Here is a 144,179-nt window from a genome sequence, read left to right on the forward strand (position 1 = left end):
ACCCAAGTATATCACCATTGAATTAAACTTCCATGCATGTGGATCATTTGGTATTTCAGTACCAATATATACAAACAATGCATGTGTATTGTTTTAAAACTTAGATTATTTACTCTATAATTGCAATGTAAAACTTCTGTGTTGACTATTTTTTTGCCTTGATTTGTTTTATTCAGCTTTGTTTTTATTTGAAGGCAGGAATGAGAATGGAACCAAGAGACCCCCGTCCCATCCAGGTGGATGACAGTGGTAAGACAGAGAAAGATAGTGTGGTCAAAACAGCAAGCTCTTGGATTTAATTCCCATCTTTGTTACTTGATCTCATCTAGGATGATGAGTGTACAACAACTGTCCTCAGTTACATAGTTTAAGCAGTGTTGAGAATAAACTAGGTTTCTGCTTTTGCTTGCTTTCTAATGAAACACTGTTAGAAAGTACACCATGATGCAGGTGAGAACAATACAAGGGTCAAGGAGACTAACAACACTCACTTTCTACACAGATACACGAATGTCCATTGGAACATGACACCAAGGGTAACCAGCACTAACACAATCACATGCAAGGCAGGTTCAAGTTCCTAAATCGCCTACATCCTATGTCCCAGCAGAAAAACAAAATCTGGAACATTTCATTCAGCTTAAAATACAGACCTAAAACATGAGCAACACAAGATCAGGAACAAATAAATTTATTTACTGAAGTCTGTTTCAAACAGCATAGTATACAAAGCAAGTGAAAAAGTGATAATAAGTGTCAGATTTCATATTAAAATCACAGACTTTAGACCTCAGGGTGTGCTATTGTCAAATACTACCTACAAAATACTGAATATCAGTACCAGCTGCAATGGCCATAAGCTTCTTTACGAGAGGATGATCGCAGATGCCCTTTCCCTCTTTTTGTTACTTTGGTCACAATGCTTCACAGTTCTTGTACTTTTTATTCCTTTAACGCTTCCACCATTTACTTCCAGAATTAAATCCAAAGCAGTGTCAATTCATCATTTTCCTATTTAAGACCATGAATTAACTGGCCCAGTCTTGGAAGCGGAAACAATCACTTGCAATTTTCCACACGGTATTTTGTGGGGCTACTTGTGCTGTGAGCAAGAAATTTTGATTGAAGTATTGCTGTTTATTTCCTTCAAATTTCACTGTTCCACAGGTGACCACAAGCACAGTGGTCTGCCCTTGAGTAGCTTGTTCTAGATAGACAAGACAGCACAGCTGAATCAGTAAACCACAAAATAACCTTCAAGCTAAACAGTTACAAAGCTGACAGTTACTCAATGACCAGATACCCTCCACCTTTTAAGCAAAATTGTGTCTCTTATACATTGAAGACTACAGAAATTTTACATAGGGAAAAGCTTTCCTTAAAATGTTTTGCTTTCATTTGCTTGATACCTGGTCTTTAATACATCAGTAGATTGACAGGTTAGAACAGCACAATGCAAAAACTGGTTTTCACAATCATTTAGCTGCCATCCTACCATGCCTTAATAAACAGAATGGAAAATAAATCATTTGAATTGAATTGAAGAGATGAAGAGAAAAATAAAATGAATCCCTTTCATCTTCACGGCCAATTTCAAAAAAACAGAAACAAATGCTCTCATTTGTAAAAGATCAAGATATTGGACACAACTATTGCTCCTTTTGTACAAACACTATAAACTGCTGTGAATGTTTTATCTTGATAAAACAATCCCTTCAAGAGTATATTTTTCAAACACCTGAGAAATGTGTGTTGGAGAGTTAAGATTGTTTTGTAGCAGGATGATTACAGACAAAGATGAATAAAATACATGTGCATTGCTCATTTATACTACTTCACTACTGGAGTGCAAACAAAGTAGCCCACTGGTAAAGCAACCCTTTGTTTTTAGATACAAGATAACAAACATTGCTCAAGTATCTCATGACGATCAAAGACGTGTTTCTAGTATTAATATCAACTGTGAAAGGGATGAACGAATTCAGGAGCAGAGACAAGAAAAACATGTATTTTTATAAATAAGTAAAAATGATAAAGGGAAACTAAATTAATAAACAAACCAGACACGGACACAATGAAGAAAGTTTTGTTCTTTTCAGTTACATTGTTTTTTTTGCCAAGGCTGGTGGGGCAGTGGACTTCAAGTCAGGAGCTCAGATTACTACTCTGCAAGACATTGGTTCAAATTAGGGTACAGTAACTGACAGAATGTGAATCCAATTTATGCATTTGAATGTAAATGATGACCATTAAATCATCTGCCACCATAAAAAAAAAACACCTCATACCACATACTGACTCCTGAATGCCTTCTGAAAAGCCGCTTAGTTGCATGGAGTGGAACTAAAAATATCACCTGCTATTGACAGGTTGGAAAAGAACGAACATTCAACCCCACTGATTCTGCAAAATCCTCCTTACTAATGATGTGGTTGTGGGTAGGTTCACAGAACTAGGAAGCGGATTTGCAGACATTCCATCTCCTGTCTAAGTGTTACCGTCAGTGTTTTGGAACTGCCTGTGAACTGCTGCTCTACCATCTCTTCTGCAATTTTATTCGGTTCTGTATCTGCTGCTTCCGGTTGTTCATTGTAGAGGCCAGTATATTGGCTCCAAGTCAATGTGCTTGTTGATAGAGTCAGTGGATGAGGACCACGCTTCGGAGTTCTTTGGCTGTCCTCTGTTTAGCTTGTCCTATAATAGTTGTGTTGTCCCAGTCGAACTTGTGGTCCTTGTCATCTGTGTGTATGGCTACTGGGGACAGCTGGTCGTGGCATTTAGTGGCTTGTTGGGTATGCGTGGATGCGGATTGTTAGTTGTCTGCCTGTTTGTCTGATATAGCGTTTCGGGCAGTCTTTCCAAGGAATCCTGTAATTTACATTAGCTGCGCACATGATGGGTATAGGGTCTTTTGTCCTGGCGATTCATTGTCCGAACGTAGCTGTCATGAACCAGAGTGGTCGGAAAAGTCTGGCGGTCAGTTCAGAGAGGTTTTTTATATAAGATAGCTTTGCTATTGAGTTAGATGGTGGCATGTCGTCACGTTGTTTGTTTGGCATTTGTGGATAAAGTTGCTGGGATATCTATTCTTGGCAAAGACACTGTAGAGGTGTTCTTCTTCCCTTCATCGGTCAGGAGTGCTGCAGGGTGTTGTAGCCCTTTTGAACAGGATTCTAATGCTTCTTGTACGTTTGGGTGGTTGCTGCTGTAATTCAGAACCTGGTCAGTGTGTATGGCTTTCCTGTACACCTCTGTGTCGCAATCACCATGGTGTTCTTTGTACCATCACATCCAGGAGGGGGAGTTGATTGGTGGTTTCCTCCTTGCTCGTAAATCTGATCCTCGAGAGTAAAATGATAATCCGGTGTGTGTTCTCAATTTCTATTTTCTTAATGATAACAAAAATGTTGTCTATGTATCTGATGCAGAGTTTGGGTTGAATTTGTGGTAGGGCTGTTTGTCCCAATCTTTGCATCACTGCTTCTTCTGAATCCAGAGATGGGTGAGCCCATGGGTGTTCCATTGATCTGCTCGTATATTTGGTTGTCGAACGTGAAGTGTGTCGTCTGATCTGTTTGTCCAGGAGGTTGGCTATTGTTGCTCTGGCTAGAGTTTTGTCAGTTGAAGTAAACAGTGCCCTTACTTTAAATGAGACCATTGCTTCGTCTTTGTCTATGTTTATGTTCTTGGTATTGTCTAGGAATTCCTGTGATGACTATATGGAATGTGTGGATACAGTGATAAGATCTATTAGTTTTTGTTGGAGTTCTTTTGCCAGTTTATGCGATGGCGCTCCTGGGAATGCCACAATGGGTCTAAGTGGTATGTCTGGTTTGTATACCTTGGGTAATCCGTAAAATCTTAAGAGTTTTGTTACTTTCTGATTTCATCCTTTAGGTCAATCCTGAATACTAGTCCTTTAAGGTTCTATAATGTACAGTTTTTTCTATTGGTTAGCTGTGGTGTGAGGCCAAACTCCCTCTTTCGGCAGGTGTCAATATCTGCAAGTAGTTTCTCTGCTTTCTGTATATATACAGTCTTGTCCATGATAACCGCTGTTCTGCCCTTGTCGGCTGGTACTATGATTATGTTCTTGTTATTTTTGAGTGTTTTTAGGGCTTCTCTCTTTGGTGTTGAGGTTGTTTTCCTTGTTAGTATGGGTACAATGGTTTGTCTGACTGCTTGCTATATCTCTTTGGTTAGACTGTTAGTTCTGAGCGTACATTCGACTGCAGCATTCTGGTGTTGTTTTTGCACCCCTGTGGTGGTAGTTGAGTCCCATGGCTAGTACGGCTTTTCTTTTAAAGAACAGAAATCGAGAACACACAGCTGATCATCAACAGGGATCAGATTTACGAGAGAGGAGGAAACTAACAATCAACTCCCATTCCTGGATGTGAAGGCACAAAGAACACAGAACGGTGAATGCACCACAAAAGTGTTAAGGAAAGCCATACACACACAGACCAGATCCTGAATTACAACAGCAACTACCCAAACACACACAAGAGAAGCTGCATTAGGACCCTGCTCAAAAGGGCTATGATACACTGCGGAACTCCCAACCAATGAAGGGAAGAACACCACCTCTACAGAGTATTCGCCAAGAATGGATATCCCAGCAAATTCATCCGCAGGCACCTAACAGGCAAACAACGCGATGAGGACATGCCATGACCTACCTCACTAGCAATGCTATCTTACATAAAAAAAAAGTCGCGGAAATGACAGCCAGACTTCTCCGACCACTAGGATTCACGACAGCCACATTCTGATAATGACTCACCAGGACAAAAGACCCTATACTCATCGTGTGCAAGATTAATGTAATTTACAGGATTCCATGGAAAGACTGCCCAAAACACTATAATCGGACAAACAGGCAGACAACTAACAATCTGCATCCATGAACACCCAACAAGCCACTAAATGCCATGACCAGCTGTCCCCAGTAGCCATACACACAGACAAGGACCACAAATTCGACTGGGACAACACAACTGTTACAGGACAAGCTAAACAGAGGACAGCCAAAGAACTCCTAGAAGCTTGGCACTCCTCCACTGACTATCAACAAGCACATTGACCTGGACCCAATATACCGGCCGCTACAACGAACAACTGGAGCTGGCAACCGGAAGCAGCAGAAACAGAACCAAATAAATTCCAGAAGACATTGTACAGCAGCACTTCACAGGAGGCTCCAAAGCACTGAAGATAACACCTAGACAGGGGACAAAAAAAAATCTACAAATTGACTTCCCAGCTCAGTGAATATACCCACAACCACAACAACTGGCACCCTAGCTACTAACCTTTACACAAACCTTGAATCTCCTTCCTAATATCTGGAGGCTGGTGCCAAAATTGGGAGAGCTGCCCCAGACATTAATCAAGCAACAGCTTGACATAACCATAATATACAATGTCCAAGATACTACTACCACCATACCTTAGTATGTCTTGCCTCACCAGAGGTAAGACAGTGGTATACAGTTGGAAGGGAGGTTCCCCAAGAAACCTCAACATTTGGATCCCACAAAGTCTCAAGTATGGTCAAACAGAAGTCAGGAAACCACCTGATTATTACATACTGTCAGGTTCTGCTATAACGCGATAGTTCCATTCTCACGTGATCTCACATTAAGAAAATCACGCAATAGCCGCACCATTTAAATTAATTATAGCCAATACAGGTAAGGAAAGTTTGCATTCTACAAATAACTGCCTAAATTCTTTAATTACGTTAAAGCTAATCACATTGAAAAAACACAGGTTATAGCAGAACCGACTTTACGGCTCTCCCTCATCTAACATGTTGAACACACCTGAAGGAGACACAGAGGATGCCAAGGGTACCAAATGTACTCCGGAGGGGGAATTCAATGTTTATCATGAAGAGTGGCTCAGTGACACTAGGACTGAGCAAGCTGACCAACTCCTAAAAGACAGAGCAATAGGACTGAGTCTGCAGCAGGCAGTAAGGGAACAGAGAAGGAAACAAACCTATTTGACCTCATCCTCACACATCTAATGTCATAGATACATCTGTAAACAGCATTGGCAGACTGATCACCACAGTCCTATCACACTGAGGATACTTACACTGCATTTTAGATTAGATTCCGTACAGTGTGGGAACAGGTCCTCCAGCCCAACCAGTCCACACCGACCCTCCGAAGAGCAGCCCACCCCCTCCAACCAATGCACCTAACACTATGGGCAATTTAACATGGCCACTTCACCTGACCTGCACATCTTTTGTGACTGTGGGTGAAAACCAGAGCACCTGGAGGAAACCCACCCAGACACTGGGAGAATGTGCAAACTCCCACACAGACAGTTGCCAGGGGTGGGAATTGAACCCAGATCCCTGGTGCTGTGAGGCAGCAGAGCTAACCACTGTGCCACCTGTGTTGTGGCACTTAGCACTGCAAGTGGCATGCGCTTCAAACAGCACTAACAATACAAAACTGGAGATTCATGAAGCACTTCAGTAGAACTTTATTCAAACACAATCTAGGATCACACACCTAAACATACACCCCCCCAGGTTACAATGACCAAACTAGGAAATGTACCCTTGTTCAATGTAGAGTATAAGGCAGCATGTCAGGAGCAGCACCATGCATATCTAAAAATGAGATATCAGCTGGTGAAGTTACATTGGTCTAATCGCAGGCCATAACAAAATAGTAGCACACGATGGACAGATCAAAGTGATCCAACAGATCAAATTTAAGCTCGGCAGTGCTGCCATCTCTAGTCCTGAACGGTCAGGGATAATTAAATAACTGGAAGAGGAGGTTCCACAAATATCCCAATTCTCACTAATGGGCAAGTCTAAAACAAAGACAAGACTGAAGCATGTGTGGGTTTCTTCAGCCAGAAATGCCAAGTGAATGATCTACTGTAGCTTCCTCCTCAAATCCTCAGCGTCACAGATGTCAGTCGTCAGCCAACTTGATCCATGCTATATGATATCAACAAGCAACTAAAGGCACTGGATATTGCAAAGGCTCTGACAACAGTTTCAGGACAGCTACAACACGGCCACCTACTCAGTAAAATTGGAAAATTGCTGATGGGCAATTATGGATTAGCAAAAAAATACTGGCTGAACCAGCAATGCCCACGTTCTATAAGTGAATGAACAAATAAAGCAGTAAGGGTGAAACAATTCATGGGCAATCTACACATCTATTTTTCTTGTTATTAAAGCCATCAACTTCCAAATTAAAAAATACTCAGGACTGCTCGTAAGATTACTGAATCTAGCAATTCTTAACATTTACATTTGATTCAGTTCTGGTCAGGAATAACTGTAGCATACCATGAACTGGTTGACAATCCAGCATGTTTACTTGAAATTCACTAGAAGGCAACATCTCAAAAAATTCAGCGAGTGCTTGATGGCCTGATATTGCATTTCCATTCCACACTAGGTTTGCTGTATCCAGGTATAATTTTGTTAAGACCTAAAAAACAAAATCAAAATGCAAAAACTGAAGAGAAATGGCAATTTTAATATAAGTCAAACATTCGGGAGATGCTGACCATATTAATGATACTTTAGCAACTTTCACTCTCTTGAGGTAAAAGAACGAACTAATTGGATTGTGACATTTATAAAGCTGAGTTCTAGGTAGCCATTTTAGTAGGAAGGCAAGATGAAACAAAACACATAAACCAAGTGTAAAACAAAAGCACCATCAACTTTCAACTACTTAATCCACTCCAGTTTCAGAGTTGATAATGGGATGTTGGAAAAGACAGTAAAAATCAAGCAAATAATGAACTCTGGAAAAATTACAATGAGCTAAAAGATAAATTTAATGTTAGGTAAAACTAAACTGAAAACAGAGCACAAGAGGGAATAGAAGGAACAAAATTAGGAAGGAGAAGAAAAGGACAAACTTCAAGTGCACTTTTAACTTTAAAAAAAAGAGTCAACACTGGCAAAATTACTCTCTGGACCTGCAGTAACAGAGCCACTTATAACATAGAACCAAAATAACTGCAGATGCTGTAAACCAGAAACAAAAACAGAAGTTGCTGAAAAAAACTCAGGTCTGGCAGCATCTGTGAAGATAAATTACAATTAACATTGCGGGTCCAGTGACCCTTCTTCAGAACTGATGGTTGCTAGGAAAATGTCAGTTTAAATGCAGAAGGTGTGGTAATAAATGATAGGTGAGGACAGAACCTAAAGAGAGACAAGAACAGGTGGGTAGTCATGATTTGGAGATTCCGGTTTTGGACTGGGGTGTACAAAGGTTTAAAAAAAAAATCACAACACCAAAAAAAAATCAAACAGGTTTAATTGGAAGCACTTGGTTTCGGAGTGCTGTTCCTTCATCAGGTGGTGTGGAGTACACAATTGTAAGACAAAGAATTTATAGCAAAATTTACAGAGGGATGTAACAGAAATTGTAATTAACAATTGGTACTTCAGGGATCATAGCAATCCTTGGTACTGAGAGAGACAAGACATGCCTGGAGAGACCATTTGCATGTTAATATCAAGCAGCCTCCTATACAGAGTTATATTTGTTGCAATAAATAGGACAGGCAGATGGGAGTACAAGGATTCATGGCTGAAGGGTTCATACACGAGGGAAGTCTCTAGGTTCCTGTTACGTGTCCACAAACGTGAGAAAAGAAATGTCAAACTATAAAATTTTAACAGGACTAGACTAGGTAAATGCAGGAAGGATGTTCCTCAGAGTGGTGAATCTGTGGAATTCTCTGCCACCAAAAGCAGTTGAGGGCAAATGTTGAATGTTTTCAAGAGGAGGTACACGTAGTTCTTAGGGCTAAAGGGTAGAAGAGGGAATAAGGTAGTGAGTTAGCTGATTAACCATGACCATACTGAATGGTGGAGCTGATTCAAAGGGCCAAATGACCTACTCCTGTTCCCATTTTCTATGTTTCTATGGAAGGCTGAGAGGGGCAGAATTCTAACATATATAGGACAGCATTTTAAGCCAGCTGGTAGGAGCCCCTACAAGAGGGGGTACTGCTGGACCTAATTTTGGGGAATATAGCTGGTAAAGGGGTAGAGCAGTCAGTCCGGGAGCATTCCAGTGATAATGACTGTAACTCTAAGATTTAGGGTAATTATGGAGAAGGTAGTCTTCTCAAAAGAAAATGATGAACGGGAGAAGATTGTGGCTGGAGAGCTGCTCTTGGTTTTGAAGCTTTTTCAGTACTCAGCTGGATTTACTCACTTCCTTGGGGCAGGAACTGCTGTTTTTCTTGAACAAGCTTTGCATTGTTTTTGGAACTTTATATAAAAGATCAAAAACAAAGATACTTTAAAAGGTTGAAAGGAGATTGTTTCAGGAGAGCAACTGTATGGCAAGGTCGGAGACTGAAGAACTACCTAAGGCTTAGAGATTGGCTTTTTAAGAAGCAGCTAACAAGTGTAGTTTCACAGCTGTCAGACTGAGAATTTGCTCTGGAACTCGGGTTTTACTAAAATAACAAACATGCATTGCAATTTCACAGCTGACATTGGACATCTAATATCCAGCTTCACTTTCAGCTGCAAAGGTATCAGTGACTCCAAAATCATTTTACTGCCTGAAACTATAGAAGAACTAAACTACATTGACTTTAAGACATATAAAACTTCTAACCCGTCATCTGTTTTTTTTTCCTTGTACGGGTGAAGGCTTTTTATGTTTATACTGAGATCTGCCTTGATTGGCTCTTAATATTAAGGATAGGAAGTTATCCCAGAGCACTGTTTTTGAGCTGTAAGATTGTGCCAACGCTGCCTTTTTGAGCAAGGTGCAACGTGTTGGTATTTAGGTAATTTTGGGGTCTGACCTAGTCCCATTTGTCAGCATTAGGCCCATATCCCTCTAAACCCTTCCTATTTATATAGCCATCTATATGCCTTTTAAATATTGGAATTCTACCTGCCTCGACCACTTCCTCTGGCAGTTTGTTCCACATCTCAACCATCCTCTGCATGAAAATGTTACCTCTCAGTTCCTTTCTAAATCTTTCCCCTCTCACTTTAAAACTATACCCTCTAGTTTTCAACTTCCCAACTCTAGGGAAAAGACCATGGCTATTCACCCTATCCAGCACATACAATACTTGCCTTTATTAGATATGGGACAGAATACAAAAGCAGAGGATTTTGATGAAGCTGTATAGGACATTGGTTAAGCCACAGCTGGACTCTGCGTGAAGTTCTGGCCACTAGAAGGTTATGACTGCATTGGAAAGGATGAAGTGATTTACAAGGAAGTTGCATGGCTGGAATGCTTCAGCTCTGAAGGGACACAACATGATCTGGGACTGTTTTCACTGGAGCAGAGCAGGCTGAAACAGAGACCTGATTGAGGTGTACAAAATTGAGGAGCACAGATAGGGTCTAAATAAGTAAACCTTTTTCTCCTCAGTAGAGGGGTCAATAACCATGGGGACACAGTTATGATAAAGATGTGGATCAGAAAGGATTTAAGTCAATCTTTTCTGACCAAGAGGGTAATGGGTATCTGGAACTCTGCCTAAAAGGGTGGAGCTGGCAAGAATTATCACAACATTTTAGTATTTAGATGAACAGTTGAAATAAAACAACACATACATCTGCAGACCAAACGCTGAGAAACAGGATTAGGGAGATATGTATTTGATGACCGATGGGGACACAAGGGGCCGAAGGGCACTTTTCCACACTGTAATACTCCAATGATTATGAACACGTGTCCATGAAAACCAGAAAGATATTTTTGGTGACATGAGTTATGTAACTAACAAACAGTAACAAAATCTGTTTTTCTGAGGTTCTGCTCTGCTGTCTCCTCTCCCCACTCAAAACAAATTGAATGGTAACAGTAGCAAGGAAAAGAAAACCATGTATTGTCCAGGGGGTTACTTACTCTCCTCCTCTTGTCCATTGTGTCATAATAAATGTTGACAAACTCATCTGCTGCTCTGCATGCCTGGTCCGCATGGGTTTTGAAGTCCTGAAAATTATAATTTTATGCAGAACTTAAAGAAAACATTAAATTTACAAAATGCAAACTCTGCTCACAAACCATATTCTGGGGTCAGAAACGATTTACAAGGCTGTCGCGAGGATTGCAAGGTCTGAGCTATAGGGAGAGGCTGAATAGGCTGGGGCTGTTTTCCCTGGAGTGTCAGAGGCGGAGGGGTGACATTATAGAGGTTTATAAAATCATAAGGGGCATGGATGGGGGTGGGGGGAGGAGGAAGGGGGGGGAGGAAGGAATGAGTGGGGAGTGGGGGGGTAGATGTGTGGGAGTGGGGGGGGTAGATGTGTGGGAGTGGGGGGCTGTAGATGTGTGGGAGTGGGGGGCTGTAGATGCGTGGGAGTGGGGGGCTGTAGATGCGTGGGAGTGGGGGGCTGTAGATGCGTGGGAGTGGGGGGGGGTAGATGCGTGGGAGTGGGGGGGGGTAGATGCGTGGGAGTGGGGGGGGGTAGATGCGTGGGAGTGGGGGGGGGTAGATGCGTGGGAGTTGGGGGGGGGTAGATGCGTGGGAGTGGGGGGGGGTAGATGCGTGGGAGTGGGGGGGGTAGATGTGTGGGAGTGGGGGGGGGGATTTGTGGGAGTGGGGGGGGGTAGATGTGTGGGTGTGGGAGGGGGGTAGATGTGTGGGAGTGGGGGGGGTAGATGTGTGGGAGTGGGGGGGCTTAGATGTGTGGGAGTGGGGGGGCTTAGATGTGTGGGAGTGGGGGGGCTTAGATGTGTGGGAGTGGGGGGGCTTAGATGTGTGGGAGTGGGGGGGCTTAGATGTGTGGGAGTGGGGGGGCTTAGATGTGTGGGAGTGGGGGGGCTTAGATGTGTGGGAGTGGGGGGGCTTAGATGTGTGGGAGTGGGGGGGGTTAGATGTGTGGGAGTGGGGGGGGTTAGATGTGTGGGAGTGGGGGGGGGTTAGATGTGTGGGAGTGGGGGGGCGGGGGGAGGGGGGGAAGTGTGTGGGGGAGGGGGGGAAGTGTGTGGGGGAGGGGGGTGGGGGAGTGTGTGTGGTGGGGGGGAGTGTGTGGGGGAGGGGGGGGGGAAGTGTGTGTGGGGGGGGGAAGAAGTGTGTGTGGGGTGTGTGTGTTGGGGGGGGAGTGTGTGGGGGAGTGGGGGTGAATGAAGAGAGGGGTGGGGGGGGGTGGGGGGGGATCAGCACGAAAGCCCTCAGTGCGGCTCCGAGATTGTCAATTCAAACCGGTATTTCCGCTCTCACCAAAGAGCCGGCCATGAAGTGCCAGAGGCCAACGGCCACGGTCCGGAGCCGCCGCCACTTTCCCTCCAAATAAACCTCCGGCTCCTTCCGCCTCCCTGACACAAACCGCCCCGCGCTCCAGTTCCGGTGTACAGCACCGATCAAACTTCCGCACAAATTCCTGGATCCTCCGAGCCGCCACCTCCGTTCCGGCCTGGTGACTGCTCCCTCTCTGGGTGATTCTGGAATTACTAGGGGGCGGGCTCATGGTCTGGACTTTCAAACATCATCTCATAAACCAGTGAAAGCCAGATTCATTTAACGAATCACCAGATTTTTTAAAACCTGGACACACCATTATTGAGAATCAAGGATGAGTTGAAAATTACACAACACCAGGTTATAGTCCAACAGGTTTAATTGGAAGCACTAGCTTTCGAAGCGACGCTCCTTCATCAGGTGATTGTCAATTAAACCTGTTGGACTATAACCTGGTGTTGTGTGATCTTTAACTTTGTACACCCCAGTCCAACACAGGCATATCCAAAGGATGAGTTGGATATTATTATGCATTGATATCTGCAAACATGAATCATTTACTTCCAGTCACTGATCTAAACCAATCTTCTTTCTTTATAGACATTGACACATATACTCTGTACTTTGGTACTTTTTGTGCCTTTTTACTCAATGGTCCCAGTTTAGTGTAGCTGACTTCTTCAGACCCACATCTCATAAACTGTACACATTGCCATCTATTCAATGAAAAAACTGCAGATGCTGGAAATCTGAAACAAAAACAGAAAGTGCTGAAGAATCTCATGATTTGGAGGTGCCAGTGTTCAGACTGGGGTGTACAAAATTTAAAAATCACACAACACCAGGTTAGAGTTCAACAGGTTTATTTGAAAGCTCTAGCTTTCGGAGTGCTGTCCCTTCAACAGGTGCCTTACGATCTTATACTCCACAACCACCTGATGAAGGAATGGCACTCCAAAAGCTAGTACTTCCAAATAAACCTGTTGCACTAAAACCCTGTGTTGTGTGATTTTTAACTCTGAAGAATCTCAGTAGGTCTGACAACGTCTCTAGAGAGAACAAATGGTGCAAACATTTTAAGACCAGTAACTCTTATACAGAACAGCTGTTATTCAATCACAACCCCACATCACTTTGACAGATTGCACTGATAGGGCTGGACTTTACCGGGAGGTTGGGGACTGTTAATTGGCCACATTAGGATCCCATCTAGCCTAAGGTGGATAGTTGAGTGCGGAACATTATCTGGCTCTCTGGGTTAACAGTCTAATGAAAATGCCACTCTGCTAATGCCCACCTTCATTTAAGAATACCTTCTATCATGATGTGTGGCATTATCATAGTGCTAAAAGGGACAGACTTTAAACAGATCGAGCAACTCAAAACTGGACATCCATGAGGCAGTGTAGGATATCAACAGCAGCAGAAATGTACTCCAACAAAATGAAAAATGTCATGACCTGCAATATTCCCCACTCAACCATTACCATCAACCCTGGTTCAATGGAGAGTGCAGGAGGGCATGCCAGAAATAGCATCAGGTATACCTGAAAATGAGGTGTCAACCTGGTGAAGCTACCAAACAAGACTATTTGTGCATCAAACAGCATAAGCAGCAAATGATAGGCAGAACTGGGCAACTCCACAACCAACGGATCAGATCTAAGCTGAGCAGTCCTGCCACATCCATCGTGAATGGTGTAGGCAATTAAACAACTCATTGAAGAAGGAGGCTCCACAAATATCTACATCCTTGATGATGAAAGAGCCCAGCACATCATTGTTTAAGATAAAGTTGAGACATTTGCAGCAATCTTCAGTCAGAAGTGCTGAGTGAATGATTCATCTCGGTTTCTTCCAGTGGTCTCAGTGTCCCAGATATTCGTGATGAAGGGTTTATGCCTGAAATGTTGATTCTCCTGCCCCTCGGATGCTGTCTGCCCTGCTGTGATTTTCCAGCACCGCACTCTCGATGCTGATCTCCAGCATCTGCAGTCCCCGCTTTCTCCTTAGTGTCCCAGACACCTATCTTTAGCCATTTGTCTCACTCCATATGATATTAAGAAATGGGGAGGCACTGGATACTGCAGAGTCTGTGGGCCCTGACAACATCCTCTTAATAGTAGTGAAGACTTGTACTCCAGAACCTGCTGATATCCTAGCCAAGCTCTTCCAGTACAGTTACAACATTACCGGACAATGTGGACAATTACCCAGCTATGTCCTGTACACAGAAAACAGGACAAACCTAACCTGACCAATTACCACCCCATTAATCTACTCTCAATCATCAGTAAAGTGATGGAAGTGTTATCAACAGTGCTATTAAGCAGCAACTGCCCAGGAATAACTTGCTTAGTGATGCCTAGTTTGGGTTCCACCAGGGCCACTCAACTCCTGACCTCATTACAGCCTTGGTTCAAACATGGATGAAAGAGCTTAATTCCAGAGGTGAGGCAACAGGGCCACATTTGACCATTGTAGGATTTTCAGTGTTTGATGGTTTATGTCCTTTCGTAAGTTTGATGAAGTTTGTCAGTAGCTTTGTATAGATGTTGTTTTATCTACCAAGGAGGCTAATCTGATTCCTTTCTTTGACCCATCCTTCCACTGGTAACAACAAGCTCTGAATTTAAGAAGGGAGGTGATACTGCCAATTTTCAAACTGTATATAGTTCAGTGCCTGATACGAGTCAGCCATGCTCCTAAAGTAACAAATAAATGTTTATTTTAATGCATGTAAAACTTATTTCAGCAAAGATTAAATTATTATGAAATTTTTAAACTGTGCAGATATATACAACTAGCCTTTAAGAAGGGTAGTTTAACACACACAACCTCAAAGTCTGGGAGGAAAATATAAAACTTTGCAGAATGTTATCTTGAATACTTTAGTCAAGTAACAGTTAAATTCAGGAAAGAAAATCACACATAGTTTTAGGACTACTCCCAGTAATAGAGGAAACTACAGTCTCAAGGCATTTTTGTTGGACTGTTAATCTAGAGACTCATATATGTTCTGGGGCATCTGGGTTCAAATCCAGCCATGACAGATGTAGAATTTATATTCAATAAAAATCTGGAAATAAGAGTCAAATGTAGACCAGTCCATTGTCAAGGGAAAATCCATCGAGTTGACTAATGTCCTTTAGGGAAGGAAAATGCTATCCTTACCTGGTCCACATATTAGTCCAGACCCACAGCAATGTGGTTGACTGTTAACTTTCCCTGGGCAATTAGGGATAGACAATAAATGCTGGACTAGCCTGTGATACCCACATCCCGTGAATGAAAGTAAAAAATGTCCAAATTTTGACCTGTAACCCAAATTATTTCACATCAGCAGTTGGCACTGTGGCATTTTTCTGGATCAGTTATGGTTGTCTGAGAATGCTTTCAGGAGGCAGTTGTGTAGATTTCAAATTCTCTCTTAGGAACACTCCACTTGCACATGATATTTTCCAGGGATTTCTCAATTCATAAAGTTTTATGTCAGTGGTTTCAGAAGAACGGAAAGAGAGTAAATTCGTTGTTTATGCGCAATTTAGCTCTAACTAACACGCATAACCTTGGTCATGTGACCAATCTCTGAAATTATTGCAGACGCAATGACTCCAGTCCAGCAGCTTGTGATCTTAGCAATTGAAATATCATTCCTGATAAAACCAGCTATCTTTGCAAAGCGTTTTTTTTACAAAAAACTCCAAGATGTAGATCCATGTCTAGTCAATGTTATCATAAATTAATATTTTAGATTACACATCTTCATACACCTCAGTCTTGAAGGAAAGAAACTTTAATAATAGTGAAGGTTTATTAATACTGAGTTTAAAAATATAACAAATTCTTATCAAAATAAACCCCTCACAAATAGCATGGTGTACTTTTCATTTTCCACAATTACTGACCTACACATGTTGTACTGTATTAGCAAAACTATGAAAATGTATCTGCAACAAAGAGAAGTAACAAATAGGATTAGCAGGATATAAGCATAATAGTATTAATATAATTCAACGTTGATCTTTTATCCTATGCCCTTCCTTTAACTCTGCAACAAATGCTTCAGTTAAGCACTATGCCCAATTGTTGCTCTTTTTGTCAGTTGTAGACCTAAATTTATCTTTAAGTTCATTTTCTGAACTCAGGCATGGTAACTTCTCATTGTTAGTTAATAAGGTCAAAATGATTTCTTTGTGTGCTAGCAATTGACCTTCCCTTGACCTAAATCTCTTATCGAGTTTTGAGAAGGTTTGTAGCTCAGGTTGAGGTTCTGGATGTAGGTTTGCTCGCTGAGCTGGAAGGTTCATTTCCAGATGTTTCATCACCTTACCAGGTAACATTTTCAGTGGGCCTCTGGGCAAAGCACTATTGACCCTCTCTCAATAGCATCCTTACATACAGATGAGGAAGGACACCACTTCAACTGGGACAACACATCCATTCTAGGATAAGCCAAGCAGAGAGATGCACGAGAATTCCTAGAAGCATGGCATTCCAACCAGAACTCTATTAACAAATGCATCGAGTTAGACCACATTTACCACTCCCCTGAGAAAAAGAACAGGAATTTACATCACCACAGGAAATGATATCACCACAGGGAATGACATCACCAACCCAAAGAAACCCAAACATATAAACAGAAAGCAGGAATGATCAACAGTGCTTCGCCCGGAGGTCCACTGAAGATGTTACCTAGTAGGGTGATGAAACATCTGGAAATGAACCTTCAAGCTCAGCGAGTAAACCTACATCCAAAATCTCTTATGGCTGATTTGAGGATATTATCTGTACGCTTCCATTTTCAAATAAAAGTGTTATGTATGACTGCTGGCTATTATTCCTGAACACTTTGAGACTTTCACTGTCTCATAACCCCATCTTATATGTGCCTTTTATGATTTCCTGAGTAAGGTCAATGGCATTGCTGTTCGAGACTTATTTTTCTTTTCTCCCATCCTTTGAATCCTTGTGGAGCTTTTTCTTACTCTTTTTGTTAGAAACATGCTTTCAATGGTTTTTCTAGTTTACTCTGAAAAGCATACATATCTGGTTAATAATGGGCTTCAAAACTGACATTCTGCCATTTCATTGCTTCAATTCACACCAAATGCATAAAGGAACTTTTACTACTTTACTCAAGCCACATTCTACTTTATTGAGAGAAGTGTCACAGTCATCGGCATACATTCATTTTCATCCCACTGCACTTTGAAAATGGAGCCTTCATTTCTACATCTTTCAAAAATTTCTTACAATTTTTTGTTTTTATTCTCATTTTCATGTTCACCTTCAAATTTGTTGATCTTTTCATTCAGTTCACTGGTCCAGTCAGTTTAGGTGCCTTTCTCTCACACTCACCTCAGAATGTTCATGAAAAATGTTTGAATGTAATTTCTTGAGACACAAAATAGAAAAGGAGAAATGTCAGAAACCAGTTTGAGAGAGCCAATTTGGTAGTCAAGACCTGAGCATTACATCTCGCCAGTTGATACACCAACGTTGAGTCAGAAACATTTTAATCTGCAAGAAGTTTTTTTTAAACTCTGCTTATGTCACTAAAGTATCTTAAATTCACATAAAATTATTTTCTGCAGTCTGAAATGCACCAATTGTTTAAATTCACAGCTTATTCCCTGCTGTTATCAGACTGCTGAATGGACTTATCTAATTTCAAAGCTAACTTTGATCTTGTTTATGTGCAGCTATAACCCTGCATGCCACATTCTATTTAAACAACCTATGATCTGTATGATATTGTTATGATCTGCCTGTACTGCTCGCAAAACAAGAACTTTTCACCGTACTCAGGTACAAGTGACAACAATAAATCAAATCAAAATCCGTGTTTTTAAAATCTTTTCTCATTTACTATTTTTCTACACATAACTATTTATAACCCTCATTCATTTCTGTTGAACTCTCCCTGAGTAACACTCAACTGGGATTTAGCACTGCAATTGAAACAAATCTTAAGGTCATTGTATGTAGGTCATTGAGATACACTGCTTTGTAACATATCAGTTTAAAGGATTTACTATTCCTTGGTCACAATACTGCCTGTAAGCTGCAGTCTGTACTATGTAAAGCAATAACCTTCCACATTGCAACTGTTTGTCCACAGTTTGGAGAGAAAGTAATGCATGTGAAAAGATTGTTTTTGACATATCCATCGAGATCAACATAATATGAAGGAAAAGAACAGGAATGACAATATTAGTATCGAATGTTGCAAATTGGTAAGCAGGTTGATGCGATAGAATTTAAGCAGATCAGTCACTAAAGTCTGAGACCTCATTAAACAGAGAATGAGAGAAAGTAACTTCATTTCCTCACCTGAAAAATCAGTAAGTTTAGATTTAATTCATTATTTTAAGAGTTTTATAGCAAGGAAAGTAATTTGGTTTATGATGTTAGTGTAATAATCTGGTTTGGTATGGTTACAGCAAGTTTTACTTAATAAAATGTAAAGTGGGTTACAGTGCAGCTGCAATGAATTGAGCAACAATTGCTGTAAGATACGAGTATAGGATTTGACAAATTCCCATAAACCTGAATTGTCAATATACTTTAATATGTCATATTAAGGTTCAGGAAATGTTTTTTTCTCTATCTGTTTTTTTCACTATCCTCCTGGACTCATATTTTAAAATTTTATTTAATGTAAGTTCCATTGCACTGATTATTGAAAAACATGTTCAGTTGTACAATGTGAGGTATATTCAATTGTGAGAGATTAGACAGAATGATTTTGTGCAGGTTTGCTTTTACAGAAATAGTAAATACGCATCAATTGAAATTCAGCTCGACTGTAAGGTCATTTTATGAGTGTATTCAAATGGCAAACTACTTATAAAACAGAAAGTATTGAAGAAACTCAACAGGTCTGGCAGCATTTGTAGAGAGAAAAACAAAGTTAAAGTTAATGTTTTCAGTTCAGTCCCTTTCTTCAGGCAGGATATGAGTTTTGGCTGTATACAGAGATAATAAAAGTTTATGTAGTGCACTGCACTGAGCTAGCAGTCTAAATGTCAAATTCAGTTCTGCCCACCCTTGATTTTTAAGGATTAAAGAGATACAAAAAGTGAGAGAAAAATATGAACTTTCATTGTTTTGCAATATTTTAAAATAACACACTAATGTAATATATGTTGCAGAGAGTATTAAGATGTAACGTCTTCCTCCATTGTGACACGTAACACCTAGCACATTGAAGGAGCTATAGATTCACAAGCCCAGTTTCAAAACCCATTAAAATTGATGAATGGTTCCAGGATGTGCAGCTTCTGGATGCTTCTCTCCACTGGCATCACTGAATCTGCCACCAATTTCAGCGTAGAGATGACGTAAGAATTAAGGAGGATGTGAAACATGTGGTGTGGTATATTTGGAGCTAGAAAGATTAAGCAGGAACTTTGCAATAATAGTTATAATCAAAATACAGTCAAGAAAGACAATGAAATTGAACATGAATGTGTAGGCATTCAAAGTAGAATGTATTGAATGAACCTAAGTCTGTTTTTCTTTTAATAGAGCTTTTGCAAACGCCTCTGAAAGAACTTCGATTAATTATTAAAAATATTTTCCAGCTGAATGCTTTGGACTACCATAGGATAGCCATGTCAAACCACTTCTCTTGTTTCAGTGTGTTTACATTGAAATTATCAAACCATCCAATTTGGACTGATACCAAAAATCAAAGGTTTGCATCGTATTTATTGTCACCTTTCCAACTGTTTTGCACCATTCTGTTGAGTTTGACGCTTCCACATTCAGTACAATGTGCAACGTACAAAGTGGGCATCATAGGACCGTGGAGATGTGACCCAATTTTTGCTAAAGCTCTTCCAAATGCTGCTGCCAAATTAGCTATTGATCGAATCAACAAGGATTCCTCCTTAAGTCTTGGCAACCACTTTGATTATGTGATACTAAATGAAGACTGTCACACCTCCAAAGCTTTAGCTGCTTTCCTTGATTATTCAGAACTAGCATCTGGATTCATTGGTCCTACAAATCCGGGCTATTGTGATGCTGCTTCTCTGTTGGGAAAAAATTGGAATAGAATTATATTTTCATGGGCTTGTATAAACTATGAAATGGATGATACTCTGAATTATCCAACCTTTATGAGAACTTTACCATCTCCAACAAGAGTTCTCTTCACAGTGATGAAATATTTTCGGTGGGCCCATGTAGCCATCATCTCATCAATGGAAGACATTTGGGTGGATACAGCTGTGAAAGTGGCTAGTGCCCTCAGGAAACAGGGCCTGCCAGTGGGAGCTGTGCTTTCAATGGACAATGATCCAGAAAGTGTCAGAAGCACTCTCAAGAAAATAAAAACTATCGACAAACTTCGCAGTATGTACAGACATTTTTGATTTCAGTTTAAGTGGTTCATCAACATCTTCTCGTGGGTAATTAGGGATGGGTAATAAATGATGATGAACAAATAAATTTCAAAAATTGAATTAACTTTTGATGTTAGCGATCTGTAACCTATTAATTGGAATATTGTTGATATCTGAGAGCTCTTCACAATGAATTTTGTGTAGATTCTTCAGAATTAGTTTGTCGCTGTATTGATAGCAAAACGCTGTCTAGGGACTAGCAGAAGGGACTGGATGAATAATAAGGAAAGATTTGCATCTATACAGTGCCTTTTACCACCATTGAATATCTCAAATCATTATTCTGTCAATAAAACCAATTTAAAAGTGGTTGTAATGTAGAAAACACAAAGCTAATTTGAAAACAGCTATCACCGCTTCCCCCACCCCAAACAGCAATGTGATAATGATAAACTAATCTGTTTTTGTGATGTCAGTTGAGGCATAAATATTGGACAGGATACTGGGAAATAGTTCCTTCAAATAATTTACAACTATCTGAGAGGACAGATAACACCTTGGTTTTTTGCTCTGGCATTACAGCACTTCCATAGAGCTGCATCGAAATTCCAGCCTTTTTTTGTGCTCAGGAACCGGAGTAGCACTCAAACCTTCTAACTTGGAGACAAGAGAGTTAGCAAATGATATATAGCTAACCGTGTCTCTTTTTCCTCTACTTTATTTACAATCCTATGTTTTTCCCAAAAACATCTTTGAGTATTCCCACAAAATTCTAAGTAAGCACACTTTACCTCACCCATTCTGGATTTTTATCACACTATCTCTGGTTCCACGTTATTGCTTTCCTTGAACCTTAAAATGGAGGAATTTCTCAATTCAGTCAAAAATGTACTCTGCTCCTCTGGTGCCCCTCTTGGCTAATTCCATCCCATTTTACAACATGCCAATCTGGGAAGAACATGCCACACAGTGAAAGGCCAGCATCCCTCGTACCCACCCTCAAGAGAATACCCGCTGAAAAACCAATATCCCTAGTACCCACCCTCAGTGAATACCTGCTGAAAGACTAGCATCCCTGGTACCTGCACAATATTCAAAAGATCATCATGTACCCAGACAAGCCTTGTATTCCAAAGCTGCCCTACTAGGTGACAGACAGTCATTCTGAAGATGTCAGAGAAGTTGAAGATGGGGCTCACAATTCTCCAACAGGAAGCTGGAAGTCCTGGAGGAGTGGGGGGTGGAGAGGAAAGTGTTCTCTTCCCAGAAGCCCAGCAGAAGAGGCCATGACACCAGACCTTGGCAGCTCACTGCCATTCAATACGATGGCCTCCTCCACAACTGAGGCCTGCTGACCAGCAAGGCAAGGCCAGGCTAGGCAAGGCAAGAATGCTGTGAGCAACAGACCATCTAAGCGTGCAACCACTGAAATCCCAGTGCACGTTGGTCAGCATGCTGGTGAATAGCCTCTGCGTCTCACCATGCCTGGACCGCGGGCATCCATGCAGCAGTAAAAACATATACAGCAAACGTTAGCTCAGACCAAGTGGGCAGTGAGTGAGTGAGCACGAGGACAGCAGGCCAGCAGCTCTGTGATGCAGCCTGGTCCAATCCTATCCCTACGTGCAAAGCCTTTTTACTCCAGTCTATCAGTACTGGATCACCTTGCAGTACAGGTCTGAGCTTCCTGAGCACCCTCCAGCTGGTTTGGTTGGGGGTACCATGATGATTATGAAGGGCTAGTGAGTGTCAGATGCTAATGACCGTGGATCAGGGGATGCATGTGCATGTGCCTGAAATACATTAATCTCTGTCTCTTTTTCCATACCATTGTTATAGACTGCAAATCGCTGAAACCCCAGCACTAGTTCTTGTAACACTTCACTAATCACAATCTGTCAACTTGAAAATGCCCTCTTTATTCTGCCCAATTGCTTCCTGTCTGTTAACCATCCTCTTATAATGCTAACATATCACCCAACTTCATGAGCCCTTGTCTTTCCCATTGACTTGCGCCTCATTGAATGCCTTTTTCAAATGCAGACACATTACATCCATTCATTACCACTGTATCGAACCGACTAGTTATGTTCTTGAAACATTTTAATAATTTTGTCAAAATGGATGGTAACTATTGTAATCACAGTATTTATAAAGAGACAAAACAGGAATTTATCGACCAATTAGGCTGACACTGGTGGCAGGGAAGATGCTACTATCTGTTAAAAATTACTTAACAGCAGAGCACTTGGAAAACAGTGACAGGATTGGACAGAGTCAGCATGGATTTATGCAAGGGAAATCAAGCTTGGAAAATCTCTTGGAATTTTTCAAGGATGTAAGAATTAGAATTGATTGTGGAGGGGGTGGGGGGGAGGCACCCATGTGGTTTACTTGAACTTTCAGAAGGCTTTTGATATGGTCCCACATAAGAGATTAACATGTAACGTTAAAGTGCATTGGATTGGGAATAATTTACTGGCTTGGATAGAGAGCTGGTTGGCAGACAGGAAATAAAGAATAGGAATAAATGGGTCATCTTCTAGGTGGCAGCCAGTGAGTCATCAGATACTACAAGGTTCAGTGCTTGGACCTCAGTATTCACAATATTCAGTGATGATTTAGATGAGGGAACTAAACGTAATATCTCCAACTTTGCAGATGACACAAAGCTGGGTGGGAAAATTAGCTATGAGGAGGATGCAGAGATGCTTCAGGGTGATTTGGACAAGTTGAGCGAGTGGGCAAATGCATGGCAGATGAATTTTTACACAGGGAGCGGTTCTTATGTGGAATGAACTTCCATAGGAAGTGATGAGTGTGAATATAGTTACAATATTGAAAAGGCATTTGGATAAGTACATGAATAGGAAAAGTTTGGAGCGATACGGGCTAAACGGAGGCAGGTGGGATTAGTTTAGTTTGGGATTATGGTCTGCATGGACTGTATCCATGCTGTATGACTCTACGAATCTATGACTCTATAATAGAAAAGCTTAACATTATTCAAAAGACATGAAACTGGTAAATATTAATCTTCAGAAGGACTCGGGTCTAGTATCATACAAGGAACACCGAATGTTTGTATGTAGTTGCAGAAAGCAATTATGAAGTCCAACAGCATGTTAGGCCTTTATTGCAAAGGGGTTTGGAGTAGAGAAATAAAAAAACTTGTTAAAATTTTACAGAACCCTTTGGTGAGACCACACCTGAAAAACTGCATGCAAATTTTATCTTCATGTTTAAGGAAGGAGGTGTGTGTATTGCAGGCAGTATAGTGACGGTCCACTCGATTTGTCCCTAGGATGAAAGGGCTGTCTTCTGATGAGAGACTATATTGTGCCTATACTCTCTGGAGTTTAGACGAATGATATGTTATTGAAGAGTACATGTTGCGGAAGGCTCTTGCCAGGGTAGACGTTAAAAAATTGTTTCTGCCAATTAGGGAATTTAAAGCGAGGTGGCCCAGTCTCAGAATAAGGTCTCAGAATAAGTTAGGACAGCGTTGAGGAATTTTTAACAAAATCTTTGAAATTTTCCATCCCAGAGGTTTCTGGATGCATCATCATTAAATATGTTGAAGATTACAATAGAGACTTTTGGAGATTAAAGAATATCGGGAATGGGTGAAAATCGAGATCAGCCATAATCATTTTGAGCAAGATTGACTGGCCCCTTAGTTTAGTCTTGATCCTACCTCTCATGCTTTTGCCTTAACGTACTTAGCTATGTGAGAATAAGAATCTGCATTAGTTGCAGCATTGAGCTTGAAAGTTGCTTCACTAGCACTAAAATAGCTTTGCTGGGTGTTTGCCATTGCTTGTGCTGCATACTTTCCATGGATTTGAGAGGAACATACCAGAGTCCACACTAAGATAATGTTCATTGTGATCTAGACACTGGTTTGATCCCCAAGTAGTATGCATAGAGCTGAAACCACAGGAAAGCCCAACTTTAGACATGCAGCTCTTAAACCAGAAAATAAAATACCAAATCATCTAGAGAAAACAAAATAAAGAGAGGAAGGTATATATAGGACTGGGAAAAATAATAGGCAGAGACAAACAGGTAAGCAAAAATTATTTTAAATAATTTGCGCTTCGGCGGGGTGGTGTGGACTTGTTGGGCCGAAGGGCCTGTTTCCACACTGTAAGTAATCTAATCTAATCTAATCTTAAGGAATGAGATTCCACATTTCTAGAAGTTAATTCTCAGCTACAGAGTGATTGTTTAGTAGTAATCAATAACATTGTCATACTTTTAAGAATACATTTGAAAGGACAAATCATTATCTATACAGCCCTGTTTATCAGGAGTGCTTTGTGTAATAACAATAACTCATGCATTTCTTTGTATTGTAATACCATGTCATTCGATCAGATACCAGTATCTGGGTGGCACAGTGGTACAGTGGTTAGCATTGCTGCCTCACAGCACCAGAGACCTGGGTTCAATTCCCGCCTCAGGTGACTCTCTGTGTGGAGTTTGCACATTCTCCCTGTGTCTGTATGGGTTTCCTCCGGGTACTCCGGTTTCCTCCCACAATCTAAAAATGTGAAGGTTAGGTGAATTGGCTAGGCTAAATTGCCTGTAGTGTTAGGTGAAGGGGTAAATGTAGGGGAATGGGTCTGGGTGGGTGGTGGGTCGGTGTGGACTTGTTGGGCCGAAGGGCCTGTTTCCATACTGTAAGTAACCTAATTTTGTATACCAAAGTTTCTGGAGAAGCAGGATAACTCCAATAGCAACTTGCTGGTTTTCTTGCATAACTCTACATGCAGAGCTAAGAGGACTGTGGATGGGCTGTTGTTGAGTATCTTTAAGACAGAAATTGATAGACATTTTGATACTAAGAGAATTAAGAGGAACCGAGATAGTGCTTGGAAGTGAAACTGATTTAGGACGTCAGTCATTTTGTATTGAATAGTGGAACATTGTGCAAGGGCGAATTGATCCTCTCCAGCTCTTATTTCTTATGGTCTTATGCAGTTGTACTTTGAAAGTAGCAAGCTAGATTTGTGAATTGTGATTCTCCACTAAAAGTTTGATAACAAAACCCTTCTGTGTGTTTTTCAGTGATAATCATGTGTATGCACTCAATTTTTATTGGAGGTGAGGTGCAGAAACACCTTTTGGAAGTTGCCCATGATTTGCAGATGACTGATGGCAGCTACGTGTTTATACCATATGACACTCTTCTTTACAGTCTCCCGTACCAAAACACTCCCTACCCAGTGCTGGTGAACAATTCAAAGCTCCAGAAAGCATATGATTCAGTGCTAACAATCACTGTGGATTCTGCAAAAATGTCATTCCACCAGGCATTTCAAGAACATGTGCAGAGCCGGGAAATTATAACACACTTGAAGCCCCACCAGGTACCTTTTATTTGTTGTTTACTTATCTTCAGAATATTTCTGAGTGATGCGTGCTGGACTCCAAATTCTTCAGTTTCTTTGGATTATTCAGTTTATTATGGGTGAGTTGGGCAGTGCACATATGAAAAACACTTTAGCATCACAACCAAGCCTAAAGCCCTCGATCCATATATACCAAAAGGTAATTGGAAATTATCATTAGGAGAAACACAATATAGGCAGTCTGTTTTTAGAACCAGAGAATGCCTACACCACAGAAGGAGACTATTCAGTCTTTGATGTCTATGCTGGCTCTCTGCAGGAGGAACTCACCTCCTCCTTCTCCCCTGATAATGTCCTATGGCCTTGATTTTTAATGATAATTATCTGATTCCATTTTGCAAGTCAGGGTATTGTGCTTTACTTGTTGTTTGTGGATTCTTGTAACACCTCTTGTAACATCTCTGCCCCTAGGTTCAAGTCCCACCTGCTCCAGAGATGTATCATGTTGTGTCTAAACAGGTCAATAAAAATACCTAGAATCTGTGTCCACCACACACTCAGGAGGTGTATTCTAGACCTTACACACAAATTGCCTGAAAAGACTTTTCCTCATGGTGCCATTGCTTTTTCTGCCAATCACCTTACATCAGTGTCTTCTGATTTTTAATCCTTCCATCAACAGCAGCAGTTTCTCTCGATCTACTCTGTCAATCTTTTCCACACCCTCTCCAATGCCAATTCGCATCCTTCCTAAATTACGGTGCTCAGAACTGGATGCCATGCTCCAGCTGTGAATGAATCTGATTCTGGAGGTATCATGGCCAATACCCCTTTGTTGCTCCATCTGAGATCAATACACTCCAGCACACAAATTTGGACAGTATGGGCTCAGCAACCACTTCACTCTGTGTTTACAGTTAGAGAGGAAGCTGCTTATGTATCTTTTCACTATGTAATTAAATTCTTCTTCACCAGGGTAAGCTGTGAAACACTTTTTATTTGGTCGCCAGGTATCCCCACTATTTGGTACAATCTATAACGCAATCTATTTTCTTGCCAAAGCTATGGAGAACAATAGAAAACACCAAGCCTGGATGTCTGGCAGCAACATAGCTAAGTTTGCCAAGGACATAAGATTTGAAGGCTTTAATCAGAGGATTTGGACTGATAAAAATGGGGACAGCTTCACTGATTATGTCATCCTGGACACTGATGGAAAAGGAACCGAACTGTATCACACTTATATTGTAGATATGGAAACAGATCTAATACAATTGACAGGGCGAACAATTCATTTTCCCAATGGAGTCTTGCCAAAAACAGATTCTGCATGCTGGTTTACCCGTGGGAAAATCTGCACTGGAGGTAAAATGACACTCTTAAAATCTTATATTTTTCAGAGTTGTTTAGTTCCTGTTGGAAGTTTGTGCTTTTCTCAGGGCCAAAATATGAAGTTTAAGATTTCATGGATGCCAAAAATCATGCATGTTCCCAGAACACAATGGGTCATGGTTTTCTGTAAGATTAATATTGAACTGATAGGCACATACACTGCTACTGTGAGTGAGCAGTGTAAGTGTGCACATTGGCTGCAGTGTGTGTGAGCAGTGCAAGTGTGTACATTGGCTGCAGTGTGTGTGAGCAGTGTAAGTGTGTACCTTCACTGTACTCTTGAGAAAAGATCATGATGAAGTTATTTTGCTGTTTGAACACCATCTATCTTTATAGCTCTTGAATGAAAGGAATAATTTATTGTAAATTTATGTTGGACTGCTGCCAGTTTTGTACAATGGGTGTTCAATTAACACAAATGGAGTTATTTCACTATTTTACAGCCATCAGCAAGTAATCTTTGCACCAATTTAAACTGATTCCAACATTGATCCAAAGGAGTAAGGACAGCATGTCTGTTTTAACTTTAAACATAACTCAAATACCTTAGAGAATGACAAAACCTGTTTATTACAAAAGAGAAAGTGCTAGAAAAACTAAAAGGTCTTAAAATTGATAAATCTCCTGGCCCCGATGGGCTACATCCTAGAGTTCTGAGGGAGGTGGCTGAGGAAATAGCAGAGGCGTTGGTTGAGATCTTTCAAAAGTCACTGGAGCCAGGGAAAGTCCCGGATAATTGGAAGATCGCTGTCGTAACCCCCTTGTTCAAGAAAGGATCAAGACAAAAGATGGAAAATTATAGGCCAATTAGCCTAATCTCAGTTGTTGGTAAAATTCTAGAATCCATCATTAAGGATGAGGTTTCTAAATTCTTGGAAGAGCAGGGTCGGATTAGAACAAGTCAACATGGCTTTGATAAGGTGCCACATGGGAGGCTGCTGAGCAAGGTGAGGGCCCATGGTGTTCGAGGTGAGCTACTGGTATGGATTGAGGATAGGCTGTCTGACAGAAGGCAGAGTTGGGATAAAAGGTTCTTTTTTGGAATGGCAGCCGGTGACAAGCGGTGTCCCGCAGGGTTCAGTGTTGGGGCCGCAGCTGTTCAAGTTATATATTAATGATCTGGATGAAGAGACTGGGGGCATTCTAGCGAAGTTTGCTGATGATACGAAGTTAGGTGGACAGGCAAGTAGTACTGAGGAAGTGGGGAGGCTGCAGAAGGATCTAGACAGTTTGGGAGAGTGGTCCAGGAAATGGCTGATTGAATTCAATGTGAGCAAATGCGAGGCCTCGCACTTTGGAAAAAAGAATACAAGCATGGACTACTTTCTAAACGGTGAGAAAATTTGTAAAGTCAAAGTACAAAGGGATCTGGGAGTGCTAGTCGAGGATTCTCTAAAGGTAAACATGCAGGTTGAGTCCATGATTAAGAAAGCGAATGCAATGTTGTCATTTATCTCAAGAGGGTTGGAATATAAAAGCACTGTTGTGCTACCGAGACTTTATAAAGCTCTGGTTAGGCCCTATTTGGAGTACTGTGTCCAGTTTTGGTCCCCACACCTCAGGAAGGACATACTGGCACTGGAGCGTGTCCAGTGGAGATTCACACGGATGATCCCTGGAATGGTAGGTCTAACATACGAGAAACGGCTGAGGATCCTGGGATTGTATTCATTGGAGTTTAGAAGATTAAGGGGAAATCTAATAGAAAATTACAAGATAATACATGGCTCGGAAAGGGTGGACTCTAGGAAATTGTTTCCGTGAGGCGAGGAGACTAGGACCTGTGGACACAGCCTTAAAATTAGAGGGGGTAAATTCAGAACAGAAATGTAGAGACATCTCTTCAGCCAGAGAGTGGTGGCCTGTGGAATTCATTGCCGCAGAGTGCAGTGGAGGCCGGGACGCTAAATGACTTCAAGGCAGAGATTGATAAATTCTTGATGTCACAAGGAATTAAGGGCTATGGGGAGAACGCGGGTAAGTGGAGTTGAAATTCCCATCAGCCATGATTGAATGGCGGAGTGGACTCGATGGGCCGAATGGCCTTACTTCCAATCCTATGTCTTATGGTCTTATGGTCTTATTCCATCTCAGTTAGAAGCCTGGTCCTGGTTACCTATGTTTAGGATTATGGATGAAGTAGAATGATGAAAATAACCCACCGTAGGATTCGAGCATTCATCACTTTTATTTCTCCTTTACTTTATCTATCGTCATGTTGTTCTGTGTACTTCTTATTTTAGGAATCGATCCTTTCTTTGCTGTAACAGTGCCATTGATGATCATCTTTGCTGTGCTTTTCAGTATGGGTCTTGTCTACTGTATAAGGTATAGCATTTGTTAAATTACCTTCGACAGTAAAATGCTTGAGCTCTTGGGTTTAATCAAAATTTATTCTTAATCTTTCACAAATATTAATGATCTTGAATTAATGGCAGATCTGGGTTGGTGAGGCGTTATAATCAACAGAGTCTTACCTGCTTAGATCCTGCTACTAACCCACACAGGGTTTCAGGCAGTAGCCTCTTAAACCTATATAAACTGAGGTATTATAAGGAGACTGAAGCTCCAACATAGATTTATCTGTGGCTTGAACATGACTACCACTGCTTTAATGCATCAATTAGTTTTACATAGATCAATTAAAAGTTCTTTTGGCTCAGTGGATACTACCACTGCTTTTGAGACAGAAACTCTGCGTTCAGATCACACTCCTGGATATTTTGATCCTGGAGGAAAAACTCATGAAGTGGTTCAACAGGCCTGCTCCTTAGCAACATTTCTGTCCTATGCCCCAAAGGGGAAAAAGATGAGTGTGAAGCTACAAGGAAACATGGCCCAGTTGATCCATTGACTCAACAAAGAGGCTGAACCATTTCCCACAATTCATGTCTTACAAGATGATGCTGGGTTGGGGTTTTCAGCTCTCTGGTGGGTCATTCAAATGTACCCAAATTCAGTTGCTGTTCAGACTGCCTGACATTACTTTTGGGCAGGTAGCTAGCTCATTTCATTAAATTCAAATCCCTTTCTGGATGTAAATAGAAAATCCACTCCATTATATCTTGTTAACCCCATAGCTCAATAATCATGAAACAGTGTACAACATCTAACAATTAACTGGATTGTCACTAACAGTAACACAGAATAAAACTAACATTGCAATTGGTCTGGTAAACCTTCTCTGAACAGCTTCCACCATATTTACATGTTTACATGAGATCAATACTAAACACAATTCTCCAGATGTGGCCTCATCAATGCACTGTACAACTGAAACAAAACCTCCCTACTTTTGCGTTTAGTTACACACAAAATAAACAACTTTTCTAATTGCTTGATGTATGGGCATTTTGTGATTCGTGCATTAGGACATCTAGATCATTCTGTATCTCAGAGTTCCGCAATCTGTCACCATCTGGATAATTTAAGAAGTCTTGCATTAAAATACCATCTTCCATAATGTTCCCAAAATGTTTTTGAAATAATTAAGTACTTCTAAAATCTTATCACTGTTGTGATACAGACTAATACAGTTATACACGGTATGGTCCCACATTGAGCAATAATAAACAAACAGGTAAGTAGTCATAGAGTCATAGAGATGCACAACATGAAAGCAGACACTTTGGTCCAACCCATCCATGCTGACCAGATATCTCAACCCAATCTAGACCCACCTGCCAGCACCCGGCCAATATCCCTCCAAACCCTTCCTATTCAAATACCCATCCAGATGCCTTTTAAATGTTGCAATTGTACCAGCCTTCAAACTTCCTCTGGCAGCTCATTCCATACATGTACCATCCTCTGCATGAAAACGTTGCCCCAAAGGTCTTTTTTATATCTTTCCCCTCCCACCCTAAACCCATGCCCATAGTTCTGGACTCCCCCACCTCAGGGAAAACTCTTTGCCTACTTATCCTAACCATGCCCCTCATGATTTTATAAACCTCTATAAGGTCAACCCTCAGTCTCCGACACTCCAGGTAAAACAGCCCTAGCCTATTCAACCTCACCCTATAGCTCAAATCCTCCAACCCTGGCAACATCCTTGTAAATCTTTTCTGAACCCTTTCAAGTTTCACAACATCTTTCCGATAGGAAGGAGACCAGAATTGCACGCAATATTCCAACAGGTGGCCTAACCAATGTCCTGTACAGCCGCAACATGACCTCCCAACTCCTGTACTCAATACTCTGACCAACAAAGGAAAGCATACCAAATGCCTTCTTCACTATCCTATCTACCTGCGACTCCACTTTCAAGGAGCTATGAATCTGCACTCCAATATCTCTTTGTTCAGCAACACTCCCTTGGGCCTTACCATTAAGTGTATAAGTCCTACTAAGATTTCCTTTCCCAAAATGCAGCACCTCACATGTATCTAAATTAAGTGCCATCTGCCACTTCCCAGCCCATTGGCCCATATGATCAAGATCCAGTTGTAATCTGAGGTAACCTTCTTCGCTGTCCACTACACCTCCAATTTTGGTGTCATCTGCAAACTTACTAACTGTATCTCTTATGCTCACATCCAAATCATTTATATAAATGATGAAAAGTAGTGGACCCAGCACCGATCCTTGTGGCACTCAACTAGTCACAGGCCTCCAGTCTGAAAAACAACCCTCCACCACCATCCTGTCTTCCACCTTTGAGCCAGTCCTTTATCCAAATGGCCAGTTCTCCCGGTATTCCATGAGATCTAACCTTGCCAACCAGTTTCCCATGGGGAATATTGTCAAGCCTTAGTTTATCCTGTCTTCCAGAGGACAACACCTTTGACCATGCAGCATTGTAATGCATGGAAGTGTGAACCTGGATTGGGTGTTCCATTCTGATTGTTTCGCCTGCTGACCAAAGAAGTGAAAGTTCTACTAGTGTAACAAGGCTAACACCTTAAGGACAGCAAACAGGCAAAAGAAAGTCACTAACATTTGCTGCTAATTTTTTCTCTCTTTTACCTACAGTTTTCCTGTGGGCTAATTTCTGGCTTTAATTTTCAGACGCAGAATAATTCAACTTAAATTACTGAAGGGTCCTGATAAAATATTACTGACACTCAATGATGTAACATTTATAAACCCACAGCTCAGCAAGAAGGTTGGTCATTTATAGCTCAATATTAATTATATTATCAATTAAATTTATATGAAAATATATGAAATGTCACTCTGAATTTTATAAAAAAGTGAGTTATATCAATAGGTCTTCATAACCATGTGTCCATGTTATCACTTACAGTTGGCTCTAACTTTCTCATGTTTCATTTTAAGAAAATCAGTGGTGAAGACAGCCAACTTAGTGAAGGGGGACAAAGTGGATCTGAGAACAAAAGTAGAAAATCTCCCATGTGGTCACTATCAATGAGAAGTCTTACTCCTGCCACCCATGAAAACTCAAATGTAGCTGTTTATGAGGTTATTACTGTGTTTTATATATTATACATGTGTGTGTATGTGTGTGTGTGTGTGTGTGTGAATATTTGCGTACACTCATTTAGATGTAGTATACACAATTATAATGTATAGCAATAAAGAAATTGACATCAATATGGTTGCTATGAAATCTTCCATGATGGTGGAGAAAGGGGTCAGGGATGCCGGGTTAAAGATTAAAAAATCACATATGGGTCTGGTTCTAATTTTGGAGTGGAGAGATACATGCCTAGTACGTCAGTGTCCCATTGGGAAAAGCAGTAGTAGTAATTAAATCAGGTTTTCGCAGTACAGTTACAGACACAATTCAAATGCTTGAGCAACCTGACTGGTCAGTGGAGATGGGAGCTGCTGGCTTCACAAAGTAAATACATTTTGAAAACACTCCATGTAAGCCAGGAGGAAGCAGAGTACCTCCCATCCCTGAGCCTGTACCAAACCATAGCCAAAGACAGCTGTTCTTCTTCTTCACCTTCATCACCCTCCTCCGATTGTGCTCACCTCCATGACCTTTCCTTCTTTCCCAATTTCTGGACTCCAACATTCTCACTACTACCCATCTGCTGTTATTGAGGCATAGAAACACACCCTTCAATCCAACCAGGCCAGGCTGACCATAATCCTAAATTAGACTAGTCCCTGGCACTTGGCCCATATCCCTCCAGACATCTTATTGATGTACTTATCTAAACGTCTTTTAAACGTTATAACTGTACCTGTATCCACTACTTTCTCTGGAAGTTCATCCTACACACGAACCACACTCTTTGTAAATAAATGCTAAACACTTTCCCACTCATCCTATCTATATGTGGTTCAAACTTCAAAGAATTATATACCTGAACCCCTAGGTTCCTCTTTTCTACAGCACTTCCCAATGCCCTACTTTTAATTGTATATGTTCTGTCCTTGTTTGTTGCTGGTATCATGCAATAACTCCTGTTTTGTGCTATTCCTCTGATTGTGGCAGAGTCACCTGCTTTGGATCAATTCAGTTTACCTATAAGCTTACCTATAAAGTACAATTAAGGACTGTAGGTGTTTTTCTGAAGAGCATTTGTTTCAGTTGGTGAAATGTCAAATCAATGAATGAGAAAAAAAGTAGATTTTAAAATCCCAAAGAAGGAGCTGGCAGGAATGCACAGTTTAGAAAGATATATGAATAGGAAAGGTATGGGCCAGGAGCAGGCAGGTGAGACTAGTTTAGTTTGGGATTATGTTTGGCATGGACTGGTTGGGCCAAAGGGTCTCGTTCCATGCTGTATGACTCTATAACAAAGCAGATTATTTTCAAATGCTTAATTGTCAATGGTGGATATTTCTGGGTATAATGCAGAAGATGCTGGATCAGTTCATTCCAAAAAGGAAGAATGATCCTAGCAGGAGGCATGGGTGGCCGTGGCTGACGAGGGAAGTTAAGAAACATATAAAGTTAAAAGAGAAAAAGTATAACATAGCAAAGATAAGTGGGAAAATGGAGGACTGGGACGCTTTTAAAGAACAACAGAGGATTACTAAGAAGGAAATACGCAGAGAAAAAATGAGGTACGAAGGTAAACTGGCCAAAAATATAAAGGAGGATAGTAAAAGCTTTTTTAGGTATGTGAAAGGCAAAAAAATGGTTATGACTAAAATTGGGCCCTTGAAGACAGAAACAGGGGAATATATTACAGGGAACAAAGAAATGGCAGAAGAATTGAATTGCTACTTCAGATCTGTGTTCACTGGGGAAGACACAAGCAATCTCCCTAAGGTAACAGTGGCCGAAGGAACTGAACTTAAGCGAATTTATATTTGCCAGAAATTGGTGTTGGAGAGACTGTTAGATCTGAAGGTTGATAGTCTACATCCCAGGGTACTGAAGGAGGTGGCTCGAGAAATCGTGGATGCGTTGGTGATTATTTTCCAGAGTTCGATAGATTCAGGATCAGTTCCTGCGGATTGGAGGGTGGCTAATGTTGTACCACTTTTTAAGAAAGGTGGGAGAGAGAAAGAAGGAAATTATAGACCAGTTAGTCTGACCTCAGTGGTGGGAAAGATGCTGGAGTCTATTATAAAGTATGAAATTACGACACATCTGGATAGTAGTAACAGGATAGGTCAGAGTCAGCATGGATTTATGAAGGGGAGATCATGCTTGACTAATCTTCTGGAATTTTTGGAGGATGTAACTTTGAAGATGGATGAGGGAGATCCAGTAGATGTAGTGTACCTGAACTTTCAGAAAGCTTTTGATAAAGTCCCACATAGGAGGTTAGTGAGTAAAATTAGGGCGCATGGTATTGGGGGCAAAGTACTAGATTGGATTGAAAGTTTGTTGGCTGATAGGAAACAAAGAGTAGTGATTAGCAGCTCCATTTTGGAATGACAGGCAGTGACCAGTGGGGTACCGCAGGGATCAGTTCTGGGACCGCAGCTTTTTACAATATATGTTAATGATATGGAAGATGGTATTAGTAATAACATTAGCAAATTTGCTGATGATACTAAGCTGGGTGGCAGGGTGAAATTTGATGAGGATGTTAGGAGATTACAGGGTGACCTGGACAGGTTAGGTGAGTGGTCAGATGCATGGCAGATGCAGTTTAATGTGGATAAATGTATGGTTATCCACTTTGGTGGCAAGAACAGGAAGGCGGATTACTACCTAAATGGAATCAATTTAGGTAAAGGGATAGTACAAAGAGATCTGGGTGTTCTTGTACACCAGTCAATGAAGGTAAGCATGCAGGTACAGCAGATATTAAAGAAGGCTAATAGCATGCTGGCCTTCATAACAAGAGGGATTGAGTATAGAAGCAAAGAGGTTTTTCTGCAGCTGTACAGGGCCCTGGTGAGACCACACCTGAAGTACTGTGTGCAGTTCTGGTCTCCAAATTTGAGGAAAGACATTCTGGCTATTGAGGGAGTGCAGCGTAGGTTCATGAGGTCAATTCCTGGAATGGCGGGACTACCTTACGCTGAAAGACTGTAGCGACTGGGCTTGTATACCCTTGAGTTTAGAAGACTGAGAGGGGATCTGATGGAGACATATAAAGTTATTAAAGGATTGGACACTCTGGAGGCTGGAAACATGTTTCAGCTGGTGGGTGAGTGCCAAACCAGAGGAAACAGCTTAAAAATATGGGGTAGACCATTTAGGACAGAGATGAGGAGAAACGTCTTCACCCAGAGAGTGGTGGCTGTGCGGAATGCTCTGCCCCAGAGGGCAGTGGAGGCCCAGTCTCTGGATTCATTTAAGAAAGAGTTGGATAGAGCTCTCAAGGATAGTGGAATCAAGGGTTATGGAGATAAGGCAGGAACAGAAGACTGATTAAGGATGATCAGCCATGATCATATTGAATGGTGGTGCAGGCTCGAAGGACAGAATGGCCTACTCCTGCATCTATTGTCTATTATCTATTGTCTATTGTCTCATTAATGTTATATTACTGTCAGCAATAATCTGCTCATTGGAAAACAATTTGAATTCCTCCAGTCCACTTAGCTCCTGACCTCATTAGAGCTTTGGTCCAAACATGAATGGAAGCATTGAATTTCAGAGGTGAAGGGGTGAGCAGCAGCCCTTGATATCAAGGCTGCATTCGACCAAGTAAGGCATCAAGGAGTCTGAGCAAAGCTGAAGTCAATGAGGATCTGTGAGAAAATGAGTCATATCTAGCAGCAAATTAGTTGGAGGTCAATCATTTCAGTTTCAGGACGTTGCTTCAGGAATTCCTCAAAGTAGTGTCCTGGACACAAACACTTTCACAAACCTTAATGACATGCCTTTCACCATAAGGACAGAAGTGAGAATGTTCACCCATAGTTACACAATGTTCAATACTGTTCACGATTCCGCTGATAATAAAGCAGTCTGTGTCCAGATGAAGCAAGATCCAGACAACATCTATGCTTGGGCTGATAAGTAACAAGTAATATTTGTGTCACACAGCTACTAGGTAATAGCCATCTCCAACAAAAGAGAATGTAACAATTTTCTGTTGACATTCAATGGCCTTGGCATTGTTTGCAAATTCTGCATTGAGCAACTCACTTCCTGATTCCCCGAAGCTTATCCACAATCTACAAGGCACAAAGCACAAGTCAAAGAATCATTGAATCTCTACAATGTGAAAATAGGCTGTTCAGCCCATCGAGTCCACACTGATCCTCCGAAGAGCTTCCCACCCAGACCCAACTCCTACCCTATCCCTGTAACCCTGCATTCCCAATGGCTAATCCATCCAACCTACACATCCCTGGACACTGTGGGCAATTTAGCATGGCCGAACCCCTAACCTGCATACCTTTGGACTCCGGGTGCTTCCGGTTTCCTCCCAGAGCAAACCCATGCAAACTCACCCGACAGTTGCCCGAGAGTGGAATCAAACCCGGGTCCCTGGTGCTATGAGGCAGGGCATTACTAACTACTGCTGTCTCTTAGTCAGGAATGTGATGGAATACTCCCTACTTGCCTGGATAGGTGCAGCTCCAACAATTCTTGGGCGGCATGGTGGCTCAGCAGTTAGCACCGCTGCCTCACAGCACCAGGTTCCAGGTTCGATTCCGGCCTCGGGTGACTATCTGTGTGGAGTTTCCCCACATCCTCTTTGTGTCTGTGTGGGTTTCCTCCGGGTGCTCAGGTTTCCTCCCACAGTCACAAAGATGTGCAGGTTTAGGTGAATTGGCCATGCTAACTTGCCCATAGTGTTAGGTGCATTAGTCAGAGGGAAATGGGTCTGGGTGGGTTACTCTTCGGAGGGTCGGTGTGGACTTGTTGGGCCGAAGGGCCTGTTTCCACACTGTAGGGAATCTAATCTAATCTAATCTAAAACTCTCAAGAAGGTCATCACCATCCAGGACAAAACAGCTCCCTTGATTGCCACCACATTCACCACCTTCAACATTCACTCCTCTAGTTCTGACACACAGAGGTAGCAGTGTGTGCAACCTACAAGATGCATTGCTGTAGCTCACCAAGGCGACTTCGACAGAAACCTTCACCCAGACATACAAGGAGAGCACATACATGGGAAGACCACCACCTACAAGTTCCTCTCTAAGCTGTTCACCATCCTGACTTCCTTTGCTGTCATTGCATCAAAATCCTGGAATTCCTTACCTAACAGAACTGAAAACAGTGCCAGCATGATACATGCCGCACTTGTTCATGATGGCAGTTTATCCTCACTATCTCAAAGGAAATTTAAGATGGACAGTAAATGCTTTCCTAGCCACCAATACTCACACCACACAAGCGAATGTAAGAAAGAAACATATTTTGATGTCATTACTATTGTTCCATAACATGTACTTGTCAATATTTCTGTTTAACAGCAGTATCTCTTTAACATGTTTCTGACTGTCATGAGGTTGCTTTCTTCTGTTATCGATAAGTGCGACTACAACTGCGACAATTCATCACTAGGACATCACAATGTGAAATAAAATAATTTCCTTTTTGCAGGGTGACTGGGTTTGGTTGAAGAAGTTTCCTTACGAAGAATATGGAAATATTAAGCCAGGCGCAAGTGCTATGTTTGAAATGGTATGTTTAAGAGGGAAAAAACACAATCTTTTTATGTTCATCCCAATGCAGGTTTGTGATTAGTGAGTTCAGTTTCTGCAAATGGCACTTTTTGATCAGCTGACAAGGGAATACCAAAGGAATGTGGGAACAGGAATGGGCCATTCAACTTTTCAAGCAAGTGCCAAAAACTTAAGGAAAGGACTCCTTTTGATTTGCCTTTTGAGAGATGCCTTAAGTCAATGGAGACAAAGTCTGTATGGTATAGCAGGCCAGCACTATAACTCAAGCCAAAGGTGTGGGCTTACTGTTGGTGATGTTATGAGAATGCTGAACATATTTGCATAAAATTTCTTTCTTCACCATTTTAACAAAGGGTATGTGATAAGCCTTTGTATGATAAACGTTACTTACAGTCATTTATATCTTATGGTCTCATTGTCCAAGTGTCTTTACTTCAGAGACGTTCCGTCCTATTTTACAAAACATTCTCAGAATCCTGTAACATAATTCTTTTCCTTGAATAGAAATTGTAAAGTGCTTTGTAAAGACCAAATGGTATCATCCTCCAAATAGTTCACCTGGAAGAAAAACATCCTCACTACTTCATGTCACAATATCTTGAATCCATTTGTAAGGAACAGGCGCATCATTTGGCTATAGTTGCATAAGGGCCTGAATAACTCTACAGAGGCTGGTATCCTGTCACCAAGTCACCCTCTATTTACACATGCACAGTAGATGGGCTCAGAGCCAATTCATAGAGTGAGGAAAATCCTAATACTCCTGTTTATTGCGTTGTCATAGTCTTACCAGACCATAAGGGCTGCTGTTTCATTAGAGAGAAGTAACTGGTGGTGTTTTAACCTGAGGGCCACTAGACCTCATGTGAAAGAAGAGGTTCAGATGGAGAGGCCTTCATGGTAACCTCAAACCAGTGATGGGAACTGAACCCATGCTGCTGACATCATACTACTCTGTAAACCAGCAAGCCGGCAAGCCAGCCAACTGAGCTAAACCGATTTCTAATATGCCTGTTTATATTTTTCTTTTCTTTTTAAATTTTTTTTTCTTTTTTTATTTAACCCCCACACTACCGCCTAAGTGCGGTAGTGCTTATTTTTTCCCCAGCACCCATGTTGTGTGTGTGCAGGTGTGAGACACAGTGAAAGACACAAGGTGCACGAATCTTTATTCAATTTCCACCACCAGGAAGAAAGGAAACACCCGAGTGGCCAGTAACAATCAGTGCCCTTCACATCAAAGGGCAATGCTGTGTGATCAAACAGTGAAGAGGAGATACTCCTGTTTATTTTATTTTTTTTCTTCTCAGAGTCAGCTCTTAGAGTGAACAGAACCTCTGACACTCCTGTTCATTTATTTTTTTTTTGAAAAACCCCCACACTACTGCCTAACTGCGGTAATACTCCTGTTTATTTATTTTTCTTTTTTTCTTTTTTCTTTACCTCCACACTACCGCCTAACTGCGGTAGTGCTTTTTTTCTTACTCCTGTTTATATCTGTCAGCCAGAACTCCCTGATTGGCCCAGGTTAACAACCCCAATCAGCGAAATCATGCTCAACAAGATTCACCTGGTCAATCACTACAGAACCCCACTCCAGCCCATCAGATATCTCAATGAGATTGAAAAATGTGACTGCAAAAATACATCAATATATTAATACTATTTAGCAATAATTCTAGTACTATGACAGGCATCAAATTCTGACTGTATTTGTGGATAGAATTTATTCCCAAATAATGTATAATTTTATGCAAAGATGTTATGAATTCAAGCACATTAAACTCAGAATACTGTATACACAGGCAGGAAGTGTAAGCATTCAGCCATTTAACCATATTTGTTATCTCTGTGGTTTCAAATTCTGACAAATCTTACTTACAAATCTGTTAGAAACAAAGGGCTGAATCATGTTTTTTTGGCTTTTTATGTCCAGTTTTTTGGAGGCTTTTCACCACTAGGCCTAGTGAATTTTCTCGTTGTCTTACCAAACTTACCGTCATTAACTACCAATCCACATCCCCGCACCTCGTCACAACCCTCATGTCCAATTCCAGCCCCATCTTACCACCTGCCATTCCCAGAGAAACTTGCCACTGCTTGAATATTCTGAAATTTGCCCACATCCCTTTTACCTGTGCCATCTTTACGAGCCCATTGTGCACTTTGTGAAGCTCTGTCAGTTTGGAGCTGTCCTGCACAATTCCTGATATTTGCCTTGGACATGGCAGACAGGGGAAATTGTCACACTTCTTTGTGGGCAGGGTTGTACAGAGTCAGGAATTCCTCTTAGAGTCATAGAGTCACATAGCCATGCAACAAAGAAAAATGGCCTTCGGCCCAGCTCATCCATTCCGATCAGGTATCCAAAACTGAACTAGTCTCATTTGCCTGTATTTGGCCCATCTTCTACTAAACTTTTCCTATCCATGTACCTGTCCAAGTTGCTTTCAAATGGTGTGATTGTACCTGCTTCTACCACTCCCTCTGGCAGTTCATTCCATATTATACAAGTGGAGGCCTTGACACCAGACCATGCCAGCCTGGTCTGAGATTTCTACGTGGGTTAGAGCAGCCTCAGACATCTGGGGGAGTGCCTAGACCATGAGAAGAAAGTCAATAACCTTTTCAAGTTCATCAGCGTAAGTGCCACCATCTTCTCTCCAATATCTCACACTCACTCTTGTCAGTTACTGTACTTATTTCCCGCAAAACCTAATGCACTATCATTCTCACTAATGCCTACCCACTTATTTATTCTCAATTCTAACACTGGTAATCATGCACATCCTCTACATTGCCTATTCACTCACTCAGGATGGAAATTAACAGTTGTGCCACTTGCTTTCATCTCCTGTAATACCTGCCTGTCTCTCATTCTAGGAGGAAAGCAGCCCCCAGTAGGCCAGCAAGACTTAATATGGGCAGTGAGCAATGTTCCCTCTAAGCTTTCAGTATTCTGCACCTGGCGATTGGCTTAGGCATGTTTATTACAATACAGTCTTCGAATTTGGAAGTTGCTGCTGTACATGGGCAGCTTATAAGAAAATTAGAGGGAATACTGGTAGTGAGCTTCCCAACACTCAGCTCCTCACAACTTTTGTGGAAAGCATCCAGAGTCCCACTGCCACAAATGGCAGACTGACCATGTCCAAGGACCTACACTGCTACTGGAGTTTTCCCTTAAATTATTGCCCTGGGATCCCTGATCATAGGTTATCTCCCTTGACCAAACTGAAATTTGCTTACAATTATGACAAGCTTCCTATCTAAGTATCTGTAATAAATTGAATTCAAGAGTCGTGAAGTGATGTTGCAGCTGTACAGGACTTTGGTTAGGCCACAGTTGGAGTACTGTGTGCAGTTCTGGTCGCCTCACTTTAGGAAAGATGTGGAAGCTTTGGAGAGGGTGCAGAGAAGATTTACCAGGATGTTGCCTGGAATGGAAAGTAGGTCGTACGACGATAGGTTGAGAGTTCTCGGCCTTTTCTCGTTGGAACGGCGAAGGATGAGGGGTGACTTGATAGAGGTTTATAAGATGATCAGAGGAATAGATAGAGTAGACAGTCAGAAACTTTTTCCCCGGGTACAACAGAGTGTTACAAGGGGACATAAATTTAAGGTGAAGGGTGGAAGGTATAGGGGAGATGTCAGGGGTGGGTTCTTTACCCAGAGAGTGGTGGGGGCATGGAATGCGCTGCCCGTGGTAGAGTCAGAATCATTGGCGACCTTTAAGTGGCATTTGGATAGGTACATGGATGGGTGCTTAATCTAGGTTAGAAGTTTGGCACAACATCGTGGGCCGAAGGGCCTGTTCTGTGCTGTATTGTTCTATGTTCTATGTTCTATGTTCTAAATGCAATGATAAGACAAAAGTGATATGAGCCTGGTAGCTCTCTCTGAGGGGCCAAAGCACACAAAGGCAAGGCAAAGCAGGGATGCTGTGAGCTACCAGGAGAGTTCAGAGTGAGTGACTAATCTGACACTGAGTGAAAAGTCTGGAGATGCGGCCTGGTGCAGTCCATGAGCTGGGTATATGTTCCTGAGCACACGGTGTCCTTTACAATGATAATTGTCAGTGAGGCATGAGGTGCAACAGAAACATGCAGAAACTCATTGGAAGTGTGCCACGAGGGCTCTTAGAGGCTGGTATATATTGGATGCCAACATCCATGGATGTGGGTACGTGTGAGTATTGCCCTGAGGTGTTGGTATCCAACATGGACGTCCTTTGGTGCAAATGGTGAGATGAAGTGATCAGGTATTCACTCTCATTTTCTTGTTAAAATTTCTCATCATCTATTAGTTGGAGCATTATTTTTGCAGAAGAGGCTTAACAAAAGGATCCAAATGCCTGATTTTCTTATTTGGCAAGGTGATAATTGTGAACACGTACACCAGAAAGATTATTTCATAACACTTCTTATTTATCTAAATCTACTTTTCCTTTGGCACCACCAATTGTTCTGATTTTCATTGACATAGATGAAGGATTTTCGACATGAAAACATAAATGTTTTCCTTGGATTCTTCTTTGACTGTGGGATGCTTGCTATTGTGACTGAGTTCTGTACCCGTGGAAGCCTGCTCGATCTGCTGAGAAATGAAGATGTGAAATTGGACTGGATGTTCAAATCATCACTACTGCTGGATCTGATCAAGGTTGGTTACATTCCTGATATTATTGGCACTTCTGGTCCTGTCAACATTGTGGAGGTTGTTACTGGTCTTGCAGCATTGTCTTACAGCAGAAGAAAGTCAATTTTACATTGCAATAGAGAAATATGCTATTCGTTCTTCCAAATGAATCTTTCACAAAGGGAGTGAAGGAGGGAATGTGTACCAATGCAACTCACAAAGACTGTCAAGCACATTGATGCATTTTGATGCAACTTGCTTAATTACGCCTGAGTATTTTAGCAAATAAATACATAAAGCTCAGATAAAGAAAGACTTGTATTTCTACTTATAGTACCTGCCAAGTACAAAAGATTTTGTGCAGTATTTTACAGCAAATGAAGTACTTTTTGAAGTGTAGCTGTTTTTTATTCAATCATTGGTTGTGGATGATGCTGGCAGGATCAGAATGTATTGCCCATCCCTGTCACTGATGTAAGAACATAGGAAATAGCAGCTGGGGTGGGCCATTGTCTCCCCCAAATCTGCCTTGCCATTCTATAAAATCATGGTTAGTCTGCCTAGGCCTCTAAAACGATTTTGTGCCAACCCCTCATAGCCCTCTTATCCTTGATATTTCAAAATCCAGTTTTCTCTCCTTTTAACACTTTCAGTGATATCATGTTTACAACTCCCTGGGGTACAGAATTTCAAACATTCACTACCCTCTGAGAGAAAAATTTCCTATGCACCTTGGTTTTAAGTAGTTGTCCCTTTATTTGGTAACTAAATCCTGTACTTTGAGACTCCCCCAGTCATGAAAACATCTTCTCAAATTCTCCCATATCAAGCTTCCTCAGAAATGTATATATTTCAATAAGATCACCTCTCATTCATTGAAATTGTAATGAATAATGATCAAAGCAAAGTGAATCAGCCAAGTAAATCTCTTTCAAACTACCTTCAATGCCAGCCTTAAACATGAGGACCACAACTGTGTACAATACTCCAGGTGCAACTCTACCAACACCCTGGACAGTTGTAACAAGACTTCTCTATTTCTAAACTTTACCTCCCTAGCCACAAAGGCCACTATCCCATTTGCCTTCTGAATTACTTGGTGCATCTGCATGCTACCATTCTGCTTCTCATGCACTATTACGGAGTCTCTCTCTATTTAAATATTAGTCTGCCTTTTGTTTCTTGCTACCAAACTCTTTCCTATGTAACATGCTTTCCTATGTAAAACTCCTTCTGCAAAGTGTTTGCCCACTCGCTCAACCTACCTTTATCCCCTTGCAGATTTCATATGTTTTGATCACCGGGCAATGATACAGATGTTGCAAATCACTTTGCTTGTTAGACAGGAGGAAAATAAGTCAGAGCTCCTACTCCTGATCCTGTCTAATGATGCCTTGTGGAAATACTTATGGCTGTGACCACTTCGCAAAGAAAGGATCAGGTTTGGCTGCAGTGCCTGTGTGGGGTATTTTACCTGTTGTGAATAAAAATGATTCTTAATATTATGGAGCAGACCAAACCCCCTCAAAGTATTTTGAGGATGGATTATTTCCTAACTTTTTTTATTTTAAAATTAAATGTTAGGTGTTGCATTTCAAATGCAGCTCGATTGGGCGAACTATTGGAATTAAAGCAAAACACACTTTATTGTTCCACTATAGTTAAAATACAACAAAAGATAGAAGAAATTAGAATAACTGAACTCTACTGGAAAACTTAACAGAATAATAGGTACAGTAACTAGTACTAATTAATTGTTCCAAAATAGTAACATCCCATAAACATACCCCTTGGCAAAAGACAAATTCAGAAAACAGGTTGTCTTGCATGCAATTCCAATAGCTGGAAGAAAACCCCTGGACTGGAATTTTGGGAGACAGAGAGAGAGAGGACAAAAATAGCTTCCACTTTGTCAAGACCTCAAGAGGAACTCCTGAAAGCTAAAACTAACATTCCTGGTGCTGTGAGAACTTGATCACACCCATTCAGGCTGCTTCTATTGTTCCAACTTTAAAAGAGAACCCAAGGCCACACAAGCTGATTAATTTAGTGGCTCTGGTAGACTGTTCATCTCCTCTGCCTTAAAACCTCTCTTCAAAAAATAAACAGGTTAAAATACACCTCTGAAAGCCATAGTATCATCACATTTATTTTGTTCTTCTATAAAGCATTACTTCTCTGGAAGAAACCTCAGAATATGTGGTAGTATTGAAGTACTTTATTATTTAGCTGGAGATGTAAAGGGATGCCATCCTTGTCAATGTAAATCCAATTTCCACCCAAACGTTATAAAGCACCATGTTCCCCAATTAGTGTGATGTTACATAGAATATATAACCGTTTGTGGACTGTTTGTTATAAAAGTAAGAATGCTCTTCGTGTTATTCAGTCTGGAAATGGACAATTGGTTAATTTTTCAATAACTTACTATTACAGGGCATGAGGTATCTACACCACCGAGAATATGTACATGGAAACCTCAAGTCAAGGAATTGTGTTGTAGATGGACGCTTTGTCCTAAAGGTGACGGACTATGGATATATTGAAGTGGCCAAAGCCCAGAACATTCCATTGATGGAACCTCCAGCAGAAGGTAAAAACAGGCACTTCAGGTTAATATAATACTTCTCATCTTGATGCATATTAGACTTTTATACACAAGTCATGTCGACTTTTCCTATTGAGCAGAGTTAATCTGCTGCTGCCTTTTCTTTTGGTGTAGTGTCTGTCATGTAATCAAGTATTTTGAGGCTTGAAATAATACCCCGTGAAGATTCCTTAACATATTGTTTCTTCTTTCACTCTTTCAGTAGAAGCATCAGATTGACATTCAATTGACTTAAATTAAAAGGGTTTGTGCATATCTGAAATAACATCGCACAAAACATTCAGTGTCCAAATGCTAATCCTCACAAAATACCATTTTAAAGCCTTTTGCCTTACAGGTCTTTGGATTGCAGAAGTACACTGTGGAAGTTTCAAAAGAATTACTTCTGCTATTTTATTTCAGAAATTTCAATGCTGACCTTTTACCATAAATAGAGACAGTAAATTAAAGTGAAGTAAGGCTTTGTGGATTGTGGCATCAATCTGCTGGCTCAGCCAAATAGCTACTCTTCATAAAAGAGTCTGTCTAACCAAAACTTTGGGAGGCTGTCAAAGTCAAGTCAGTTATGTTCTTATCCAAGATCCACATTATCTGTCACGTCTTTTTAAACACAAGTTCCTGACAAGTCTGATAGCTTCCTCATCTATTTCCCTATTATTTCTTTATGCCATGCTATTGTTTAATGTGGTTCTGCACAAATTGAAAATACTTAGCAATTTTTTTTTGCATTAAGCCTTTTAAAGAAACCCCTATCCATTATGCAGCTTACAATACACCACACAAGCCAGGTTACAATGCATGTTTACTGCCCACTATAAAGTAATGGTGACAAAGAATGTATTCATATGGTTTTGTGGTTAGCAGGGACAAATTTTCACATGTTGCCTCAAGATAGAAAGACACTGAAAATTGGCTATAAATGAGCAAACAACTAAACTCAATAAAACTAATGGCAGTTTTTTTAAAATGAAAATCATTTCCATTGAGGCTATACTTTGTTGAGTAAAAGCATTAGTCATAATAGTGAAGTGCTGTAATGGAAAATAATGACACAATGCACATGTTGTCAAAACAAATGACTATGCCCAACATAAAAATGCATTATTTATTTGTTAATCATGCACCTAAAACATATAAAAACTAATGTACTTGACAGGTGAATGTAGTAATTTGTTTTGGCAACATATACTCTGAGTAATTACTTTCTTTTAAAGCATTTGACTATGTGCTATTATGGGGAATGTTTGGTTGAGGGTCAGGGTGATAATGCTTCTATATATGTGAATACATATTCCCACTGATGACAGAAGTGCGATAAATATTTAACTGAAGCTCACACCTACTTATATCTGATGTTTTGTATATGACAAATATAGTCAGTGTGGAAGACGAGTGAAGAAATCATCCTCTGTACACAAAAGTGCTTTTCACTTTGGCCCAATTAATACTTCACGTGCTGGGTTTAATTCTATATTTGTTCAAATTATTTTGGCCTCCGTGCCTCTTTTGCAGGCTCTTACCAAACTCAGTCTCTCAAATTGAAAACTATAAAAGACAACAGTGAAAGAATTAATGAAGCAAAGCTAAAAACAGGAAACAGAAATGGGAGACTTAATAAGAATCGATAACTCCTGAAATATAAGGCAAAGATTGATATGAGTGCAAAGCAAATTCACAGAACAGAAGCAGGCCTAATAATCTTTCAAGTCCTTTCACTGATCAAGGATCCATCTATCCACCCACTCAACAGTTTTTTTTCAATCAAATCCCCTTGTAAAGCACACTTTGGACACTTTTTGTATTGTGTACTTTAATGATTATCACATGTCAGTGACTTCATGTGTTTAAAAGACTTTGCATAAAAATGTTCTGCTTTATTTCTTGTGTGTATAACTTTGTAAGTTTTGTAATTAATTATTGTTCAGGCAAAGTTGTTTTCTACTCCAGTAATTTGAAATAAACAATATAATTAATACAGAGAAGCAGAAATGTAGAACAGATTTCTCCTCTCCCTGTTGTATGAGTAATGATGAGAAAGTTGGGAAAATATTGAGAATGAAAATATTAATTTGTCAACATCGAGAGCTTTTTCTCAATTTTTTACCCTTAAGACCTAAATGGCGACCTCAGAATCTCACCATTAAGCAGCAAACACTGTATTTCAAAGTATATGCACCTCATGAAAGCCTAACTGGCCTTATTTATAAGCCATTTCCAAATCTCCTCTCTACTGAGTAACTCTACTGAGCAGCAATTCTCAACATGTACATCAGAATTAACACCTGGTGGCTGTAGCTTGCCAAATGTCCTGGTCATCATGAAACTGCTTTTTCAGGACAATGTCACTGCCTGCTCCATGAGCCCCATTCTCCTCAATCTTTCATCCACAAATTACAATATCACCAATCCATCAGCCTCAACACATCATCATATTTACTCTTGAAATAACTCTCACACCACTTCAGCACTTCAACATTTTACTTTAGAGCTCAAGGACAGTAATAACTTGCCTGCTTCTGGCAAGTTGCTTTGCCTGCAGGGACAGTCATGCATCTCATGCACCTACACAGAGTAGTGTTTCGCTCATATGACCACAGGGATCTCATGAGTGCATGGGAGAGACAATGGCCTAGTGGTGTTATCACCAGACTGTTAATGTTCAGAAAATCAGCTAATGTTCCGGGGATCCTGGTTCGAAACTCACCACATCAAATAGTAGCATTTGAATTCGTGGAAAAATAAATGTATTCGAGTTAAGAATCTATTGATGATCATGAAGCCATTGTTGAGGGCAAAAAAAAAGCCCACCTAGCTCACTGATGCCTTTCAGAGAAGGAAATCTGCCATCCTCACCTGGGCTGGCCTATATGTGACTCCAGATCCACAGCAATGTGGTTGACCCTCAGCTGTCCTCTAAGATGGCCTACTGAACCACTCAGCTGTATGAACTGCTATGGCATTTCAACAAAGAAATGAAGCCAGGTGGACTCCCTGAGATTGACCCAGGCTCCAGAAAAGGTAACAGCAGAACAGCCCTGTTGACCCTGCAAAGTTCTACTTACTAACATCTGGGGAGAGCTGTCTCACAGACTAGTCAAGCAAAAGCCATCGCAGAATCAATTACCCAGATGCCACCATCACTATTCCTGGATATATCCTGTCCCATCAGTAAGACAGACCAAGCAGTGGTGTTGGTACAGCGATATACAGTCAGTTTTTAGTTACTAGCTCCAGAACCTTAGGCTGTTTATTTTCATGCATGGGGAGAAGCAAGACGTTTGTGACATTTGGGGACTCTAAACAGTCAATCAGTTCGGTAGGGGATGCTGTGCAGCACCATGCTATGACAATGTCACACCTGCAACATGTGCCAACAAGCATACAACATGTGCTTCAAGCAATTGGCCATGTGTGAAAGTCAAAAGGATGCAATGAAGACTGGCTACAGTCAATCTGGGGATACTACTCAAATCAGTCAAGGGGCCTGCCTTATTGCAATCCACAGCATTGACCATGATCAGCAGACACTTGGTCATACCAGAGTTTGGGGATCTTTGGTCCTTGCAGCCTGCTGATTGGGTTATGGTCAGCCCTGCAGGGGTGTTGTTGAGACATCAATCCAGGATTTGGGCCAATCTTTTCCTCAATGAGACAAAGGGAGGGTTTGAGTCTAATTAAGTGAATATAAAAGCATGTCGTAGTAATGCTTTCAGGTGAGATATTGCGTAGGAAGCACAGAGGGGAGGAAAGCTTTGAAGTTTTGGAGGTTGAGGTGGAGTGCACAAAATGCATACAATAGTGTGGATTGCAGTCCATGACCCTTGGCAAGATGCATGTGCAATGACAGATTTACTCTGAGTGGAGCCCCTGTATGTGCAGGTAGCAGAGCGAAGATGGTGGAAATTACCCTTAAAGAGTACTTAGACCTTCTTCGTGCACCACTGGGAATCCTGCTTCAACTGAGACAGTGCACTGATCTGGTAATTTGTGTCAAGGTGGGCTTGGGCTGGTGGTGTGACGTCTTTTGGTAGTCACCTGGAAAAGGACTATCTTCCTCACCAACATCCAATCAACCAACACCTCTCTGTCCCTGTCTGCAATACGGGAGCAAATGTTTCTTGCCTTTGGGTCAAATGTTGAATATTTTAGGTCAAGAATTGCAAGTGAGGACTGGTACCTGGTTTGCAGTGTCTGTGGCTGAGTAGAGAACATGGCACCCCGTGGTGTGAAAGCTAGAAGGTACCAGCAATGGTGAGCATAGCTGCATCTCTGCTCACATGGTTCCCCAAGAACAGTCTCCAAGAAGATAGTTACATGGCTTATGAGGTGAAGATCGGAAGATGCCTGACGAATGTTGAACTGAGCACCACAATCCTCATTTACCAAAACATTTCATTGGAAAATGGAAAAAATCACTCTTAACGATAAAAACAAAAGCTCACCTAATTTGAATTAGGAGTAGACAGTGTTTTCACTCTTCACAATAATAAGCAACTTAGCTGAACAAACTTAATAAATTTCCCCAATAAACTTAAAAAATTCACTGAAGTCAAGCCAGTGTCTCCCATATTATGCTTATCATGGACTGGTTGGACCAAAGGGTCTGTTTCCAAGCTGTATGACTATGAGAACAAGCCTAATAACGTAAATTCTGAACAGCTGGAAACATCTCCTTAATTGGTTTTGCATCCTTTTAAGGCAATACCACCCTTGCTGTGACTGAGTGAACAAAGCTGCACATGTGATAGTCCGTTTTGATTTGTAAAAATATGTTTGACACTTCGATCTTGCACTTCTGAAATAATAAATTTTAATTTTATTGCAGAATTCCTTTGGACTGCTCCTGAGATACTACGGAAGCCTAATCCTTTAATGAATGGTACCTTCAAGGGCGACATTTATAGTTTCGCAATCATAATGCAAGAGGTGGTAATACGAGGTCCACCGTACTGCATGTTTGATCTCTCTGCAGAAGGTAAGAGGGTTTCTTGTGTGAAAGTAAAGTATAGACTTCCCAAAGTCTTAATTGATAAATGTACTGCGCATAATAGAAATGAGATATGAAGGAACTATCTTAATCCTAGGACTCTTCTCAGTCAGGTAGTGGCTTGATGCTGCAATGGGTCTTAACTCTTCCAAAAAGGTATTAAAATCTGCCAAAGTTCTCACTCCTAACTCTTACCCATTGACCAGACCTAAACAGTATTTGTGTGTGATCTCTGCTGTGGATGAATTAAGATCAGCTTCATATTTACAATATTTAAATAGTCTTTCAATTTTAGAATGACAAATGCACTTGACTGAGACAAGGGAGGGAAAGCAAAATGGAACAAAAATAGAAAATATTGAAAGCATTGCAGATTGCTGAATCATGGATTGGTGCATGGCACTTTTATTTCAAAGTCAGAAGGTGCTTGATTCACAATGCATTGAGAAGATTTGGGCACAATCTTGGCTGACTGCCCAGGGTAGTAGAGTAGGAAAACTGCACAGTCAGAGATGCTACCTTGAGGTTAAGACATTAAACCAACATGTGCCTAAAGATTACCCAGCATTATTGGGAAGAAGAGCAGGGGAATTGTCCTGTTTAATATTTATCCTTTAATCATTAGTCCAAATCAAGTCATTATCACATTCTGTTTGTTGGAATTTGCTGCCACTTTTCCTCCATTTAAGTATTACTTAATTGATTACGATATGCTTTAGTGTGGTGCTGGAAAAGCACAGCAGGTCAGGCAGCATCTGAGGAGCAGGAGAATCGACATTTCAGGCATAAGCCCTTCATTTAAACTTGTTCATATGTGTGATTCTCCCCTCTTCTCGACTGAAGACATTGACTTATCCTGAGTTTAGTTTTACAGGATCCAAAGGGAAAAAAGACATTGCAAATGTTAGATTCTTGATATAAAACTCCTGAAAATACAGGTCTGTCCATAAAGACAAAAAGGGAGGCTCACTGTTCAAATGTAACTTTGGTCAGAACTGAATGCTGAAAAATAATTACATAATTACTTCAGTAGTATTGGGCTTATGCCCAAAACGTTGATTCTCCTGTTCCTCAGATGCTGCCTGACCTGCTGTGCTTTTCCAGCACTACACTCTGGACTCTGATCTCCAGCATCTGCAGTCCTCACTTTCTCCTATGATGTGCTTTAAAATGTCCTGAAGTTGTGAAAGGCACTAGACAAATGCAAGTCTTTCTTCCCACTTAAAAATGCAAAATCAAGAAATGTCCAGTTGAGCCTCTAACCCAGGATAAAGCGTTCTTTGTTTCTAATACTTCTAAAGTACGTAATTATTTTTCAGCATTCAGTTCTGACCAAAGTTACATTTGAACAGTGAGCCTCCCTTTTCTCTTTAAGGACAGACCTGTAATTTCAAGGGGTTTCTTATCAGGAATCTAGCATTTGCAATTTTTTTTCCTTTGGATTCTGTAAAACTAAACTCAGGATGAGTCAATGTCTTCAGTCGAGAAGAGGGGAGAATCATATATATGAGCAAATTTAAAAGAAGAAATAATTAGCAAATTTTGTTAAAATTATATTAACTATCTATAACTATTCTTTTCCAGAAATTATTGAGAATGTAAAAAAGCCCCCCACTTTGCTCAGGCCTATTATTACCCAAGACCATGCTCCCATGGAATGTATCCAGCTAATGAGGCAATGCTGGAATGAAATACCTGAAAGAAGACCATCCTTTGATGAAGTCTTTGATAATGTAAGATTTTACCAATTTACCTAATCATATTTTCTGTCTCATTAGCTAACTAATCGCAACCGTAGAATCTAGCTTCATGCCCTCACCTCTTTGGATGCTAATCACAATCTGTTCATGTCATCTACATACTTGTATCTGTTTTCACTTGCGCAGTTCAGGAATATCAACAAAGGTAGAAAAACCAATATTATTGACTCTATGCTGAGAATGCTTGAACAATATTCCAGTAATTTGGAAGATCTCATAAGAGAACGAACTGAAGAGTTAGAAATAGAAAAGCAGAAAACAGAGAAACTTCTGACACAGATGTTACCTCCGTGAGTATGATATTAAATCATGTTTATTTTTCATATTACTATGTATTAACCCCAAATCTTGACAGAGATTTCTATACTTATTTCACCCTGTCTATTTTACCTGTAAAATGTTTATAAGTGGCAGAAGTAAATTCACATTATGATGTGGACAATTCTGATTTTACATCTGAAGACTATGCTGGATGAACTGTTCCCACAAGGTGTAGAGCTGTGCAATTGACTTCAGGATACCTGGGTAATAGAGAAGAGAAAATTTTACAAGGTTCTCACATTTGATGATGATTCATTGAATCCCGTTGATGGGGACATGTTTATGGATGTTGGGGAAGGAAGGAATAGGAATAAATGTCATTGGTTCTCATGTTTGATTAACCTACCAGCCTTCACTATCTCGATTCACTCATTTTAAATGTCCACTTATTGTGTGGAGGTGAATTTATCCATGACTTAAATACAACAAGGTGTAGCAAATAAAGAGATACACACTGGTGACCACAAGGTGCTTTTCCAGGTGTTCAGCAAAGGCACATTGTTTGGCCAAAATATAGGAAGCAGCACTGCAGCTAGCTATGCTACACAAGACCAGAGTATAAAATGTTCCACTTCTGAGACATTACTCAAAGATTCAGACACAAAAATTATGACAAAAATGGAGCGAATACTCAGCATTCAAATTAAACACTCATGTCTTTACCAGATTTACTGAGAATTTACAGATTTACATAAGCAATAAATATCCCTGGTAATCACAAAGACATTAGTTATACATATAGGATTTGACACTCCCCACCAGTGGCTTGGATGATATAAAGGTACTGAAAATCCATTGGGAGACTTTTTGTCACCTATCTACCCAGCCAGAATTTGTCTAAAAGTTTACAGGAGATGGAGGAAGCCCCACCAATTGGTCTTGGGTTACTGAGCCTTGTTATGAAGATGTGGGTGTACTGTACCTTTAAGAAAGTTAAAAGCTAGTAGAACTACCTGACAGCACCAAGTGTTCTCAATAAGGTACAATGCAGCATGTGGTCCAGCAGTTAGGGTAGCTGGTTGTCTGGAGACAAAAACAGATTCGAATTAGGCCAATCAGTTTAAATTATACAACCCTCCCCCCAAAATAAACCAAGCTCCAATCCAGTTTGAATTGAGTATATTGACAATTTTAAAAGCCAATGCACAATCTAATGCTTTGGGTGTATAAGACCAGGGAAAATTGAACAATTGAGAGGCTAACTGCCACACCACCAGCATGTAAAGACTGCCTGAAAAATAGCTCTCTTAAAGGTACTTTATTGATCAGTAACCTGTGAAGCAGAATCTCCAAGAAGAAGAAAAGAAGACAGGAATACAGAGAAAACTGAAAGCTGCCTGGTTTTGAGATAAGAAGTTTTGTTTTGTAATTCTTAATAGGGATTTTTATCAGACCACTACTGTAGAGGGGAAAGTAAAAGATAGGTTAGAGGAAGGAATTGCAAATAGTTGTTAGTTAATTATTCTTTGTTATACTTTAAGAAATAAAGTTGTTAAGTTTTACTTTAAATAGGTCTTGGCCTCTCAAATTTTTACAGACTACTGCATGGGACAATTTTTTTCTATGTTACTGGTTTAAATTGAGCAGGTGGGTTTACCCCGTGTTATAACAGCCTTGTAAGTGGTCAATTGAGTGAGATGGTATCAGCAGTGGTGGTAGTGGTGGGGCAGTGGTTATGTCACGAGGCTATCAGTCTAGAACCCCAAGGCTATTGTTCTGGGCAAAGGTGAGGACTGCAGAAGCTGGAGATTAGAGTCAAGATTAGAGTGGTGCTGGAAAAGCACAGCAGGTCAGGCGGCATCCGAGGAGCAGGAAAATCAACAATTCGGGCAGGAGCCCTTCATCGGGAATGTTCTGGGGACATGGGCTCAAATCCCACCATGGCAGATATCGAATTTATTTTTTTAAACAATAAAAATTTAGTGAGCCTTATTGTGCCGATTTAACCATTGCTGATTGTTGCAAAACTCGACTCAGTTAATGGAGGACTTTGAACTTTGGACATACATAGTTCACAAAAGGTGCTACATATATAAAACTGTATCTTACATTAGTCAGATCTAATTTTCAAAAGGAAACTGGGAAATATAACTTGTGCACTTTAGACATATCAGGAGAATGGAGAGTTAAGTTACTTTTTTGTAAATATCCTGGTACACATAGAAGCAAAGGTGGCCTTTGGGAGAGGCCAAATGCCCTTTGGAATTATTAAACATAGGTATGACTGAGTGTAATAGTACATAAACTCAATGGAGCTGCCAAGCCATCGATAAAAGCTATCAAGTAAACTGTGAAGCTGTCAAGAAACCTAAATCGCCTGGAATTTGCATTTCAACACTCGTCTCAAACAATGCAGACAGTTTATGAAGAAGTGTCTGCAGTGTTTGAGAAAAGTGTTCAAAAAGTCACTGCTTTCTATTTCAGTCTGTATATTGACATAATCTGAGGTCCTTCATTAGGCTGCATGGCTGATTTTACAACCTATCATTATCACAGTGGGATGTCTGTTGTTCACATTTTGATTAGCAGCTCCAAGTGCTTGTAAGGCTAAGATTATGAATGTTTGTTTTTAAAAGGGGTTATGTAACTGAAAGAAGGTAGATATAGTGAATGGGTGTTAATCAATGAGCATTTTGTGAATAGTAAGTTCATCAATAGACACTTAAATACATTATCATATTTCATTTTGGCATGGATCGGTTCCAAGATTAGCCCGTAGTGAATAATGGGTGATTTGGGATGGAGGACAAAGAATGCTAAGTGAAGGAATGAGTTGGCCTAAATTTTCATAGGGGCTATAAAGTGCTATGTGGGTGGATAGATGGACATACATTAGCACAGAGGTATGAGGAGCCAAAAGAAATGGATAGAGAAGCAGAGGTTGACATAAATGGGGCATTGGGATGCATGTGGCTGTTTTCAGCTTTTTTGGCTATTTTACCAGCTGTGATAAAATGCCAGATTATTGAAGTGGGCTATTTCCACAGGCATGTCCACTTGTGGCAGCACCTGTGACTGCTTCTGAACTCTTGATGTGGCTGTTGGGAATGACTCTAACTATCATCACATCCCATCCCGGATGAAAATCCAACTGCTCAAGATGCTTTCTCCAAGTTGTATTAGGATTAAGTTTAGGATTTGGTTTAGAGTTAGGGTTAGGATTAGGGTTAGCGTTAGGATTAGGGTTAAGGTTAGGGTTGCAGTTAGGATTAGGATTAGAGTTAGGGTTAAGATTAAGGCTAGGAGCTGGGAATTTTCCCAAGTCTGCAGCTCTGATCCAGGAATTAAATCTGAGTCCCCTTGTGCTTTGTGACGAGTTTCATTCTTATCAGTCTCATGGAAACATAAAGTTTCACTTAGTTTCTAACTTTGTATCAAACCAAAGCACAGCTTGGATGAATGGCTGTCTGTCTTTCCAGCTGATTTTATAACCCACGAGGATCTTGGTCTGAAAGCAATGTTTTACACCAAGGTCCTTGTTGATCTGAGAGAAAATAGCCTGCAAATTTTAACAGGTTATTTTACTAAAAAAAAATGTTTTTCTCTTCAGCGTATACTGGTACATTTTAAACAATTATTTGAAACCCTTCAAAATTTCACAGTGTGATAAAGCCATTCCATATTGTAAACCAACAACATGCTGGCTACTATCATACGAACAAGGAACACTCAGCCCTTCAGGCATGTTCCATCATTCAACATGGCTGATCTTATTTTAACTTAAACTCTATATTCCTAATATTGTTGATAATCTTTCATCCCCTTGATAATCAAGAATCTATTTAACTCTGCCTTAAAAACATTTGAAGATTCTGCATCCATTGCCTTTTGAGCAAGGAGTCACAAACCTCTGAGAGAACATTTTTTCCTGATCTCTCTTTTAAATGGACAACCCCTTTTTAATGATGACCCCTAGTTCCCCCAAGAGGAAACATCCTTTACTTATCCACCTGGTCAAGTCCCTTCAATATCTTATATCATTCAATTAAGTCACCTCTAATTCTTCTAAACTCCAGTGGATACAGGACTAGCCTGTCCAACTTTTCCACATAAGGCAATCCAGTCATTCCAGGTATTAGTCTAATAAACCTTCTCCAAACAGCTTCTGATACATTATCATCCTTCTGTAAGTACAGCAAACAGTAGTGTGGTCTCACCAATGCCCTATGTAATTGACGCATAACCTCCCTATTCTCGTGTTCAATTCCATTTACAAAAAAAGCATACCATTTTCTGTTGGCTCTCCTAGTTATTGCTATAGCTGCATACTAATCTCCTGTGACTCATGCACTAGGCCACCCAGATCTCTCTGTATTTTAGAGTTCCTCAAAATCTCACCAATTAGATAACATACTTCTATTTATTCTTTTTCTCAAAATAGACAATTTCACTTCCTCCCATTTGCCAGATCTTCATTCATTCACTTAACCTTTGTAGGTTCTTTGTGTCCTCTTCACAACTTACTTTCCTAGCTATCTGTGTCATCAGCAAATTTAGTCACCATACCTTTGGTCTGTTCATCCAAATCATTTATACAAATTCTAAAGAGTTGAGGCTCCAGTACTGATCCCTGTGACAGACTAGTAGTGACATCTTGACGGCCTGAAAAACACCCATTTAGTCCTATTGTCTACTTCCCGTTAGCCAGCTAATCTTCTATCCATGCTAATATATTACTGCTCATACCATGAATGGTTAGGTCAGTTAGCCTGAAGGCTGATTTGTGATGCGGAGTTCTGCTAACAGTGTGAGTGTAATTCCCGCACTGTTTAAAGGACTTCCCTTCTCCCCTCACCTGAGATGTGGTGATCCTTAGGTTAAACAACCACCAGTTGTTTCTCCCTAATGAGTGAGCCACCCAATGGTCTGGGAGGACCATGTTGACTTTATTACTTCCCTGGTAATTATAGTTTGCACAAATTCCTCCCTCCTTTGGAAAACCTGATTTACAGCTGTATCTGGGATATCATTTGTATCCTGTCTGGAGAAGAGCGAAGTAACTTATCTGTTCAATTTGTCGGCTCTCTCTTTATCCTCATTACCAATTTCCCAGAATCATTTTCCATAGGAAGAACCCTTAATTTATTAGTTTGTTTTAAAATGTGTGAAGAAATGTTTAGTATCTGTTTTTTATATTTTTGGCTAATTTTCTGTCATACTCTAATTTATTTCCCGTCCCTATTAATCTTTTAGTTGTTCTCTGCTTTTTTTTATATTCTGTCCAACCTTCTGGCCTGCCATCTACCTTTGCATAATTATGTGTCTTTTCTTTGAGTTTGATACTGTCTTAGTCTTTTATTAAACTTACCATGGATGGCAGGTTGTATCTTAGAATTTTTCTTATTTGTCAGAATGTGCAAAAATTGTCAACATCTTGCACATTGGATATTTGGATAAGAAGAAAATGTTTGACTTTTAGATCAGTTTCAGAGTCCCTGAAAACTGGCTGCACTGTTGAGCCTGAATACTTTGACCAGGTAACCCTGTACTTCAGTGACATCGTTGGTTTTACAACAATATCAGCAATGAGTGAACCTATCGAAGTGGTCGACCTCTTGAATGATCTCTACACACTGTTTGATGCTGTATTAGAAAACCATGATGTCTACAAGGTATGTAAATAATGATAACAATTGTCAGTTAATGGGCCTAACTTTTATTCCAAATTTACTGACCTACGATAGTTCAAATAATGCTGCACATTTCCCTCTTTCTCAACCATTATGTAAATTCTGTACTTCTCCACATTTGGGAAGAAGAAAAGGGTTCAAGATCTCGACAAAAGGAGTTGACAGATGAGAGGTTGTACATAAATCCAAACCATCACCTCAATCTCCTGCATTCTGCTTCCTCACTGAGAGCTGTACAAGCCTGTCTCTATACTCTGGCTAATATTGTTCACATCGAACTATTGGCAAATGCAGGAGGTTTGCTAAAGTGTACCTAGCTTTGATTTCCTCTGCCTTACTATGAGAGACTGGCTTGCCTTGACTCAAGGCATCCAGGATCCTCAAAGGTGGAACTTGTGTAGGAATAAACCTTGCATACCAAGCTGCATACTGAACCTTAACATTGAATTTACCCAAATGCACAATCCTGAGCACAAATCAGCTGCTGCATTACAACAGTGCCTACACGTCAAAAAACTGTTTAATTAACCTTCGCTTTGAGAGTCATGAAAAGCACCACAGAAATGCAAGTCTTTCTTTTTTTCTTTTAACCTTGTCACTAACCTACAGACATTTTGCTATTAAGGATATGAGAGATAAATCTGAAAATCATTAACATGTCTGTTTGGCACACAGGTAGAAACCATTGGAGATGCTTACATGGTGGTCTCTGGCCTTCCAACAAGGAATGGTAACAGGCATGCAGCTGAAATTGCAAACATGTCTCTGGATATCCTGAGTGCGGTGGGCACCTTTAAGATGAGGCATATGCCGGATGTGCCAGTTCGAATAAGGATAGGTCTGCACTCAGGTAAGGCACTCACTGTTGAACTGTAGAAAAGCAAGTCCTTGCACATGCTGGAAACCTGAAATAAGAACAAAACTGCAGCTCAGACAGAATCTGTGGAGAACAACAGAGCCAAGATGACATTTCATCAGAATTATTGAATCACATTGTGTCTGCTGGTGACTGAAAGTGAAAGCTGTCAGATATGTTTGTGTGTTTCACTTATCTGTAATGAGTATAAACAGCTAAACCGTTAGCAAATGTTGTTGAAAGTTCAGTAAGGCTGTTTAGCAAAGATGAAGCATCAACAATTGGCTACATTTATTCTTGTGCAATGGAATGGTAGATGACAGGAACAAAAGTGGTGCTGCCAGTATAATCATAGCAGGGTAGAGTCAAACTTCTGAGCTTTGGTTCACTGATGTCAGTGAACATTTCACCTCCTGCTGAAATGATCGCTGAAAACATTTCAATACAAGTTCAGCTCAGTAGTATACCGGGTTTACTCTATTCCATTAACATCAGTATTTGTGACTTGTTGGTTCCTGCATCAGGTGGAGCTTTTTGGAACTTCATGACAACATGGCAGAATGGAGCATCCCATTGTTCCAAGAAATGCAGGGGATTTATAAAATGAAATCGAATGACGTCAGGCACAGCAAAAGGTAGTTCAGGAATCCACCAGAAGGAGAGAGTTCAGAATGCTTGTAAAAAGTATGAGGTTGGGTGAAACAGAGGCTGCTGTAGACCCACAGACCTGGTGTAACAGAGGCTGCTAAAGGTCCACAGACCTAGTGAACCAGAGATAACTGTAGGTCCTCAGACCTGGTGAAAAAGAGATTGCTGTAGGTCCTCAGACCTGGTGAAACAGAGGCTGCTGTAGGTCCTCAGACCTGGTGAAACAGAGGCTGCTATAGGTCCTCAGACCTGGTGAAACAGAGGCTGCTATAGGTCCACAGACCTGGTGAAACAGAGGCTGCTATAGGTCCACAGACCTGATGAAACAGATTGTTGTTGGTCCACAGAACTGGTGAAACAGAGGCCGCTGTAGGTCTATAGACCTGGTGAAGGAGAAGCTGCTGTAGCTCCACTTTCTGGGTAAAACAGAGACTGCTGTGGCCTGTCAGACTGATTATAATGAAGGACTTTTTCACCCAGATGCAGGGATGAGATGGACTGTATATTAATTGACTGCTTGACATCTCTTTGGGCTGGTGAAAATCAAGTTTGATTTGGTGAATGGGCAGAAACTGGGGCGAAGGGTGGTCCACCTCAATTGCAGCCCATGAGAATGCCAAGATGCTGCTCAGTGTGTGCAAGAAGGTGGAAGGATTCCCACAGGAGTAAATGTATTTTAGTGAAGAAGGTGCTGTTGTGGAGGTGTGAACTCACCAGTGCAGTCTGTCCATGAGTAGATTGAAGTGTGTCCATGTTGGCATTGGCTACACACGCCTTAATAATTAGGAAAGGAATGCTGAGGATGATTCTACAATGCAGTGTCATTATCAGTAAAGATGAAGAAGGGGAGAAAGACACAAAATTATTCCATAAACACCTAACCCCTGCTGGTGGGTCTGTGGTTGAAATAAGCCTTGTTAAAGTATCACTGTATCAGGAGTGGGTAACTTGCTCAATTCTTGACACTCGGTTGATGTCGAGATAACTCATCTCAACTTAGGAATAAATAGAAGTGTAGCTGTTGTGCCCCTAGGCTGGAGAGAAGGGGCAAATGGAAATCAGCCGTAGATCCCACACCTGATGGTTCATCCAGGAACTTCGGCTCGAAAATGCACATGTGCTCAAATATTACGTATGGATAAGATTCTGATCCCCTGTGATACTTTCTATCGTTGAATAGTTTGCCAATACTAACTTTTAAATATATGAAGAACACAGAGCTACAGGTTGGCTTGTGCTGTACTATGACCAAGCCAGAAAATAAACCAGATTTTACAGTTAAGGAATAGGTAGAATTGGGAATTGTGCTGTAAAAACCTCTATGTCTGAGCTATTAATTGGACAGCATTAAATCATGTGTTTCATTTTCATCACTTCTACAGAAGATATGATGATACTTTGTCTTTTGTAGGGCCATCTGTTGCAGGAGTTGTGGGTCTGACCATGCCGCGGTATTGTCTATTTGGAGATACAGTCACTACAGCTTCTCGCATGGAATCCACAGGACAACGTGAGTAACCAACTTCAGATCATTACCTAGAAATGATTCAGTGTGAAACACAGAATATTGTAAATAAGAAATACATTGTTATACATTATCATTGGCTTCTCATCATTACGAAAGGAAAGATGAAAGTAGAGGGTGAAGTTTGAGGTTGTCTAGTAGAATCTTACAATACAATGCTATACATTATACACACTGTTATGAAAAGTATATTACACATAGGATTACACAATTTCTTGCCTCATGGGCTGCAACTGAGGTGGACCCCAGGTTCTGCCCATTCACCAAAACAAACTTTCTTTCCTTGCCTACTGTGAAAGACCAGCATTATAAAGATGTAGTAACTACACTCTTCGTGAGTGGGGCGGCATTGTGGATGAAGGGAATTACTTTTCTCCATTTGGTTACACCTATCTTTGAAGTTCCATGTGTGTTTTGGAGCTTTTGTGTGTTTTGAGTTTTGGTTACTCCTTTCATGGCTCAGCCGCAGTGCCTGGGTGGGAGGGCGAGATCATGGCAAAGGTGGACCACGTCACTCAGAATGCTCCATGTCTGACAAAACCAATGGCTACATAGACTCGGGTTCTTGCTCCAGGACAATCCAGTTTTGACAACTGGCACTTTGTATGGGAGCGCAAAGGAGGGCCCACTGTGCACTTGTGTTTGAGCACATTAAGGACATTTGAGAGAGCAGGATTACTGCTGAGCTTAGTGCCCTTGTCTACTTGGGCCCTGGAGTCTCTATGCATCCGATTATGTGTATTCTCACTGCTTCCGGAGCTGGAGAATTGGGGTCATCATATTCCCCCCATTGAGAAGGTTAAGTTTAGCTTGGCAGCATTGAAATATTATAACTCACCTCCTGGCCAAGACTGGGAAAAATCAATGACTGCTTCCGCACCTAATTGTTATCTGGATTCAGTGAAGGCAAAGCCATTGCACACAAAGGGCAATAGTTAGATTCACTCTTATTGAAGATGTTCTTTGCCTGGGTGTTGCATGACATGAATGTTAGTTGCCACTTATCAGCCAAACGTGCGTGCTGTCTGGGTCTTGTTGCTTTTGGAATTGGATTATTTGAGAAGTTGCAAGTGGTGCTGAACATTGTGCAATCATCAGCAAACATCTCCACTTCTGACTTTATGATGGAAGGAAGAATATTAATGAAGCAGCTGAATATGCTTGTGTCTAAGACACTACCCCAGAGGACTGCAGAAATGCACTGAAGCTGAGCTGACTGACTTCCAGTAAATACTACCATTTTTCTTTATGCCAAGTATGGTTCCAAGCAATGGAGAGTTTTTCCTCTGATTGATGTTGGTTTATGAGGGCTCCTTGGTGCCACAATCAATCAAATAAGGCCTTGATGTCAAAAGTAGTCACTCTCTGTCTCACCTCTAGAATTCTGAATTAAACCAAGTCTGTAATGATGTCAGGAGCTGAGTGGCCCTGGCGGAACCCAAACTGGGCATCAGTGAGCAGGTAATTGCTGAGCAGGTGCTGTTTTATAGCACTGTTGATGACCTCCTTTATCACTTTACTGATGATTGAGTGTAGACTGATTGGGGATAATTGGCCAAGTTGTATTTGCCCTGCTTTTTATGTACAGGACATACCTGGGCAATTTTCCACATTGTTGGATAGATACCAGTGTGGTAGCTGTACTGAAAGAGCTTGGTTAGGAGTGCAGCAAGTTCTGGAGCATAAGTCATTAGTACGATTACCAGAATGTTGTCAGGGCCCATTACCTTTGAAGTATCCAGATGTGTGTGATGCTAACTGGATTACTATTTAAAGGAACTACTGCAGACTGGATTAGCTGAATGACATCTTTCTGCACTACTACACTACAACCAATATATCCTTCCAAAGATATGGAATCTCAAACTGTTCAAGATTCCAGGAGTATGCTAACTGGGCTTTTGCAGCAGAGGGACGTCTTCTATTGGATGAAAAGGAAACTTCCTTCATAAGCTGTTGTGATTATCTTTTGTAACTGTTCACGGAACTTCAATGATAAAGTAGCAATAGTAACAGAGAACTATAGTCTCACTCTATCATTAGAGAGAGAGTGTGGTGATGGTGATGGTTTAACCTGAGATCACCACACCTTAAGTGAGGGGACAAATTGTGGATAGTCCTTTGTGATAACTTCAGTTGGTGCAGGAATTGAAAGCACACTGTTGACATCACTCTGCATCATAGGCCAGCTGTCCAGCCAATGCAACAAATCTCCAATGATCAATATACTGAAGTCAAAAAGTCTCTTTGAACCTCCACCTTTTCTAGATCTTCATATTCCAGAAAGCATCCTGTTCTAATGTTTTATGCCCAAAGTAGACAACCTTATTTTTACCTACACTGAAATCAATTTGCCACAGTTTTGTCCAGTCACGTCATCTATTAATATCACTTTGTAACTTTACAGTCAGCCTATCTTGCTTTCATTGCTGCCTGTGTTGAGGTTATATGATAGACATGGTGAATGCCACATGAGAGGGTATAACTTAGTTCAAGGAATACTCTAGCTGATTGTGACATCTCAAAAAAATGATATTGATTCACTTCTCTATCTTTACAGCTTATCGCATTCATGTCAATCACACAACTGTTAAAATTCTTATAAGTCTGAATGAAGGTTATAAGCTGGAGCCTAGAGAGCGAACTGAGCTGATGGTATGCAAAGCCCACATCCTGAATGAGAATTTCCATGTTTTGTGTTCAGTGTTACTGAAGAGAAAACACTCAGATATCATTTTCCATTTTGTTTGAAAGGGCCAAGGCTTTGAGCAGACCTACTGGCTGGTAGGGAAAGAAGGTTTTACCAAGCCATTACCGAAACCTCCAGAATTGAAGCCAGGGTAAGCAAAATAATCAGAGCCTGACCAGCACATTTGCAAATGAAGCACAGATAAGCAAAAATATTGCTGTCACTAACTCACCTCACCCCACTATTCACTGTTTTGTTTCCACAGGCAAAGTACTCATGGTTTGCAGATGGAAGAAATGGCAAGATACAAACAATTGAAAGCACAAAAACAGCAAAAAGCAAGTATCCAGGTATTACTGTGTACACTAGTGTCTAACTATCTCGGTCTTGTGTACTTTCATTTTTACTTCAGCACTTTACAAATGACTACAATAAAAAGAAATTCTAGTCATCATTTATATATGATCACCACAGGTGTTTTCTCTAGGTTATAATTCAAGGGCAGGCACGGCACAGATTGGAATTTTAGTTGAGACTGAATTTTGGGTAAATGGTATGGGGTAGCGGGGGTACAAAGAACTGAATCTCTCTGATGATTATTATTTGTAGCCCAGATTAATTATCCATTGGTGGCCTGGCATTTTTATATCTGGGCTTCACTTAAAAAAAACTGCTGCCCAGTTGCCTGCCTGAATAGGGCAGACAATGGCAACTAATAAATGAAAATTAGATTGAACAAACCTTATCATCAGATAAAGCACAGCGGGTGTAGACAGACAAATGAGATGGTAGCGAAGGGGCAATGGCTGGGACGAGAGGGAGGCCACAACAGTAAAAATCCAAACTTTCCTCAATACTGTTATGGTAACAACATGTAGGAGTGCAAGAACAGAAGGGCAATCGATTTGTGGAGGAAATTTTACATGTGTAGGCCCATGCGTTTCAAATCTGCTGGATGGCTTAAAATCAGTCTCTTTAATTCAACTCTATACTACTCAGGAATAAGTGACAGTGGACTGTAATAAATTGGTCTGTGTTCTATTCTTGTATCTGGAGCTGAATAAGTCTTCTCTTTTTGACAGCTCGCAATACCAGGGGTAAACATTGCCCCTGTGTATTGTTTTTCTATTATTTATTTCCCATGGACAATGCAGCTGTATAAGTAGATAAAGGAATATCTTATGAATAAGTAATATGTTTATCCTCTTATACGATCAGTGTCAATTTCTAGGTATTAATGTCTGATCAAACAGTGTTATGGACCAGACAAGCCCTCCCCCATTCAACTATATCAAGGAGATAGCCTAGAACCTAACTTTTTCTTATTCAAAAGCAAGCATAAGGTGCTGTGTCCCACATGTAATGTGGTTTTGATTAGAAAGAAAACCTCATTTAAAAAAGGACAAAATACACCTCTTAAAGCCATAGTATTGTCACAACAGTGATTATTAATAATTGTCCAATCCTAAAACCCAACCATCACACTTAAACATAGATGGTTGGTCACCCTAAATCTCAAACTTATCTGAAACCATTCTATCTTTATTTACTGTGATCTCCTTTAAAGTATGTAACATTTTATCATTGCATTTTAATAATGTTATATCATTGGAACTCATCTGATTCCATGATAGTGATGTATATAATGTCTATTCTGATGTTTAGTATTTTGGAACAAACCTGAAGCTGTTATATTCTTTTAAAAAGCACCAAAAGCACTCAACATTGAAGATGTCAGGGGCAGGAAAGCCGCAACATTGTGACACTGGAAAAATATTCAGGTCATGTTTCCTGCTCAAAATTAAAAATGTGGATGCTAGATACAGCTATGATACTTCCTAAGGTCCTAACATTATGCTGTAACCTCACTGTGTTGACTGATATGTGATGAACGAACACTTGGTTGAGTCACTGGAGTGGGGCCAATGGGAATGGGATCATCCTTTCTGATTGTTTTCAAGAGAGGAAGAAAGTAAATAAACCCAGCGGTTTACTGGGTTAGCATAATGCTTAAAAAGCTTGAGCCACACAGATTAAGACATTTGGATCTCCAGTTCATGCTGTGTTAGCCAGCCTCACTCAAGATGATGGTAGAATTGGCATAACTAGCATACATGTCACTGGTTTGAGGAGGGTGGATAATACCAGCTGTTTCTGTTCCCAATCACTGTCTGTGGACTGTAGCTTACAACAGGCAATGAAGTAAATTGGGACTCAACCACAGCTCAGTCAAATAATCTGCTGATACTCAATGATTTGGAGCCATATCCCAGCATTAATCAAGTAAATAATATCATTATAAACTCAATGCAGAATCATGATTCTGAAACCCAGCCCTCACTGAGCTTCTTTTACACTCACAGCACACTTACTATGAGGTCAAATTTCTACCTTATTGCATTTTTAACCAATGAGTCAATACACACTGTTACTGGGTGGTAGCACCTTTGGATTTGGGTAGAGGGTATAGGGTCCAGGAACATGAATACGTAATCTCCAGTGACATTTCATTATGTTGCATTGCATTTCTCAACCAAACCCCAAAACAGATTTTCTGACTATCTTATATCACTTTTTGTGGGATCTTGCTTTGCATAAAATAGTTATCAAATTTCCTACATTAAAGCAATGACTCCACTTTAAAAAGTGCTTCATTGTCTGTAAAGCAATTGGAACATCCTGAAGTTGCAAAACAATGCAAGCTTTTCTTACTATTGCATTAGCATATATTAAGTCTGCGGAACATACTGCAAAGTCATGAGCTTCCTTAGGAAGAACCACATTGAGGTGACACGTTTAGTGGTTTGCACTTCTTCCTCACAGTGCCAAGGACCTGGGATCATTTCCTGCCTTGGGCGACTGTCTGTGTGAAGTTTGCTCATTCTCCCTGTGTCTGCGTGGGTTTCCCCTGAGTGCTCTGGTTTTTCCCACAGTCCAAAGATGTGCAGGTTAGATGGATTAGCTGTGTTTAAATTGCCCATAGTGTAGGTGGAATAGTCATAGGAAATGCAGAGTTAGAGGGATGGGGTGGATCTGGGTAGGATGCTGTTTGGAGGGTTGGTATGGAGGGTTGGTATGAACTTGCTGAATAGCCTCTATAGGAAGTCTAAGATGCCAAACTTTAGACAATGAGTAAAACCAATTAGAGCAGAGTGTTAGTTGAACTAATGGTGGTGTACTGTGAGCTTCACTTTTAACCTGTTTTCACCTTTACTTCTAGCCTTAACAGCCTAAAGGAAATAACCTGTCTATGAAGAAGGCAATATACATGCACTATGTGGCAGCACAGCTCCTGCAACAGGAGAACCATGATAGTTTCACAGACGGCAACCTTAATCTTCATCCACTGATTAAGAGGCTGCATCTGATTAACAATGACACTCTGAAACGTTATTCTTAGTAGTATTAAGACTACTGCTGCAGATAAATCAGAGGCAGATTACTAAAAGTAATCCTGAAGGAAAGTCTAAAACTCAATTTCATGCCCATTTTCCTTAGTAGTGACAAATGTAGGAACTTGGTGTCTGAATATTGCTGGAACGAAGGGCTTTTCACCTTAGCACATAAAAACCAGAAAAAAAATCCAACATGTAGCAGAGACATTTTGTGCTTGAATCTAAGATTTCAGAATTTCTAAAGCTTCTTCCAACTGTGGGTAAGCTTTATTTGTTAGGAAGCTTTTCAAACACCAAACATCATGACAAATTACTTTTCTCAAGGCCTTTGTGCTGCATGTCATTATAAAGTGACATTAACCCTGAAAAAAAAATCCTAATGTATATTATTGTAATAATCCCAGAACATACATAGTATCACACAAATGTATTGAAAACTTGTCAAGTATGCATATATGTGTATTTTCTAACTGTAGAAGGAATTCCTAGTGGTAGCACACTATTTAAATTTGTCTTTACCATTCCACTATGAACAGCAATCAGAGGGAGACTTCCTCTGGTATAGATTGAAGAGAATTTTATGTACCAATTCAGGTGTTGGTAGTCTTGATGTGATGTAAAATGAAATACCATCAATTACATTGTCCTCACATCTACATTCCAGAAAATGGTGCACTGAAGTCTAGGTGTTGAGTTGTATACAGTATTTTTTGGTATTGTACAAATTCAGGTATTATACCATTGTCACCTCTACCCTGACTTGTCCGTGTGCTGTGTAATTTTGTAAAATAAAATCAGTTATATGCAGTTGTTTCTTTCCTTCCCCCAAAGTTTCACTTTTCCTTTCCCTGGCTTTCTTTGAAGTTGCTGACTGACTGTGGTATAGGTCAATGTGTGATTCCAACCCTCCTAGATCTTGTCCAATCAGATATTCTTCATGGTTCAGCCTCATGATGACGGTCACCAGATTATCAGACCAGATCTTCATAGCCTTTCCGGTACAGCCCTTTGCCAACCAGTACTATCCAGCAGGGTAATAACAATGAGAAACTGGACCCTGAATAAAGTTGTGTTTTTAGTTTACCTCCACAACACAAAGTGTGTTGAAACCAACTTCTGCCATTCACCATTATTCTTTTTGTGATTCAATCTCCTGTTTTCCACCCTATGACAGTCATCCCCTTTCATTATTTCCTACCCTCCATTATATCTTTATCTTTTTCCAGCTTTCACAAAGGTCATTAAGGTGCAACATTTGTCTACTTCTTGTTCTCAAGATGTTGTTTGCCCCGCTGAGACTTGCCAGCATTTACTGTGCAAAGCTTCAGTTTTCAGTATGCACAATCATTTTCTTTTTGTAGAATACCCTATCTACTTTCAGTTTAAATGAGTTAATTTCATCACACACCAGGCATTGATTCCCAAGTTCTGCTGATTGTATGGCTCAGATTTGGCTTACCAGTGATTTTCTCAACAGAGCCATCAAGGAAGACCCGATGATGTACGTGATACACACAGATAGATTACAACCATTTTAAGGTCTTGATTGCTGTAAGACATTTGTGAAAGTTTGCTGCATAGTGACATCAGAATCACTTTGTTAGATTAATCTTTCTACTTCTCCAGGAGCCATCTGCCTTCCCTTTACACACATGATTTTTTAATGTACTCAGGTGCTCCCAACTGTCTAAACAGTACTCATTTAATAGATTTTCATCATGATAAGATCTAGGAAATCAACATGACAACATTTACTCAGACACTGCTCGAGGGAAAAAATATTTCTTGGCAACACCATTCAAAAGCCATTGCTAGGTGGCAGAATATTTGCACAGCATTTTGTTAGCTTTGTAAACAGAATCCAATATGAATTGATTCACTTGGTGTCATCACTCAGGTTTACAGGAACATCTGTCACTCACCGCAGTGTAGTTCCTTTGATAGTCATTGGCATCGTATGTAGGTGTGCAACTGCCATATGTGAACCCAATCCTGCTGATCTACTTTTAATCTTCTGGTACCTCATTAAGGTTACCAATCATTGGAAACAAAACAAAGAATTGGAATAGGACTGAGGACTTAGGAGCTGAAGTAGCCATTTGATCTTTCAAGCCTGTTACACCATTCAATAAGGTCATAGATGGTTTATAAAATCATGAGGGGCACAGATAAGATGAATAGCCAAGGTCTTTTCCCAGGATGGGGGAGTCCAAAACTAGAGAGCATAGGTTTAAGGTGAGAGGGGAAAGATTCAAAGGAACCTGAGGGGAAACTTTTTCACACAGAGGGTGGTGTATGTATGGAATGAGCTGCCAGAGGATGTGGTAGAGGCAACTACATTAAAAGGACATTTGGACAGGTACATCGATAGGAAAGGGTTAAAGGGATATGGACCAAATGCAAGGCAAATGGGACTAGTCCAGTTTTAAAAAATCTGTTGGCATGGATAAGTTGGACTGAAGGGTCTGTTTTCATGCTGTATGATTCTATGACAGTAGTTTTGACCTCAGCTGAGCTTTCCTTCTGTATCCCATTACTGTTTGGGACATCAAGTATGAATGTACAGACAACCCAAGGATCATGAAGCAAGGATTCTTTATTCAGGTCATTTTAAACATGAAGGATGAATATAGGTCTAACCTGCTCAACTGTTCCTCATGAATAAACTTTTCATCCCAAAAAAGTGTTGATTGAACTTTGTTTGAAGTTTAAAATCACACGATACCAGGTTATAGTCCAACAGGTTTACAAGTTTATTTGGAAGCACTAGCTTTCGGAGCTCTGCTCTGGAGCACTCCAAAAGCTAGTGGCATTCTGAAAGCTAGTGCTTCCAAATAAACCTGTTGGACTATAACTTGGTGTTGTGTGAATTTTAACTTTGTCCACCCCAGTCTAACACGGGCACCTCCAAATTAGAACTTTGTCTGAACAGCTTCAAAAGCAATAAGTTTTTATTCAAATAAGGAGTCAGAAGCAGTATATAGTACATCGTTGCAACCTCACCAACATCCTCTTCAGCTGTAATAGAAACTCTCTACTTTTATATTAATAAGTTTCTAGCCATTCCTAGTGCAATAAACATCTAATTGCATTCCTAATAAACTGCACATTAACTTTATATGGTTCATATACCAACTCACCCAAGTACCCCTGCACCAAGTAGTTCTCCAACCTCTCTGTAGTGAAATAGTAGGCTGCTGTCCTGTTCTTCCTGCTAAGGAGTGTGAGCAGGCTGTTTGATGATAGTCGGGCAATTCACACAGTGACAGAAACATTACAGTTTGAATAGCAAAGCTGCAACATTGAACTATTACAGTCCTTAGGATGCAGATAATTCCACAATGTCGTTGGAAAGTAGGTTTTGTCCCAACAACAGTGAAAGAATGGTGGTGTAGTTTTAAGTCGGGATGTTAAACATCTCTGAGGGGGAACTTGCTGGTGACGGTGTTCCCATCCATCTGCTGACCTTGAGTTTCTCAGTGAGCTTGGAAGGTGCTCTCTGGAACCTTGTTTAGTTGTTGCTGTACAGCTTGAAGATGGAAGACCTTGCTGTTGCTGAGTGATGGGAGTAAAAGGAAGTGAACATGGAAAGTGCTGGATGTGGTACCAGTTGAATGGGCTGCTTTGTCCTGGATGGTGTAAAACTTCTTGAGTGTTGTTGGTGCTTCATCCATTCTTAGAGTAGTGCTGGAAAAGCACAGCAGGTCAGGCAGCATCCGAGGAGCAGGAAAATTGACGTTTCGGGCAAAAGCCCTATCGCATTCCTGACTTGTGCCTTGGGGAGTCAGGGGGTAAATAACTCATTGCAGAATTCTTAATGTCTGATCAGTTCTATAGCCAAAGTGTTCATGTGGTTGGTCCAATTCAGTTTCTGTTTGGCAACAATCCTGTGTATATTGACACAGGGGGTACTTAGTGACAGCAATGGCCATTAATCTCAAGGGAAGATGGTTAAATTCTCTCACGCTGGTGATCATCATTGCTTGGTACTTGTGTGACTTCAGTGTTACTTGCCGCTTACCAGTCAAAAACTGTATGTTGTCCAGGCTTTGCTGCATAAGGACATGCCCTTTCTGAGGGGTATGAACAGTGTTGAACACTGACTTGTTGGTGTCACTTCCAGTTCCTAGTTTGGTGCTGGGAGATTTTTCCAATTCCTGATCTTTTCTTCAATATGGAGGTTTGATGTTTGGCTTGCTTGGTTATTTCAAAAGACATTTAAGAGTGAACCACGTTGCAATGTTTTAGGTATCACATTTAGGCTGGACCAGCTAAGGGCAGCAGATTTCTTTCCTTAAAGGACATTAATGAAGATATATTTTTATAACAATCAGTAATGAGCAATGGTTTCATCATCACCATTAGATTAATTTTTAATTTTAGATTTAATTAAATTCAAATTTCACTATGTACCATGGTGGGATGTCTGCAGAGTATTCCCCTGGGCCTTTGTTATAGTCCAGTGACATTTCCACTACACCACCACCTCTTCATCAGCGTAACTGATAGGGAGCTCAAATTTAAGGTTTGTTTCAGTCAATCCCCATCCCTCAGGGGCTTGTTTCTGTTGAGCTGATATTAAAAACTCACCTTTATATTTCACTGCATAGCTGCAGAACTTTATCCTGACAGTTCTTCACCATAGACCTCAACATGGCGTCAATGTATTCCTGGAGAAAGTGAGGACTGCAGATGCTGGAGATCAGAGCTGAAAATGTGTTACTGGAAAAGCGCAGCAGGTCAGGCAGCATCCAAAGAACAGGAGAATCGACGTTTCGGGCATCAGCCCTTCTTCAGGAATCATTCCTGAAGAAGGGCTGATGCCCGAAACGTCGATTCTCCTGTTCCTTGGATGCTGCCTGACCTGCTGCGCTTTTCCAGCAACACATTTTCAGTTCAGTCAATGTATTCCTGGTTGCTTTCTTACATTCAACACACCTTAAGCTTGATGCTATTCAAAATTCTGTTTGCCTGCGTCTTAACTCACATTATATCCTGTTCCACATCTTCTCTGCTCTTTTTTTTAACTCACAGTGTTGGATTTTCAGGAAGATACTAAAAATGAAGACCCTGTCTTCAAATCCATCCACGGTCCCATTGTCCCTCTAATCTCATTCGGACCTACATCTCCCTGCGATATCAATGCTACTGTAATTCTGGTCTTTTGTACAACCCTGGTTTTAATTGTAAGCTGCATTAATTGTAAACTGGAAAAGCATTTTGATATTTCATTGTCTCACTACCTCACAATCCTTTTAAAAACACCCCTTAATATCTACCTTCTTGACTAGGCTTCTAGTAGTCCGACCTAATATCTATTTGAGTGGCTTAGCTTTCATAGCTCATATATTATATCACTCCTGTGAAGTATCCTGGGGTGTTTTATTCTGTTATAGGTGTTATCTATATTGTTCAAAAAAACCCAAAGAACTGCAATTGCTGGAAATCAGAGAAATAAAAAAATCAGAAATTATTGGAAAAACTTAGCAGGTCAGGCAGCATCTGTGGGTGTGGAGAGAAAGCAGAATTAACGTTTCGGGTCCAGTGACCCTTCTTCAGAACTTCACAGATGCTGTCTGACCTGCTAAGTTTTTCCAGCAATTTCTGATTTTGTTTCAATATACATTGCTGTTGGGGGGGAGAAACCTTTACGCTAAGGCTCATTAAACCATCTTCAAAGGATAGGAATCCTCAGAGCAGTCACGGATAGATTGGTAATTTGGCCTTTTCACCTGATGTCCATTATTTTTTCCAGGAGCTTTCTCAGTAAATGTAAACGAGAAGAAAATATGGTTTGTGATCCCTTCATTTTCTTTAACATCAGTCTCCATCTAGTGGTAGGCCTAAAGATGACATGCATGCCTGGCGACTGGGTAATCCAAATACAGTGTACAGTATTCTGATCCTTTGCTGCCTCAAAACAATCTTGTTCAAAGGGACAGACTGACCACATTTCTGTGCTCCCTTCAACATTGGTTGCCTGTTGGGAGTGCAGAACTGATGAAGGTATTTTTACAGGGGATGAAGGTATTTTTACAAGGGCATCATTTTCATGTTATTAAGCACAAATAAGGCGAAGGAGCAGCAGTAAATCTAGATTATTCAACTTCAATCAAAGCAGTCATCAAAAACTATTGATTCCTTGAGCAACAACAGAAATTGCTGGAAAAGCTCAACAGGTCTGACAGCTCAGGTCCTGAGGAAGGGTCACTCGATCCGAAACATTAACTCTGAATTGGAGGTGTAGTGGATAGCAAAGAGGGTTACCTCAGATTACAACAGGATCTTGATCAGATGGGCCAGTTGGCCGAGAAGTGGCAGATGGAGTTTAATTCAGATAAATGCGAGGTACTGCATTTTGGGAAAGCAAATTTTAGCTGGACTTATACACTTAATGGTAAGGTCCTAGAGAGTGTTGCTGAACCTTGGAGTGCAGGTTCTTAGCTCCTTGAAAGTGGAGTCGCAGGTAAATAGGTTAGTGAAGAAGGCATTTGGTTTGCTTTCATTTATTGGTCAGAGTATTTAGTACAGGAGTTGGGAGGTCATGTTGCAGCTATACAGGACAACAGTTAGGCCACTGTTGGAATATTATGTGCAATTCTGGTCTCCTTCCAATTGGAAAGATGTTGTGAAACATGAAAGGGTTCAGAAAATATCTACAAGGATGTTGCCAGGGTTGGAGGATTTGAGCTATAGGGAGAGGCTGAACAAGCTAGTGCTGTTTTTCCTGGAGCATCGGAGGCTGAGGGATGACCTTATAGAGGTTTACAAAATTATGAGGGGCATGGATAGGATAAATAGACAAAGTCTTTTCCTTGGGGTGGGGGATTCCAGAACTAGAGGGCATATGTTTAGGGTGAGAGGGGAAAGATATAAAAGGGACCTAAGGGGCAACATTTTCATGCAGAGGGTGGTACATGTATGGAATGAGCTGCCAGAGGATGTGTGGAGGCTGGTACAATTACAACATTTAAAAGGCATTTGGATGGGTATATGAATAGGAAGGGTTTAGAGGGATATGGGCCAGGTGCTGGTAGATGGGACTAGATTGGGTTGGGATACCTGGTCAGTATGGACAGGTTGGACCGAAGGGTCTGTTTCCATGCTGTACATCTCTATGACTCTATGACTCTATGATTTCTCTCCACAGATGCTCCACAGAGAAATCAGAGTTAACGTTTCGCGTTCAGGTGACCCTTCATCAGAACTTGTGCTGTCAAACCTGCTGAGCTTTTCCAGCAATTTCTGTTTTTGTTTCTGATTTCCAGCATCTGCAATTCTTTCAGTTTTTATCAATTCTTGAACATTGTTAATTGTCAAAATATACAGATAGCGATGTTGAACTCAACATTTCTTAAGAATGGATAGTGGATGTTTGTTCATAAAACTGTTCTGACAAATGCATCCTTATGTGAAGATAACATTCTCTTCCTGACTGTTACTATTTTCTTTCCTGTTTCTTGTTGCTTCTTGTTGCTCAATGTTACAACTTCTTGCATCTTTTAACTAACTCTTGGCACTGGGGCAAGCCTCTTGTCTGGAAGTCGAATGTTGCTTATGAAGGGGGATTATTCCTTGTAAATTACCTTAATGACTGCACACCTCACTTCAATAATATTCTGTTTCCTCCCTTACGACCTGCCGTGAGCAAACTTGATGCTGAGAATTCTTAACATGGGTGGCACGGTGGCACAGTGGTTAGCACTGCTGCCTCGCAGCGCCAGAGACCCGGGTTCAATTCCCGCCTCAGGCGACTGACTGTGTGGCGTTTGCACGTTCTCCCCGTGTCTGCGTGGGTTTCCTCCGGGTGCTCCGGTTTCCTCCCACAGTCCAAAGATGTGCAGGTCAGGTGAATTGGCCATGCTAAATTGCCAGTAGTGTTAGGTAAGGGGTAGATGTAGATGTAGGGGTATGGGTGGGTTACGCTTCGGCGGGGCGGTGTGGACTTGTTGGGCCAAAGGGCCTGTTTCCACACTGTAAGTAATCTAATCTAATCTAAAAAAAAGTCAGAGCAGGTACTAGGCCACTCCAGCTCAACCCTTGTTCCAAAGAGCCTCCAACTTGGACGCCTGGCACAAAGCTGTCACAGCACACTTCAGCAGCACTGGCCACATGCATCCCATACCTATAGACATTGGCACTGACATGTGCCAACCTCTGAGAACCCTCATGGCAAATCGCTGATTCACTTACAGGATGCTTTTGTGCTACACCTCAGGGCAAACTTGCTGCCACAAGGACACTGTGCACTCAGGGACACACATCCAGCTCATGGACTGTACCAGGCTGTATCTCTGGGCTGTTTGCTTGCTCACTTTCACTTACTCTCAGTGCTTCTTCATTCATAATTCACCTTTGTTAATTTTATGACATTTAGACTTAAGTCACGTACAAGATCTGATAACAATCTAGGGCTTTGGATGAAGCCTGTCAGCTGCTCAGGGCTGTCAGAGTCAGGATCCTTTCTTATAATGGGGAGGTGCTGAACGTTGGGCAGCCCATCGGTGACCTTGACTGTTTCTGTCCTATTATGGGCTGTTTTCCTCCTGCAGTGGGGAAGAGGCAAATACTAAGGGAGATGAAAGTAATTGGTAGATCTGTTACTTATGGTGCAGATGGGGATGTGTCTCAAGCAAATGAGCGGCTAATGCAGAGGGTGTGCAGGGTTAGTAGTGTGTGGGGAAGGGGGGTGCTGGGCGCATGACAGTGAGTATGAGAAAATGTACTAGTGAGAGTGATAGAGTCTGAGCCTCGATGGGAGATAGTTGTGATAACGGAGACAGAGTGTGAACTTTTGGAGTTGGTGGCATTTACACAGCTGTGTGGAGACAGTCACTGCCCTTCTTCCTATGGTGTTGGACATCCCTCTAGATGGCTAAGAATGCACAGACCTTGGTGCTAACCAGTCTGGGTTGGGATGATGTGGTGTCATGACCTCTTCTGTTAGTCCCAGGAGAAGAAAGCATCCAATTGCCAAATTCCCACCTACAAAGAAAGCACCTATTTTCCTTCATCTACCATGTCTAGGGCAAATGTCATGGACCACAGAGGCAGCCCCATCCAGGGGCTATCCTGTCTGAGTGCATCTTATAAATATGGCACAGTGACAAGGAATGACAGTCCATTCTGGAACATCCCAGCAGGAAATGGGAAGATGAGGCTAGAATTGGGTGAGAATGGTGCCATATAGGCTGGGGAGGTAGTTACTCGAGCAGGTTTTATAATACCCCACAGTGAGAAAACCCCTTATGCCTCATGATGAGAAACCTTCCCTGAAACTTACGGAAACAACACTTACTCATAAAAATGTAAGATGCACCCCGTGATCTTTCTTCATTCCATATCAAATCCTCTAGTTGAAAGTGAGGACTGCAGATGCTGGAGATCAGAGTCGAGAGGGTGGTGCTGGAAAACCACAGCAGGTCAGGCAGCATCCAAGGAACAGGAGAATCAACATTTCGGGCATATGTCCTTCATCAGGATATGCCTGAAACGTCGATTCTCCTGCTCCTTGGATGTTGCTTGACCTGCTGTGCTTTTCCAGCACCACACTGTTGACTCTATATCAAATCCTCTGTTACACAAGGCATAATTTTCATAGGTTTCTGCTTAATAACCACTTAATTTAATGTTTATCCTCAACTACAATGATCCTTCTTTCCTCCAGTCGTGTAGGATCAATGTGATTTTGTAAAAGGGAAATAACGTTTGACTTCATTGAGATCATAACAAACAAAACTGATAAAGGGAACCAGTGGATGTAGTGTATTTTGATTCCCAGAAGGCATTCAGTACGATGCCACATAAAAAGTTATTGCACAAGATAGGAGCTTATGATATCGGGGGTAATGTATTAGCATGGATTGAGGATTGGTTAGCACACAGAAGACAGAGAATCATGATAAATGGGTCCTTTTTAGGTTGGAAAGATGTAACAAGTGGAGTGCCACAGGGATCAGTCTGAGGACTTCAATTATTTACAATCTTTATGTGTGAGTTGGAGGAAGGGATAAAGTGTTACGCATCCAGATTTGCTGATGACACAACCATAGGTGGGGAAGACACATTGTGATGACGATATAAAGAATCTACAAGGAGATATAGATAGGATAACGGACTGGGCAATACCTTGGCAGATGGAGTTTAGTGGAGGTAAGTGTGCAATCATGGACTTTGGTTGAAAAAAATCGTAAAGGCAGACAAGTACTTCAGTGAAGAAAGACTCCAAAACCAATGCAGCACAGGGGGATCAGGTGCCCTCGTGCAAGAAACATAGAGGGCAAATTAAATTTTGACTTTTATTGCTGGGTGGTTGGAGTTTAAAAAAACGAAAGTCTTGTTATAACTGTACAGGATGTTTATAAAGTTTCAGCTGGGGTACTGTGTATAGTCTTGCTCCCTGTGTTCAACAAACAGGTATTGGCATTCTAGGTGGTTCACTGGACATTTATTTGGCTTTCTCCTAGAATGAAGGGGTTGACTTATCAAGCATGGCAAAACAGATTAAGCCTTTGCTTTTTAGAATTTAGAAGAATAAAGGATGATTTTATTGAAACATACAAGATTTCAGGAGAGATTGCCAGGGGAGATATTAAGAAGATATTGCTGCTCATGGATGAATCTCGAACTAATGGAATTAGAATAAGGGGACATGCATTTAAAATTGAGATGCAAAGGAGTTTCTCCTCCCAGAGGGTAGTGAATGTCTTGAATTCTCTGGAACGTCCTTGCTGCAGCATTACAATGAAAGTCGCCTATGCAGATTAAAGTGTAGGAGGATACTGTAAGTGGATTGGAGATGTGCCATGAAGGTTGTTAGAAGTTAGCACATTTTGGATGATAATGGAGTGTGTGTGGCTAGTGTGCATGGAGCGTGCCGTTAGATGGCAGTGCCCAGTTTCTAACATGGAGTTTGCTTAGAGATGAATCAGGTGCTCCTTCCAATTTCCTTGTTGAGTTCTTCCATTGCTTGCTATTCTTGGAAAGAATATTAATAAAGTGAGTTGGGCTGTTAAGTGGGCATTTAACAATCAATGATCCCTGTCAAAGGGGAACTTGCCACTGCCTAGTGAGGATTTCACCACAGCACTTGTGGAAAGCAGAAGTAATGAAGCAAGATATCTCGACTTTGAGGTAGGCCTCACATTCTCATTCACATTTGCTGCCATAGCCCATGTCACTCAAGCCCCAGTAAGATTTTACCCAATATCTTTGATGTGGATTCATTTTTGTTTATAAATGTAATGGGCACTTAAAAGATCACAACTTTCTTCACATGGCATTCCAATATCAACTATGGTAAGTCTGAATTCAGGGTTTTATTATACTTCTGGAAGTTTGATGGTTTAAATCAATTAAATTAAGTTATGCATGGTATTTTGAACACAAAGCTTTCTTCAAAAGTTCTCCATCTTTTTGAAAATGATGTCACAATCGCCACAGTCAAATACAAAAGTGTGACCCTGGTAATGCTCTGAAAATAGAGTTATTACCCTAAAAAACAACTGGAATTTGAAATGAAGAGGACAAAGGTTAGGGCACTGGACTCCAATGTGTGATGAGATGTAGACTCCACCCTCTCTGATTCCCATTTTGGGGAGTTTCCATTCATATGACAACGATATGAACAGACCCGAGAGTTTGCCACAAAAGAAAGGGAAAATTAGAGGAAGGTCCCAGAAATTGGTTAGGGAAGAAAATGTATGCAAAATTTAAGAAAGAAGTGGGGCTGTATTGAAGCCATCCTCCCAAGTAAAAACATGACATTTATGATAAATTTCCAAAACTATGACTCACATGACATGTAAATATTGCATAAGGCTAATATATTTTCATACCGTCGGTTCACCCACACATAGTAGGGAGAAGGAGAAACCTTCCCTGACCTGCCAAACAAGGAAGTGACGCAGAAAGTAAGGTATTGCTGTATTAATACAGTTGTATTTATTTTTGTTTTTGCTCTAGAATCACTGTGGATCTGCTAAATGACAAATTGTTCAAACAATTTTTTTTGGAGCTGCAGTTTAGAATTTCCCATATTACATTTCTTAATGTGCAAATAAAGGTAAATTATTTTCTTTGGACATAGGTATCACTGGCTCGGCCAGCATTTATTGCTCATCCCTAATTGCCCTTGAGAAGGTTTTGGTGAATTGCCTTGATGAGCTGTATTGGGGTGCAGGGACATTGGCCATGCTATTAGAAGGGGAGCTTCAGGATTTTCACCCAGCAACGTTGAAGTAACCGCAATATAGTTCAAAACCAGGAAAGTGTGTAGCTTGGATGAGATTTTCATGTGGTGATATGATAACATGATACAACACAGTCAGACCCCATTTGGTCCATATAAGCAGCTCTTGATTTGAAAGGAATTGGAAGAACCAATTTACAAAGCAATATTGTCTTGAAATATAGGTCCCAGATCTCTAGGGATTCTGTAATGGCATCAGATTCTTGATAATGTAGCTGATCTCGAGAATTATATCTGTTTCTTTTCAGATATGCATATTATTTTCATTTGCTACATAATAGAAAGTAAACTTCCTTCAATGAGAGTGTTGTTTTTTTCCTCAGTTAATGACAATATTTGCAAGAGTTCCCTGGACAGTCTTTGCAGTGGGCTCCAAAAGTACACTGACATTTCCAAGAAGATTTTTCATCCCACAGTAAAGTTTAAAAGCCGCTGCACAATTCATACTCAATACTTACAAAGAGCACATTTTATCTAATGTAAAAAAGACTCATGTATGAAGTCTACCTTAGTTGGTATCCCAGAAGTTGCTTATTGACCACAGTTCCACCTTCAACACCATAAACCCAAACAAACTCCTCTCCTAACTCCGAGACCTAGGTCTTGGCTCCCCCCTCCGTAACTGGATCCTCGACTTCCTGCCCCGTAGACCACAATCAGTATGAATAGGCGACAACACTTCCTCCACCATAATCCTCAACACTGATGTTCCGTAAGGCTGCATATTCAGCCCCTACTACACTTCTCATATGCTCGTGATTGTGAGCCATATTCCACCCCAACTCCAATTACATGTTTGCTGATGATGCCACTATGGTAAGTTGGATCTCAAACAACACGACAGAACAGGGAAGAGTGCTTCGCAGCATACTGTAAAGACAACAATCTTTCCACCAATGTCAGCAAAACAAAGGAACTGGTCATTGACTTCAGGAAGTAGAGTGGAGGGCAGACATTAATAATGCTGAGGTGGAGATGGTCGAGAGTGTCAGATTTCTGGGAGTGATGATTGACAACAATCCGTCTTGGATTAGTGGTGCTGGAAGAGCACAGCAGTTCAGGTAGCATCCAACGAGCTGGATACTGCCTGAACTGCTGTGCTTTTCCAGCACCACTAATCCAGTATTTGGTTTCCAGCATCTGCAATTATTGTTTTTACCTCAACAATCCGTCTTGGTCCACCCATGCCAACGCAACAGTCAAGAAAGCACAACAACACCTCTACTTTCTCAGGAGGATAAAGAAATTTGGCCTGTTCATAAGGACTCTTACCATTCTTTATAGATGCACTGTAGAAAGCATGCTCTTCCCAAGACTGCCTGAAACTACAGAGAGTTGTGAACACAGCCTGGTCCATCACACAAACCAGCCTTCCATCCATTGACTCCGTCTATCCTTCCCACTGCTTCAGGAAAGCAACCAACAAAATCAAAGACCCCCCTCCCATTCCGGTTATACTCTCTTCCACCCTCTTCTATCAGGCAGAGGATTCAAAACTTTGAATACACATACAAACAGATTCAAGAACAGTTTCTTCCCTGCTGTTTTCAGCCTTTTGAATGGACCTCTCAAATGTTAATTCTGATCTCTTTCTCCCTGCACCTTCTCTGCAGCTGTAACAGTGGATTCTGCTCTGTTCTGCTACCCTGATGCACTTTGTATGGTACAATCTGCCTGTATAGCATGCAAAGCAACACTTTTCACTGTGTCTCAGCAAATGTGAGAACAACCAATAAATCAATCAATTAGGTTAGAAAGTTGTGAGTTCAACTCACATTACAACTCACAAAGAATATAAGGTAACACTTCAATGAAGTCGAGTGGAATGTGTTATCTTTCAGGCAAGATGTTACACTATTTGCTGTACCATGTTAATCTAAAAGATTCCATGGGCTTAATTATAGTTCCTTGCCTAAGTGTCATTGTTGTTGAGTTCTATGGATGACTTCTCATCCTGAGACTTAGCAAATGTTCTTCCCATACCTTACCTCAGCTTGTTGACTACTCACCTTGCCATTATGGTGCTCCCCTCATCTGATTCTAACCCAATTCTACCTCTTAACGTACCCATAACAATTTGACACTGCCAAGCTATCCTGGAATGGACCAGTACCCCTGGTGTGTGCCATTTTTAAAAGACCACTGTCTATCTGGACAAGCAATGACCAGAGTTGCCATGCACACTTGCTAACATTTGGGTCGGTAATGGAAGGGAAATGAAAATTGGCATCTCATTTTGTGGGCTAGGAGCTGGAGGCCCCAAGATCAGCAGAGGAAGGTCATGACCCTAGACTATGCTACCTGGGTCATGCAGTCTCAGTTGTCTGGAGAAAAAAGGTCAATAACCTTCACTATGCCAAACATTTAATGGAATTTCCATTACTAAATTCCCCATTATCAACATCTGAGGTGATACCATTAGTCATAACTTGAACTGGACTAGCCAAATAAATACTCTGGCAACAAGAGCAGGTCATGTGCTGGAATCCTGCAGTGAGTAGCTCACATCCCTGACTCCCCAAAGCCTGTCCACCATCTACAAAGCACAAGTCAGGAATGTGATGGAGTACTTCCCATTTGCCTGGACAAGTGTAGCGCAAGAAGATAGGCAATATCGAGGACAAGGAAGCCCACCTGATTGGCAGTGCATCCACAAACAGTTACTCCATTGGCCAATAGCATCAATTTACACCATCTTCAGGATGCACTTCAGGAATTTATCTAGGGTCAAACAACATCATCTTCCAAGCCTGCCTAGCTATATTTTGAAAGACAAAAGCAGAGAAGAATGGGGACACCACTTCCTGCAAGCTCCTCGCCAAGCCACTCACCATTCTGACTTAGAACCATATCACTGTTGCACACCAAGGCTACCAGCGGTTCATGAAGGCAGCTTGCCACCATCTTTCCAAGGCAATTTGGGATAGGCAATAATTGTTGCTCCAGCCAGTGAGCCCTAATCATGCGAATGAGTGAATAAAGAATGTTATTTAAGTACCAATTTTTTATGTTCTCTGATCTGTTAACATGAATAAATAACGTTTATTAAATACTAGGAAAGTCAATTTTAATTCAAAGCAATGGAGAAGCTGCAATATTGTCTGTATTCTGATGCTAGAATATTTCTGAATGAAGTCTTAATCGAACCCTAGAGAGGTTGTAGCCAACCTTCCTGTCTGAAAAGATACAATTTATTCTTGCAACCCAGACCTTTTCCCTATATTTTTGGAACGTTTTGGAAATTCCCGATCTATCTCAGTTTCCCTGCCATATTAGTCTTTAGGTCTCTGAAGTTCTCTAAGCATCTTTTAAGGTTCCACATCCCTTCTAATACTTCAACTCATTACTTCCCCACTCACATTCCCCATACCCAGCCCCTCCCATTTGTTTAGTCTTTTCCTCCTTGTGGCGGTTGATCAGTTTACTTACTACTTCCTTGCCAATTTACAAATATGCCTCAGTTTCCAGAGATTGCTCCCAAGCATATACCATTTGAAAATAAATCAGGTAATAGATGCATTACAGTAACAACTACTTGTACTTACGTAGCATCCTTGACACAATAAAGCACTCCATAGATTTGACACCAAAACCAAATGAGGAAATTTTATAATAGGGTAGATTATCAAATGCTTTATCACAGAGTTCAGTTCTAAGTAGTGGAGGAATGAAAGAAAATGAGAAGAGGTGTAGGAAAAGAATTCCAAAGCTAAAGGATTTCATAGCTAAAGAATGGCTTTTAACCGTAGATTGATTAAGATTGGAAAACTTTGAAGAGTTCAGAATTTTTTGAACTTGGATATCTTTGAGGAAGGAGGAGAAGACACAGGAAAGAGCACCAGGAGGGATTTAAATGAAGATGAAAAATAGTTCCTTGAAAGTGGAGTCACAGGTAGATAGGATAGTGAAGAAGGTGTTGGAATGCTTTCCTTTATTGGTCAGAGTATTGAGTACAAGAGTTGGGAGGTCATATTGCGGCTGTACAGGACATTGGTTATGCCACTTTTGGAATATTGCATGCAATTCTGGTTTTCTTCCTATTAGAAAGATGTTGTGAAACTTGAAAGGGTTCACAAAAGATGTACAAGGATGTTGCCAGGGTTGGAGGATTTGAACTATAGGGAGAGGTTTTCCCCGGAGCATCGGAGGCTGTGGGGTGACTTTGTAGAGGTTTATAAAATCATGTGGGGCATGGATAGGATAAGTAGACAAAGTCTTTTCCCTGTGGTAGGGGAGTCCATAACTAGAGGTCATAGGTTTAGGGTGAGAGTGGAAAGATACAAAAGAGACCTAAGGAATGAGCTGCCAGAGGACGTAGTGGAGGCTAGTACCGTTGCAACATTTAAAAGACATCTGGATGGGTATATGAATAGGACGGGTTTGGAGGGATATGGACCAGGTCTGGCAGGTGGAACTAGATTAGATTAGGATATCTGATCAGCATGGACAAGTTGGACCAAAGGGTCTGTTTCTGTGCTGTACATCTCTATGACACTATGACTCTATAATTGCCAATGTGGCTCAATGAGCACAAAGACACTAGATTGGTCTTGATGGCAATAGGACTTTGGCAGCAGTGTCTATGGAGGTACACTGTAATAGCCAGGTCGAGTCATCAGAAAGACAAGAATGAGATAAAATAAGCCTGGGAATGGAGTCATAGAATCAGAGTATCCCTACAGTGTGGAAACAGGCCCTTTGGCCCAACAAGTACACACTGACCCTCTGAAGAATGACCCACCCAGACCCATTCTCCCTACCCTAAATTTACCCATGGCTAATGCACCTAACATACATATCCCTGAACACTATGTGCAATATAGCATGGCTAAATCACCTAACCTGTACATGTTTGGACAAGTGATGCTGAGTTGAAAATAGGCACTTGAAGGATTGCAATGGATACAAGGTTGAAATTTCATCTTGAGGTCAACTATGGCACCAAATTAGTGAATAATCTGGTTTCACCTAAGATAGCAACCAAAGGAAAGGGTAGAGTAAATAGCTAAGGAATTTTGTAAAACCAATGACTGCAGATGCTGGAAACCAGATTCTGGATTAATGGTGCTGGAAGAGCACAGCAGTTCAGGCAGTATCCGATGAGCAGTACTGCTCCTCGGATGCTGCCTGAACTGCTGTGCTCTTCCAGCACCACTAATCCAGAAGCTAGGGAATTTTGTAAAGTGAGCCAGAATATGACTACAGCATTCGCAATATTTAATTGAAAAAATTGAATTGAATTTATTGTCACGTGTACCGAGGCAGAGTGAAAATCTTTGTCTTGCGAGTGACACAGGCTGATCACATTGTTAAGTGGCATAGATAGTAAATAATAGGTAAACAGCAGCAAAAACAAAAATACAGGTAGAGGCGAATGTTAAGAGTTTGTGAGTTCATTCAGTATTCTAACAACAGTAGAAACCGTTTTGAAACCAGCTCGTGCTTGTGTTCAGGCTTCTGTACCTTCTCCCCGATGGTAGAGGTTGTAGAAAAACATTGCCAGGGTGGGATGGATCTTTGAGAATGCTGGCGGCCTTTCCTTGACAGTGGGCCTGGTAGATGGATTCTATAGACGGGAGGTTGGCCTTTGTGATTGTCCGGGCTGAGTTCACCACTCTCTGTAACCGTCTCTGACCTTGAATGGTACAGTTGCCATACCAGGTAGTGATACATCCAGACAGGATGCTCTCAATGGCACACCTATAAAGGTTGGCAAGGGGATTTGCTGTCATGCCAAATTTCCTCAGCTGCCTGAGGAAGAAGAGACGTTGCTGGGCCTTTGTAACCAGTGTCTACATGAAGAGTCCAAGATAGCTTGTTGTTGATGACCACTCCCAGGAGCTTGACACTCTCCACTTGTTCCACCTGTGTGCTGTTAATGTGTAGGGGGGACATGAGTAACATCCCGCTGAAAGTCAATAATGAGTTCCTTGGTTTTTCAGACATTGAGATTTAGGTTGTTCTCAGTGCACCGTTTTTCCAAATCTTCCACCTCCCGTCTGTAGTCTGTTTCATTGTTATTTGAGATTCCACCAACTATGGTGGTGTCATCAGCAAACTTGTAAATGGCATTAGTCTGGTATTTGGCAATGCAGCCATGGGTATACAGTGAGTACAGTAGGGGGCTGTGTACGCACCCCTGGGGGGGTCCAGTGTTGAGTGTTAGTGAGGATGAAATATTGTCTCCAATCTTCACTGATTGTGGCCTGGGTCAGGAAACTGAGGATCCAGTTGCAGAGAGCGGGGCTTCGTGAGATCAGTAAGTTTAGTAATCAGTCTCGAGGGGAGAATAGTGTTGGAGGCTGAACTGTAGTAATGAGTAGGATTCTTATGTAGCTATTCTTGGTGTCAAGGTGTTCTAGAGAGAAGTGAAGGGCAAGTGATATGGCACCTGATGTGGACCTGTTGGTCCAATGCGCAAATCGGAGTGGGTCAAGAGTAGTGGGGAGGCTGGAGTTGATTAATGCTATGACCAGCTTTTCAAAGCATTTCATGACCACTGAAGTTAGGGCCACTGGGCGGTAGTCATTGAGACATGCTGCATGAGCCACCTTAGGCACAGGGATGATGGTTGGCCCTCTTGAAACAGACAGGGACGGTGGCCTGCTGAAGGGAGAGGTTGAAGATGTCCGAGAAGACTTCTGCCAAAGTCTGTGCATGCTCTGAGTACATGGCCTGGTACTCCGTCTGGCCCCATCACGTTCCTTGGATCCACATAAAGGAAAACTTACCTGACCTCTGATGCAGTAACTGTTGGGATAGGTTTGTTGGAATAGGTGTTGCCTCTCCGCCAAAATTCTGCTTAAAGCCAGCATAGAAGGCATTGAGATGATCTGGAAGGGATGTATCATCATCTGCTATCTTTCACTATGTCTTTTTAGAACCTGTGATGTCATTCAGTCCTTGCCATAGTTGCCGGGTGTCTGTCTGGGTCTCTAGTTTCGATCGGTACCGGTCCTTGGCTCTCTTATTGGCTCTGCGAAGGTCATACTTGGATTCCTTATATTTGAGTGGGTCTCCTGATCTGAAGGCCTCACACCTGGTTCCTAGCAGGTTGTGTCTGTTCTGATGCATCAAGAGTTGCCTGTTGGGGAACACCCGGATTGACTTCCTCGGTATGCAGTCCTCCACATACTTGCTGATGAAGTCTGTGACGGTGGTGGTGTACTCGTCCAAGGTACCTGTGGACTGTTTGTACATGGCCCAATCAGCCGATTCCAGACAGCACCGGAGTTGATCCTCTGCCTCCTCCGACCAGCACTAGACCTGCATCCACAAGGGGGTCTCCTGCTTGAGCTGTAATTTGGGAGAAGAAACACATCATAGTGGTCAGAGTTCCTGAAATGAGGGCGGGGGATGGAGCGGTAGGCATCTTTCATAGTGGTTTAGCAGTGGACTAAAATATTCGGGTCCCTGGTGGGGCAGGTAGTGTTCTGCTGGTACTTGGGCAACACCTTCCTTAGATTGGCTTGATTGAAGTCACTGTTTACAATAAACATCCCCTTGGGGTGTTCCATCTCCAGTGTATTAGTGGTGGAGCACAGCACATCCAAAGCTTCCTTAACCTTTGCTTGTCGCGGTATGTACATAGCAGTTAGTATAATAGCGGTAAATCCCTGTGGTAGATAGAAGGAGTGAGAAGGATGGTGCGGTCAACTAAAGCAAGGCTGATGACAATTCAAGAAGGATGAAGAGGGGTAATATACCTTGTGGCAGTCACATAGACTGCCATTTGGCACTTCGATAAGTTGTATTTGGTGCAGGGCAAGGACGGATATTGGATTCAAGAAATTAAAATAGTAAATTCTGGAAAGGATGGATGCATATTTGGGAGGTGAACACAATATTCAGTCTTTTGAGAGGAAAGGGAGTTGAAGATCAGAAAGTAGTTTACAAAGATAACAGCACCAATTTTGTTTTGAGGATCGAGGTTAATGGCAGATTTGCAGGAAAGGAACATTTACAATATCAATAAACATGAAAACCAGGAAGGCAAGCTAAGTAGACATAAATTTAGTGGATTTAGAGGCAACAGAGCTGGAGGTAGGTCTTATAAACAAAATGAACCTCAATATGTTTGGCAGAGGAATATGAAAGAAATAAGAAAACAATACAAACTCAGGGCTAGGCCAGGGGTAATCTTAGAGATAGTTTGACCCAATGTCCTACTGGAAGGAGAAAAAGCGTGTTAAAGCCTTTGACTTGGAAGTGGTTCATAAAGGATAAAAGTGCTTTTTTTTAGAAAGTTCTGTGAAATATTGTAATATTTTTATGAATATTTATAAAGGACTTGTAATAAATTGCATCAATAATAAAGAGATCAATTGTGATGTTCATAGATGATAATAAATATTGTTCCTTGTGACTTGGCGCCCCTTAACCTGGTAGCAGTGCCAACATGATGGATGCTAAAACAAAAGGCCATGTGACCGGCAAATATAGAGGAGCTACTGGTGAAGGCATAAATGCAGACAAAAAAAAAGCTGAGAAAGAGGAAAATAGAGAATTTTTGTGATAAGAAGCATATCATACAGGCATAGAATCATAGAGATGTACAGCACGCAAACAAACCCTTCCATCCAACTCGTCCATGCCGACCAGATATCCTAAATTAACCGAGTCTCATTTGCCAGCATTTGACCCATATCCCATCTAAACTCTTCCTATTCATATACCCATCCAGATGCCTTTTAAATGTTGTAATTATACCAACCTCCACCACCTCCTCTGGCATAGAAAGTCATAGAGTCATAGAGATACACAGCACAGAACCAGCCATATCATTGTCAGAAAGAGGTTAATTTGCCTGTTGGCTGGAAAGGAACTCTTGATGATACTACACAAATTAACTGAAAGGTTTTAAGTCTGGAAAGCTGTCTGAATGGTTCAAAGGTACTGAAGAACTGGGTGATTTCCAAAACCTGGCCTAACTGTGAATCAGGGTCTTTTTTGGTCAGTTGAAGCAAAAGTTACAAATCAGAACTGTCCTGATCCGAGGTAGAACAGGTTTATAGAGGTGCTCTGGTGATGATAATCATACCACTGAAATTTGAGGATGAAAACTATTGTTAGATAGGATTCCTAAATTAACCTGTGAATGAACACTAGCACATTATGACACTGTACATTTGCCCTACATGCTGAAGGAAATGCTTATTGGTGTAGAAAAAATATTTTTGTTGTGTTGTCTACTTAAAATTAAATTTACTTTTCTATTTGAAGGATCACTTGTTTGTTAATTCATTTTTAATTGGCATTGTTTCATTGTTTCTGATTTATGTTAAAGTAAAAATTACAAAAAAAACAAACCTTATCTATAATTTCATTTAAGAGTTAGTTGGTAACTTTGGTTATTTTGATTCATGGTTTCCCCAAAAGGATCAGAAGAGGTGGAGGAGGGAGCTAATAAGGAGATCTCCATTTCAGTGAAAAGAATGTCTATGAGCCTCCTGCACATATTGTTTGGAGATGACGGCGGAAGTAGCAGGGAAGTAGGGCAAACATAGATAGCTTACAGTAAAGAGGAAAAGCCAGGGGTTATCTTTAATTCCAGTGAAGCAGTTTCTCCAGCATGATGGAAATAAACTTACTCTGTGAACTTGATGAGCTGGCAAGAGTTTGATCAATAAAGCTTCACCAATGGTCAATAGGTGATTAGTGACATCTTGATAAGCACTTCATCTGGCCAGAATGTCACCTACCTACAGTTGCTCTTCCCTACTGCCAGTTTCAAAATGAGGGGAGGTAAAGCATCCCTATTGGCCATTTTGTTGAAGGGCCTGGACACAAGGTTGCACCACTAATTGTTTTAGTCACAATTCAAGCTACAAGTACAGCAGCACCAGCTACCTTCTCTTCACCCATATGCTTCTCCATAGAATAGAAAGGGTAGATACCAAGATCCAGCTGAAAAGAAATTAGACTGACAGCAAGGATTCTAAAGGCAGGGAACTAGACTTCCTGACATGTGTTAACATCAATGTCTCAGGAGGATGTAATTGTTGAGGTCTCAGTTTATTGCTGACATCTCCATCCTCATAGAACAAGTCCCACCGCACCAAGTAGCTATGCATTGCCAACAAGGCCTTGGTTGCAAGAAGCTCACTCCCCCTGCACTGCCTCCTCCACTCCACATTTCTGTTTCTTATCAATTTGTATGTAGCTAAGTATGAATTTTCACAATGATTATCACAGGTCTTGTGATTTAGCAGCATCCCTGTACATGAGACAGTAGCTCTAGGTTTAAGTTGCAATCTAGGATTTTCTGACCACAGGAGTATTCAGGATGAGATTTAATGGGTTTAATCAGCCCATTAAGGCTGCCCTGCCATTCAATACAGTTATAGTTGATCAAATGCTTAAATGCCTTTTACTCACCTCATCCTCATAATGCTGTGCGCCATTAGTAATCAAACCTCTATCAGTCACAACTGTAAACACACTCAAAATCTGAGTCATCGCAGTTCTCTGTGGTAGAGAATTTCTAAGGTTCACAACACATACCTAAATGGTATCCCCCTTATTTTTTATTGTTCCCCTTGTTCAAGATGTCCCAACAAGGGAAACTACTACCCTGTCTATCTCTTCAAGTATTTTGTAAGTTTCAAAGAGATCACCTCTCATTCTTTGATAGTCTAGAGAATAGAGGTTCAATTTGCCCAATCTCTCTTCATATGACATTCCTGCTATCCTAGAAGCAAGTCTGGTGAACATTCTTTCTACTTTCTCTATGGCAATATTATCCTTCCCACGACAAGGAGACCAAAACTGCACACAAAATTCCAGGTACGGTCTAATCTACATAATTGATGCAAAATCCTGTGCTCAAATCCTCCTCTAATAGATTCCATTTGCCTTCCTAATAGCTTACTGCACTGCACGTTAACCTGCAGTGACTTATTGACAAAGAAACCTAGGTCCTTTTGTATATCTATACTTTCCAACCTCTTACCATTGAATAATGTGATGCATGGGCTGAAAAGAGCAATAGAATGAGGCCAATGTAAGTGTTGCCACTTTATATGGAGTTCCTGCAGAGAAAGGAATGAATTGAGGTGTTAGCTGTGTTGATCTGAGATATGCTGTGTAGGAAAATGTTGGTCACAGAGTGAGTATTGGCATCTGAAATGGTTATGTCAATCTCCTTTCCTGCCGCTTCAAGCTCTCTTAATGCACTGTGTCCAGGTTATCATTCCAGCTTCTCACTTGTTCAGTCACTTCCATACCTACTTACTTAGATTGAGAGCTTGTCCACCTTCTTCTTGTGGGATCTCTGCTTTCTTAAATCTATCACATCCACAGCAAGACCCAATGGTAAGAATGAGAGACCCAGAGGGGTGTAATTTCCCAGGACTCCTCTCTGGGTCTGGTGCCTTGCTGCAACCTCAAAAGTGCTGATGGATTATTTTTCTTAAACATTCTGTGGCCCTTTTAAATGTAAATCCTTCCTCATAATGACGGCATTAACCTTCCTGGCTGCCCATTCTAATTGGTCAGGAGCCTGGACTAGGGCTCTCATTGGCTTGGCGCATCCATAATATTATGAGCAGTTCTGGACACCACACTTTCGGAAGGATGTGCTGATTTTGGAGGGACTGTAGCATGGATTTACCAGAATTATCAAATAACTTAATTACAAGAAGAGATTGTGCAAACTAGAATAAACTTAAGGAGTGGTGTGATCAAACTTTTGAAAATATTAGGGTTAACAAGTAGGTAGGGAGGCGATGCTATTTCTGTTGCTTTAAGAGACTAGGGCTATGCACATGATATAAATATTGGATTGAAACTTTCAGGAGTGAAATGTGTGTAGTCTATCAGAATGAGAATAACATTTTCTCATGGCAAGGATCTTTGCATGAAGTGCTTTAACTGTGGAGTTGGGGAGGGAGTGTGCACTGCAGCCAATTCTGGTTGATCAATAAACTTCTCCCTCTTTCCATCTGTCTTAGGCATGATCAGAAGAATTTGCAGATTGCTAATTAATCTGTTTGGCTGTGTTATAACACACCTTTCATGATAACCAAGGTCTGAGGTGGATTTGGACCCTGAGATAGGGATGCTACACCATGCTCCTAAATCTCCTGATGGAGTGAAATGAGGCACAGGGTGGTAGAACTTTGAAATCCCTTTCTGCAAACAACAAGTGATGTTAGATGCAATAATTAATTTTAAACTGAGATGGTAGACTTTTTGTCAACCAACAGTGTTAAGAAATGTCAGGCAAAAAGACATGGAGAATTAGGTCATGGATCAGTCAAGATCTGATTGAATGGGGATGAACGGACAGAAATAGACAACACAGTGTAGGTGGTGGTAAATCACTGGAGTAGAAAAGCAGAACCCCAGTCTATTGTTCTGGGCAAATTGGTTCAAGTCCCACCACAAGAAATGGTGAATTTTGAATTCAATAAAATGTGGAATTAAAATCTAGCCTAATGGCTAGCACAGTTAATATTATCTTTCCTGTTGGAAAATGCCATCTGGCTCATTAGTGCCCTTTGGGGAAGAAATCTGGCTTACAGACCAAAGCAGTGTGATTAACCCTTCACCGACTGGTAATAGGTAATACCCACATCCCACGAATGAATAAAGTAAATGCTCACACACATCAGAAAATATCTTCACGCACAAATTCGCAAATATGAATATCGAAAAAAGCACACACGTAAACGATAAATGTTATGTACTCGGTGAGACTTTCGAACAATTTCCTATTTAAATTCAGTTGACCGATTCTACGGGTGGAGAGTTCCGCGACTCCGTTCTACATTTTATGAGCATTTCAGACATACCGCCAAAACATAACCACGGTAAGAGGGAAAAGCTGATCGTTGAACACCAATCTCGTGATGTGTGTGTGTATAGGGGGTTAACTCTATTCCAGACCACTCACCCACACAAAACGTAGTGGGTCAGAAGTCACGTTGTGCGCAAATAACTTCCAAATTCGTGCAATTTTCCCCGATTACGATAGATCAGGATCTGGGAATATGTATTACACGCTGTACAGTCGTGTCACTCTATTGTTGCCTGGGGCGGAGAGATGAATCTTTGGCTGTTCCTGTGGTTTACGGCACTGTCCTGCCTTCGGAAAAGCAGCAGTGATGATAACAGCACAGTATCCACTGCCTGTCAGCAGGTAGGAATTATACCCCAGCACTCTGTTTGAATTAAATGCATGATGTTAAAAAAAATGTAACTTTACAATGGAAGGACACAATTAAGGCAGCTTACTTTTTTTTAACTGAAATCAGTCATGCTTTATACACAGCTGTGAAGAGTGCAGTTTACGTTTTATTGTTGGAGATTATGCGCTGTAGCCTTTATGAGGGGGGTGTAAAGGTGTACGGACGGATTGAAGAAATTGTTAGAAAATCAGAATATTTTAATTCATGTCTCACGTTGAGAGTGCGGGATGTGATACAGTCACTATTGAACAAAAAAGATTAATACATTTGACCGATAGTTTGGACTTTCTTTTGGCTTATTTTGGTTTCCTGGGTCAGGTAGGAATTTCAGAATTTTCAGTTCAGAGGTTTGATCTGCGGTTAGTCGCCTCCGTAAGTAAGAGTCAGTCTATGCAAGCGGCAGAATTACTAACAGTTACATAAGGTCAGTTAGAGCAAGTGAACCTGATGGTCCATCTCTTATTACACAGATTTTACTCACTATGATTTTATACGTTTAGTTATCGTGTTCTTCGTGTGAAAACTTGTGATGCAGCTTCAAATTAAAAGTGGAAATTCTCTCAGATTTGAATTATTTTACAGTGAACAATTTAACATTTGATGTGTTTTTTGTCACATCTGGACAGTCTCCCATTAAAATAGTGAAAGGACTTATAGTCTAAATAGGCTACAACTCGTTCCACAGCCACGAGCATCCTGATACCAACACAGCAGCTAATCATACACAGGTATAGCGAAGGGACTTGATGATCTCTCACACCCCGTAAAGTGAGCTGAGGCAACAAAATACACCAGTCCTGAGTACACTGCTGGATCTCAGGTTTAAGATACTGAGCTCTGGGTTCAACTCACTCGAACTGTCAGGGAATTTGAGCATTACATCCTGTAACTCAAAGGTGGGAATGCTGTCACTAAACCAAAGGCTCATTGCAAATAAATCGATTCACAACATTGTTCAAATCATGAAAAAAGACATTTGATTATTCTAACAATTATTTTTTAATCTCATTTACCTTACTTATTTCAGTTATGTTATAATAGACTACAAAATATAATTGTTCCTATCATTAAAATGTAATTATTTTCTGCAAAATGATAATATATTTATAGTTTTATAAAAGAGACCGTGGAATGCAGGTTCATAGTTCCTTGAAAGTGGAGTCACAGGTAGATAGGATAGTGAAGAAGGTATTTGGTATGCTTTCCTTTATTGGTAATTGCATTGAGTATCAGAGTTGGGAGGCATGTTGCAGCTGTACAGGACATTGGTTAGGCCACTGTCGGAATATTGCGTACAATTCTGGTCTCCTTCCTATCGGAAGGATGTTGTGAAACTTGAAAGGGTTCAGAAAAAATGTACCAGGATGTTGCCAGGGTTGAGCTATAGGGAAAGGCTGAATAGGCTGGGGCTATTTTCCCTGGAGCATTGGAGGCTGACATTTATAAATTAATGAGGAGCATGGATAGGTGAATAGCAAAGACCTTGCCCCTGGGGTGGGGAAATCCAGAGGTAGAGGGCATAGATTTAAGATGAGAGAAGAAAGATTTAAAAAGGACCTGAGGGGCAAGTTTTTTCACACAGAGGGTGGTGCGTGTATAGAATGAGCTGTCAGAGGAAGTGGTGAAGACTGGTACAATTACAACATTTAAGAAGCATAAGGATGGGTATACGAATAGGAAAGGTTAAAGGGATATGGGCCAAGTGCTGGTAAATGGGACTGAGTTGGACCGAAAAGTCTGTTTCCGCACTGTACAGCCCAATGATTATGACTCTTGTTACAGAAATCATCAATTTGCAGTGTTCTAAAACTTAAGTTGTGAGAGCCCAAATGGTCCCAACTCAAAAGATATCGATTCTTCCCCTTTAAAATGTATAGAAACATTGGACATTTCTTCACTGCTAGCAATTAATGAATATGCTGAAAAATATTTGCTGACTTTTTTTATTGTTGTGCAAATAAAACAGTGATCTTAAACTAGTATTAAACTATTTAAACTGCTTGTGAGAGAAGAGGAATATTTATTGTTTTTAATCTTATTTGGCAGAAAGGCCATGTTGCGTCCTGTCAATATCAAAATCTTTCCAAAGTGCCTGATCTTCTAATGGTGGAGACTGAAACAATAGACTTATCCCATAATTCAATCAAAGCATTGACAGAAGAATCGCTGCTAAATTTCAGTTCACTGCAACACCTGGATGTCTCTTACAACCAATTGAAGACTATAACATCAGGAGCTCTGGCGCATTTGACTTCCCTGACAGTGCTCATTTTGGCAAATAATCGGCTAGGCAGGAACTTCTCATCCAGTCACGAAACCTTCAGCGAATTAAAGAAACTCAAAGTGCTAGATCTGTCAGAGAATTTTTGGGACAGTGACACAGTGTCTCAACATCTGAAGAATCTGTCTTCACTGGAAAAAATACATCTGTCAGGGAACCTATTGATGAAGTTGACCCCTGATATGTTCTGTGAGATGCAGTTTTTGAAATACATTTTCCTTGAAAAAAATTATATTACGGAAATAACAGCAGGGTCCTTTGAATGTTTGACAAACTTGCTTGAGTTGAACTTGGCCATGAATTCACTTTCTTGTATTTCCAATTTTCATCTTCCTAAGCTCCAAGTTTTGAACCTCAGCAGAAATGGCATTGAGTTCTTCATGACAGATGAGAACAAGGAAGAACATCATCTTCAAGTACTTGATCTGAGTCACAACAGGTTGTTACATTTCCCATTTCTTCTAAAATTGCATCAGCTAAAACATTTGAATTTGTCAAGTAATTTAATGATCAGTGTAACACCTGATCTACTGAGCAACTCAGCTGAGTGGGATGCAAGAAACCGATATAAAGAATTTAAAGTGTTAAATAAGACAATCAAACATAGTGCCTATGCAAATTTATCAGAAGTAATATCTTTGGATTTAAGCAACAATGTACTGCCGGATATATCACATGGCTTTCTGAGTAAATTTCATTCTCTCCAACACTTGAACCTCAGTAGAAACTGTTTTCAGAATTTTAGTGTAGAAGATAATGATGAACTGAATTCCCTGTCTTCTCTAGATTTAAGTGGCAATAAACTGGACAATATATCTGTGCTGGGAGATAATCAAAAATTCCTTTCCTTAAGGTACTTGTTCCTTCAAAATAATTCCATTCAGTTACTGCCCTCTCAGTTTTTCAAAGCTCTGCCTAAAATTGAAAAAGTCAATCTTGCTAACAATAATGTAAAGATTTGTAATGTGGCAAATAAAAGCATAGGATACGGTAACCAAATCCACAGCAGCCACAATGACTGTGTGTCTTTTTCTGGAATACCTACTCTTAAATACCTCAACCTCGATGGAAATAACATTACACTGCTTGCACCTTACACATTCTATCAAACTCCCCTGGTGTACTTGCAGGTTTCAAGAAACAAATATCTGGAAGTGCCAGATCAGGCTCTGACAGGCTTGGAACAATCTTTAGAAAACCTCTCTTTAAGTTGGAATTTGATGCAATGCACCAAAGTGACTCTGCCTTGTTTGAGTCACCTCAGAAGTTTGGATTTGTCACATAATCAATTTGAATGTCTACCTTATGGTGTTGGATGTTCTCCATTGCAATACCTTGATATTCGGGGCAACAATTTGTATGCTCTTCAAGATTTAGTAACAAGAAACATGTCCCAAACTCTTAAAACAATGTATTTGAGTGGAAATTACTTTAATTGTTGTGCATTGACTTGGCTGGATGCACTGAATGGTGCCAGGGTTGAAATCCCAGATATGAATGAAACCCAATGTTCTTACCCAAACCATAATGACTCTTCAACAGTCCAATTATTAAGTGATCACAAAGGAGAATGTTATACTGAAAGCGTCACGAAAGTCAGCCCCCTTCTACTTCTAATATTTGCACTTGCCTTTCTAATAGTTATTGGATCTGTGATAACATTAATTGCTGGAGAGTGCTGTAGGTTGTGCCTGAATCCTGGGGATGACGTTTTTGAGGCAGACACTGCTCCAGTGAAAACAAAAAGTGAACACCAGCTGGAAGGGCTGTCTCTAAGTGTCATTAACATAGAAATGTGAAACAGGAGAAAGCATTGCTGAACTGCACCATGGAATAGAAAGACCAAAGCTTCAAACACAACTTCGGACCAGACGCAGATTTGGACTCCTGTTGGATCAATTAACTGTCAGGTACAACACCAAGTGAAGCCGAGCTATTGAAAGCAGAAAGACTTTAGTTTTGGGCCATGCAATCAACCTTTGTTCAGTCTCAAGTCTGATAAAGGTTTTCTGACTTTTTGTTTGGAGATATTTACAATTTGTGGTAGTGCATGCCCATCAGTGGTTCAGTGACTAAATGTATCTGTGATGCAGTTCTGAAACATATATTCCAGGAATATCCCTGAGTTTGATGCATTGTCAATGCTGAGTTAACTTGTCCCAGCTCGGGTAGTGGTGGGACGCTTCGATCAGTTCCGGCTTCCAAGAACTTAAGATGAGGAAATAAAGCGGCAGGGATTCTCTCTTTTCAATTGCTGGTCCTGCTGTGCCACTCAAATAAAGGCAAAATATTGCGGGTTCTTGAAATCTGAAGTAAAGTCAGAGAATAGTGCAGCAACTCAGCAAGTCTGACATTATCTGTGAAGAGAGAAACAGACTTAACGCTTTGAGTCTGGTCTTCAGAACTGCTGAGTTTCTCCAACAATCTCTGTGTTTGCTCCTGCTGTGCCACTGTCCACTATTCCTGCAATCAAATTGCCTTCCAGTGGTCACTCTAGTGTCACAAAGGAACAAAGGAACATAGGAGCAGCTCCTGAGTCTACTCCACCCTCAGTTATATCAAAGCCGATCTGTACCATTAACTCAGCTTTACTTAATATCTCACAGTGTCCTTAAATTTTAAAAAAATCATAAATCTGAGTTCACACAAGATTTGTAGTCTTGCCAGATTTCCATTATCTGTTGAATAAGAAAGCACTTCCTAATTTCACTCATGATTGTTCTTGGTCTAATGTTAAGAAAGATAAATGGCAGATTGAGAAAGGTACTGGAGAACAGTCATGTTCAAAAATGCAATTCTGTTTGCTGGTGAGGAGGCAAAGGAAACATTTGGTGAGGTGGGGGAGGGGGGATTATAATCATCGATGGTACAATATTTCAATGTCTTTTGTTATTATTTGAACTGTTAATTTTGATTCATGTGATTCATTGATATACTCTCATACAAATGATTTCTTAGGATTTACCATTTGAATTCCTTTGCCACAGTGGAAATGCCAGAACATTTCAACTGTATATTAGTAAAATGTAAGGTTTCTATAGTTCTAGAGAACTGTAGGGCAGCTCTGTCATTAGAGAGATACAACTGGCCGTGGTTTAACCTGAGGGTCACCACACCTCAGACAAAGACATTTTGTATATATTGTCTATGAAAGCAAAACACTATTCACAACACTAATTAATTAATACTGTGCATTTTATATCATGCATATAAATAAATGTAAAATAAATGCCATATTATTTAAATGCAGCTATTTTTCATTGATTTAAATTAATCATATAGATTATGACAATTATTTTCTAATAAGAAATGACACATTCTGGTGTAGTATACATAAATAAATTGTTTTAAGTGAGAGGTGGGTGCAAACATTTCTTGTGTTCTGGGAAGATATGCACGAATTCTCAGAAGCGTTCCAAACAATTATACCTTTCTTTAAATGTATAATTTAGAATTTAACTTATATCAGTCAATGGAAATTCTATTTTTATTTCAGACTTCCAGAATTTGCAAATTTTTGTTCATATTTATACAACTTTGTTACATCCATTGAAATAATAAGCAATGTTTCATGTTTAAATGTTTTCATAAATGGCATAAAAATGGTTACAGATACGGATGTTTTATCTTTTGCCTTATCATTTGCTTAAGTTTCCATATTAGTTATGTATGCTTGCTAAAATCAGTTATTTACTTTAAATTTTAAAAAAATCAACAAAGTACTGAGGTGCTAATAATCAGAAACAAAATCAGAAATTGCTGGAAAAATCTAGCAGGTCTGGCAGCAGCTGTGGAGGGAAAGCAGGATAACATTTTGGGTTCAAAGAGCCTCCTTGAGAAGGGTCTTTCAGGTGACTGGACCCGAAACATTAACTCTGCTTTCTCTCCTCACATGCTGCCAGGCAAGCTGAGTTTTTTTCCAGCAATTTCTGAGTTTATTCCCTGTAATAACTGCAGGACTAGCATAGTGGTAATTTTACTAAATGACTGGTCCACTGACCTGGTCTAATTTTATGAGTTGAAAATTTGGTGCTAGACAGCATCTGCAGTCCTCACTTTCTCCTAATATTATGAGTGCAAGTCACACCATGACAGGAAATGTAAATGTAATTAATTAATAAATAAAAAGCTATGTTATCAGATTGACTTGAAAAATTATCTAGTTCACTAATATTTTTTGAAACAGGAAACCTTTCAGCTTCACCCTGCCTGGGCTGCACAGAGTCATCGAGTCATAGAAATGTACAGCATGGAAACAGACCCTTTAGTCCAACTCATCCATGTTGACCAGATATCCTAAATTAATCTAGTCCCACTTGCTAGCACTTGGCCCATATCACTCTAAACCTTTCTATTCATTAACCCAGACAGATCCCTTTTAAAAATTGTAATTGTACCAGCCTCCACCACTTCCTCTGACAACTCATTTCATCCATGCACCACCCTCTGCATGAAAACGTTGCCTCTCAGGCCCCTTTTAAATCTTCCCTCTCTCACCTTAAACCTATGCTGTCTAGTTTTTGACTCCCCCACCCTGGAGAAAAGACCTTGGCTATTCACCTTATCCATGCCCCTCATGATTTTATAGACCTCCATAAGATCATCCTTCAGCCTCCAACGTTCCAAGGAAAATAGCCCCAGCATTCCCTCTAGCTCAAACCTTCCAGTCTTACCAACATCCTGGTAAATCATTTCTGAACCCTTTCAAATTTCAGAACATCCTTCCTATAGCAGGGAGACCAGAATTGCATGCAGTATTCCAAAAGTGGCCTAATCAGTGTCCTGTTTGGGCCGCAACATGATCACTCAACTGCTACACTCAATGCACTGACCAATAAAGACAAGTGTACCAAACGCCTTCTTCACTTGGAACTATGAACCTGCACTCCAAGGTCTCTTCATTCAGCAACACTCCTCAGAGCCTTACCATTAGGTGTATTAAATTCTGCCCTGATATGCCATTCCAAAATGCAGCCCCCCATATTTATCTAAACTAAACTCTATCTGCCACTCCTTAGCCCATTGGCCCATCTGATCAAGATCCCGTTGCACTCTGAGGTAACCTTCTTCGCTGTCCATGACACATCCAATTTTGATGTCAGCTGCAAACCTACTAACCATACATCCTATATTCACATCCAAATCATTTATATAAATTTACATATATGGTCCACCAAATTACAGGATGTGGTTGACACTTAATTGAAATGACCTGGAAAGCTCACTACCACAAATGCTTTCAGAAAGTTTAAATATGAATAAAACTATGAAAATCATTGTGTCTCACCTTGGCACAGGTCCCTACAAAAGTACAACCTGCCCAGTGGCCTGCTGCAAATACAGAGCTGGGGCCATATGTCAAACTTCGGAAAGCTGTCTCACAGACAGGAAAAGTAACAGCAGGATATGGTAATACTCGCCAAAGAATTCATTACAGCCAATATCCCAAACATCTGCAATCCATTCCTCTGTATGTTTTATCCCACAACCATCAGTTGGATGCACACTGACATACAGCAGGAGGGTATGGCCATAAGGGTCGCTAATATTGATGCTAGATCCCACGCGATCCCATGACATCAGGTCAAATACAGACAAACAAACCTGTCAATTGTTACCTATCACTCTCCCTCAGCTGACAAATCAATACTTCTCTATGTCGAGCATGGTGGCACAGTGACACTACTGCCTCACAGCGCCAGAGACCCGGGTTCAATTCCTGCCTCAGGCGACTGACTGTGTGGAGCTTGCACATTCTCCCCGTGTCTGCGTGGGTTTCCTCCGAGTGCTCCGGTTTCCTCCCACAATCCAAAAATGTGCAGGTTAGGTGAATTGGCCATGCTAAATTGTCCGTAGTGTTAGGTGAAGGAGTAAGTGTAGGGGAATGGGTCTGGGTGGGTTGTGCTTCGGCGGGTCGGTGTGGACTTGTTGGGCCAAAGGGCCTGTTTCCACACTGTAAGTAATCTAATCTAATCATTTGGAAGCATGTATTCTGAGGGAGGACTTAAACTTACATTCCCAAGAGTGACTTGGACAGTGCTTCACTGATTGAGCTGGCTGAGTCCTGAAGGACATATTTGCCAGGCTAGGCCTGTGGTAGGTGATAAGGGAACCAGCAAGAGAGGAAAAACCTGCTAAACTTGTCCTCACCAATCTAATAGTTTGAGATGGATCTGTCAGTGATATCTGGATTAGTGGTGCTGGAAGAGCACAGCAGTTCAGGCAGCATCCAACTGTCAGTGATATCTGTCAACTCTAGTATGAGTGATCACTGCATAGTCCTTATGTAATTCACAATATGGATGTGCTCCAAAGTGCTATGTGACATTAACTGTGTGCTGACTGGTATAGATTCAGAACAGATCCACCGACTCTGAATTGGGTTACAATAGGTGAATGTGGACAATCAGCAGCCACAGAATTGTGATCAAGCACAATAAGTAGCCTCGGCCTAGAATATGCCTCACTCTATCATTACCATCAATCCAGGGTAGCAATTTCATGAAGGCTGGAGAACAGCAACCCAGGAGTAGCAGCAGGAAGTTACCTAAAAATGAACTTACAACCTGGAGAAGCTACAATATAGGATTACATCCACGTTAAACAGCAGAAGCAGTATGTTTTAGGTGGAGCTAACCAATCCCTGAAGTAATGAACCAGAACAAAACTCGGCCACCCTACCTCATTTAGCCATGACGGTTGTTGAACACTTAAAAACCAACCACAGGGGGAGTTTTCACAGGCATCTTCATCCTCGATGAAGTGGGAGTCCAGCATGTCAATGCAAAGTTAAGGCTGACACATCTGCAACCGTCCTCAGTCAGAAATGCTGAATGCATGAGCCACCTGGCCCACTCAGTTCCTGACTTAAATACAGCCTTGGCCCAAACATGGACAAAAAAGCTGATCTGAAGGAGAAGTGAAGATGATTGTCCTTGACATCAAGGCAGCATATAACCAAGTGTAGCATCAAAGAGTCTCAGCAAAACTAGGGTCAGTAGCAATCAGAGGGAAAACTCTCTGCTGATTGGAGCCATAAAGGAAGATGATTGTAGTTGTCAGAGGCCAAGCTCCAGGAGTTCCTCAGGGCAGTGTCATCAGCCTAACCTTCCATCATAAGGTCAGAAGTGGGAATGTTTGCCAATGGTTTCATAGTGTTCCTAATCATTTGGAACTCGACAGGTACTGAAGCAGTCTGTGTTCCCATGCAGCAAGTTCTGGGTAACATCCAGGTTCAGTCTGATAAGTGTCAAATAACATTGTAAGGAAGAATCTGACTTGCAGATTATGTTCAAAACCTATTGGAAAACTTCACACCTTGTTGCTCTCCGAAATTGTATTAGAGGGCCATCTATTATTTTTGTTGAACATTTTGACTATTGTCTTTTAATTGCTTGTCCACTTGTTTAATGGAAAGGTTTGGTATTACAATGCCAAGCCTAATAAAACATTTGACTGTTGATGTTTTTAGCTATACTTTGGTTTTTATTACATTCGTTATATGACTTGAAACAAATTTTTAAAAAGAGATTTGAAAGTGCTACATGATATAAATAGTTGCATATAAATGTAAGTATATAAATGTTTGTATTTGTTTTTATCTGTGTGTGTTGTATGTTTAATAGTTATAAAGACAAAAAATGGAACTGTTGTGTCAAACAGGAGTTTTGTGACACGTGATTTGTATTTGTTCAAGAGATCATTTATTAAAAACAAACCAAAGTTAACTGTGAACCAGTTGGTTACTCATTAATGATGTTAAATAGCATTTGGAAGCTTTTGGAATAGAGATTGGAGGAAAGAATAGAGTCATGCAGCATGGAAACAGTCCATGCCAACAATAATTCCAAACGAAACTAGTTCCACCTGCCTGCTCCTGGCCCATATCCCTCCTTTCCTATTCATGTACTTATTCAAAAGTCTTTTAAACATTGTAATTGTGCCCACATCCACCACTTCCGCAGGAAGTTCATTCCACACACAAACTACCCTCTGTGTAAAAAAAATGCCCCTCATGTCTTTTTTAAATCTCTCTCTTCTCATCTTAAAAATGTGCCCCCGGTCTTAAAATCCCCCCATCCTAGGAAAAAGACAGCTGCCGTTAACTCTATCGATAGTCCTCATTACTTTAATAACTTCGATAAGGTTGCCTCTCAACCTGCAGTGCTCAAGTAAAAAAGGTCCCAGCCTGTCCAACCTTTCTTTATAACTCAAACCTTCCATATCCAGCAACATCCTGGTAAATCTCTTCTGAACCCTCTCTAGCTTAATAATATCCTTCTTATAACTGGGTGACCAGAACCGGACAGTACTCCAGAACAGGCCTCATCAATGTCCCGTACAACCTCAACATGACTTCCCAACACCTATATTCAAAGGACTGAGCAATGAAGGTAAGCATGCCAAAGGCCTTTTTAACCACCCTGTCTACATAGTAAATATCAAGAAAAATGTCCCTACTTAGAGTCATTATTCTAACAAGCAATGTTGACAAAATAGGCATTAAAAAGACAATCGGATGCAATTGTAATAAGAAATTAACGAAGGGTTAAATTTGATTAAATGAACAGCATTTTTCATTTCACAACTTTTCCATGATGTTATGTGTCTTGTTCATCCAAATTGAACATCATTTTTGGCCACTGAAAAAGTTGAGCGTTTCTTATGGTGATGTGACCTTCAGAGACTGGTATTCAAATGGAATGTGGCAATGAGTCCTACTGTCCAGGCTTATCAACTAATCTATACTGAGTTAGCCAACATTTGTACAGGTAACATGGTCAAATAGTCTGTTTACACGTGAAGAACGAGCACTTGGGTACTGTATAAACTACAAATTGATATAACATATGGGAGCCAAATTTGTACTTTCTGTACTCCAGTGAAGTTCCTCCATATATGAGCTCAGGATAATTAGTCTGAACTGACCAATCAAAATCAAATCTGAGCCCAACTTTGTTTTCCCTGAAGAATGGTGGAAATGGATCTCAGTCTAGGAAGCTGGTCTTTGGAGTAGTTTTTACAAAAGGCACTGAGGGAAAATGTCAAGCCTCATTTACAAGCTGAGAATCACGCCTCCAGCCTGAATGGCTTAGGTTACATTGATGGCTTCTGTACTCCCTACAGCATCAAGAAACTATAATAGTTGGAATTCTTAATATGATTTGGAGATGCCAGTGTTGGACTAGGGTGTACAAAGTTAAAAATTCTTAATAGCTTTTAAATGTCAATATGAACAAAACAAATCCAATATTATGTAGTGTTCTTCATGTCAAATTTATTAACTAATTTTATCATCCTTGCCTTTTTATTTGCTCACTATATTGCTTTCCTCTTGTAATTGACTGTTTCACCTAAACAGCTAATTTAGGATACCCCCCCCCCAACCCTCTTAATTACTGCCATCTGATTTCCTCTTTCATAATAGGGTAAAATCATCTATCGGGAACGATTCCTCTTGCTCGATCAAACTAGTTCACTGAAACTAGCAAAAAATCAATTTATGAAATTACAAGGACAGGTAAACATCCAATCTGTCCTGTGCTATTACCACACCTGGTGTATTACCATATATAAACTTTCACTGGAAACAGAGGCGTGTGGCAGTGTCTGTAAAGTAGCCGTAATCATATCACGGCACTTCCAAACCACGCCCTTCACTGTCCTAATTCTGGAGGAGATTCCCACTCCAGAATTTTTGACCTTTTGTAAGAGTTAGGTTTAGATTAGATTCCCTACAGTGTGGAAACAGGCCCTTCGGCCCAACAAGTCCACACCAACCCACCTAGACCCATTTCCCTCTGACTAATGCATCTAGCACCATGGGTAATTTATTATGGCCAATTCACCTAACTTGCACATCTTTGGACTGTGGGAGGAAACCAGAGCACCCAGAGGAAACTCACACACACAAGGGGAGATTGTGTAAACTCCACACAGCCTGAGGCTGGAATTGAACCTGGGACCCTGGTGCTGTGAGGCAGCAGGGCTAACCACTGAATCACTGTGCTGCCAAAGGCAAGAGGCTTAACTCTCACCGGAAGGAATTCAGTATGGTGACAAAACAATGTAAATGAACCTTCCAGCTTAGCGAGCAAATCTACATCCAGAACCTCAACCTGAGCTATACATCTTCTCAAAACTCAGAATTCAAGGAGTTAGAGTTTGATAGAATGGCTGGTATTTGAACCCAGAATTCCATCACACAAGTCCATTGGATGATTCTTGGGAATGGGGCAGGTGAGTCGGTTTCTACTTCTATCCCCATACATCCCACCTACTTTTAGAACACTAGTGACTGCGCTTCAATTGACGCTTTGAGGTGTCATGAAACAGCCTATACAAATGATAATTTGTGTGTTCCTCATTCTATTTTTCTTTTGCAGATTAAATACATAATTAAAATTCATATGTAATATAATTTATTTGGGGAAAAAAGCTTAGACATCGACTGATTCCTTCTGTCAGACTTTCTGCGCCTCTAGTCCTTTCATTTCAGGAGCCTATCTTTCTAGCAACACAGTCCTTCAGCCAGTCTGGCTTTTGCTCAAGGTTGTCCTACCAAAACATTTTTTTTTTACAGAACAATTCAACAGCAAAAGCTTTTAAAAAAAGGGAACCAACAAAGCATTTAGGATTTCCTCTTGTTTGGAACTGGCTCTGGGTGTGCGTTGGTGGGGCCATTTCTTTACAGCTCATTATCACTCGCCGACATATTGCAATGAGTCAAAAAAAAAATTCCTTTTGGTAATTTTAAGCAACAACATGAAGAAATTGTGGTTATTTGTTTCCTTGAGTCTGTGCATAGCGTGTGATTATATGACCATAAGTTATACATGGTGATGTATCAAATTCATTATCTTGAAGAGATGACAATGGTCCAATTCTAGAAAGTAAGGAGAAGTCAATCCCCATGACGCTTCAACATTTCATAACTTCTAAATATGGTTTACAGAGGTCGGCAGTTAGGAGTTCCCCCTTCCAACTCATCTCTGCACATTTGCTGTTTATCCATGATGGTGTAAACTGTGTCACAGGCTCCTCATGACAAAGTATCTCTGTGTGACTCAACAGCTAGGATGCAAGCTGATAAGAGATGAAAGAGGATGGCTATTTCATCTGACATGGACAGTTTAACTCAACTGTCATTGAACACCTAAAACTGTGTGGCTGTGGACTAATTACTTAAACACCTGTATGTTGTAAAAGATGTCATATTTATTTAAGAACCAATTGATCTAGTTGGCAGTAAACCTCCTGTATTAAAGTATTCCTTCCTAGAAATTAGGTCACACTGCTGTCATTGTACAAACATATACAGCTACGAGGGAGCCGGAATTGTTATACGGGCTTGGAAAATTACATTGCAAGCTCACAAAATACACATGTGGGCCATGTGAGACTTTGACAGGGATTTCTGTCTTTTCACACCAGGGTTAGGTTTGCAGTGCAGTCCGCAAAGAATGTGGAAATGGAAGTGAGCCAGTTAGAAGGCCCGCCTCAGTTCTCTGTCTCAGTGCCACAGCTCTCAACACAGTATAAGTACCCAAAACCTCACTCGTCATCTGACCCCACTATGCCACCTCACATTCTCCGATGCCAACCTATCCCCCTTATGTTCTGCAGATGACCTTACTTTTATCCATGGTTCCTCACATTTACCAAGCCACTTGACAATCATTCACCATCATCCCAAAAATCCCACGTATCCACCTTACCCATTCACCAAATACCTGTTTTATACAGGTTTCAGAAGCCATGCAATTGCAGTGGAAATTATTTTACAATTATTAATAAAACATTAAACATCTAATAATAAATTGAACTCACTGACATTGATACTGGACCCAAAAACCCAAGGGAAATTGTAATCCTTAAATGCCTATTAGATCTTTAAGAAAATTTTAAAAATTCTATCAAAGACACAGTCTGTTATAGATCATAGAGTCATAGAGATGTACAGCATGGAAACAGATCCTTTGGTCCAACCCGTCCATGCTGACCAGATATCCCACCTGTCAGCACCTGGCCCATATCCCTCCAAACCCTTCCTATTCATATACCCATCCAAATGCCTCTTGAATGTTGCAATTGTACCAGCCTCCACCACTTTCTCTGGCAGCTCATTCTGTACACGTACCATCCTCTGCAAGAAAACATTGCCCCTTAGGTCTCTTATATCTTTCCCCTCTAACCCTAAACCTATGCCCTCTAATTCTGGATTCCCTGACCCCAGAGAAAAGACTTTGCCTATTTATCCTATCCATGCCCCTCATAATTTTGCAAACCTCTATAAGGTCACCGCCCCCCCCCCCCCCCCCAAAGCTTCCAACGCTCCAAGGAAAACAGCCCCAGCTTGTTCAGCCTCTCCCTATAGCTCAAATCCTCCAACCCTGGCAACATTCTTGTAAATCTTTTCAGAACCCTTTCAAGTTCCACAACATCTTTCCAGTAGGAAGGAGACCAGAACTGCACGCAATATTCCAACAGTGGCCTAACCAATGGCCTGTATAGCCACAACATGACCTCCCAACTCCTGTTATCAATACTCTGATCAATAAAGGAAAGCATACCAAACATCTTCTCCAGTATCCTACCTAGCTGTGACTCCACTTTCAAGGAGCTATGAACCTGTATTCCAAGGTCTCTTTGTTCAGCAACACTCCCTAGGGCCTTACCATTAAGAGTATAAGTCCTGCTGAGATTTGCTTTCCCAAAATGCAGCACCTCGCATTTATCTGAACTAATCTCCATCTGCCACTTCTCAGCCCATTAGCCCATCTGGTCCAGATCCTGTTGTAATCTGAGGTAACCCTCTTCGCTCTCCGTTACACCTCCAATTTTGGTGTCATATGTAAACTTACTAACTGTACCTCTTATGCTCACATCCAAATCATTTATGTGAATGACAATAAGTAGAGGACCCAGCACCGATCCTTGTAGTACTCCACTGGTCACAGTCCTCCAGTCTGAAAAACAACCCTCCATCACCACCCTCTGTCATCTACCTTTGAGCCAGTTCTGTATCCAAATGACTAATTCTCCCTGTATTCTGTAAGATCTAACCTTGCTAATCAGTCTCCCATGGGGAACCTTGTCGAACACCTTACTGAAGTCCATATCTACCACTCTGCCCTCATCAATCCTCTTTGTTACTTCCTCAAAAAACTCAATCAAGTTTGTGAGACTTGATTTCCCATGTTGATTATCCCTAATCAAACCATGTTGACTATCCCTAATCAGTCCTTGCCCTTCCAAATACATGTACACCCTGTCCCTCACGATTCCCTCCAACAACTTGCCCACCACCGACATCAGACTCACTGGTCTATAGTTCCCTGGCTTGTCCTTACCACCCTTCTTAAACAGTGACACCATGTTAGCCAACCTCCAGTCATCCAGCACCTCACCTGTGACTATCGATGATATAAATATCTCAGCAAGAGGCCTAGCAATCACTTCTCTAGCTTCCCATAGAGTTCTTGGGTACACCTGATCAGATCCTGGGGATTTATTCACCTTTACCCGTTTCAAGACATCCAGCACTTCCTCCTCTATAGTCTGGACATTTTGCTAGATGTCACCATCTATTTCGCTACTTTCTATATCTTCCATATCCTTTTCCACAGTAAATACTGATGCAAAATATCCATTTATTATCTCCCCCATTTTCTGCAGCTCCACACAAAGGGTGCCTTGCTGATCTTTGAGGGGCCCTATTCTCTCCCTAGTTACCCCTTTGTCCTTAATGTATTTGCAAAAACTCTTTGGATTCCCCTTAAATCTATTTGCCAAAGCTATCTCATGTCCCCTTTTTGCCCTCCTGTTTTCTCTCTTAAGTATATTCCTACTTTCTTTATACCCTTCTAAGGATTCACTCAATCTATCCTTACATATGCTTCCTTCTTTTTCTTAATCAAACCCTCAATTTCTTTCGTCATCCAGCATTCCCTATACCTACCAGCCTTTCCTTTCACCCTAACAGGAATATACTTTCTCTGGATTCTTGTTATCTCATTTCTGAAGGCTTCCCATTTTCCAGCCGTCCCTTTACCTGCGAACATCTGCCCCCAGTTAGCTTTTGAAAGTGCTTGTAAACATTTTAGCAGTAGTTCTTCATTCAATAACACTACATGAAGAGCCAAAGCTTTTGAAACCAGCCAGGCATTCATAACGGAAGAGCTATCATAACAGAAACCTTAAGCTCCCTGCTGAAATAGATATCTGTTGCCATTTCAAAACAAAATTTCTGTCACTTAACGAAATGAGAAGAGGTGCAGACCATTTCTTTATCTTTCGAGGCAGTTTTTTGAACTTTCAGATCTGTGAGCCCAATTAAATCAGAGCACAAAAATTAAATCAGAGCAACTGCACCGGACACTTGAAAGTTTGTTTTTATATATGTTGCATGGCACTTTTTCAATTGGAAAAATATTATAATGGAAGTGTTCAATTATGTAATACTAATCAATATCATGGTCAATTTAAAAGCAAGGTACTGCATAAGATAGAACCCTGAGTCTTGTTACTTTTGCTCTCAGCAGAGTGAACTCATTTCCTTATCTTCACATCTAACATTTACACCTATTTTACATGTCTATCACTCCTTTGTTACCATCATCACTGCCTTTGCCTTTGTTCACAACATATTCCACCTGTTCCTCCTATCCTTCTGTTACTAGCATAATTATTCAGTTCCTTCCATAGTTATATAGGCTGTAAATGATAACTCTTTTTTTCTCCACAGATGCTGCTAGTCCTGTTGAGTTTCTCCAGTACACCCTGCTTTTATTTAAGGGACCAATTTATCTTTGCAGGACAGATCACTGTGATGAAAGATGCATTCCAAAAACAGTCAGTATTACAATACAGCAGCAAACAGTGACATTTATAGGTGTGAAAAAGTGGCATCTATTCAATGTTTCCAACTTCTCAGCAGGCTTTCTATTTTTTTCCACAAACCTTCTCTATGTGTTTATTGGGGCTTCCAAAACCTACACCATGAGATGAGATTGGTGTGTGGGAGAAAATTCAATTTTCATTCTCCATTTAACATGGAAAATCTGATCTCAGATATGTTTAACACACTGGGCCTTTCTTTCTTATTCAGTAAATGCCAGAGGAAAATGGTGTGGAATCAGAAAAGCAGTTGAAAATCACATTTCTTTCAACAGATTCAAAGAATGGCTGCTTGCACTCTGAAATGCACCTGCACACGGACACAAATTCAAATCAGTCTTTGTTTCTAATGTGATGTGTGACATGCAAAACTAATTTCATGCCAAATGTACATCACAGAGTCTTTACAATGCAAATAGTGACCATTTGGCCCATTGAGTCTACACTAATGCTCTGAAGGGCATCCCACCCAGACCCACTCGCGCACCCTATCTCTCCAACCCAACATTAAGTGTCACTAATTCACCTAACCTACACATCCCTGGGCACTACAGAGCAATTTAGCATGGCCAATCACTTAACCTGCACATCTTTGGACTGTGGGAGGACACCAGAGCATCTGGCAGAAACCCACACAGACACAGGAGAATACGCAAATTCCACACAGACTGTCAACTAAGGCTGGAAACAAACTTGTGTCCCAGGTGCTATGAGGCAACAGTGTTAACCACTGGGTTAGGGCTGCCCATGACTGAGCAATACAAAATGGCCGACAGCTGCCCATGGCTCATGTAGCAGAACATGGCTGATAGTAATTAGAGAGTTTGGGAAAATATTTGTTACATGTAGTCTTTCACAAGAAGAACAATTGTAGCTCTGTAGACCCAAGGTAACAGAACTGAAATAGAATATACTGTTGCAGTTGTTTATGTATAAGACATAAATAAGAACATTTCACTCTAGTTAGTGAATCTCTCTTGAATTATTTAATCAATCTCTTACTAATGGTAGGTTTTAGTTAATATCCTTCAAATAATCATTCATATAGATTCTGAAGTAGTTATATATTTACCTATATATAAAACACTAAAAGCTTTAGAGGAAATGATTCAAATAAAATTATGAGAGCAAACCAGTCTCAGATGTATAAGCAGCCCCATATCATTACAGGGTGAAATGAATCATAGGTATGGTAACTAGCAGACATTGGAATGTGGGATGAATGAACACATTTGTAAGACACCCAATGATAAAGATTGGGGTACCCACAAATACGGTAAGAAATATATGGTAAGAAAGGATAGAATATACTGTTGCAATTGTTTATGTATAAGATATACGTAAGAACATTTCACTCTACATTTAATTAGTGAATCTTTCTTGAATTATTTAATCAATCTCTTACAATACTAATAGTAGTAGGTTTTAGTTAATATCCTTCAAATAATTATTTATATAGATTCTGAATTAGTTGTAGAGTCACCTATATACAAAAAAAAATCACTAAAAGCATTAGGGGAGAAGATTCAAATAAAACTGAGACCAAACCTGTCCGAGTGTAAAAGCAGCCCCCATATCATTACAAGGAGAACTGAATCATAGATACAGAAACTAGCAAACATTTGAATGAGGGATGAATGAACACATTGTAAGACACCCAGGGATAAATTTAGGGGTCCCCTGTAAATACAGTAAAAAAGAAACTGCTCACGACTTGTTAGCTAAAGAATTCTAACATTAGGTGTAACCACGTAACTTTGTTGGAACTGATATTGTAACAATTAGTAAATATCAATATTCTTTTGTATTTCCTGTAATGAGGATAATGAGGAAATTAAAAGGACTTTAAGTGAGAGGCTAGTATCTAATTAAATGGCAGATAGCACAGTGCAGCTGTGCTGTGCAGGGAGATAAGAGTCTGGGAAACATCCTGAGACCATGGAAGACCTGGGGTTGACCACAAGCCTGTCCATCTCTATCTGTGTAGTCATATGATTAGCTTCCTTGGAAATGTATGTAATTAATTAATAATATGATTCGTTTATAAATTTTAAAGACAGGATTTAAAAAAAATAAAAATGTACATTTTCTTCTATTGGATGAGACCTTTCTGGATTTTCAGAGGGTTTCTTCTCACTGGTGTAATTTCAATATACTCTGTTGCTGGAAATGAACTCCTGAGTGAAAGTGAATCATTTGGTCATTCCACCACAACAATTAGGTGCTGCGAGCAAAGTATGGGAAGCAGGGCCACTGATGAGTGAGGAGTAAGGTCACTTGAATAGTTTATATTCGTTGTGATCTGTCTGTCTGGCTTGCTGAGAGCTTTTGGTGAGCACGCCCAAAGCCGAATCCAAACTGGGTTCACTCAGTCTCAAAGAGTGGGGATACCAACTGCAGTAGTTTACGGTCGGACACGATACCCTCAACTCAATCAGATGACAATTTGTAGGGTGGTGACCTCTGGATTGGTCGTCATGATAGGACTTGGGCGAAAAAGGTCAGAGGTTAATCAAAGGGGTCATTAACTTAATGTGTTTTGGCGTTGGCGCAATGTGACTACCCAAAACTGTGGCTGGCACGCGGACTCCAGGACTGAGGAGGACCATCTCGGGCTGGGAGGACCTTCTGGTTAGGCTACTGGATCAGGTGAGAAAGGTTACTCTGAAGCGTGTGTGTTAGGCGTAGGGATTGCCCTGGTGATGTGTGTGTGTGCGAACACGCTTTGGTTTAACGGAGCAGGCAAGGATCGGACCATGGCAGTACAGTTCAGAGTGGCATTTTTTTTTGAGACCTGCATCTGGATGACTTGCCCACTCGCTAACCCTATATAATGGCCAAAACACCCCTCACCCGTTTTCTATTCGATATAAATAAGAAGCTAATTGACCAAATGATTAAAGAAAATTGGAATCCCGCAGATCCCGCCTAACATGTGAAGAGAGTAGTAGGATAAAGAAAAGTAAGGAAGAGAAGGATTTAATATTAGTCCACCACGGTCCTGTCAAATTAAAGAGAAATTCTTTGTTCAGCAGATATTTATCATACCTGAGATATATGGAGATAAACTTCCTGTAAATAACTTGGTTTTGGAATGTGAAGCTGCTTTGTGCTTTTCACCCTGTTTCCTAAGTCTTGGAGTGAGAAAGAGACCAGCTTTTATGTTTGACCAGGTAATAACTTTTTTTCTGTCTGATGTATCTCTTTTACAAAGTGTTAACTCTTTTTTTGCGGTCTGGCTTGGATGCATCTTCATTTATTGGCTGTTAAATGTTTTCTTGTGTAATTTGTGTGTTTTGTCTCCCAGAGCTTGAGATTTGGGAATGCTTTAAAGTTAGTTTGTATTTTGGGAATGCACACATTCCTGATTGAAGGGCTTATGCTTGAAACGTTGACTCTCCTGCTCCTTGGATGCTGCCTGACCACGTTTTCCAGCACCACGTTCTTTGACTCTGATCTCCAGCATCTGCAGTGTTCACTTTCTCCTTTTGGAAATGTATGGTCATTTGAAAGTGTGGTGTGGGCCTGTATCATAGTCAACGTAATGTCCTTTTTAAGGAATAATGAGTGGTTGTATAAAGCAAAAATTTATGATAAAATCTCTATACACTCATAGAGATGTACAGCACAGAAACAGATCCTTCGGTTCAACTCATCCATCCTGACCAGATATCCTAAATTAACCTAGTTCCGTTTGCCAGCATTTGGTCCATATTCCCTTAAACCCTTACTTTGCAGGTACCCATGTGGATGCCTTTTAAATGTTGTAATTGTACCAGCCTACACCACTTCGTCTGGCAGCTCATTCCATACATGCACCCCCATTGCATGAAAAAGTTGTGCCTTAGGCCCCTTTTAAATGTTTCCCCTCTCACCCTAAACCTATTCCCACTAGTTCTGGACTCTCCCAATACAGGGAAAGCACTTTGTCTATTTACCCTATCCACATCCTTTGTGATTTTATAAACTTCTATAAGGTCACGCCTCAGCCTCCGTGCTCCAGGAAAACAGTCCCAGCCTGTTCAGCTTCTCCCGATAGCTCAAACATTCCTACCCTGGCAACATCCTTGTAAATCTTTTCTGAATCCTTTCCAGTTTCACAGCATCTGATAGGAGGGAGACAAAATTGCACGCAATATTTCAAAAGTGACCTAACCAATGTTGTATACAGGCCAGAAGTGGGAACTGCAGATGCTGGAAATTAGAGTCAAGATGACAGTGGTGCTGGAAAAGCACAGCAGATCAGGCAGCATCCGAGGAGCAGGAAAATCGACGTTTTCTGATTAAGGGCTTTTTACCTGATTTTCCTGCTCCTCAGATGCTACCTGACCTGCTGTACTTTTCCAGCACCACTCTAATCTGCAACATGACCTCCCAAGTCCTATGCTCAATGCACTGACTAATAAAGGAAAGCATAATAAGTATCATCTTCACTATCCTATCTGCCTGAGACTCTGCTTTCAAGAAACTATGAACCTGCACTCCAAGGACTCTTTGTTAAGAAACACACCCCAGGACCTTACTATTAAGCGTACAAGTCCTGTCTTGATTTGCCTTTCCAAAATGCAGCACCTCACATTTATCTAAATTTAAAATTGAAGGCAAAGGATAGGAAGGGCAAGATTCGTGAACCGTGGATGACAGCAGAAATTGTATGACTAACCAAGAGGAAAAGGGAAGCTTCCATAAGGTCTAGGCAGCTAAGAACGGAATGAGGCCTTGAGGAATATCGGAAGAGTAGGACAAGTCTTAAATGAGGAAAGAAGCGGGCTAAAAGGGGTCATGAAATAGCTTTAGCATGCAGAATTAAGGAGAATCCCAAAGCATTTTATTCTTATATAAGAAGCAAGCTGGTAACTAGAGAAAGGATTGGTCCACTAAAGGATAATGAAGGAAGGCTGTGTGTCGAATCTGAGAGAATGGGTGAGATTCTGAATGATTACTTTGCATCAGTGCTCACTGAGGAGAGGAACGTGATGAATCTTGAGGTTAGAGATAGAAGTTTGATTAGTCTGGATCACATTGACATAAGTAGGGAAGATGTGTTGGGTAGGCTAGAGGTTATTAATGTGGACAAATCCCCAGGACCGGATGGGATCTATCCCAGGTTGCTGTGGGAGGCGAGAGAGGAAGTAGCTGGGCACTGAGAGATATCTTTGTGGCAACTTTTAATGCAGGTGAAGTGCTGAAGGACTGGAAGTTTGCTCATGTTGTCCCCCTGTACAAGAAGGGTAGTAGGGATATTCCGGGTAACTATAGATCAGTGAGCCTGACGGTGGTGGGAAAGTTGCTGGAGAGGGTGCTGAGGAATAGGATATATTTATATTTCGAAAAGAATGGGCTTATCAATGATAGGCAACATGGTTTTGTGCAGGGAGATTGTGCCTTACCAACTTACTAGAGTTCTTTGAGGAAGTGACCAAGTTGATAGATGAAGGAACGGCTGTTGATGCCATATACATGGAGTTTAGTAAGGTGTTTGATAAGGCTCCCCATGGTAGACTAGGGAGAAAGTGAAGTCACATGGTGTGCAGGGTTTTCTAGCTAGATGGATAAAGAACTCGTTGAGTAACAGGAGACAGTAGTAGTTGAAGGAAGTTTCTCGAAATGGAGAAAGGTGACCAGTGGTGTTCCACTTAGATCAGTGTTGGGGCCACTGTTGTTTGTGGTATACATAAATGGTCTGGAAGAGGGCATTGTTGGTATGATCAGCAAGTTTGCAGATGACATGAAGATTGGTGGAGTAGCAGAAAGCATAAGGGACTGTCAGAAAATACAGGAGGATATAGATAGACTGGAGAGTTGGGCGGGAAAGTGGCAGATGGCTTTCAATCCAGGCAAATGTGAGGTGATGCATTTTGGGAAGTCGACTTCTAGAGCGAATTATACAATAGACAGAAGAGCCTTGGGAAAAGTTGATGAGCAGAGAGATCTGGGAGTTCAGGTCCATTGTACCCTGAAGGTTGCTGCACAGGTGGATAGAGTGGTCAAGAAGGCATATGGTATGCTTGCCTTCATTGGACAGGGTATTGAGTATAAGAGCTGGCAAGTCATGTTAAAATTGTACAAGACATTGGTTCGGCGTACAGTTCTGGTCGCCACATTACCAAAAGGATGTGGACACTTTGGAGAGGGTGCGGAGAAGGTTTACGAGGATGTTGCCTGGTATGGAAGGTGCTAGCTATGAAGAGAGGTTGAGTAGGTTTAGGTTTGTTTTCATGAGAAAAAAGGAGATTGAGGGGGACTTGATTGAGGTTTACAAAATCATGAAGGGTATAGACAGGGTGGATAGAGACAAGCTTTTTCCCAGGTTGAAGGATTCCATAACGAGAGGTCATGCTTTCAAGGTGAGCGGTGGAAAGTTTAAGGGGGATACATGCAGCAAGTACTTCACACAGAGGGTGGTGGGCGTTTGGAACGCATTGCCAGCAGAGGTGGTAGAGGCAGGCATGGTAGATTCATTTAAGGTGCGTCTGGACAGATGCTTGAGTAGGTGGGGAGCAGAGGGTTACAGATGCTTAGGAATTGACCAACAGGCTTAGACAGTACATTTGGATCAGCTCAGGCTTGGAGGGCCGAAGGGCCTGTTCCTGGGCTGTAAATTTTCTTTGTTTTTTAAACTCCATCTGCCACTCCTTGGTCCATCTGATCTAGATCCCGTTGTATTCTGAGGTAACCTTCTTCACTGTCCACTACACCTCCAATCAGTCTACCATGAGGAACCTTGTCGAACGCTTTATTGAAGTCCATCTAGATAACGTTCACCATTCTGCCTTCATCAATCCTCTTTGTTACTTCTTCAAAAAGCTCAGTCAAGTTAGTGAGACATGATTTCCCACACACAGAGACTATCCCGAATCCAAATATATATCTATTCTATCCCTCAGGATTCTCTCCATCAACTTGCCCACCACCAATGTTAGGCTCACCGCTCTGTAGTTCCCTGGCTTTTCCTTACCATGTTTCTTAAATAGTGGCACCACGTTAGCCAACCTCCAGTCTTCCAGCACCTCATGTGTGACTATCAATGATCCAAATATCTCAGCAAGGGGCCCAGCAATCACTTCCCTAGCTTCCCACAGAGTTTGAGGATACACCTGATTAGGTCCTGGGGATTTATCCACTTCTATGCATTTTAAGACACCCAGCACCCCCACTTCTGTAATATGGACATTTTTCAAAATGTCACCATCTATTTCCCCACATTCTGAATCCTCCATATCTTTCTCCATAGTAAACACTGATGCAAAATACTTCTTTAGTATCTTCCCCTCTCCTGAAGTTCCACATAGGGCTATCTTGCTGATGTTTGAGGGGTCCTATTCTCTCCTTAGTTACCCTTTTGGCCTTAGTGTATTTATAAAATCCTTTGGATTCTCCTTAACCCTATTTGCCAAAGCTATCTCATGTCCCGTTGTTGCCCTCCTGATTTCCCTCTTAAGTATACTCCTACTGCTTTTATACTCCAAGGATTCACTCAATCTCTGCTGTCTATACCTGACGTATGCTTCCTTCTTTTCTTAACCAAACCCTCAATTTCTCTCATCATCCAGCAATCCCTGCACACCCCCAGCCTTGCCATTTCACCATAATGGGAACATACTCTCTCTGGACTCTCATTATCTCATTTCTGAAAACTTCCCATTTTCCAGCCATCCCTTTACCTGCGAACATCAGCCTCCAATCAACTTTTGAAAGTCCTTGCCTAATACCGTCAAAATTGGCCTCCTCCAATTTAAAACTTCAACTTTTAGATCTGGTCTATCCTTTTCCATCACTATTTTAAAACTAATAGAATTATAGTCGCTGGCCCCAACATGCTCCCCTGCTGACCCCTCAGTCACATGGCCTGCCTTATTTCCCAAGAGTAGGTTAAGCTTTATACCTTCTCTAATTGGTAGATCCACATACTTAATCAGAAAATTTTCTTGTATACACTTAACAAATTCCTCTCCATCCATACCCTTAATACTATGGCAATCCCAATCTATGTTTGGAAAGTTAAAATCCCCAACCATTACCACCCTGTTATTTTTACGGATAACAGCTCTCCTTACAAATTTGTTCCTCAGTTTCCCACTGACTACGGGGGGCAGGGGAGATCTTTCGTACAGTCCCAATAAGGTAATTGTCCCTTTCTTATTTCTCGGTTCCACCCAAATAACTTCCGTGGATGTGTTCTCAGGATATCCTCCCTAAGTACAGTTGTCATTTTATCCCTAATCAAAAACACCACTCCCCCTCATCACTTGCCCCATTTCTATCCCTGCTGGAACATTAACCTGCCAGTCCTGCCCATCCCGGATCTGCGTCTTTCTAATTGCTATGATATCCCTGTACCATGCCCCAAGATCATCTACCTTCCCTTTTTAGGCCTCTTGCATTGAAATAAATGCAATTTAATTCATCTCATTCTCTGCTTTATTCCTGCCTGCCTTGTGTTGTTTGACTTGCTCATTTTCCCAACTGTACCAGTCTCAGACTGATCTCTTTCCTCACTAGCTCTCTCTGGGTAATCCTCTCAAACAGCTCCAGCAATCTCCCTGCCAGTATATTAGTCCCCTTCTAACTCAGGTGCAATTCATCCTCCTTGTACAGGTCACTCCTACCCCAGGAGAGATTCCAACGATCCAAACATGTGAACCGTTTTCCCCTCCACCAGCTTCTCAGCCATGATTTATCTGCTCTATCCTCCTATTCTTACCTTCACTAGCTCGCAGCACCATGAGTAATCCAGATATTGTACTGATTTTAAAATTTGGTTCTTAAAGCTTGGTAAAAAAATTGCCTCTGAATTGGCTACAGTGATTTAAAGTTAATTGAGGAATTTAAAATTAAATCAAAACATATAATTTATTTGCTCTTTCCTCAGATTAATGTACTATTTGTGTTGTGCTTGGATTGAGGAAAGAGGTCTGAGTAAATTTTAATTTTTGAAACATTTAAGTTTAAATTATCATGTTTGGAATTTCATTTTCTGGCCAGAGTGAACTTCCAAATGCTGTTTTAATATGAGTGAATCTTTAACTCTGATGATTTACATCATAAATGTACTTTTGTTAAAGTATCCAAGTAATAGAGAAATTAGAATTTTGGAAACTTAATTCTCCGAACAAAATGTTTAATGGTCTGTTCTAAAATCTTGAAAACTGATATTGAGGAATTTTATAAAAGGAGAATGTAGAAACAAGGAGGTAGGCTTTTCCTTTGTTAGTTATAACACACTTATTTCTGTACAGAAGGAAGATGTAATTACGTCCAGGAGTTTTCACCCCACCTCTTTTAAACCAGCAATAAGCCATTACTAATGAACCAATTCTGCTTGAAATGGAATGGATAGATGCTGTTTTGTTTTTCAGAGAATTGAAGATACTAAAGGCTTTCACCGATGGATACGAATTTCTGAACCTGTCTACAGACTTGCAATGTCACAACACAGTGATGGATTAGGCATCCTCAACCCATCAAGCCATTCATTCGCAACTCCACATTAGAGAACTACTGTGAAAACATTCAATGTATTGAGTATCAGAAATTTTGAAACCACTAAGCCTGGTTACACTTAGATACTGTGATAAAAAAATTATATTAAGACCCACATGGCCTGGCATTTTAAAACATTTTAAAGGGAATAGTTACCAGAAAACTTAAAATGATAAAGTGAATACACACAGTCTGTGGTTTCAGTGCATAAAAATAGCGGACTTTGAGGGAGTAAACAGAATATTGAATTTGGACAAATTTACATAGACATATATCAAATATCTAAAATGAGTTATCAAGTAGCTTTAAAAACAAAAGGTGTCATATTGGAGAAAGAACAAACAAAATATGTTCACGCCTGAATCAAACAGAAATGTTTGACATCTGTTTTCAGATATTATAAGAATATGTTCCATAGACTAGAAATCTCTCCAGAGCTCTGGAATTAGTTAGGTAGTTATAGTTAAATTGCAAAATTGGATGAGATGAAGTAAATAAGGGTGGAGGCTGATGGTAGAAGACAAATAAAATTAGAATAATGGGTTGAAGTGGCAATTGAGGTTAAAATGCATTTTAGTGAAAGGGAAGTTTAGGTGAGAGTACTAAACTGATAGCTTTATCTTGGTAATGTTTGTATCCTTGTTTTCCTTTTTTAAGAAAACTGAACTTGAGCCATTACCTGAGGCATTTGGACCATACATGGAGCGATAAGTAAAACCTCATCGATATTTTGATAAGATAATACATGAGTCATGATCTTGGGAGACTACTGTAAGTGTGCAAAAGCAATTATTGCCTCCAAGGTAAGAAACACACGGCTTTTAAAGAAATGCACTGAAGAGCCAACCTGAGATGTGTCCACCTGCTTGACGAAAGGATTAGTGTGACCTTGAAGAGCACAAAAACATAGTTTAAATGATAAGGCACTGACACATAATCCATAGAGAAACTGACTTTAAAACAGTGGAAGTTGTATTAGTGAAAGGGATTTAAAAAGAATTACAATCAAAATTTTAAAAAAAAGAGCAATTGGCTATTATGTCAAAATGTTACAGAAATGAAAGAATGTTGATTCTGGAAGGAATGATATTGAGTGTAAGGGCCCAAGAATGACATACACATACTACATCTTGAGCAGTTGCATAATGCATGTGCTCCAGTGTTTAAACGAATAGCTGAAATTGTAATGTGTTAGGACAGTGTATATGAAGGAATGCCAAGTTAAGACTTGGTGGTGTCAGAGCCTGTAGTAAGGGAACCCTGGGGAAGATAAAAGGTGGGGAGTATAAGCTGAAGATAAAGCCTGATGAACACACTGTAATTTGTTAGAGCTATATTGTTTGATACAGTGTACACTGCAGCTCAGACGGGGTACTAGCATATAAAGGTAGTTACTGCTCAATGATAGTCATTCATAAAATTAGCAAAGAAGGAAAGGTGCTGAAGAAGTATTTTCAAGGCGGATGCAGATGAAGAGGTCTGGGGAAATTTTGAGTCCATGTATGATGTTATTTTGCTGTTATTGAGTGAGGTGATCTGCGGTTAGAGAACTGCAAAAAACAAATTAAGGAACATGAATCTGAATTTGAATAAAGTGAATTTTAGAACAAATAGATTATCTGAAAAAAAAAAGTAGACAATTTGAGTAGATCATTACACTCAAAGGGTTAAGGGAAGAATGACAGGAGAAAAAGTTATGAGACAAGGGGTGAGAGAAAGATTATATCTTGGGGAGACCAGACATCATTGATGCGATTGTGTAACATGGACAAGCTAGGTGTCTGAACCCATCACTCTGATGGGATATTTTGGAGGTGAAAAATGAATTCTGAGCAGTATCAGACAGTCACATCCTGTGATGATGTCATTTTCTGTTCTTTTTCTCAGGGGGTGGGAAAAGGGATCCAAGTCAGGAAATGATGCCACCAAAGGAAATGAAATCACCAACCCAAGGAAACCGAAACACATAAATAGAAAGCGGGCTATGCTTCATCCGGAGGCTCACGGATGTTACCTGGTATGGTGATGAAATGTCTGAAAATGAACCTTCCAGCTCAGTGAGCAAACCTACAACCTCAACCTGAGCTACAAATCATCTCAAAACCCTGGAATAATACTTTTAAACCAAGAAGAAATATTGTATGATAAAGCATGAGATTGTACCCTATCTGCTCAACATTTCGGGTATCCAGTGCTGGAATGTTGCTCAGATTGGTTAACATATTATGCATTCTTTTTAACCAATGTAGTCATACATTCAGCTGCTGATGTCAAAGGAGCCACTAAATTCAGAGAATACATACTTTCACTCAACGCAAGGAAGATATTGAATGATATTTTGACAGGGGTCAATGCAGGGTCTTCTGTAATTAATTGATTAATCATACAGGGTATGAATGAGCCTGTGCAATGGTTGAGACAAATTATGAAAGAGTTGAGAGGGGGGGGCTGAGGAAGCTCAGATGGAACAAGCAGAGCTAGGTAAAAAGACAAAGGTACAGATAGATGGGTCGCTATAATGGAGGCACGTGGTAAGACAATCAATCACTTGATTGACAGAGTACAAGAGAGTCGCACATGTGGATTTTGGATAGTAGGCTAGGTATGACAACACAACCTTAGCCCAGTCCAAAGAGGGCACTAGATAACTGATTAGATTGGTGATACAGAGCTGGTGCAGCTAATCTAATCAAAGAGGATACTAGATCACTAAGTTCTAACGAGTTTATAAATGAGGACTTAATAGCACAAAAGGGCGTATATCAGAAATCACCCATGCCCCACCTCCGACAGATCACTCAGTCAGTATATAAAGGGAATAAGTATTGTGTGTGAACCATAAAGATATCATTGATTATATTGACTCATGACACACCCCAATTATTGGCCAAGCTCGATTTGAGGCACACCAAACAGTGAGAACTGGAAATACTACCTGCTCTGCAATGATCTCATAAATCATGAGGAAGTAGAAGCCCAATTTAAGTGAACAATTTTGGGAAGTTCAGCACAGGATGGGTCAGATAGTCAAACTTCACCAGCAGTCACAAAAAATCGACACATTCATGAAGAGGAGATAGACACAGGAGCATCAGTATCAGTTACAGATGGAGACCTACCACTCACGAAATATAAAATTTGGATACAAAGAAAACAGAAGCATATAAAAGTCAGATTCAACTGGATTAATGATTCCAATGCATTTTTGGATACGTAAAAATTCAGAGGGCACGATATTGGGAATAGATGTACTTGTTGAGATGAGAGCATTAATAGACACCAAAGAGAAATGAATAATGTGGACAACTAATGGGTAAAAACATAAGTTAGGAGGCAGTCATAGTGCAGTTAGGAATATTGCAACAATACGGAGTACTGCCACCTTTTGAACAGGATCGGTCAGTTGATAGGAAATTCGGGTCAATTTGCTCCGCAATCTGGAATATTTGGGCTAAGGATAAACATGATTATGGGTTGATAGATACTAAACCCATTAATGTACCCAGCCTGTGTCTTAAACCACACAAGCAGTATCTTATCAAACTTGAAGCTGCAAAGGTAGTTGAAGAAATCATAGAGGTGCTTGTGCTTTGTGGGGTCCTAAGACCCTTGTACCCACTACTAATTCACCGATGTGGCTAGTTAAGAAGCCAGCTGGGTCATAGCAGTGAATACTGGACAATAAGTTGACAGCAAAATTTGGTTTAAGGGTTTTTGGTTGGCTGAAAATATTTGCAACATGTAGTATTCACAAGAAAAACAACATTAGCTTAGTAGACCCAAGGTAAACGAACTGTGGGAGAATATACTGCTGGAATTGTTTACGTATAAGACATTGATTAAAAACAATTCACACTGCATTTAATTAGTGAGCCTCTCTTGAATTATTTAATCAATCTCTTACAAAATTATAAAATAATAGGAGGTTTAAGTCAATATCTGTCAAATAATCATTCATATAGATTCTGAATTAATGTTAGATTCACCTAAATGTGAAAAAACATCACTAAAAGCATGAGGGGAAAAGATTCAAATAAAATGGAGAGCAAATCAGTCCAAATGTAAAAACAGCCCCCACATTATTACAGGATGAACTGAATCATAGGTACAGAAACTAGCAAACATTGGAATGTGGGATGAATGAACATATTTGTAAGACATCCAAGGATAAAAATAGGGGTGCCCACAAATATGGTAAGAAAGAAACTGCTCACAAATTGTGAGCTAAAGAATTCTAACATTAGGCGTAACCACCTAGCTTTGTTGGAACTGATATTATAACAGTTAGTAAAAATCAATATTCTTTTGTATTTCCTATAATGAAATTAAAAGGACTTTAAGTCATAGGCTCATATCCAATTAACTGGCAGCTAGCACAGTGCAGCTGGCAAATGCTTGAGCAGGAATGTACTTGAATACAGGGTCCATTGTGAAAAGCCCCAAGAAGGGAGATAAGAGTCTGGGAAACATCCTGAGACCATGGAGGACCAGGGGTTGACCACAAGCCTGTCCATCTCTATCCATGTAGTCATATGATTTAGCTTCCTTGGAAATGTATATAATTAATTAATAATATGATTGATTTGGTTTGTAAATGTTAAGGGCAAGATGAAAAAAAAATCTAAAAATGTATATATTCCTCCATTTGGTGAAGACCTCTCTGGATTTTCAGAGGATTTCTTCCCATCTGTGTAATTTCAATAAACTCTGTTGCTGGAAGTGAACGCCTGGGTGCCGAGTGAATCATTTGGTCATTCCATCCCAACACACTGTGCAACTATGCCATCCATTATTTGCCATAATGAATCAAGGTCTGTCATTGGTCTCCAAACTGCACTTCAGTGGCATTTGAAAGACTCATTATTATACAGTATTGTACTCGTTTGATTGAATCTTTCAGGAAATTCATCTTCCCAAGAAACTGACGAATTAGTGCTAACAAGCAATCATAATCCTGAGGAGCTGTGAATAAAAACCTTCTACTCCATTCCCTTGCAGACAGCTGGTTACTTTCTGCGTTGCTCACAGTAGTTTTCTGAATTGAACTCTGTTCTGAATCCTAAAACTTGTGCTTGTGACCGGGCTACTATTGCCTGATTTGAAATGGGTATGATTTGTCAGTATTTGGAGCAAGAGGATAAAAGTGACAGGAGACAGCAGGGAAAACTTAGAGATGATGAGCATTGTGTCAGAGGACTGAACAGTTCTGAAAGCAACTCTTTGGCTCCAATCCACTGAAGAGCAAAGTGATCAGCCTGCCTCAACATCTGTTATGCAGTGCCACTCAGAGCATAACATAGTGTGGTTGGAGTGAATCATGGAATCCCTACAGTATGGAAACAGGCATTAGGCCCACCAACCTTCCAAAAAGCATCCCACCCAATCCCTGCATTTCCCATGGCTAATCCACCTAACCTACAAAGCCCTGTGCACTATGGGGCAATTTATCATGGCCAATCTACCTGACCTGCATGTCTATGGACTCTGAGAGCACCCAGAAGAAGCCCATGTAGACACAGGGAGAATGTGCAAACACCACACAATCACACATGGCTGGAATTGAACCCAGGTGCTGTGAAGCAGCACTGCTAGCCATTGAGCCACCCTAACAATTTTGCTTCCAAATAATTACAGCAGCCAGATGTTTACACATATCTCCCAACTTCATTTTAGTAATTGAAATTTCCACCTGCAATAATTATTGCCTAAAGGATACCATACTGACAGATCTGTGTACCAACGCGGCGATGTTTCTTAGTCTCTCCCACTCAATGCTGTCTGGAATCCTGTATTGGTCACCATCCGAAGGGGAATTTCAAATCACACGATGTCATTGTTGCCCCTTTATGATGTTGGGTCAAAAGATAAATAATTTCCAGAACTGGCACTAAGCTTAAGGAAGTCTTAGTGCCAATAACAAAATATAAATGAGTAAAAAAAAACCTGTTTACAAAATTTTGGAATATTCTTGTCTTAACATGACTTTGACCTTTACATGATTTTCCACATAAAGGTACTTTCAACTTGCAACCCAAGCCACCCATTTCATGTAATTTAAATCTGGTATCCTACACACCAGATATTCAAGGAATGATGTGTCATACATACACTGTCACAAAGGAATATGTAAATAATGGGCCTAGTCATTTGAAATGGGAATTTCACTGCAGCTAGTTCCACAAGACAATCCGTAAGACCTAGGAACAGAAATAGACCATTCAGCCCATTGAGTCTGCTGTGCCACTCTGAGATCATGGCTGATCTGATAAACTTCAACTCCATTTTCCTGTATTTTCCCAAAAACCTTTTTTTCCCTTACTGATTAAAAATATGCCTATCTGAGTCTTCAATTTTCTAACTGACTCAACCTCCACTGCCTTCTGTGCTAAAGACTTGCACAGATTCACAACCCTCTGAGAGAAAAATTCCTCCTCATCTCTGCCTTAAATGTGCAACCCCTTACACTATGATTATTCCTTTATGATGAGTCTTAGACTCTCTCAAAAGTCATTTGGATCAGAGTGGTGTTGGAAAAGCACAGCAGGTCGGGCAGCATCCGAGGAGCAGGAAAATCAACGTTTTGGGCAAAAGCCCAGCATTAGGGAAACAACGTTTCCACATTTGCCCTGTCTACTCCCCTAAATATGTTTCAATAAAGTTGCCTCTCATTCTTCGAAAATCCAATCACTACATGCTCAATCTATTCAACCTCTCCTTATACTCAATCTATTCAACCTCTCCTTATAAGACAGTCCCTCCACACCTGGTATCAGCCTCTTAAATCTTGTCTGGACTGCGTCCAATAACATTATGTCTTTCCTTAGATAAGGGATCCAAAATTGCTGTTAGTTTTTGTACTGTGGTCTGACAAGTTTCTTGCATAGTTTTCACAAAACATTCCTAATTTTATACTCTGTTCCTTTTGAAATAAGGCCAACATTCCATTTGCATTGCCATTACTGCTGAATTCGAGTGCTAGTTTTTTTAGTAGTTCAAAGCGACCACAAAGCTTTGTTCTGTAGCTTTCTGCAGTCTTTCTCCATTTCAATGATATCCATCTCTTGTATTCTTCCTGCTACAGTGCACAACTTCACATTACATTCCATCTGCCAAATGTTTGCCCACTTGCTTAACCTGTTTATATCCCTCTGCAAATTCTTTGTGTCATCCTCACCATATATCTTCCCATTTATTTTTATGTCATCCACAAACCTGGCTAATATACTTTCACTTTCCTCATTCAAGTTATTAATATATATTTTCAGTAATTGTGACCACTAATCCCTATGGCCCATTACTAATTAGCAGGTTGCCAACTTGAAAATGCACCCCTCATCCCAACTCCTTGTCTTCTATTAGTTGGCGAATCCTCTATTCCTGCTAACATACTACTTTAAACATCATGATGTCTTATCTGATAAGAATCCTAATTTGTGGTACTTTAGCAAGCACCTTATGAAAATCTAAATATATTAGATTGACTACTCCCCCTTTATTTATCCTGCTTGTTACCACCTCAAAAATTCTAGTAAAATCTCGTCAGGCATTATTTTCCCTTCATGAAACCATGCTGACTCTGATTAATAATTTTACCTATTGCTAAATGCTCTGCTATTGCATTTTTTATAATAGTCTCAAACATTTTCTCATTAAATATTAAGCTAACTGGCTTTTAGTTGCCTTTTTTTAACTCCTGCCTTCTAAATTAAGGTGTTACATTGGCAGTTTTCCAGTTCTCTGGGACTTTTCCAGAATCTAAGAATTCCTGGAAGACTGCTAACAATATATCCAACATCTGTGCAGCTAATTTCTTTGATATCCTAGGATGCAACCCATTCATCCCTCAGATGCCATGCTGCGTTATCAGGTATTCTGTAGTGCAGATGCTATTGTAATCACCCAAATGAGAACTAGAATAGGTCATTTGAGCCATTCCTGATGAAGGGCTTTCACCCGAAACGTTGATTTTCCTGCTCCTCGGATGCTGCCTGACCTACTGTGCTTTTCCAGCACCGCTCTGATCTAAACATTTGAACTAGTTAGCCCACTATATCATTTTGTTAGCCAAATACTTCTTTTGTTTTCTCATTCTAGTCCCTGACCTATGCTTATTGTAAATCCATACACCTCATTTTTAAATATCTCAGTTGACTCTATTTCTATTGCCTTATGGGGCACATTTTGTATGAAGCATCTTCTTTGGGTTTGCTTTCAATTTACTGATTTAGGTTTGTGAGGTTTGGTTCCCTCATTCTGCATTCGGCACCAATAGGGAAACCTGCTCCCCAATTAGATAGGCAAGTTTCTTTCAGTATTATAAATACCTCAGGGTAGCAAATGTTGTGCCCTTATTCAAAAAGCTGCAAAGAAAAACTTGGGAAAGAGTAAAGCCCTGAACTTACTATATCACGTACCTACCCCCTAAAATATGTAACTCATACTTTGCCACTGCTTCCCCCCATAAACATGGATTTTTTTTTCCCTGGGCATGTGATGATTGTATCTGCTTGAGTCTAGAGCCAGTGAGGTTTGACACTTCCTCCAGCACAATGACAGAGCAGAATTTAACTCAGTACAGAACTGTCATTGAAGCTGCAACCTTTCTAGTTTTTTATGGCTCTCAACCACCATACACTAATATTGTTTTTGTTCAAAAGAAATTGAGTAAGTGGGAGAGTTGTGTAGCTTGGAAATGTTACCAAGGGAAAAAAAGCTGAGGGAGGGGAAATTTACTGGGTTCCTGTTTCTAAAGATTGGTCTCATCTGTGGTAAATAACTTGATTTCAACCTTTTACTGTGGTGTTGGCTATGTCCTTACTCATTTGAATAAAAACAGAAAATGCTGGAAAAACTCAACAAGTCTGGCAACATCAATGTTAAATGTGTCAAGTTGGGTCAAGGGATGTTTCAATCTGATGTAAAGACTGCACCCGTCCTGAAATATTGACTCTGTTTCTCTCTCCACAGGTGCTGGCAGACCTGCCAAGTTTCTCCAAAATCTTCAATGCATGTTCCATTCATATTGTGTATTTTTCACAGTGATCAAGTGAGAGATAGAGTGAGCTTTTATCCCTGACAGTCCACAGATGTATATTTATTCTAATTATTGATAGTTTGTATCATCTTGGCTCATTGTAGATCTTGAGGGCCAAAGAGTACGAGTTGTTTGGAAATGTAGTGCGCACAGTGCTTTATCATGGCAAAACATTCCAATCTATCTTATGAAAAGTACCCAGTCACTGAACAAGAGTCTCAGAGCAATATTTGGGAAAGACAACAAGGGAAAAGATGTCAGAAGTAGAATTTGGGAGTCCTCTGAGCAACGACAACAAATTTATCCATTCAATATCACAAATTTAATGTAACAAAAATATCTAAAGCATTTCATAGGAGCATCAAACAACAAAGTATGACTTTGAACATTTTAAAATTAATTCACAGGATATGAGTGTCACTGATTAGGCCATCATTTATTTTCTATCCTAACTGCCCGGAAAGCAATTAAGAGTCAAATATATTACTGTGGGTTTAGATCATAAATAAGCCAGACCAGGTAGGGAAGACAAATTTTCTTCCCTAAAGTCATGAGTGAACCAGGTAGCTACACTTGAGGAGATATTAGATCAGATGACCTAATGCTTGGTCAAAGAAGTGGGAAGTGTCTTGAAGGAGGAAAGCGAGATAGAGAGGGAGAGAAGCAGACTGCTGGAGAAAGGACACATGCAAAATCTGCCATCAGTGATCCAGTGAAAAAGGGATGATACATGAATCAAGGTCAATAGAACAAAGGACCAAAGTTGGAGGAAGCTGCAAAGACAGAATAGAACAAGGTCACTTAGGAAATCAAGAATTTGAAATGATTGCATTAGGACATGGTGGAAGATGATAAAGCTAGATTGAGACAGAGTGGAACCGAATAAATAATGGAGTATTCTGGTTTGGCGTGATCAGCTTTTAGCTTTATGATAAGTTGGGGTGCTGCTTGTTTCAGGAGAAAGTGAGGACTGCAGGTGCTGGAGATCAGAGCTGAAAATGTGTTGCTGGAAAAGCGCAGCAGGTCAGGCAGCATCCAAGGAACAGGAGAATCGACGTTTCGGGCATGAGCCCTTCTTCAGAAAATCCTGAAGCAGGGCTCATGCCCGAAACGTCGATTCTCCTGCTCCTTGGATGCTGCCTGACCTGCTGCGCTTTTCCAGCAACACATTTTCAGCTCAGTGCTGCTTGTTTCGTCAATATAGACATCGTATTGAGAAAACATTAACTTATTTTCACCAAGTTCTTATACTGACTTGGTATCTTTGCTAAATTGCTTTTTTAAAAATTAAACATGCTGAAATGCCAATGTAAATTTGAAATGTATAATTGGATGTCAAAATAGTGTCATTAAAATGTGTAATACTTTAATTTAAAATGTTACTATTTAGAGAAAACAAAATATTCAAAGAAACTGGGTAAGCAATCCTATTTTTAGATGTGGTTCAACACATAGGATACAGGAAAATTAATGCATCTCGTATAAGAGGAGAGTTGCTTGGACATTTGTAATTTGCAGTTATCGTGGTTACAGCGGTTTAAAGTATCTGAAAGCAATTCTGGGAAATGTCAAAAAGGAGGGAATGGTAAATATTGGAATGGTGACTTAATTATAAATAGTACAATTACAATAAACTGACTGATCTGTTCTAGAGTTAGGTGAAACTGGCAGGAAAGATCCGTTCCATCCCCAATGGGGCTCATCTGTTCCTTTTTGAGTCAACAGCTGTTCCTGTGGCAATGTGACTCGCCCAACACAGTTGGTCTTGCAGGAGGATGGCCTTGATGTTGGCTGTTTCCAGGACTTCAATGTCTATGTTGTGGTCCTGTCAACAGAACATGAAGAGGCAGAGCCTCATAGAAGTATTCTGGAAGATATACATGTACATGTTGGTTCATCGATAAGTTTCTTTTGTGCCTTTGTGTGAGCTTGAAGATGTCAGAAGTTGAAACGATGCCAGAAGTTGAAAAGACTTCAGCCTGTCTGGAAAAGCAGAAAAAGTCATTCCTTAAGGTCTTCTTGGTGTGCTGCAGTATGTTGAAGAAGATAGTGAATAGATTTGTGATCTCCCTATTTGACACTATTAGAGATGCAGAAGTAACTAAAAAAGTCATTGTCGTGCTTGACTTGCCCATACTGATTTACATGAAACTGTTTCACAGCGACCCTGACCATTTTCATTGTTAAAGAAACCATCAGCCCAGGTGATGTCCTGTTTATTATATCTACCATCACTATGTTTTGCCCATCGGCTGGAGTGGTGTGCCAGCATGTGGCACTTGGAACCAACAGTGACAGCTGGTATACATGAAGGCCAGTGAGTCCAGTCCATCTTACAAATAGAGTGCATTTGACGACAGGTATAAAAATATTACAACTATTTGAGCACCCTTATGCCTCTGCTAACTGAGAAAGAATTAAGAAGGGTGCCTCTACACAACCAGAAGTTGTGCTTCCATTTTATGAGGTTTGCCTATGAAGCAGTACTCTCTTCCATATACTCTCTTCCACACTTCCATCTGACAGAAGTTATAAAAGTTTGTATACACATCTGAATAGATTCAAGAACAGCTTTCGCCTTGCTCTTAGTAGACTTATGAATGGTTCTCTCAAATTTTAAACTTAATGGAGGCTAGTACAGTTACAAAATTTAAAAGGCATCTGTATGGGTAAATGCATAATAAGGGTTTAGAAGGATATGGGCCAAATGGTGGCAAATGGGACTAGATTCATTTAGGATATCTGATCAGCATGGATGCTTTGGACCAAAAAGTCTGTTTCCATGCTGTACAGCTCTATGATTCTATGACAATTATGTAGACCTTGATCTCTGTGCACCTTGTATTCTTGTATTCTTCTGTACACATTGTATTCTTCGCTCTGTTCTATTACCTAATGCACTTTATATGGTATGACCTGCCTGTAGTGAATGCAAAACAAAACTTTTCACTGTACCTAGGTACATGTGACAATAATAAATCAAATCAGTATACATCCAGGGAAAACTGAACACATCAGCAGATGTACTCTTTGGAGATATCTTTGGGCAGTTTTACTAGGCCCAATATTGAGGTTGTTCATTAAACTGTGTTAAATTGTTGTAGAAGCAGGCAGAAAGAGGAAACAGCGATAATCAGTATCACCTAGAAAGTGAGCAAAAGAGGCACCCAAGAAATGAAGAAAGCAGAACCTATAAAGTAGCATTCTCAGGATTACTCCCGGTGCTGATTGCTCATAAGATCTGAAATAGGAGAATGATTAGGATGAAGGGATGGCTGGAGGGATGTTCTAGGATGGAGTGATTTAGATTCCTGAGTAACTGTACTGGTTGGGCAGATTGCACTCCAGCAGGATTGGGGCCAATATCTTCATGGGGCATTCAGTAGAACTGGTGGGGACGGTTTAACCGAGAATGGCAGGAGGCTAGAACTCTGATTTTTTACATTTCATGCATATGTTCAAATAAACATCTGTCAGGTGTCACCTCACTATGCTCACAATCTACCATCCTATCTCCAACCTCTCTTTTCTCTTCAATGCTCTTGAATGTGTTTTTGTCTTCTAAATCTGCATACATCTTTCCCGGAACTCCATGTTTGAATTTCTCTAATTAGGTTGATGTATTCCACTGTCAAAAATGCTGAAGCAACTTCTTTCAAAACCATAAACTGCAATTTGTATGATTGTAACATATTGTTGCCTTTCTCAATATATCAGTAGTCTTTGACATAGTTAACTACATCAACTCCTCCAATGCCTTTCCACCATCATCTAACGGGGTAGGGACCACTCTCACTTGGTTCCATTCCTATCTAGCCAATAGCATCATCCTGAGTTCCATTTGCAATGGCTTCTCTTTCTGCTGCTGCTCTATTACCTCAAGGATCTTTTTTGGCCCCTTCCCATTTCCCATCCACATGCTACCCCTTGATGGGACCATTCAAAAGAACAATATTCACTTTCATGTGTATGCTGACAAATCCCAGCTCTGACTCACCACTACGTCTCTCAAAACCTCTACTAATACTAAACAAATAGAATGCTAATCTGATATTCAGTTGGATGAGCAGAAATGATCTCCAATCAAATTTTGGGCAATCTGAAGCCATTGTTTTCTGTCCCCACTCCAAATTTCATTCCCTAGTCACCAAATAACATTGGTCTTGTAGCTCAGTGGATAAGACAGTGGGCGGCACGGTGGCACAGTGGTTAGCACTGCTGCCTCACAGCGTCGGAGACCCAGGTTCAATTCCTGCCTCAGGCGACTGACTGTGTGGAGTTTGCACGTTCTCCCCGTGTCTGCGTGGGTTTCCTCCGGGTGCTCTGGTTTCCTCCCACAGTCCAAAGATGTGCAGGTCAGGTGAATTGGCCATGCTAAATTGCCCGTAGTGTTAGGGGTAAATGTAGGGGTATGGGTGGGTTGCGCTTCGGCGGGTCAGTGTGGACTTGTTGGGCTGAAGGGCTTGTTCCAACACTGTAATGCGATCTGATCTAATCTAAACATCCTTGTCTCTGAATCAGAAGATTTGCATTCAAGGTATCATTCCAGTCCTTCACAACCAGGGAGGGTATGTTCATAACACAGCCAAACAGGTTGAATACCAAATTGTAAATCCTTCCAGGTCATTTAATGACAGGCAGGAAAAGTGAAAGGGATACTTGGTTAGCCATGGAAAATGGTTAAAATCTGTACTAACTGTGCCTCCTGGCATACAACATGCACAAAGTGGTCTGGTAGACTGCTCACTTTGAGGGTAATTAGGGATGAGTAATATATGGGGACCCTGCCAGTGACTCCCTCATCCCAAAAAGAATAGAGGAAGTTAAAAGTATGTTACCACAGCAACATGAATCCTCAAAGAGCCAGTTGGCTCAGCTGGCAGCTCTGCTGCGGTGGATCAATTTGTTTCCAGATGCCTAGGGTTTGATTCCTGTTTTGGCTGGGATGGATTCAGGGCCTGCCTCTTTGCCCTATCGATGGGAATCATTGTGGACACTGTGGAATAATCTGCCCTTGGGCAGAAAACTCAAGAAGAAGATGCTACCTGGCAATAGTTTAGATTAAGCCGTTTTGTTTACAAACTACATGTCTCCTGCTCAAGCAATACTTTGATTTTAAAATTCTGTCCTTGTTTTCAAATCTCTCCAAGGACTCACCCTATTCTAGTTACAAAATCTCCTCCTAGCACAACCTTCCGAGGTATCTGCACTCATTTAATCTGGAATCTTCAATATCCTGATTTTAATTTCTTTACCATGGGTGTCTACTTTCGGTTGCCTGGGCATGTGGTCTGCACCTCTTCACCTCACTTTCCTCTTTGAAGACAGCAGCTGAAACTTTCCTCTTTGATCAAACCTGTAGTCATCTGACCCGATACCTCCTTATGTGGCTTAATGTCATACTGTTTTATAATGGTCCTATGTAGCAACTTTAATATGTTAAAGGTGCAATATAAATATAAGATTATGCTAAAAGTGTGTAGTTCTGTTAATGCATTACTTAAATTGTATGTGTGTTTTGCCATTTGTGTGTGTGTATGTAATGAATTAATTTGGGAATCTCTGCTGTACAGATAAATTCAAACTGGCCACATCTTTAGCAGATCAGTATTCCCTGATAATATAAATGGGGCCAATCACCGTGGGTGGGTGGAATATATGGAAATTATTTTCTCACTTACAAAATCTTTTTCCAATGATCTTGGTTTAGGTTTTCTGAATCTCAAAGCTTCTGTATACATTTCAAACTTTCTCTTTGATTATCATTCACCAACATGAACTTGCAACCTTCTAAATTCTATCTCACACTTCCCATCCATTGTGTACTTAATTCCATATTTGTGATTTCTAATACTTGGGTAACCATTTAGGAAATTACCACAGGATAAAAAAAAACCCTCTTCGCTGAAAAAAGTAAATTACAATTAAATTCTCACTTTAAAGAAAATTGAGTATTTTATGATAAATTCCATGGGAAGTTCCCTGTATACTGAATATATGAAGAAAATTCCCCATGTTTATCGTTACAAAGGATTTATGCATTCAGTTGCTGCAATGAAATTAGCAGAACTATAGTATCCTATCTCCTTATCTTGAAAAATCTCTGTCCTATGATAATATACATGCTTAAAAATCAATCTTAAAAGTCTTAGCAGCATAGAAGATTTCACCTCAATTCCATGAAAAGATCAATCTTGATAAAACCAATTCAAAATAAAACTCTTTTATAGGGAAATTCTTAATAATTAGACACGCAAAGGTAACTCCAGTTTAAGTAATGCATTAACAGAACTACACACTTTTAGCATAATCTTATATTTATATTGAACCTTTAACATATTAAAGTTGCTACATAGGACCATTTGATCCCTTTTCTGAGTTTTCTGTATGTTTACCAGTTAGAATTCTGGATTGTTAATGGCACAATGATTAGGAGATTAGGAGATATGCTGTTTTTTTCTACAACATATTTTATCAACTTATAAAGTGTCTTCAGCTTTTAAGGTATGTTTAGAACCATATTCTGAAAATAAAGTTATTTGGAATGGATAGCAAGGGTTAGTTGGGTCCTGTGATTGAGTTGCCATTGTCAGTCAGACACCACGCTTGACCCAATGGCCCATGGCTTTGGCAGAGGGGAGAAAGACTTTTGCAAGATCCATTCCTGATGGTTACTCAAGTTGATGAAGTATGGTTAAATAGTTAATCAATAGATTCACACAAAAACATGATCATTTGGATGAAGTGTCAGAGGAGCCCTACAGTAGTAAGAGTGTCATGGAAACAAAAAGAGTAAAGGGAAGAAAATGAGGCAAATAAAAGATGTTGGGTGACAGTAGTCTCAACTGGATCTCATGCCTAACTCAACAACTATGCCTATTCCTCTGCATACAAAGTAATGTGTTACTCCTATTTTAATTTCATTTGTACCATGTAAAAAAAACAGCAAATTTCTTAGCGAAGGGGAAAAGCATTTTATTTCAGAATCAATATTACATCTTGGAAAGACACTCCTCAAATTTCAATCTTCCATGAAGATCTTAGCTATCCGGAAACTTGTGAAGCACACTGTGGTCGCAAGGTCTTGTAATAAGTGTCAATTTTGCGCAGTAGTAGCATGAGTTCCATTCAGTTCTCAAGACTCCTCCACATTGTCTCTGTGATGCCAATTTGCTCCAGTGAATGGAGTTGTAGAACCAGAAAAAAACTAAAATATTTCAATTGCCTTCTCCTTTGTCAACAAAATTAGTTATCATTGCTGAAAATGATGCATTTCATATCTTAGCCATGTCCCACCGACAAATCTCCACATTAACTCCAGCTCTCGCCTGACAACACTTTCACTTTTAGTATGCCCCATAGAAAGTTTGGATTCCTTCTGCATTAGCTGCCAATTGATTCTCATACTGTTCTGACACACCATTTATTTTCTTTTTCACGCCTACTGTGTACTTTTTATATTTTACCCAATTTCCCCTTACACTGTGAAGCTGACATGTCTCCTTTGTCCCCTCTTCAAGCTCTTCTCAAGCCCTTCTATCATCCAAGGAGCTTTGTTCAGGCAAGAATATACATAAATGTACTCAAACCAATCCCTTCCTTAAAGCCATTCATTGCTCCATGCATTTCTACCTGCCAAACATTGGCTAATTTATTCTGAGCATATCCTTCCTCAGTTTATGAAATTAACCCTATTGCTGCAAAATGTTCTTATTCTAAATTGTAACTTGTCCATCTCCATAACCATCTTATGGTATTAAATTCACAGTTGCTGAGATGATCTTTCCAGAGAGACATTTTCCACTTGATCAAGTTCATTCTTCAGGAGGAGATCCAGCAATGCTTTTTCCCTCATTGCACAGGGAACAAAATAATTGAAGAAAGTTCTCCTGTACACTATTCAAAAATTCCTCCCCTCTCTGCCTTTAACACACTCAATGCCCCATCAGTATTAGGGTTGTTAAAGTCTCCTATTATTAGGAATTCATGATTCTTGAACCTGTCAGTAATTTGTTCGTAATTTAAGCTATTAACCAAATATCCAGCTGGCCACAATGTTCCTGATGTTGAATTTCAGACAGATTTTAGAAGTATTCAAACAATACAAGGTATCAGCATGATAACTTCAAGGGTAATTATGGATATGCAACAAATACTGGCCAGCCAGTGACACCTACATCCCACAAAATAAATAAATAAAAAGAAACGTTTTCTATCAAGTGTTTAATTGACGGATGGATTTATGGCCTGGAAGAAGACTCCAAATCTTTCTTTAAATGTTCATTCCTCATGAATGATCTGGATAGCAAGGGTGGATGGGGTGGGGGATTAGAATCTGACAAATTGGGAGGGTATCTAAGCAAACAACAGTTCAAAACATCTGAAATGACGGCCGTGTTGAGAAAGCAGCAGGAATCTGCCTAACTCCACTTTTAACCTGAGCACCATTTATGACATGTGGGAATTCCCTGTGGGACAGGAAGTTTTACTTTTTAAATACACAAAGTGGTCATGTGAGCAGAGCATGAAGAATCCTGTGTTCTCAGTGGAGACTCTCCATTGCTGTGCCTGCCTCCCATCACCTGCTCATGCTCATTTGTTGTGTGATTGACCATGTGACACCTCTCATTGAGGTGTACAAAACAGAATTAGTGGCAGATGCACGCAACTCCTCTTGGTGGAGAAAGGAGTCTTTATCCTTCTTCTGCCCCATCTCCTGAGGGATACTTGAGAGGCCTTTGAGAGTGAAGATATGAACTAGAACTGACAAGTTGAGATTACCTTAAGTCATCGTTGTACAGATAATCATTTTTCATTGGATAAAAGCAAATTACTGCGGATGCTGGAATCTGAAATCAAAAGAGAAAATGCTGGAAAATCTCAGCAGGTCTGGCAGCATCTGTAAGAAGAGAAAAGAGCTGATGTTTCGAGTCTAACTGTCCCTTTGTCAAAGGGTCAGTTAGACTCAAATCATTTTTCATTGCCTGCTTTTCTGCCCACCAATGCAAGTGGGTATTGCGCCTATTTGGTTGTTTAATTCTGTCAGCAAGATGGGAGACTGTCATCTCTCCATCACCAATTCCAAGTAAGGAGTTTCATCAGTGGTGTTCCCTACTCTGCAGTTGGTCAGTTTGAAAGGACTGTGGGCCATCTTTGCCTCTCTGTCTCTTGCAGTTTTATGATTTCTTCTTCAAAGAGACAAAGAAAATCCTATTGTCAGCCCTGTATCAGTCGAAGCAAACACTCAGAGACACACTATGGCTTTACCTCCTTCATCTTTATTCTAGGCCCTGGGGGGAGAGAATGATCACCCATGTACACAGAGACATGAGTTCTTGGTCTTCTCTTGAACAGTAGATTCTTAAGGAAATATATAGTCACTTACAGGGAGCAGCATCAAAATAAGGCAGCATCTATATTGACTGGGTGACTGTTACAATCAGTGAGCATCAACAGTAAAGATTAAGCCATCTGGCATTACCCAATGGATGTTCTTAACCTTGATAACTGCAAAATGAATGTTTTTCACCTTGTTAACTGGCTTTAAGTAATGAATATTTTTTCACCTCATCAACCCACTACCCTTGCCTCCAGCACCTCATTAGTTACTGCAAGTTCTTATCTGATCCAAGTCATGCTAGCTGAACCTTTGTCTCATACAACCAAAAACTTAACTCTTCCCCTACCTGCTCATTCCTTATACACTTTCTTACAATGTGTGTGATAAAATTGACTATTTCTAGTGGATAAATAAACAGCATTTGTAACAGGTCTCTATGAGGAATGGGACAGAGATGAGATTAAGGGTCAGTGACAGAGAAATTACCCAATTAAATAGAGACCATACAAGTGTGGATCGAGTGAACTTGACAAGCTGTTTATTACAAGTGATATCACTGGAAGAGAAATTGACTAGGCTGACACAGAACTAACCGTCTGTACAGGTAGATCAAGAGTTCTCTTCCTCGAGGAGTGGGCATACGCAGTTTTATAGGGATACAGTCATGTGGTGTGAATTACAGTACAATCAAGAGTAAAACTCAATCAATGGGAGGACAATCAGCAGTCCGGTAACAACAATCAGTCAGTGATTGAGTCAGGAGATTCCAATCCTCTGTGAGAGTAGGTGCTAGTATTTCTCATTGTGGCACCAATGGGTTTCCATTGTAGTTAGTTCGCAAGCAAGGTACCTTGGTGCCTCTCAGTCTGAGCAGCCTTTGTGGAGTTCCAGTATGTGTGAAGAGTGAAGTTTCCCTTAGGGCTTCAGGAGCAGTTGTGCTTACTGAGGGCGAGGAAGTTTATTGTCAGCCTGTCTCGGGAAGTGTATTCCCCAGTCTGGAAGTGGCTTGAGTCATCTCGTGTTTGCAAGGCGAAAGTGAGGACTGCAGATGCTGGATATTAGGGTCAAGATTGTGGTGCTGGAAAAGCACAGCAACTCAGGCAGCATCCGAGGAGCAGGAAAATGAAAGTTTTGGGCAAAAGCCCTTCATAAGGAATGAGGCTGGGGGCCTCAGGGGTGGATGATGAAGGCTTTTGCCCGAAACGTCGAATCTCCTGTTTGCTGCCTCGTGTCTTAGTTAGCCTGTTTGGTTAAGACTGATGCACTCTGGATAGATTCTGTTGTGGCTTAGGCAGACATGGTTCCTTATGTTCTTTGCGTCCTTGTGGACAGGGAACCGGATTTTCTCCCACAGTCAGTAATGGTTAACTGGGAACATAAGGATGTACTTTATCAGCAAAGGTTGGATACTTCAGCAAAATGCATTGATCTGAGGAGTGATATGCAGGAAAAGGCTAGAGAAGGCAGAGTGAAGGTGTTTGTATTTGAATGTGTTTTGCTGCTCACTTTATATTCCCTGATAGGTTAGTGAATGTCATGTGACATTGTCTCAAGTATCAAAGCACTATACTCCTGCTCCTAAACATCTTTGTAACATCCAGCCATGCCTGCAGTATGGCAGCCTTCTTCCTCCTGGTGTGGGAGTAGAACTGCTCTGAAACCTACAGAATCAGAGAGCTATCACTGTATTGTCTTGTCGCCTTGCCACATTAACCCTCAAATTTCTGCAGGTTTTGCCTCTATCTACATCGTTCTACTATCCTTTAAATGTGCTGCTCACCCTTTAAATAATGGAATGAAAGAGATTGCACCATGTCCTGTTCCAACTGATTGAGAAATCCAGAACTCAGATGCAAATATAGTGGCTGTGGTAGAAAGCAAACACTGACAGTTACGCTTCTTAAATCTTCTGGTGCCTAACATGCTGCTCTCTTTCTTTGGGTGAGTTTCAAAGTTCAAATTCATCTATAAGCCTCTAATTATCATTGGAAAGTTTCATAACCAACCAACTAGGGTCTTGTTCTCGCCTAATGTCAATTCTTTTCATTGCTTTACAGCAGAAAGGGATTTTTGATGATCAGGAGTAGGAATTCCAGTTAATTCTGTCCTTTCCTTGCTGATAGTGACTGTGGTCTATTGACTGCTTCTTTGACTGACATCCGTAAATTCATCAGAGATCTGAAGTTGAACCTGAGACCCTAAAAGATTGGATTTGGCATTGTGCCAATCAATGCTCTTTAGCCCTTCAAAGGATCACTGGTTTCCAATTATTTTCCTGTTCTTACCTATGCTGTGGGCTTCAACCTGTGCAGTATGTTTGGATGTTGTGAAGTATCAGAAAACAATGAAAAATTAATTTGAAAGTTTAAGAACTCCAAACATGAAGCTGCAGTCATAAAGAGGTTAAGGGAAATTCCAAGCTTCAACAGAACTTCTACTTAATACACACACACAAATGTGAGTTCTCAATCCCAGCATTCAACATAGAAAATATTGATAAGTTTTGAGGATTCTTATCTTACAAACAAACATTTACTGATTGACATACTTCAAAATTTCTTTACTCTGAAAATGGAATGATTTGTTGAAAGGAATTTTGTATTTCAAGGAAGTTTTGTGCAGTAGGTGAAATGCAAGTTCTCGAGAACTTGGAGTTTCCCTCATATTTGGTTCTATTTCAAGGAATACCTTGTATGGGCACAAAACAACATCTAAAATAGCTGACAAAAAAAAATCTAACTTCAGTGTGATTCACTTAATCAGGGTGATCAGGGTGATGTGCTTTCATTTGAATTACATAAAAGTGAGTGTCTCACTGGTGTAAGACTTCAGGATGAGGTGAAAGCATTTTTAGGACTTAACCTACCCCTGATAACCTAATTCATAAATGTATTATGTATCATGATGCAAAATGGTACATTTATTGATCTGTACTGAGTTACATAATCTCAATTTAGGTAATATTTAGAGTGTTCCTTGTAAAGCACTCTTAGGCTAGGGTAAGGTAGAATCCATCAGGTCTAGTGACCACTGCTGAAGAATTCCTGTGTAGATATTGTTATTTAGAGTTTGGTTGTATTGAATTGATTTGAATTGAATTTATTGTCACGTGTACCAAGGTGGAGTGAAAAGTGAGTGCGAGTGACACAAGCAGATCACATCGGTAAGTGGCATAGATAGTAAATAATAGGTAAACAGCAGCAAAAACAAAAACACAGGTATAGGCGAATGTTAAGAGTTTGTGAGTCTATTCAGTATTCTAACAACAATAGGGTAGAAACTGTTGTGAAACGGACTGGTGCATATGTTCAGGCTTCTGTACCTTCTCCCCGATGGTAGAGGTTGTAGAAAAACATTGCTAGGGTGGGATGGATCTTTGAGAATGCTGGCGACCTTTCCTTGACAGTGGGCCTGGTAGATGGATTCTATAGACGGGAGGTTGGCCTTTGTGATTGTCCGGGCTGAGTTCACCACTCTCTGTAACTGTCTCCGAATTTGAATGGTACAGTTGCCATACCAGGTAGTGATACATCCAGACAGAATGCTCTCGATGGTACACCTATATAAGTTGGCAAGTGTATTTGCCATCATGCCATATTTCCTTAGCTGCCTGAGGAAGAAGAGACATTGTTGGGCCTTTGTAACCAGTGCATCCACATGAAGAGTCCAAGAATGCATCTTGTGGATGACCACTCCTAGGAGGTTGACACTCTCCACTTGTTCCACCTCTGTGCTGTTAATGTGTAGGGGGGTATGAGTAACATCCCGTCAAAAGTCAATAATGAGTTCCTTGGTTTTGCTGGAATTGAGAGCTAGGTTGTTCTCAGTGCACCTTTTATCCAGGTCTTCCACCTCCTGTCTGTAGTCTATTTCGTCACCATTTGAGATTCGACTGACTATGGTGGTGTCATCAGCGAACTTGTGAATGGCATTAGTCTGGTTGAAATGAATAATGTACTTAATTAACTCACTGACACTCTGACCACTTGGATCTGCATAGCATGAATACCCAAGTAGATGGAGGTATTGGGTCAATGCATGTTATGAAATTGGGCATGAACAAAATTGCATATGATGGAACCAAGACAAAACAGCATTGTTGCCAAACCTATCTAATTGCACTAACTTAAGGTGATAAATGTGTGTCTGTCGTTGATAGACAAGAACATCTGTGAATATGGGCATTGTGAATTCTGACCTACCGTCAAGCTCAGATGGCTCCAGAACATCACTGGAGTGGGTATTTTTCACATGCCTGAACATAAGGATATTTTATTGTGTGGAACATCAGAGCGTGCACCATGATATTGTTAAATAAAGACTCATAGATGCATATTTTCCAGTTGACATCACAGAGTGGATGGAGATCAAGACTAGCAAGTAAAATGATCTTTTTCCTCTTTTTAACCCAGGGATAGAAATCAGTTGTTACGTCTGTATTGCTATATTTGACTCATATCACCTAACTCAGTATGAATGCATTTGCACCACTTTAAGCAGAAATGGTGCCAGAAAATCCCACCATAACAAAAACACATCAGAGTGCTGATTTGGAAATATCTCCGGTATGTGCCAATGAATGCACTTTTTGAAAAAGTATGTCTGCAAAGTCAATTTTATCTCTAGGGTCTTTCTTCAGACAATGTATCTCTTAAATGTATGTCTCTTTATAGGGAACACTGCTTGGAGAGAAAGGAAACTTACTTTCGCTATGATATTAATAGCTTCCCCTTGACTCGTGACTTTAAAAAGCCAAAGTCATATTACTCCAGAAATTGATCAAATTTTACACAAGCATGACAATGTTTAAATCATCAATTACATAATCGTCCATATTTTGTGGTTAATGGCAGATATGTCCAATACACTGTCTGTTGTCCACAGGGCTATGGTGGGCTTTGAGTGATAAATTATAGTCATGCATTTTTTTCTGGTCTGATACCCTTTGCAAGGAATTGCGAGGGTGTATGAGCAGAACAGGTAACAATGAGCATCTTCAACCAATCAGACTGAAGAAAAATAAATGCAAAATACTGCAGATGCTGTAAATCTAAAATAACTGCAGCTGATTCATATAAACATGTTTGTATTTTATTTTTCCAACAGGGTGTTAGTGGTCTGAGGTACTAGAATGTGGACTAGTGTATTGTGAAGGTCAAAGTTTGAGAATAGCCATTAAACATACCTGCACTGCAGGTAAAAAGGGGAAAAAATTTTTTACTGTTGTTGGATAGAGTCAAATTCCACTGTTTATTTGTTTTCTTCATGCACTACTGTATAAAACTGAACTGCTTTAGTGACTATGTTTTTTTAAATAAAAAAAGTATTCATTCTGAGTGCTGCCAGTCATTTAGCTTTGAAAAAAAAGCAACAACCAACACCAATGCTACCAATGCCATCAGCAGTAGCATGCACAACATTATATTAGCTACTCCTCACAAAAGACTGAGAGTGGTCCATATATATATTGATAACTTTTTTTTTGGACTTACTTCTCAATTCTATTCTGTGTATATGTGTATTGTGCTATTATATTTCCTCACATTTAGCAACTCATGAACTCTTAAGAAAGCCTGGTTAACTTAAAAAAGCCTGGTTAAATTGGCTTTTTTTTAAAAATAAATCCATTTGGTCTGGGGGAAATGAAACTCTGTTGCAAGCTAAAATAAGGAAGGGGAGCTAGTTCATCTCTCATCACCCAGGAGCATAATAATTTGGGGTATCCCATCAGGAAGTGTAACAATTGGGAACCTCACTCAGAATCTAGTTGTAACACTCTGTGACCAAGATGTTTTGATTATTGTAGGGGGTGGTGTGACCAAGTGGAATCAAAACTCAGCTGGCAGATGGGTTCACTGCTGCAGACTAACTGAAGAAATGGAGAAACAGAGAGGGCAAAACAGAGGGAGAAATTGAAGAGGGAGAAACAGAGAAGACAAAAGAGAAAGCATGAAGAAGATAGAAAAAAACATAGACTAGAAACATTGAGGATAAAATGTAGAGGAAGCGATAGAGAGGATGAAACATACAAGGACAAATAGAGATAGAGAAACAGAGATGGAGAAAATGTAAGGGTAAAACAGAAAGGGCAAAGCAGAGTTGGTGAAAAGTAGAAGGGAAAACAGAAATGGTATAAATGAAAGGGACAAATTGTGAGGGATAAATGGAGAAGAGAAAATTAAGAGAGCAAACCATAAAGGGCAAAGCAGAGAGGGAAGTACAGGTTGGGCGAGAAAGAGGGTGAAACAGAGCAGCAGAAACAGAAATGGAGAAATAGAGAGTGTAAATGAGAAGGTGAGAAACACAGAAGAAGGAACGAGATGGATACACAG

The 144,179-nt window shown here is 40.5% G+C and overlaps 3 protein-coding genes across 5 annotated transcripts; 2 read left to right on the forward strand and 1 right to left on the reverse strand.

Annotated features, from left to right (window-relative positions):
* Positions 1-675: 675 nt before the first annotated feature.
* Positions 676-12,363, reverse strand: nxt2 (nuclear transport factor 2-like export factor 2). The gene is made up of 4 exons (XM_072595399.1): positions 12,217-12,363; positions 10,899-10,985; positions 7,334-7,478; positions 676-1,207 (listed from the first exon to the last, which is right to left on the reverse strand). The coding sequence occupies exons 1-4, from the start codon at positions 12,229-12,231 to the stop codon at positions 1,029-1,031; spliced, it is 426 nt and encodes a 141-aa protein (XP_072451500.1). The 5' UTR covers positions 12,232-12,363; the 3' UTR covers positions 676-1,028.
* Positions 12,364-18,291: 5,928 nt separating this feature from the next.
* On the forward strand, positions 18,292-68,399 carry LOC140495997 (retinal guanylyl cyclase 2-like). 3 transcript variants are annotated; one of them, XM_072595401.1, is made up of 20 exons: positions 18,292-18,476; positions 19,771-20,601; positions 25,665-25,966; positions 26,959-27,313; positions 29,584-29,668; positions 32,351-32,447; positions 32,621-32,764; positions 38,232-38,312; positions 42,800-42,976; positions 45,389-45,545; positions 50,386-50,535; positions 52,132-52,280; positions 52,434-52,597; positions 58,048-58,240; positions 58,934-59,108; positions 61,174-61,272; positions 63,848-63,942; positions 64,042-64,127; positions 64,242-64,314; positions 67,197-68,399. In XM_072595401.1, the coding sequence occupies exons 1-20, from the start codon at positions 18,464-18,466 to the stop codon at positions 67,200-67,202; spliced, it is 3,432 nt and encodes a 1,143-aa protein (XP_072451502.1). In that variant the 5' UTR covers positions 18,292-18,463; the 3' UTR covers positions 67,203-68,399. The 3 variants fall into 3 exon arrangements, with proteins under 3 accessions (XP_072451502.1, XP_072451503.1, XP_072451501.1); XM_072595402.1 differs by having other exon boundaries at positions 18,292-18,584; positions 64,242-64,326; positions 67,197-68,398; XM_072595400.1 differs by having other exon boundaries at positions 64,242-64,326; positions 67,197-68,398.
* A 24,267-nt stretch (positions 68,400-92,666) lies between these two features.
* On the forward strand, positions 92,667-97,152 carry LOC140495669 (transforming growth factor beta activator LRRC32-like). Its single transcript, XM_072594659.1, has 2 exons — positions 92,667-92,762; positions 94,858-97,152. Exons 1-2 carry the CDS (start codon positions 92,667-92,669, stop codon positions 96,889-96,891), a joined length of 2,130 nt encoding a protein of 709 aa, XP_072450760.1. The 3' UTR covers positions 96,892-97,152.
* The last annotated feature ends 47,027 nt before the right edge of the window (positions 97,153-144,179 follow it).

This window comes from Chiloscyllium punctatum, chromosome 25 (assembly GCF_047496795.1).
Source record: "Chiloscyllium punctatum isolate Juve2018m chromosome 25, sChiPun1.3, whole genome shotgun sequence".
Classification (NCBI taxonomy): Eukaryota; Metazoa; Chordata; class Chondrichthyes; order Orectolobiformes; family Hemiscylliidae; genus Chiloscyllium; species Chiloscyllium punctatum.

Coding starts and splice junctions, on each gene's coding strand:
- nxt2 (XM_072595399.1), bottom strand. Junction 7,479..10,898: donor CAATGGACAAGAGGAGGAGA/GTAAGTAACCCC, acceptor TTTGTTTTTTAG/GTCTTAACAAAATTATACCT. Junction 1,208..7,333: donor GGATTGTCAACCAGTTCATG/GTATGCTACAGT, acceptor TTGTCTATCTAG/AACAAGCTACTCAAGGGCAG.
- LOC140495997 (XM_072595400.1), top strand. Junction 25,967..26,958: donor CACACTTGAAGCCCCACCAG/GTACCTTTTATT, acceptor TTTGGTCGCCAG/GTATCCCCACTATTTGGTAC. Junction 52,281..52,433: donor TTGATGAAGTCTTTGATAAT/GTAAGATTTTAC, acceptor TCACTTGCGCAG/TTCAGGAATATCAACAAAGG.
- LOC140495669 (XM_072594659.1), top strand. CDS start 92,667: ATGAATCTTTGGCTGTTCCTGTGGTTTACGGCACTGTCCTGCCTTCGG. Junction 92,763..94,857: donor TATCCACTGCCTGTCAGCAG/GTAGGAATTATA, acceptor CTTATTTGGCAG/AAAGGCCATGTTGCGTCCTG.